General features: G+C 34.5%; 2 protein-coding genes across 5 annotated transcripts in view; one reads left to right on the top strand and one right to left on the bottom strand.

Moving 5' to 3' along the window:
- Window positions 1–39,805: 39,805 nt before the first annotated feature.
- On the top strand, window positions 39,806–130,737 carry Syt7 (Synaptotagmin 7). Its single transcript, XM_070307868.1, is given in 13 exon segments — window positions 39,806–39,913; window positions 39,915–39,965; window positions 39,967–40,023; window positions 42,627–42,734; window positions 46,319–46,563; window positions 117,005–117,016; window positions 121,034–121,220; window positions 121,727–121,867; window positions 125,794–125,941; window positions 126,312–126,421; window positions 128,522–128,690; window positions 128,913–129,125; window positions 129,611–130,737. Coding segments are annotated over 13 exon segments (1,635 nt in total). The 5' UTR covers window positions 39,806–39,820; the 3' UTR covers window positions 129,712–130,737.
- Window positions 130,738–140,022: 9,285 nt separating this feature from the next.
- LOC138939855 (dynein axonemal intermediate chain 7 homolog) overlaps window positions 140,023–144,179 on the bottom strand; it is an 11,271-nt gene continuing 7,114 nt past the window's right edge. Inside the window, exons 8-17 of one of the 4 annotated variants that reach the window (XM_070308095.1) lie at window positions 144,129–144,179; window positions 143,860–144,038; window positions 143,462–143,728; window positions 142,975–143,136; window positions 142,735–142,888; window positions 142,047–142,332; window positions 141,719–141,814; window positions 141,422–141,643; window positions 141,144–141,251; window positions 140,023–140,783 (exon numbers count right to left, since the gene is read on the bottom strand). The exon at window positions 144,129–144,179 is cut by the window's right edge and continues 149 nt beyond it. In XM_070308095.1, coding sequence (XP_070164196.1) covers window positions 140,643–140,783; window positions 141,144–141,251; window positions 141,422–141,643; window positions 141,719–141,814; window positions 142,047–142,332; window positions 142,735–142,888; window positions 142,975–143,136; window positions 143,462–143,728; window positions 143,860–144,038; window positions 144,129–144,179 — 1,666 coding nt within the window. In that variant the 3' untranslated portion in view covers window positions 140,023–140,642. The remainder of the gene's footprint in view (window positions 140,784–141,143; window positions 141,252–141,421; window positions 141,644–141,718; window positions 141,815–142,046; window positions 142,333–142,734; window positions 142,889–142,974; window positions 143,137–143,461; window positions 143,729–143,859; window positions 144,039–144,128) is intronic. The other 3 variants (XM_070308096.1, XM_070308097.1, XM_070308098.1) reach the window with 3 other exon arrangements.

Genomic DNA, 144,179 nt, shown 5'->3' with positions numbered 1-144,179 from the left:
ACGTCTAAATAGACGGATACGTTGTCTTTCTTTTGTATAAATTTAGAATCAATTTTCTTACAGCCGATGAGAGAAGAAAGAATCTTATTAAATTTTAATGTATAATACTTTAGCAATTAAAATGAGATCGCTAATTAAAATTTCGATAAAATTAATTTTATTTGAAATCGAATAACAAATATTATCTCGTATGTTCACTTTTAATTTACAATTTAAGAATCGTTACTGGCTCTATATTCTCGCTAATTCAGAATCGACTGTTAACAAGAGATAACGTTACGTGTGCGGTTTCTTGAAATTTAAAATGTGAACGGGAAGAAAACGCGACACGACGTTCGATAAGTTCGAATTATGCCGATTGCTACAGTAAAACACTATCTTTAATAAATGTACGAATTTTAATTTTCTACTTAGAAAATTGGATACGCAGCGCGAAAATGACTTTAGTCACGCAATTGGAAAGAAATGAACCGTGTTATATGAATACGTGTTGTTGTCTCGACAATTTCGTGAATCTCCGCGCGTTTTAAACTTAATTTACTCGTAGAATATTGTTCAGTTGCTAAAAATACTTATTATACTGACGTATGTAAACATATATACAATATATAGATCATGCATAATTTGATCTTGCACTTAATGGCGCGTAACTTTTAGGAGAGTCACGGGGCACAAGTGCTTTTATTAATCGAGTGCAAAATCCTGAATGGATCGAAGTGATGTCGTTGGTTGAAATTAATGAAACGTGGAATTTTGCCAATTTGCCTTGTTCGGACAAAATGTTCCTTCCTCGATATACGAAACGAGTCTCTCTCTCTCTCTCTCTCTCTCTCTCTCTCTCTCTCTTTCTCTCTTGCTCTCCCTTTTTTTATTTAGCCTTAAAAGTACATTGGTAAACTTTGCGATCCTTGAAAACCCAATGAGGACGTTATCTCACCGTGTATGGAATATTTTACGTTTTCGTCGGATCGTATTAAACTCGCAATTGGAGTTTAAGAGAACGCGAAGGGGTTGCGGTTGACGTATGACATCTAAATAAATACAGACGCAAATCTCTAAGCGAGGCCAACGAAGTTGTTGCGCCGTCACTCGGCCATTAAAACCAGAATAATTGCCGTCTCTTGATATATTCGGAATTACGTTGCGGAGAGAAGAGAGAGAATACTAGCAGGAAATTATATAGCGAAGTAATCTGCGCGAGTCGAGCAGAGAAACGCAAAAAAAAAAAGGAAAAAATATATTGTGTTTGTGACGTAGACGATCGTTGTTACGATCATACGCGTAATTATGTGTCATACTTCTCTGACATTCATATGAAAACTAATCTCATCGAGAAATATAATCCTTGAAATATCTTTCTCGCATTATATTGACGCTACGGAAACGATCTTCAAACTGAATTGTCTTTGTAAAGCGCTCTCTTAAACGCGATCAACAATTTTTCACGTCGATGTTTACGATTGAATTTATGTTGATGTACGATATTCCTATTTGATGATTCAAGCGTTTGTTTAAAACGCTGCGAGCAAAAGAAAAAAAAGAAAAAAAAGCCACTTAATCTCAGGTTAATCTCCCCCGCAAAGCTACTCCTGCGGCAAATAAATCTGCCGGAATCTCGATTTGACATCCCAATTGATTAAACAGATGTTATTTTCAATTTGCACGAATATATTCTGTCTCATGTTTTTTTATTTTTTATTATTCGTTTGACTACATTTCTCGTCGTATATTTCCCCTCGAGATAATTCCTTACGTCTGACTGAATATGCGGGACTATCCCTTGGATGATTTCAAGGTCGAGAGCACGAAAACCATCTATAGTCAATATTTATATAGGTCAGGTACTTCTCAGGTACTTTTCTCCCTCGGCGACCGGAAGAGTCTTCATTAGATGTCGTTATTACAGTATTCTCTTGATAAGCATATTTGATAAGGTACTCGATTATTTGAATTTAATTCTTCGATGCAAACAAATATATAGTTTGCGGAAATCTGTATTTTGAGAGCTTTTTAAACTGAAAGTTGGGGAAATAAATTCGCAATAAAATAATTAAAAATAAACTGATCGATAAAATTATTTTCATACTATATATCTAAAGATTTGAAGACGCTACTTGAAGATTACGCATCTGTAATAAAATATTTTTTATATGAAATGCAGTAGAGAGATTACTATATTTCATTAAACTTGTATGTGTTTAGCATAAATTTTACGAACACGTGAAGTAATAACACGAAGCGTCGACACTACGCTGCGTCACTACCAATGGAGGTCACTTTACACACCCACTCTGTATATGGTATATGTATGCATGTGTGTATATGTGACAGAAAGAGAGAGACTAGTACAACAATGAAAGTAGTTGTATCTCGAAAGGCACTGTATTTTGAGAGGATATGTACAGAGTGTTTTGCATCGATCGCGTTACATTTTAACGGGAGATTCTTCAATCTTTCATTATATGTATATACCATATATGGCACATTGTTATTTGAAAACGATATTTAATAGTGTATACAATTTCTGCGTTTAAATATAATAGCTGGAGAAAAAAATCAATGAAATGACTTAATGAAATTTACGTATTTGCAAAATTAACCAACGGTGGAGTTAATTTTTTTCTTAGCAAAAGTTTGGACGCCAACAATTTTCGAGTACTTAGCGATTGAATATGGACGCCTCCCGCGAGTCGAGCTCTTCAAGGAGACCAGCTATAAACGATAAGGCTAAACTTCTCCACTTAACTTTAAGGGGACTTTACTTTAATCGAATTTTAATTTCAAGCTTACTCGCAAAGACGTTAAATAATATTGAAAAATTATGATGGACTACTTTTCTTTACTCAAGTCATTAAAATTTAATACGATTAGCGCGAGGCATCTCCACATACCTAGCTTTTCTTTTCTCTAGCTAACAATAACCTGAATATGGGCTTGTATATTTTGCGCGGCATCAATTTGTGCAGATCTATCACGATCTCGCACGTGTGACATGCGCGAGGCTTACTTTGTCATCCATCAGACGATTCGCGTATTAATATATTCTCCGATGCGCCCGATGCGTGTGTCTGTGTACGTCGGTCCCCGCGTAACACATGTATATATATTTCGATTTCTACGAGGCATTAGAACGTTATCGACAGCACCGGAGCTGTCATGCTTGAACAATCGAGCTACTTGGCTTAATTGCGCCGACTAGTCTGTCGCGTCTAGCTAGGGAGTGGAAATAGAATAGAAATAGAATGTGGTAGTGTTAATCGTGTCAAGATCGATATCTTTTTTTTTTTTTTTTTTTTACATAATACACTTCCATATGACGCGCGTTCACATTCCGCAAGTACGCGGTAAGAATCGCGCTCTCTTATGCGTTCTAGGGTGAGTTTTTGAAATTTCGGCTGATAGATCTTTACGATCGTTCCCATGGAGGACACGTGAGGAGAACACCTGCTTCGGATTGGTGGTGCCAACTCGAACTGTCATCTCGATCTCTCTATAATCTGTTATTGATTACAGGGATATTAATTATACGAGCGTGTTTAGCGGGACACCCGCTCGTCCTTGTTATATATGACATAATTCTTAATTTCTCTTGGGGTAACGTGACAAGCAAATAGGTAGTTTATTGCGCGACTGGCGAACAAGAACTGAATAAGGTTGTAGAAAATATTGTAACAAAAGTATCTTCTTTTTTTTTTTTTTTTTTTTTTTAATCGACAGTCTTTCAGGCTTTCCATAGAACCGCTACAAGATAAAATTTTTTTATTGAATTTTTATTCGAGAATGTTAAGAAGAGATTCTTTATTTATTTATTTATTTATTTTTTTTTTTTGAATGAAAAAATATACTTTTGTTTTATTCAAGAGAAATTTTTTTATTTTGTTTCGAAAAAGTTAAAGAGCCGTAATATAAGTAGCCGAAGAAATTAAAAGAGATTTTGTACAGGTTTAAAAGAAAAATTTTCTTTTTTATCTTGATCGTAGCACAGAAGGATTGCATCAGAATGCTCGATAGAAAACTTAGCTATACGAGAAAATAAATCGCTATTTTCTTTCCAGGTGATTTTCACCTCCCGGAGAATGTAAACGCGCGTGATCTTGTCGGACGGGCCCCACCCCATCCGCCCTTTTCAAGCTTCAATGAGGATCTAGGATATAGGTTCGCATCCTCGAATTATCGGTAAGTCGCACAAATCTATCAATGTCTATTTAATATTGCTTTTAAAGCGCGTTTATCTTCGTGAAAGGGCAAGTTTCCAGATTTTAAACGCTTCTCTTAGACTTACAAGAGCGGCAAATAACAAATATCGCGATCTGGGCGAATCATTAATCACAAGCTGCGTATAACGCTTGCGAGTTTTTACGAAATGTTGCGCCGCGTAAGTCAATATAATATGAGAAATGGAGGGTAGGAATATAAACACATGTGTCTGAAATCGTTGCTACAATATAAAGTATACCTGAATATATATATATATTTTTTTTTTTAGATAAAAATATAAATATTTTTTACTCGATATATATCTTATTCATATGCAAACATGCAATTGACGAGAGTTAGGCGGGGTTTAGCGCGAATCTTTCAATGCGATTTTCGGAGCGTGACACTTTCAATAGAGAAGCGATTTTCCACTTTGAACACACCGTATACGTGACCGGAAATTCCGCGACCGTTAACATAAATTTTATTCTAAATACACTGAAAATGACTGTGCGTGATTCGTTGTTGGCCAATGCACAGTAGAACTGAATTTTGCTACAGGAAATCGATATTATCGATCGCCTGTTCTCCTGATATAGGCAAATATAATACACTGTACACATACACATAGATTGTATACGGATTTATGTACAGGAGGGCTGAGACGCTGTTTACATATTTATTGAGAAAGTGATTTATTTATTTTTTTTTTTACGATAAATTTTTGTTACGTCTAAATAAATTAAATTTTTTCTGAAAACATTTCTATGTAAATCGCGAATTTATTTTACAATTTCTGTAAAATATTTTATATCCAATCTTGGAGTGCGTGTACTATATAAAAATAAATGTTTCTCTTTCAACTTTTTCTTTGCGATTCAGCTGATCTCATTAAGTATTATATAATTTATGCGATGCATAAAAAAGGATAACGGAGAAAAGAAAGATTGTAAACTAGTTTTATATATATATATATTTTTTTTTTTCATTGCATTCTTTCTTGCAGTCCTTAATGGTTTAAAAATTTGTTAGCCTCTTGTCGTAAAAGTAGTTTCACGGTCTGGTCAACCTAACTTTATGGCTGGAAAGTACAGATATAACTCCACTTTGGTACAGGTACCATAAATCTTAAACAATCCTTAATAAAGGAGAGAATGTTTAAGGGTCAAGTAGCCAAGGGCCTAAATACGATTATATATGAGTGCGTTTCTTCTATTATTCGATTCTTATAAAAGAATAACGCAAATTAAGTAAAGTTGTATCTTAGCTTATATATTTGCTATTTTATAAAAATAATAATATTGCCTTTATTTTTCAAGTGCGTACAGTAGCAAAAAAACATAAAAAAACAGAAGTATATTCAGAAAGTCTGCACATCAAGCGATTTATCTCTAACTCTCTTTACTAAAAATACTTTTCTTTGTAGGAAAATGTTTTTCTTGCTAATATTACATGAATTATTATTTTTATTTCATGGAAAAATATATTTATATGATATATATATATATATGCATGCTATGTGTGTTTCGTGGTTGGGGCGCGTCTCTTTTCCTGTTTCACGTACACGCGCACGAGCAGTTATATAACCGGAGTAAGAGCCGCGGGCTTTCGCGTTAAGAGCTCTTAAGGGGGAACGAAAGTCTAAACTGTAACTTTCAATAAACGGGTAAAATATCTCTCTCACGAATTCGCCACATACTTGTTGTTACACGCGTGAAATCGAACAGTCACGTTCGTCGCAATTTGATGTCGCTGCACATGTAGTAATTTCGCGACCTTAACTTTACCTTGGAATACTTGTGTTCGAATCGCTTGATATTTTTCCATCGCGTGATATTTTTACATCGGAGAATCGCGCACGTAGGATTTTCGATAAAAATTATCCCGCGAAAATAAGTATCATGGCAAAAGAGATTTGTTGTTCACTGCAAAATCCAAAATCGATTTCAGTACAGGTAAAATTTATCGGGGAGTCCTTGCGCCATCATTTTTATTTCTCATTGCTATTAAATCTAAAATCCTTAAAATATATATCGTATCTTATTGCCTGCCTTTACAAATCTTACAGCCTTTTATCTTACCCTGCGAAATAAGTTTCGTCCGGTGTAATAAATAGATAATATATTATATAATCTGTTTTACACTTTAATCGTTTTTAATCGTTCGTTATATCTAGAATTACTCTATGAGCGTTGTATGCGCGCGATTAATACAGCTAACTTGTGTTGTGTCTATCGATTTACTAATTCCAACAATAGCGAGTGTATCTGAGTTATAAGACGTTGACAGTCCCGGAATCAATATGCTCTCGGTCGCAGCTGGTAAGTGCACATACCGGAATGCATCGCCCACAGAAGGAGATTCGAAGCGAATTTCCTTCTCCTTTCCGCTATTCTTCCTCTTGAAATACGCGCTAAAAGTTTATCCGCCTCATTGAATTATTTATGCTCCCATGTTCCGATGATATGGTGTTAACGTCTTCTTCTCCATCGCTTGAGACTTTATAATTTATCGCGATGACGATCGCGATAACAAGGCGCCGATAAGAGAGCTTTAACGAAGAGCTGTAATATTAATCCTACGTAGCCGGAAGCTCGGACGAACGTTCAATTTCCGAAAGAAAATCCTCAATGTCGTTGTTACGTTTAAAGCAGGCATTCCGGCATTAAACACAATTCATCACCCGCTGCGATAAGTACATTTCCCTCTGAGGGCTGCCTTTCAATAAGGGACCGAGGAAGATTGAAATTACCCTCCTATAGGATAACGCAATTTCTCCGTCCTCTTCCGCTCGGTGGATCGTTCGAATTAACGAGTCTTGACGGAAGTCCTTCCGGTCCGTATTCTGCCATATACACGCGTTCGCGCGTTATCGAAGAGCCCCATAATTTGTTTTCGCTCGATCAAGATACGCGTGAAGAATCGCGCCGACAAATTTTGCACGAAAATTGTTTTTACGTAGCTAATGACTTTATCTCGATATTTATTTTTTACACTTTCGCAGAGAATAAAAATGATGTTACATGATGACATTTTATATTATTTCGTAATAATTACCTATTAAAATGAACTATTTCCCTATAATCTATTACACGCGTCCCTACATCGATTATTATTAATTAACGTTGCTATTAATAGTCTGCCATGATAATTGATCAATTTTCACGGGGATATGGGAAAGGGCGATTTAATTAGATAACTAATTTTATGTCAAGACACATTTATTATATACATATATTGCGTCCAAGATTATATCGGGAGCGACATAACGGCCGGATAGCTGGAACAATGTAATCGAACGGCTATAAATGTTGTAATCGACGTAGTATGTAACGAGGGACCTTGTGCCTCGAAGAAAGTGGGTAACGCGAATCTACGTACTATAGGGTTGAATCGTCGTATAACGGATATGAGATCGTGCTGTAGCACAATTTTCACCGGCGTCTTGTTATCGCGCGTTTGACATCATCATCATCGCTAAATGCGGCTAAGAGAGGACTAATTATTCCTGTAGCGTAATTTTAACGGTGCATCTAAATGTAATGGTGGGGAATTTAAGGACCCCGCGAGATTGCGGCAATTACTCGATTGCGTATCTTTTTTTTTTTTTATCAGCTCAACCATTCGTACGTGGGACATTGGAGTGCCAAAAATAAAAATAGGAAAACGGGATATCCTCACGCGCGTGCCGGTTAATTATGTAAAAGGTAAAGAAATATATATATATTTATTTTCGTGCTTCATAAAACTTCGTATAGTATAGGTATGTATAAGTATCTCGTGAAGAATTTGCAAATCACATTCATAAAAGAGTAGACAGTGACGCAGCGTGTTTACATCGTGTGTTGTGATCGCTACTCTTTTAATGATTACATTATCGAACAATCTTTTAAGCAAGGTGGGTGAAAGTTTGTGACGAGATTGATCGATAAGCCGGAAAACGCGGGCACATATATATATATATATATATATTTTAGGAAGGGGCAGAAAATATTATCTCGCGAATTCTCGCGTTAGATCTATATAACTCTTGTTTATCTTGATGATTGTACATGTCGCGTCTCTGCTACGAGGATTCTTTCGTTACCGTTTGTGAGAGGAGGAAGTTTGCGCGCGCGCGGGAGAAATTTGTTTGCGCCGAGGATCCATCGATCACTCGCGCAAGCGCGGATGGTACGTTATATTAAGGGAAACGGTCAAGGTTACGACTCCGATATCCGACGATTCTGGCGAGTAGAACAGGTCACCTATGAATAACCGCTCGAATTTTGGCCCCATCGCATTTTATTTCCATCGGCGTCGCGTTTTCCCTAACTTAAAAACCCCTACGGGGGAGAGTCCGCGCGGCGTTGGATGTATTATGCAGAGCTGCGAGTTAATTTGGGATTACCGAGCGATCTACGTAAAATATTCAGCGGGAACGAAGATGCCAATTGGTCGAATGATGACGTTTACGCCGAATCAGCGTTCGCTGGACTGTAGCGTGGATGCGAAATTAAACGATTTCTCTCTTCTACTCGCGATATTAGTGACGCGGTTTCTTTTTTTAGAAGTATCTTTAAAGAATTGATTCTCTGCAAATGTTCTCATTAACTTTAGCAATATACATAATATGTATGTATATAAAAGTCTCTCTATGTATAGCATATATTAAAAAAAGAGTTTTTTTTTTATTTCTATCTCTCTTTTCTCTTTTTACATCGCATGCATTTTTATATTATAATGTTTTAAGGAAATAAAGATATCACGCACATACATATTATATATATGTACATATTGTAACGGAGATTAATCTCTAAAAATCATACGCGTATTTTTGACTTTGCTTACCTTCGAGCTACAAAGACACATGTCTTCGTGTACATAAATATGCGTAAATTGAGATAAAAAGTCATACAACAGGAATTTAAAGCATATATTTACAAAAATGAAGAAATAAATTCTATCAAATACATATGTTTTTATTGATTCATTCTGTTTAACTAACAAATGTTAGAGTGTACAAATATTTTAGCATAAATATCGATTTTGATTGATTAGCTGTAAAAATGAGTGTCTTAAGTACAATATGTAATATGATTGTTTGATCAATGTTAGCTTGTTCCATTTGTTGACACAAGAAAATCGATATTAGCACGTATGCCGGAAGTGACGCGTGTGACGTGGATTAAAGGATTAAGCATGAATAAATTACATAATAGTACGTGTCTCTTATTTTTTATTTATTTTGTTACGTAATTTTCGCAAACTAATTAAGCGGCAAATTATTTAAAATAAATTGATATACTGAAAAATTTTTTTTACGGAACAATTCAGCTATAAAATTGATAATAATTCTTTGATAACAAGAAACGCGGATTCGCGCAATGTCCGGAGGAAAAGAATATACTTCCATTATTTTTATTTGCATTCTTTGCAATAAGTGTTTACGTGTCATGTATGGTTATATCGTGTACGTTCGTAATTTTTTATGCGCGATGCAAGTCGCGTGAGATAAACGTTCTTCCCGTCTTTCTCCAAAATCTAGTTATAAAACGTGCGCGACGAACATCACAGTGCGTTTCGCTCGTTGTTACACATGTAAAATATACTCTCTTGGGAAATAACGGAGAATTTTAAGAATCGATTCACATTCGCGTGACCGACATATCGCGATGCCGGATACGATCTTAACTCCCGTGTGTTATTACGCATTGTTTGTCGCGAGTATACGTAATGCGTTAGAACGAACGAGTTGCTCTGCAATTATAAACAATATTGCCGTCATTTGTATTCCAAACACGGAACTATGCATCTCTTTTATGTCATCGCTGTGCATAATATATTACCAAAGGTTAATAAATTAGCAAAGGTAAATTTTGCCGAATATGCTCGACGGCCAAACCGCGCAAATTTCCATTCCGCGCAAAATCTATCAAGTTTTGCGCGCGTCAAATGTATAATGAAATATATTTATGTACGGTTTTTTCTCATGTTACAAGAATCATCCGCTTGTTACGAGCAAAGTAATTTTTTTATGAAAGAAAAAAATATTATTTAACAAAGAAAGTAGATTAGTAATATTTTTATTACTTTAAAAAATATTATACATTTAACAAAAGAATAATAATAATATAGTTTTAGTAATAATTTTATCAATTTAAAATTATGATTTTTAAATTTCAAAGAATGCTTGTTACAAAAAAAAAAAAAAAAAAAAAAAAAAAAAAAAAAAAAAAAAAAAAAAGAGCTGAACTGTATCTCAGACAAACACAATGTACAATGGAATTTATATTGTCTCGTATAAACCAGCAAGTATTTATTGATTTAGATGTGATACAAAGTTTTTATGTTGCTCCTCCGATTTTTACGACTTTTTCATTGTAAAATATCTTAGGAATAAATTATATGTCGATTATTCTCTCTCTCTCTCTCTCTCTATCCTTTTCTCGTAGAGCAATTTTTCATATTAACGTAATGGAATGTAAATGGAATGATTAGATTACGGAAATGTGGTGTTACGCTATTAATGATTGCCGGAAATAATGGAAAGACGCGGTTGGTAATGAATATAACGCGTTTAAAATTTACCATTTTCCAGTAATAAGAGACCCCGTATTACAGTTTTCGTTCCCGCAATTTTTTAAGTGCTCTTTCGGTATAATTGATATTAGCAGTCAAGAGCGATGTGTATCTCATCGGAGATAAAATCAGAATTTTGAAACCTGGAAAGTGTTTCAAAAGTATTATATTCTACCGGATGGATTCTTTGTTCGCTCGTATTTTCATTTTCTCGGGCTTTCGGCTTGTATCCATCTGTCGTTCGAATAAGATCTCACATCGACGGCTTTAGCTGCATTCGCTGACATTTCCATTCGATGTGCCTATCTTTTCCCACAGAGATCTCTATATTTATTTTACACTAGCCGTGTTGGTTGACAGACAGTATTACTGCGAGATTTTACAGGCAATATTATCGACGATAGGATTTAATGGATATAAACAAAACTGGAACTGTAGATTTCATCGGCTGTATATTGAAATATTTTATACTATTACATTATATAGAATATGGTGTGCGCTATAAAACGTTGAAATTAACAGTATGATCGTGTTCTTCAAGCTTGAAGTCGACTTTCCGTTAATGAGGGTCGTTAGTTGTTGCAAGTTTCAAAAGTTCAACATCGAACATCTTGGCAATTAGGACTCAAGCTGGAAGTTCTTTTGTAATAAAGGAAAGTACGGAAAATTAGCCTCAAATCAACTGGGTAGGAATATTATTATATTCGATCGATACAAAAATCATATTTTTGTCACATTGGAATTAAGTCTCCGGCTAAATTTTCATTCAAAAGATGTAAATTTCAAAGAATACGTTTTCTACTGATTTTTTCTATGTTTTAATGATACACATTTTATAAAAACATAACTTTTTCATTAATATTAAGATGCACATTTTAATAGACATCATTAAGTGTTATATTAGGAGAGTAATTATAAAAATTTAAAACTTTTTTACTTCAGTTTTTGCCACGTAAAACTTTGCGATTTGAATGGAGAAAATTGTAATTTAAAATTGACTGCGGGCTTAAATCGACTATGTGAACACAGATGATTATACAATATTCATGAGAAATATTTCGTTCCATATATACTGATGCTAGAGTCAACTCGGAGACGTAGTTATATAGAACAGCAACAAGAGATCCCATTTCTGTGATTTAAACGACAGACGATGTAACGACTGACGTATACGAGTATCCTTCGCTCTATATCTATATTATCGAGTAATTTCCAAACTTCCATCTTTTCTATATTATTTCGTCCATATACAGAGTATCCTAGATCACCCCTTTTCTTTCAAAAACTAAGCGTTTTAGAGAAAAACGTTTCGAACAAAAATTGTATGGTTTTGGGGAGAATATAAGATGGTATCATTGGTTTGACTTTGGATGGCATCGTCAAGTCAAGGACACCTTCAATTTCTTAAATGGAACCCCCTATTTTTTATTGCATATTTTTATAGCTTATGTCGAGAGCTTTCCAAAACACTATAATAAAGTATTTTTTCATTAAGTACTTTTTGAGTTATTTTATATTTTAATCTGACATATTTTGATATAAAAAATTAAATATCTCGTGAAAAATATTTAGTTTTCGATAATCTTACCGTAATACTTTTATGTACAGAATAACGAGACAAATCAATTAGTATAAAAAGATAATTGTTTTTAAGAAAATTATTTACAATGTATTTTTTAAAATAATTATTTATTTTTTTGGCGCTAATCGATTTGTCTCATTATTCTGTACATAAAAGTATATCACGGTAAGATTATTGAAAAAACTGAATATTTTACGAAATATTTTATTTTTTATATAAAAATATGTCAGATTAAAATATAAAATAATTGAAAAGGTACTTAATGAGAAAATACTTTATTATAGTGTTTTGGAAAGCTCTCGGGATAAGCTACAAGAATATGCAATAAAAAATTAATAATTTCCATTTAAGAAATTAAAGGTGTCCTTGACTTGACCTTGAACGATGCCATCCAAGGTCAAACCAATGACACCATCTTATATTCCCCTCAAAACCATACAATTTTTCTTCAAAACGTTTTTCTCTAAAATACTTAGTTTTTGAAAGAAAAGGGATGTACGGGTGGTCTTTGGACACCCTGTATACGTGAATCTATATTATGATCATTATGTTACGTCAATATAATCGATTACTTAAAATATTTAAATCAGATCTCATCACTTTACTAATTATTTATGTATCCTCTTGTACGTCTTATATTTTCAGATAATTTCAAATTAAAGTTATACATTATACATCGTGCATTGTATTTATTTTCAAATTTTTTCTTTCTAATGATTCGCGCACGACAAGATCGCGTAAGATCTTAAGTTTATAAAATTAGAGCCTTTTCTTATAAATGGAAGTGTCTATATATATATATAGGTAATACTGTTATCGCGATTGTATTCTTTCGATTATTGCATTGTCTTTTTAATCGTCGCGAGTAAATCGAGCTGCAGGCTGCAGCCGCGTCGCAATTGCCGCAATTGCGGCGCGCCTCTGTCGGATGAGACGTGGCCGGTCCGAAAATGTGTGAAAGGCATTCGCCATCGGAGCAGGTCAATAAATTAGAAAGGAGGTCGGTCGGAAAGCTGTCGTCGCTCACGAGAAATGAAATTTCGGACGGAATGATACTGAAGGGTATCTACTTTGTGCCTTTAACGTGTGACTTTTGACGAAGTTTCTTAAAAAATGTTGAATCTGTTTTAAGCATCAATGTGAGTTTAGTTATATCTTCACGAAATGAACAGGCTTGTCTGATTGATACAAAAAAATAATGATTTTTATATGTTACTGATTATTATGAATGTCTTATAATTGTGAAATTTTCTCTAAAAAATATAAAAATATTAAATACAAAATTATTAAATTTTTATCAAATGTAAAAATATTGTATTAACGTGAAAAAAAATTAAAATATGAAAACATTTTTTAATAGCATTATTTTTTAAAACTTTACATAGAAAATAATATAGACGTTGAAGGATTAATTAGTATAAAAAAAAAAAAAAAAAAAGATTTTATAGGACCGTAGATCTAAAGTCAAGAATAATTGAAAGTTAAAGGGACATAAAAAATTGAGATACCGCGGTTCGGAACGCAAAATTTGTAGTGTAATAAAAATGTCTTCAAATAATGATAGTTTGTCTCTGTCGACAGTCCATTTTATTCTAATTGGCCACTAGCGTGTATAACTTTGCAATCGATGAAGCTAATAAAAGTATACCGACCGAATAATTCACCACTTCAATATAAACTCGATGGATAGTATGTACACGCTATTATTGCTTTATTTCTCGAACACTTATCGATTTCGCCAATTTAAAACGATATTAAATGAGAGAAGAAATTTTTTATTATAATTTATATTGTGAACGTTAGAATATGTATTTAGAATAAAATATATTTTTTTCTACTCTTCTTTCAAAGTATAGAAAATTCAAGATTCAGAATTGTCGATTGAACATTTGTCATGAAATAATTTTTATTTGTCATTGCATATAAAAGTCTACTTCGGTAATTTCACATTTATGTTTTCATCTCTGTAAGAAAAGATACGCCTCCCTTGAGAATTAACGATTAATTTTAAAATTTTATGTAGGGTGTAAACCCAACACGTCATATTAAATGAGAAAGGATCGATAAAAAGTCAAAGGTGAAACTATAAAATGTATTCGAGGTGAAATTGCGCTGCGGAAATGCGTTTGTTTCCAATGCCGCAATGTGAAATCGAGAGTAATAAACTGTAATTAAACTGTTGTAATTTTTAAATGATATTTTTAAGGATAATCGTCAGAGCGTTACCGTTGTCATAGAATTTAAATGGCGTACGATACACGGTCGGCTTTAATGGATTAATTACGTGTAAACATTATCCGTGCTCAGTTGTTTGAACTTCAAACAACGTGCGTGACATCAAAGTCCGCAATGCTCGGATGGGCTCTCGATCTATTTGTCGTCGATCTCTCGTTGAAGGCATTCCCAGTGTCGATTCACCACCACGTTGGCATTGTATTGAGAATTGCAACGGGCAGATACGGGGCGTATTCGATACTCCGGCAATAAACAAAATGGAATTGACATGGTTCGTTAATTACGTATACGTCCCTATACGCGATACTCACGGACGTTATTTACCCGGGGATTAATTTGTGTTCTTTTGAAAGCGAATCGAAAGCATAAAAAAGAAATGAGTCGAGCTCAAATTTCACGTGCCAAATATGATTTTTAGCTTCATCTAGAATTATGTATTTGTTCGATTATGACTGCAAAACGGACTTTAGATCGGAAATTCGATCGATCTCTGTCTTATATTTATTTTAACAATAGAAATCCGATCTGTTTTATACAGTGGCAAAGTTACCCTTTTCATTTTACTACAAACACTATCGAATTTACGCTCTTGTTTCTATCAATAATAGAAAGCACAAAAAAGTGCATAGTGAATTACGAGATAAATTGTATAGCTATATAGTGATTTTAATTTTTGCCTCTGTGGTGTAATTTAGTTTTTCAATTGAAAGCATTAGCGATATCAAACTAGATTTGCTCCGTATTATCGAAGAGAATTATGGCCTTATTAATCGACCATAATTCTGTGGTATTCGATAATTATGACTGTATTAATGCGCGCTATCGATCAGGACCTTACTTGCCCCCTTTTCTTCCTCGAAAGCTTGTCCCGAGCTTGGAAAATGACAATCTTACTAAACGAACAAACGACGAGACTTATCCGTAAAATATGAACGCCTCGGCAATTTTTTCAGACAAATTTCGCAGTGAAAAAAAATTAATGATGCTATCATGTTCACGTCACACGTATAATAAAATAGTTTTAAACTTTTTTCATGCATTTATTAAATATATTTAATGACTATCACAGATTTGTTTTTTAAAGATAAACATTCTTTAATAATTTAGATCGATTTACGTCAATTATTTTCATGCTCCATTTAATGTGCATTTAAATTTATCGAGTAAATATTTTTATCGACGTTTCGTCACTCTGGATCTTTCTCACTTAATTCGTCATCTGATCGATCGATCGATCGATCGGGACGGACGATACGAAACACGTATCTTCCGTCGCTTTAGAAATCTTTGATCAGGGAGTCAATCATCTTTCGAGTACGTTACATTGAATACTTTATGATGGCCGAGGCCAAATCGAACTGTATTGGAGTATCCTTTAGCCGTTCGATTCCAGCACCACGTTCGTGGATGTTGACGAAAAATAAGAGAAGTTCCCAGGAGTGCGGATCCACCGTCTCGGAGAATTCCCATGCTAAAAATATATTCGACGTCTGCTATCGATTTTTCATCTCGCACATTTTTCCGGATGTTTTCATATATATTTATTTTCCCTTTTTCTTTTAATAATGTATGCCGGTTTCGTATTTTTCGATATCTCGATACGGAGCGCGTTTGATGTCCCGAGAAGTCGAGTCTGTAATATTTATACTAAAAATCTATAGTAAAAGATAAAATTCGCGCTCTCCTTTGATTTTGATAAACGCTTGAGGGTGTCAAATAAATATATATAATTATAATCCGGAAGCAAAATATACCGATGTGTCGCGTTAGTTCAAGAAAGGCGGGAAAGTTACCGTTGAATAAAACCTTACGCGAGTTTATTTTTGCATAAACTTGTGAAACGTGCAGGAAAAGATATATTAACATCCCAACCCAGATAGACTCTCGAAACATGAAATTAGAAGTCGTTTTCCCTACCAATGTGTTTAGAGATTTATGGACGGTACATTACAAACAAGTTATAAAAGTTGAGTAGAAAAATCGCAGTAGAACGGAAAAAGAAAAATCTATTCGGTACTTTTGATTTATTTCCACACGAAATATTCCGTTTTCTTTTTCTCTCGCACGATTTTCGCGTTCTATACTTTGTTTTGATGCGTAAAATGAAAGATAAAATTGCTAGTTGTAAAATTTCTTCTTTCTCCCTCTCTCTTTCTCCTTCTGACAGATATTAATCCTATTTAATATCGCTCCGGTACTTTTATTTTTCAAAATTGAATTTCGGTCTCGCGAAATTCGAAGGGAAAAATGCGATCGAGCGATCTTAAAGCCCCCTTTGAAGGGCTTGAGAGGCAATTTCCGTGCACACACGCGGCGCGTTTCACGCCGATGTAATTAAGAATAATTATGGAGCTCTCCTACGTGAAAAGAACGCTTTGTATCGCCGCGAGACAATAACGTCGTTGCGTGGCTCATTTTCTTTCCTATAGATTTTTCGTGCTTAAAGTCGAGCTCCAATTTTTTTCGTGATCCCGTCACTCTCGTGACACGGTGTCTAATAATTAAACGGTCAGGAGTAGAGGGGAGGGGAGGGAAATGCGGGAAGATTGTATCGCGTGTTTAAAAAGTATCGATCCCTCGCGAACATGGATACGCGAGCGTGTTACGACCCGACAATCCCGGAGGGAGTTAATTGACCGAAAACGTGCCCTCAATCTCCTCTCACGTTGACCTTGTAAGAAAAATGTGCGATGCGGTCCTTCCTTCTTCGCATACTCCTACCAAACCATATTTGTGCCATATTTTTCTGTCGCTTCTCCTCTTCTATCGGACCGAATCTATCTCTATTTACGTTCAACGCAGAGAAACGTTTTGCCTTTTTCCCCCCCTTTTCGCTAGGACGATTCTTTTCCTTGTGACTGCGTCGTTTTATAAGGAACAGGAAATTTCACTTCTATTACGCTGCAGATGTCTTTCTTAAAATGTGACGTCCTCACGTACATTCACCGAATCAGATGCTCAAAATCATTTATGAGAAATACCGACATAAAGAAATATATATTTATGTACTTTCTCATATAAATTTTATTATAAAATAATTTAGTTAAAATGACTTTTATAAATTTTGCATTTATAAATATGTCGAAAATGGCAAGGCGATTTCCGACAAATTATGAAATCTACCATTTTTCTAAACGATTTTTTTGTCTCCGCCTTGGATTTCGCGAGCATATATACACATACGAAAGATGATCTCTTTATAATATAATCAATCCGATTACTTATGAGGTAATTAAGCGTCTCGCGTGCAGGCTTCTGTAGAATGTGCAAGGATCGCGGGTAAGCATTTATTAAGTCTCGCATCCTTTTGTTAGGGTGCTGCCACGGGCGATTTACATCGTTCTTGATAAATTCCTCGGAATATACACATACTTGCCGCGTTGTCGACGCATAGAGCATGTAAAATGTGTGAATATGTGCATATGTGTGTGTGTGTGTGTGTGTGTGTGTGTGTGTGTGTGTGAATGCGCGTTCGTACACAAATGGCAAGAAAGACCTTCGGGGGATGGCGAAGCTTTATTTCCCTGTGCAGTGCGCGCGTTACACGACAAGAAAACACGATATGGCGGTGAAACTTTTATATTCCTCCATATAAGCGTGATCTCTCTCTGATCGAGCCGCTTAAGAATTATCGATAGAAAGATGCGTTCTGGCACAGCATTTCTCCTTTTCAAACACGCGGTCGTCTTTTAAGGCACGTCATAAAAATCTCATGCGGTAGATCATCGGGATACTTTTCTCCTTATAAACGTCATCTTTAAATATATTATATCTCTAGTATGTTTCTCTTATTTTATATCCTGATGTTATTTGAAACGATATATGTATATTCAACAGAAATACATCTCGCCTAAGATGCACCATCGTCCTTTTGTTACAAATACTTGAGGCTATTAAAGCTATTCTTATTTTCTCTCTATAGATTTGTATTAGTATTTATTACGTTTATGAATATATGCAGCAGAGGTGATTGATCTCTTTTCTCATTGCAATCTGTTGCAAGATAAATGCTATCGAGATATGGTAATTTGATCGCTTTCATTATACAGCTTATGTTAAAAATAAAAATAAAATAATTATCATTTCTCCAATAATTATTGGTAGATTTCTAATTATTGGTAAATTTCTTTCGAATGTGTATTATTTACAATGCATCACTTAACATCATTTGACATCGACAAGTTAGCTGGAACTAAATTTACATATTTTTTTTTTAGACAGTAATATTAAACTTTTGTTTTAGACATGTTAATAATTAATAATTAAAATTATGTTTGCCAAAATAGATATATGATTAAGAATAAAGATGGCTCTGTGTATAATTTGAAATTGTATAATTTGTATTTGCATGCGCGATAACAGAAATTAGAATTAATGATAAACATCATAATTATCGAATTTTATACTAAAGAAATTTTGCTCGTTGATTATCGAATCTCGATAAAGATTATCGAGTCTCTTGAAAGAAACTTAGCGCGATTACGTGTCGCGATATTCCACACATTACGCAATTGCTCGATTATCGCGCCTACTTTACGGCAATTGTACTTACAAAGTACCGATGTAGTTTCATGCATGAAGATTTATCGGCAAACTCGAAGCTTCGTAAGCGGTTACTTCTGTTAATTACATTCGGAGTCCCTTCTACCAAATATATTAGCGCTAAATAAAAAGTAATAGAAAGCTCGCGAACAATGAGAAAATATCTCATTTATTTTTTTTTATTTTTTACTTCTGATTTTTTATACGAATATGACAAAATATATACAACGTGGTAAAAAGCGCGAACGTAATACTTGTACGGTACCTGTAAACTGTAAACGATACGGAGAGAAGAATAGTTCTTTCATCGATAAGAGGCTTAAAGGCATTTATTATGAAATCGGTTAGACGAGACTCCGATAGATATATAAACATAAACATATTTACCAAGATTATTATTCAGGAGGCGTAGAAGCGCGACAAGGTAAATTAGATTTATATGATTAATTGTATTTGCTAGTAAATCTTCCAAATAGACTCTTTTTAAGCAACTTAAAATGGAACGATTCAGAAAGATAGATAAAAGATTTTCTAGATGACAAAATATATCTAAGTTTTCAACGCAAAATTGCGATATTATAGTTTATTAAGTAAATAATAATTAAATAAATAATTTTGTAGCTATCTTAAACTATATATACAAATCGTCCTTATCATCATCGCGCGTATAGATAATAGACAATTCTGCTCTTAATACGCGATGAAACGGTAGGCAATTCTACAATAGTCCTGAATAGAGGAATGATCAACATGTTCAATGTTGTGTGACCGATATATCTCGTTGATACGCATACAATATGGAAACGGCCTAAACCATCAATTAAACGGTAGCTAAACAACACGAAAATATATATTCGCAAAAAAATTTGCATTGATTTATCTTAATATTTTATATCTTTAATCTTTCGTTAGATTTCTTCAAAGTTAATCGAAATCCGGAATAAAAAAAAATTATAAGTGATCAAATGGATTGTAATGTATGATATTGAACCATCTCTCAATTCAAAATATCTTATATTGCTCACGAAGAATTATTTTTTCTTGTTCGGCATCGTATATACAATATATGTATTGATTTCTAAATAAAGCCTTCGAGAGCGGCAGAAGTTGATTAAAATGAAAATAAGTGTGGAGGCTTATCCGTTAATTACGGAGAGAGTGCATCATTTTTCTACAATTTCCAATAATCGTCGCTAATTAAATCCTCGCCCTCCGTACATTTTCTCAATCTTTCATCCGGTTGATGTTTTCGCACGTAATAAAAAGCACGAAACGCCGGAACGTTATCGTATTCTTCGCTGACAAAACCCTTTTCCCAGATTATCGTTATCGTTGACCGATCGTAATACCATTAGATCACTCTATATTTATATTAAGAGCTCACACGAATTATTATTGTTACTATTATGTAATTATTGTGCTATTACAATCATTCTCATCCATTAAATTGTCAGAATTGTTCAGAAGATTACGTTTCATATATTCATTGTGCTACTTAAAAAAAAAAAAAAAAAAAAAAAAGAGGTTCGCTATCGTGCTACCGTAATCACTCGTTGAAGCAGGACGCTTGGCAAGTCTCGGCGACGTAAACTATGGGATTATAATAATTGCCCCATATTAATCGCTGTATATATGCGATCCATTTTTATTTTATTCGTGCCCCATATGTGCGTGCGTAGCTTCCCGGATTAAAAAATGCCGAGGTATTTCGCGCCTCCTCGAATGGTGAACGTGAAATGGCACTTTACGATGCAAAGTTGATGCTGCAACAGCTTCCAAGAGCGATGTTTTTTTCCGTTATATCCTTTCACTCTCCATACGTTACGATATACAGTTTCGGGAAATTCTCTCTTAAAAAAAAAAAAAAAAAAAAAAAAAAAAAAAAAAAAAAAAACAGAGAATGCTCAGTCACAAACTTCAATTTTCCGCCAGGGAAATGGAGATTCTCGAAAACGACCGAGTTGTAATGCATGAAAGCACCGAGACTGATTTTTAGAGCCAACAGCCATATCCTCGGTTTTATGTACATCGAGAAAACGCGCGGTTCTTATATTATATCAAGTTTATAGCGGTTTCATATGTATTTGTCAAAGATTTTATCGTCGATGTTACATCTTATAAATATTGAACCAATATTTCTAAATGAGATAAAACGTTTAACATTTCGTATTAATTTATCGTATTTTCAAATATTTCACTTTGATGTATATTAAGAGCAAATCTGTATGATATAAATTATATAAAGGAAACGCAAATTGAAATATTTTAATATGTTGTAGCGATAAAATAAATAATAAAATAACGACGTATATGAATAATAAAAAATTTCAGAGCTTTCCGTGTAAAACCATTTTGCATAGGCAGGCGAATTCTATACGCGGTTATTTCTTCCTCCAACGTAACCATTTGGTTTTGAAAATTGAACTATTAATCAAGTCGAATGCGAGATAAAATTGCCGGAAGCAGTTCTCTTCACCGAATTTTATCATGAAAATTCGCAGATTCGTATAAAATTGTATGTAGGATTACAGAAAAGTTCGTAGGAGAAAAGAATAAAAAATTTGCTCTTTTTCCACACGTTATATATTATATCGCAATAAAGAATATCGATCTTAAATTATTATTCGATTGACTTTTATTTTAATATTTGAAAGAGAGATAGATAAATAGATCGAGAGAAAGAGAAAAAAAACTTTCTCTTTCCTCTAGGAATTTATTATATAGTTTATCCCGTTTTGTTAAAGAAGAGCGAAAGAGAGAGAGAGAGAGAGAGAGAGAGAGAGAGAGAGAGAGGAGAAAACAAAGAAAGACAGAAAGAGAGAGAACGCAAGGACATAAATATCCCGTGACCCCCTAGTCCGTGATCGATTACTTGTAATAGCATACGTCGTTGTTCGAATGAGATAAAGGGACGGTTTTGCGCGCATCTTTCCTTCCTCCTCGTTGAAACGTCGCTTACGAGAACGAGCAAGTATAATTAATTCGGAAACTCCGCTTTCGTCTTTACGACGGTGCGCCGATCGATGCCATACGGGACGAGAATCGGAAAAAGGGTGGCGAGGGGGGAGAGGGGTTACTACGTACTACGTATAAAGGAATACGCGCAAGAGAAGCAAGGGTTCGCTTGCCTTTGTGCAACATTACCTCGTCATCTTACAAAGCGCTATTTTCTTCCACGCGCGCAAAGTTCATGATCACGTGAACGTCGAATGATCATCGCATACGAGGCCGCCGACTAAACTTTTCTCCCTTTTTTCACTCTCTCTCTCTCTCTCTCTCTCTCTCTCTCTCTCTCTCTTTCTCTCTTTCCACATACGTGAAACGATTTTCACGTGGGACTTGATCGACCACAACGCGCCGAGACAAATTTGCTCGGGAAAAATAAAGAGACGAAATTACCCGCGCGACTTCTATTTGTCATACTTATTAGCCTGTAATTCTTTTCTCGTTACGTGGACGAATAAATTTATGAAAATTTTGTGAAGATTCGCGTATATGTCCGAAGAATATATTCATTTTCGTTTTGACGAAACGTCCCGTGTAAATAGATAATTTTACAATCAAAACTTCTTAAACAACATTATATTGTTTTCCAAGCTCGCAAAAAATAATTTTAAATTGTAAAATCTAAAAATATGATATTAAAAAAATTTAATAAAAAAAAAATATATATATAAGAAAACTAAATATATTATGATATATATATATATATATATTTTTTTTTTCGATCAATGCCGACGAATTATATTATATAACATTTACCTCTCGAGGAGATGCTAAATTACATTATTTTTATATTTTAAAAGCTCTCAAAGTGCATATATTTACTTATGACGTTCATACTTAAAATGACAGCGCTGGGAATTATACGCGCATTTTCCAGATATTGCCACCGCACATATAAAGTTTATCTCTTCTTCTAGTACATTTCTCTTTGTACTTTTCTTTTTGTAACATTTTCTCTGAGATGGTGAAGGAAACGCATCTATTCCTTTCATATACGCATTATTCTGCAGTACTTCACATAAATGGAAAACAGGTTTTCTCCCATCGTCTTTCTATATTACTTTATTTCCATCTTATATTAAGATGACTAAAGTTTTCAGGATATGGCAACATCTATCTTGTTGAACTTTCATAGGAAGTTTGGCATTTTGTAAATAATGTTTTTGGATATTCCGTTCATGTGTTAGCCATATAAATAGCGGGGAGAGTTACTTTTCTCCCCGTTTTCTCTTTTGTAATATTGTATTATGCTATTTTGGTAACGTGAATAATGTAAGACATAATACGTATGTATTTCTGTAGATACACTTTTGTCTCGAATTTGTGTTGGCTCTTGGCAGCAAAAGTTTGGAGCACAAATACGGTCGTGAATCAGATTGCATCGTAATTGCACAAAAAATTGCGCCGCTAGTGAAGCATAAACCGACTTTTAATGGTCTAATAATGCTTTTGTGTGTTTACGCAGTGTATATAAAAAGAGATTGTTTTTTTTCCGGGAAGTTTTAAAATTCATGAGAACTCCATATAACACAGCAAGTTGTGTAGTAAAAGTTCTATTGAATACATTAGCAAATCAGAGTTCTAATTATAATACAGTAATTAATTTATAATATATACCATATATATATATATATATATATATATATATATATATATATATATATGTGTGTATTTATGTATATCTATATATGTGTGTTTTTCGAATGTGGTGAAAATAAAGGCCCCGATATATCACTCACACAATATTGAAACTGAATATTAAATAAGGTTGCTAACTTAATGATTTTCTGTTTTCTTCTGGATTATCATTTCATCTATGCTACAATACAAACACAAAGAATTCAAATCCAGGGTAATTTTGAATGCAACCTAATTCTTATAAATATCTCTTACAAAAAAACATATTCTTGTTATAAAAAAACATACATTGTTATAATAAATTTTGCCGCGAACGATTGGACAAGATAAGCATAATATAAGCCTTCATCCCTTTCAGGATATAATTTTGCTCATAACACCATCATCCTATCCTATTTCATCATAGGTGAAACTTCTTCGTATTGTATTACGCGTACTTATGTCACAAGCGGGCAAACTTGGTCCCATCCAATTTACATTATGTAAGTTTCGTTGCCGCGAGATCGTTCGTTGAGTTTGCGAACCTTGGTCGTCGGGGAGAGAACTACCCTCAAGTTACTCGTCGACCTTCGTGATGGCATAGGAGAGACGAGAAGACACCCCGATCGGTCGTTTCGCATCGTGTCATCTCTCCTCTTCTCAATCCGCAGGGAAATCCGTCAGCCAGTCGACTTGGATTCTAATGATTGATACCGCGGTCCCCATCGGGAAGCGCATCGGGAAGCACGAGTCGGTAAAGTTACATCGGTCGTGCTCGTTCGCAAAAAGACACATTTACGGAGACATTTTTCGCTCTCGTCGCGAATTGAATCTATCGCGATTGATCGTCGATCGCGATCGTAAAAAAGCTTTCGTCCAAGGAGGTTTTCCCGTCGAGGATACGAGTCGTAAATTATGTAACGCCGCGCGTGGGATTTACAAAATTTTCATTAGCATAAATTGAATATTCACTGCGCCCGCGGTGATTTATATCCATGGGTCGCTATCACGTGTACCGTTACATCCTTTGACCCGATTTTCGCGGATAAAATTTTCACGTTGGTCTTGATTTTTCCCCTCCCTTTCTTTCCGCCCATCAGAATTATCGCCGAGATTCGTGGAAATTCCGAAGCTTCGGTGGACATTAATTGAAATTTAACAACGGATTAGGTAATCACGCGTTCGTGCAAACGGTCAGTTCAATAATCGATAATAATCCGTCAGTGTATCATGGGAGTTACATTGCAATCACCAAAATGGGGAATCTATATTTGATTCTATGTACAGAGAGCTCAGGATCCGTATATTTCCTTTCGCATCTTTCTCTGCGGATTTCTTTTATCAATTCGAGATGTTGTGTTTTCTCTTGATAAAAACAACGTAGCATTATATTTGCTTTCGTGTTACAAATAATTAATAAAGATTGCGAACATCAACAAGAAATTTTTCGTCCATTTTTTAGCGTTATTTATTTTCTCACAACTTTATTGTAATTAAACGATTCGTTTAATTGTACATTAAAATGTAATGTTTTTATGAGAAAGGCTTGTTAAACAAAAAAGAGAAAAAGAGGAAAAGATATTATGATATTAATATAAAAATATATCATATGTATTAATTAATTATAATATATAATTATTAAAATTACACGAGTATCTTTTTTAATATATATATACGGTGTCATTAATTCTTTAAAATCAAGATTTTTTGCTTCATTTTCTCTTCATTATTTTTAATTTCGATTTTCACAATTTTAATTTTTTAGACTGTCGGTTCTTTTGCATCCGCTATTATCAATAACGAAAAAAATTAAAATAATTGTTTCATTGCGAAATCCTGTAATGAATCGCTTTTAATACAAGTGATACCTGGAGAATTTTAAATAATAAATTAACCAATAATAAATTAATTGAGAATATTTGAATTCGAAGATCGATCGACTCGCTTGCTTGAATACGACTAATATTTCATATTCAAAAAGAACTCGCGCGCTATTCGTACCGAGGCGAGTGAAATGTAAATGTGACGTAGCGCACATGTTTGATATCGCATCGGTGCTAGATGGTATTGTTGATTCACTCATCGTAAGGGTCAAATATTATCGATCGTCCTATTGCGACAGTCAGCGCCAATGCAGCGATGTTAACAAACCCGCTAACAAATTTTACAAACTAATTGCATAATAGAAAATAGTATAGATATAGGAAGGAATTTCTTAAAATCCAATATTATATATTTATGTGTAATTGTTTATCAATTTTAAGACATAATGTATATTAAAATTATACATATGTTATAACTTCTATTAAGATATAAGAAACGTATTTACACTATAAAAGTTATTTTAATAAATTTCATGTAAATAACATAACACGCATATGTTTTTGGAAACGTAATGAATTTACGTATAAATTTAATTGAAAAATTAAAACTGAAACTTGCATATATATATATATGATACATGTGGAAATATCCAATAATTTTAAATAAAATAAACAGATAAATTTTATATACATTCGTTATTTGTCTTTCTAAAAAGGTTAAAAAAATATTTTAATAGTTTATTGAACTATTTATGAAATGAAAATATTATTTTTCTGATATATAGGATTTTGCACGCTTTATATATTAAATTGTTATAAGAGTGTTTCAAATTAATTACAGTCAGTAAATGTCAAATTTGTTAAAATCAAGCGAATGATCATTGACGCGAATGAGAGATCGCTTTAATATCCGACAATATTATATTTATTAATTGAAAATGTCATGATTTCTCGCATTTTCATGAAAAGATACGATGGTATTGCTATATGCAAACGCTTTAATAATTATACGTGCAGATTTTGTAATCAATTTAACAGACACACAATTCGGTAAATTTTTTTTTTTTTTTCATTCACGCAACGAAATAATCGCATTTTCTCTATAATTTTTGTATATTCAATATATATAAATTCAAATTTTAGAATGCTCTGTTACGTTATGATTTTTTATCGAAATTTGAGATTAAAATTGTTTTTTTCAAAAGTATTTTAATATGCTGCAATTATAACGCGCATGTAAATGAGCGAAACAATAAATTAGAAAACAAATTGTATCGCTATTGCAAATATAGGCAAATAATTAATTTTACAAATAATAAATTAACAAAATTAAATTACTCGCTCCATGATTACTTCGCCATTGGCTGACATTTTCGGGTCTTCTTCTCTCTTATGTATATGTGTATGTGTTGTTTGTCCTTTACCACTCTTTCGTTGATGTTTACGTGAGACGTACTCCTAAAACAGTTCATTACAATCGCGTGCGCAGTAATCACTAGAATACGACGATCGCATAGCGCTTTACATAGCATTCCGACGTTAATTACGCACTTTACATTACGACGGAATTGTACGACGGAGTCGCACGATCTGTTTAGCATTGTAAAATCGCGGGATTAAATTTGTTAAACAAGACCATCTCCGTCGCTAACGAATAGTGTACGCATTGTATTCTATCTCTCGTTAGAAATGAATAAATATACACGATCCGCGTGATAGTTTTCGATCGAATAAATGACATAAAATACGCATTTCAACAAATTATTAAAGCACGAACGGATCACGATTCGAGAGATAATACGATATAGAAGGATTGTCTCGAGTCGTTACTTCTCCCTCCCTTCACCCCCCTCATTCAATCGGAAGAATTCGATGACGTATAGCACGTTATTATTTACATACCGTTTTTATTAAAGCAACGACTTATTATTTAATTATGTTATATATTCGAATTTGATTTCTCGTAATGAGATTAACAAGAATATTAAAACTTTTGATCTTTAAAAGAAGTTTAATGTGAGGATTAAAAGATTGATAAGATTTTTGTGATTGAATATTAGAAAATTTATTATGAGAAAATTTTGTAATTAGTTAAAGTAAAATTGAAATTAAACTATTGAATCACATACGGACAATCTTATCGAATATTTGTCTTCATTGCTTATCAAACATTTAAGAAGTTTTTAAATTGCCGAATAAAAAAAATCTGACGTCAAAATATATTCAAAATAGTTAAAATTGATATGATGATATAATATGATTGTTCAAAATACACAATATTAATGTGGCCGTTATAGAGTAGATGCAGAGAATTAATTGCAATCTTTTTGCACGTGTAATAGACTCAATATTTCATGATAAAGATTTATTAATTTTAATTTTTACAATATAAATTTTTCGCTAGTTGAAAGTTCCAACAATATATTTAATTTTGAACGGAATAAAATTTTTCCACACGACACGTTATTTGTCATATATTTGATTTTTATAATTACAATCTCAAATTTCTCCAATTTTTTTGTCAAGTTAGAATGAGATCGAAATCATAAAAGGCTTACGAGAAATGATTATTATTTTTCCTTGATTCTTTTGTTGAAAATATCGATCAATTTATCAAGATGTTCTGAAAAAGTGTTGCGGATCTTCGAGTTTTCCACGTCATGTTCATAATGTTATGTTTATTCCCGGCGACTTATACTCACATGAGCCAACGGTCGCGTTGACAGCGACAAGAACGTACGGTTAATGTTATTATCGCACACAACGAAGTAGCAACCTTCGAGCAAAGCGTAGAGCAAAATTGCAACTGCGACCTGCGACAGGGTCGGGCGCGAGCGCCTTGTAAGAGCAATTAAATTATTAGTTTTCAAAGTGCAAGAATGTCAGGCAACATCTGGCTCAAATGCCGCTCTCGTTATGACCCCTTGGTTTCTCAATCCGCCATGTCTGTCGTATTTTCGACGCTTTCATTTTCGCGATAATGATCCAAAGTAAGTAATACGAATGGCAAAATGGTTTCCATTCGGATTCCTTCCAAGAATTGATTCGCTTCCTGTCGTTTCCCCCCCCCCCCCCCCCCCCGTACTTATAACAGCGCTCAATAATCAATGTCTCTAATTCTACGTCAATATAGTTAATGGATTGGAATGGCTCGAAAAGCAGTCTTAAACAAAAGAAAATTATGCCTATTCATAATCTGGAGATTTCTACAATTTTTGATAATTAAGGCGTATTTTTGGTAATTAAGATGAATGTTTAAGATGCGTGCTAAAAAAAATGACGACAATTACAAAAGTTACAGGAATTAAATTTTGAATATCATTTTTTTTCGATCTTAAAATTCTTTAATCTTCACTATCGTCAATTTTGTTAAGTATATAGAGTTTTATTTCAACGCACGATTAAAATACGTCAAATTGCGAGACTAATTAAATTTTGAAGAATCATTTTATTATTTTTTTTTCCACACATTAGATACATTTTATTGTCGATCTTTTAATTATAATCAAGATTTTGGAATCTCTGCATATGAAAGCAACGTACATGTAGGTCAAAGTTGATTGACATATTGAGTTCTTTAATATATTTCTACGACAGAAGAATAAATATTATTATTCACGTATTGTGTTTCGTGTTACGACAAAAAAAAATCTAGCCTGTCGAAGTTTTGATATTCTGAATGTATAACACCGTTCAGTGTCACATATGTCAGTAGTCACATAATTGAATAAACGAGCGAGACTTGTAACTCGCGAAAAAATATTGAATATTGATTCTTATTTGTAAAGCAAATTAGCAAAAATAATACAAAGAGACGATTGTACGCGTGGAGAGATCTTTTGCAAAAGATTTGTTGTGATTAGTCATTTATATATTCCGCGGAGGACGACAAATTTTAGCGTCCTTAGAAGATTAGTTATTAACAATTTTAAACCGACGCGCTGGGTACAAATCACTTACTGTGAAAGTAATTCTCAATTTTAAAAGATTTAAATTTTAATAAGAAAAATAAGATGTTGAAATGTAGTCTGCGAATCTTTCACGATAATGGAATCTTAACTAAACATTAATTTCTTAATAATTTTCTGATGATTTAAATTGACAATCCAATTTAAGTTAACATAATTTTTTTAACTTAGATTTTATAATTATTATTACTCTTGTCAGAAAGATTGTTAAGTTTACGGATTAAATATCCCATTCTTCTTTTTTTCGCGTCGATCAAAGTAGATTACTGAATTCTTTTTGTCACACAAAGGTCACAATCTGTACAGAGAATATTATCTCTCGATAGATACCTTTCGTCGTCGACATACCAAGTGTCTCATTTTTTTTTACTTAGTAAATCCTCTCAGACTCGCCGCATAAAGCCGATATAACGAAAGTTGGCGGTCTGGTAGCGCATTGTGTAGAAGCCTGACCCATCAACACAGGTCGCGTGTGTCCACGTGGCGTAACTTACGGCAAACTCGGCGATGATACGATATGAGAGCACGCCGAGATTGCTAGCGGAAAGTGCCAGGCCGACCAAGTGCTGCTCGACAGCTGATGGAGACTCTGGTTCGCCTTTGGAACCAGAGTCACCGTGCGGTTCATCGATCATTCTATATTTTCGAAATTACGCATTATTCGATATGTCAATGCTGGCGTGTATAATTCACCCCGACCTCAGGACGGTTATAATAAAATATTCCTTTCTTTCTCTCAAACGTTCTTTTCTCGTTTTATGTCAAGACTCTTGAAACTTGTCTCAATTATGTACGAACTGATCCATCGGATAAACATTCTGGTTAGATTGAGGACGGATGGATGGATATATGCGAAATGTAACAGAATCGTTATAATTTCTCAAAGGAAATATAAGACGGATACTACGTAATGTAAATGAAAAGATCGAGAAAACCATCTTGATTAATTAATATTCAGAATAATGATAAATGAACTAATCAAAGTGATCGAGTAATGCAACTCGGCCATAGGAAACTTGCTTCAACGTTAATGTATATTTATGAGAAGTTGATTAATTCAATATTTAATAATAAGGAAGAGTAACGTTTATGGAAAAAATGATGTCTGAAAAAATATAGAAAAACGGGAGTGAAGGGGAATCAGTTTGAATATTATCGTCCGCGAATATTGGACCGATAAAATTTTCTGGCAAGTTGTGGATGTGTCATGGTAAGAAAACTATTCGGCGCAATCTCGAGGATCTAAATCAAGATGTTTTGCGCGGTAAATAAACGAATCACGAGCATAGGGCTATTGTTCTATTAGTTCCCCGATTTTTTGCCGTATTTTCTAATATAGCGGGCTCTTCGATCGCGAGTGTAATTTAGCTTGCCATCAACGTGATTTCTCTTACCGTGTATAAGTCTGGCCAATTTATGTTCCCTGTGCAGGACCAAGCACCGATTCTTTATTGCGGATCTCTCTCCCCAAAGTACTCGGCAAATTATTATTTAAGATGGGAAGATCGAGATGGAAAATTTGAAAATTTACGAGCGGGAAGTACAGGAAAAATCAACAACATTTTCGTTAAATTGTCGGCTAATAAATTTTCTTTCTAAAGTCGATTGATACGTACTAATTATGGTGATAAAAGATCTGCAATTTAAGTTTTACGGATATGAAAAAAGCTGGACTTATAATCTACGTCCGTTCTTGAAAAAGTCAAAAGCTAATATTCATGAAAATCGAATATAATGAAAAAATATTTATCTCCTTAATACTTTCGCCTTATTTAACCACGGTGAAAAATCCATTTAAAATATTGTTTCACTCTGTTTGTTCTAATCCTAATCCAATTAATTAAGCCATTTACGTGTTTATTCATATAGTTCAATTATTTCGAAACTCGATTAAACAATAAAATACTATTGGTGCGCGAAGTTTGCGCGTTTGTATATCGTATTTTGCATGTAGCCGCGAGAAAATTATTCATCGTTATAATAATATTGTAATATGATAATAAAAGTTCATATATACGATTCCTTTATAATAATAATTAGATTATATAATTGTATAGCGGGGCGTTTACTATATAATATACCGTACATTGCGAGAGAGAGCTTTATGTGGAATACACATAAATACACACAGTTCGCTTTGGAGTTTGCTAATTAATTTCGCGATCAATAGGCGAGATACGTCTTTTGGTAGATCTTTTGATAAATCCTTCGAGGATTGCTAAAAGAGACGCGGAATTTTCCATTGTAAACTTAATTAATGTAGCGTAAATCGTAATAAGAACGATTACGTAAAGATCGCCTGAACTTTTGGCAATTCGACTGAATTTGCAGTCGTCAGATGCACGATATTCAACGGACGTGAACCGAGAATGGGATCTCAAACGAGATACCTCGATGCACACGGAGGGCTTTCCATCGGTTTATACGACGACTCAAAAGAGAGGAGAGTTTTCCCTGCGCCGTCATCCCCTTCGGGAAATCCGTATTTCTTTTTATCGGAGTAACGGAAACGTTTCACTCCGTCCACTACGAACATTTGGAGATTACGTCGGCACAAAGGGAGCTCCTCATTTTCTATTTTTCTTTTTTCTTCTTTGTCGTAAAAGTTTAAGCTTCTTTCGTTAAAATCTCAACGCTTTTCGATCGGTTCCGCGCCTCCTCTCGCGCGAAACTGTGCACATTTATTCTCGGGATGATATAATCACGCGCTTGACCCAATTTCGATTCTTTTCATTTGCAAACGCTGTTCGTCGATTATGAATACCATTTTCTCTAGGCTTAGTCTTGCCTGTCCTCTTCCACTTTCGCTCTCGCCGCGGGGTTTGGTTTGTCATTTGCTCTTCAGCCAATGTCCCATCATCGTTATTTATTCATCGTTCGGACAACGTTCGACATGAGGGTCGCTTATAAATATACGCGGACTAATTAAAAGACAAGTGGTTAGGTTTATGATTGTACTTGATTAAACTCTGGATTCTTTTATACTATGAATCAGACGTTACGTTGTTTACAGACATATCAATTTCTGTGACGACTTTGAACTCGCGCGATGAGAAAGAAATGCTAAAACGCGAAACATATGCATTCTGTTGAATAATAATGTAATATTTTATATATAAGAAAATATGTGTATTTTTATCTGTGGACGAATACATTATCCGTTGTCGATGAAATTGGATTAAAATGTAAAGGGCTTTATATACATGTATATAAAGATTACGAAACAAAATAAACGTCTTATTTGATATAATTACATTTTCAATAATTATTATAAATTAATGCAAGTTTCGAATATACAATCGAAAGATCTTCGATAAAAATACTTGATTATTATAATACAATACTTGCGTCATTCACGTTATTAATCGAATACATCGTTATTTGGAAAAGAATTTCTTTCTATCTCGTAAAACTTTCTTTCGACGAGAGCTGTTATACTTTCCGTAATAATTTCTTATTCCTTGATATATCGAGCGTGTATCTGTTCCGCTAGTAACAGGATCGGTTCCGTCAGTTTTTCGCAACGCGATAAGTTTACGCGGGACTTATCGCTCAGCCGGATTTGCAATGACGTATGCGCTTCACCGTGTAACGATCGTCGTGAATCCCGGTGAAGAATTTGCAATTCGGGAAATGGAAATCAGACGTTTGATCAGTGATATCGAATTTCTCGCAATATGTATTATATCCATTACAATCGTCTCCCGGTATATTGTACGTGTATACATATACAGGGTGTCCCATTTTAATCTCCTCAGGCAAATATCTCAAGAACCAAGCCCGGAAGAGAAAAATGTTTCAGACAAAAGTTGTTTGGTTTCGAGGGGGCCATAAGATGGTGACAATGATTTGGTCTTGGAAAATCATTTGAAGGTCATGTGAAGGTCAACTTTAAAATCTTAAATGGAAATCCCCATTTGTTATTTAGTATTCTTGTAGCTGATATCGAGAGCTTTCCAAAACACTATAATAAAGTATTTTGTTATTAAGTACTTTTTGAGTTATTTTATATTTTAATCTGACATATTTTGATATAAAAAATTAAATATCTCGTAAAATATTTAGTTTTCGATAATCTTATAATCGTAATACTTCTATGTACAGAATAATGAGACAAATCAATTAGTATAAAAAAAAAAAAATTGTTTTTGAGAAAATTATTTACAATGTATATTTTTAAACAATCATTTGTTTTTTTTTTGGCACTAATTAATTTGTCTTATTATTCTGTACATAGAAGTATTACGGTAAAATTATCGAGAACTGAATATTTTACGAAATATTTTATTTTTTATATCAAAATATGTCAGATTAAAATATAAAATAACTCAAAAAGTACTTAATGAAAATATATTTTATTATAGTGTTTTGGAAAGCTCTCGATGTCAGCTACAAGAATACTAAATAAAAAATGGGGGTTTCCATTTAAGATTTTAAAGTTGACCTTTACATGATCTTCAAATGATTTTCCAAGGTCAAATCATTGTCACCATCTTATGGCCCCCTCGAAACCGAACAATTTTTGTCCGAAACATTTTTCTCTTCCGGGCTTGGTTTTTGAGATATTTGCCTGAGGAGATTAAAATGGGACACCCTGTATATGTACGCGATTTTGGAATCGGGGGGAGCACAATGCGCTGAAATTCCCTCCTCCTTTAACTGCATATCGGCTTTAAATGACACCAGCTGCTCTATAATATATGTATGATTTTCGGTATAGGGGGAAATGCGGATGGTAGTCCTCTCGGTGTAATTAACCTACTCCGTACAAGCAACGATGAAGCTGTGCCATTACATATGACGTGTTTACAGTTGTAATATCCCGACACGATATACGTATATATTTATCGAGATATTAAATAATTCAGTGCTTCGCGTTATATCGAAGACAGGCGCGCGCGTTTAATTATCGATACAATGGCGAATTAGGGGCAAATTTTTCGTTTCGCGATTGACGGAGAGAGAAGATTTTATCCGCAAAACCTCGCAAGTAACAAAATATGCCGTGGACGGAACGAGTTTGTGCGGGAAAGGCGCGCATTGCGCGCGCCGCTATTTCACCATGTTGCATCTGAAGAGAGAGAAGGAAAGAGAGAGACGATACACTAACAGATCCATCGATCGGAACGAGGTACTCGGCTTTTTAACGACATGTCAATCCTCGAAGCCCGCCCGATAAAAGCGGTTAAATGTCTTCGGTTTGCTCGCGACAGACGATTATAATAGAGCGATGTTTCACTAAAGGATGATCTCCGGTACCTCTCGGAATTTTTTCAAGCAACGACAAGAATTTTCAAAATAAGAATGATATAAGTAACATTTCAGTTAATAACATAATATCAATTTATAATGACACATTAGCGGTAAGAAAATTACACAGATATTTATAACAAGGGAGAAAGAAAAAAAAAGCACTTAGCAATATTTTTTTATATATTCTTTTTCTTTATTATTTTAATCGATTTTGAAAATAATTTATTTTTGTCAATAAATATATGAATGCGATATAAGCGTAAGGATATTATCGCTATGTCAGATTCAAAGGGGAAATTAATGGTACATTAAATTATCTTTACAATTTAGTAAAACGTTTAATTTTTTTTTTTTTTTTTTTTTTTTTTTTTTTTTTTTTTTTTTTGAAGGAAAGAAGAAAGTTTTACAAGCAATTAAGAAAATTCCACAGTTGCTAATCGTAACGAAACGCAAAGAGTAACGGGCATCGCAATAATTTCGCTGAAACGGCAAAGTAGAAAATTTCGATTGAAAGTTTCGAAAACTTTTAATTCTGATATGTCCGTGCAAACATTTTTTCTTCTTCGAAAGAAATGTAATTGATCATTAGTTGTAAAGAAATCGTGTGATAATTTTTTTACATATATTTTACGTAATATTTTTATGTAAATTAGTATCTTATTTTCAAAAATCGAATTATACCTTAAATCTGGGAGAACGTATATATTCTTAGAAAATGACGTATACGTTTTACACAATATTTATTTTTTAAAACATTAGTATCATCATCAACATCAATATCATCAATATTACTATCATCATCAACATCAATATTTGCTAAATTGTCATGCTAATCCTCTTTGAACTGAGAGGATTTGTATACGGAAATTGTTCGTATTGATTAATGGGATGGATAATATATTTTTTTCTATCCGATGTCATCAATTCTTTTCTCCGTTTACATATAGTTTAAATAGAGCAGTGTGGAGTATATTTTAACGCGTAAATATTGCAAAAATGAAACAAATTTATATAAATGCAATGAAATACATTCTTTTTCTCGCGCTCTGAGAGTATATACTTATTTTTTAGTTGTAGAAATCTCTTTGGCTACAAAGAAAAATGCATAAAACGATGTGATAACAGGGAATTAAAGAATCGAAAAGGAAAGAGTTAAATGAATTCATTGAAGATGTTTATAAGTGAAATAAACATTTGTTTATAATTGTAAAAGATTAAATAAACGTCTTCAACATTATTTAATCTTTTATCGCACTTACAGAGCGACGAAATGCGTCTGTGCGCGTATGCATAAATTTGACGTGTATTTATTTATCATAAATATGCATATAATGTATGCTATTATGGAATTTAGTTGTACAAATAATATTCTCAAAATTACTATTATTATATTATTGGTGTTATCTCTTGCTCTTCTCATGCATCGGAAAATTAAAACCGTGCTAAAATATAGACGTTGCATCCTAAGTCGATAATTTTATTATTAAAACAAATTATTTTTCGATTATACATTATAACGCAATTGCATATTTCTTGTGATTGTTTGTCTTCGCTGTTATCGAGTTTTATTACGATGAATTATGCATGGAAAGCTTTTTTAATCGTGTAACTTTGATGTAAGAATAAATCTCTGTCGATAACTATTTCTCGTAGAATAAATGAATCAAAGTAATACGCTTTCTTTAAGGGTTGCAAGGTGGCGGTATGTCCCTACCGTATGTTGAATAAAAAACATTGAAGGTTTATCTAGACTGATTTGTGCTATATAAACAGAGAAATAATTTGTTGCATTAAATATAAAATTGTGATAAACACTTTCGACGAGAAATTGAATAATTTTAGAATTTAATCTCTCTTGTATGAATAAAAATTATTGATTGTAATATTAGAATCGTCGATAAGCATGGTTGATATAATTGTATCTTTTAATTAATTCTTTAAAAGAATTTTTAATTAATTTTTATTTAGAGATGAAGATTTACAAAGAAATACTCGAGCTCTTCGTTCAGATATTTATTCTTACCTCTTATAATGGGAAAATTATTCTTTAATGTAAATGCCCACACTTTCGATTTTTTTTCCGAAATCAACAATTATCCTTTTTACCAAAATTATAAAAAGAAAAAGATTTTTCATAGTAAAACGAATAACAAATATAGCATTACATTTACATATTTTTTAGAAGAAAGTTTAAAAGTTGATTTCTTATGATGCCGTTTGTTTTTCTCCATTTCTTATGACGTTACTCGATTACGTTAGGAAAAAAATCGGCTACAAATCTCTTTCTCTCTCTCTCTCTCTCTCTCTTTTTCTCTATCAAAAAAATCTATTTCTAAATTATTATCTAATGGATGTGAAAAAAATTGTGTAGATGTGCGGATAATGTGTGTTTATGTGTATTTTTATTTTTTATATGTTTGCATATAAAATTATATATATGTATATATATATGTAGTTGTAATTTTACACACGGACACGCATATATACAAAACTATATACATGAAATCATCGACACATGTCGAGTTATTGATGGTACTGTAATGTCACACCGAATAGTATGGTGTACGTTTACACCATTACACCATTTTACTATTATTCAGTGAAATCAGAGTATCATCGATCACTCAATCATTGTATGGTCACACATGGATACGTTCAAATTTGATTGATAATCCATTCCATTTCGTGACTGTTTGCTTTAACTTTTAATATTTTACTTCTTTCTCAACCGTAATTTTAGTCCGCAATTTTTATTTATAATCTTAATGCCATTTTCACGAAATCGGACAGAGTCATCGCGCTAAATCGTCCAATTTTCATTTCATGAAAAGTCTCAACTATGCTCGTTTTGTTTTGCGTTAGCTCGCTATACCCACACTCGACGATTGAGATTGAGCGCGAAATCAATTTAATCGAGTTGCGGATTATCGATTCAATCTGCCATAAAAAGTCAGTTATCAGTTTTATCGTGTCACGCGTACTGCGTATTTCTCATGGCTATCACTAAAAGTATAATCTCATATAATCGATTTTCCGATGTCAGATATATGATTCGCAATGAAACAGATAATATATTAGTCACATTTATATTATCGCGCTTACCGCAATATAAATGACGCGACAAATACGCGCAACACGTTTCATTTTACTAAAATTAACAATATAAATGATTATATTAGTTATTCGCGTGACTTTATACGCGACACACGTGAAGAGATCTAATTATTAGCATAAATTAATTCGAATAATATAATTAAAATTTCTTTCGTTGATCCACAGGATGTCCCCAATTTAAATGGCAAAACTTCAGGAGCGTGTAGGGGATCGAAAAGTTAAGATAGAAAGTCCTTTAGAGATTTGCTCGTTTTTGCTCCATTTTCGAAAAGAATCACAAAAAAAGAAACAAAATAAGTTTTCGTTTTTTTACTTATTTATTTACATTTTATTTATATTATCATCTATTTAATGCAGATATTGTTCAAATTGTTGTTCTCTTGTAGCAATGCAAGCATTACATCTAGCACTGATCTCATTAATTGCAGCTAGACATTGTTCTAATCATATTTGGTGCACCGAATCTACGATTCGGTCTTTTAATTGCTCTCTTAAATTGATTGGCACCGTAAAGGATAACATCAAGTGTTTATATATGTGCAAAAACGAGCAAACCTCTAAAGGACTTCTTGTCTTAGTTCTTCAGTCCCCCGCTCTTGAAGTTTTGTCATTTAAATTGGGGACACCCTATATATATATATATATATATGTGAATTATAATTATAATAAGGATGCAAATTTTTTGAAAACGCTAATGATATTTTGTACGACAATAATCTATTTTTATATGCAAATTTGAGATGATGAGATTTTATAACAATTAAGGAAATTATTAAGAAAGAGAAGAAGCGAGAAGCTCGTTTTTCAGATAAAAAGAATTAATTATATTAGTATTATTATTTTTATTATTACTATTACCAAAAAATAGTAACGAAATGATGTATAGAATATTGGAATTTACCAGAATTACCGTCATTATATTTGATTGCGCGAGAGAAAAACCAATACTAATTTCTCAATTATATTTTAGCGATGTAATTTGCAGTCGGTCGTCAAATTACATTGAGGGAAATCGGGAAATGAAATAAATTGCAGAAAATAAAATAATAAACTTTAAATAGCTTATATACGAACAAATCTCGTGCACACGTGACATGCTGCTACTTTACCGCAGTGAAGACCGTAGCACCCCGAGTTTTAGTTGACGATTTTTCGTCACGCTATACTTCTTCCACACGTTTGACGATAATTTATTATATCACATCACTCGTATTACTAATGATGTTGGTGTTAAACTGTTCGTCGAGCAAAATGACTCAGGAATGCGACCCTTACCCTTCAAAAAGAGTAGGCGATTTAAACTTTACTCTTTATAATGTAAAAATTATTGCAATCCTCTCTCGATATATAAATTAATGCCATCATTTATCTTGACATAAATTGGCAACATAATAAACGATTGATAGAATTTTTATGAAAGAAGAGTTTGCATTAAATTTGCAAATTGATCAAAGAAGAGAGAGAAATACTCGCAAATATTCAGAAGCGACTAATTCTGTTATATCTTGTACGTTTCTTAGCAAAGACGCAATTTTGAAATCTGTCAACATTCTTCCTCTTTCAAATCTATTTTTCTCTATTCGCAGATTTGTCGGAGAAAAAAAAAATGCCTTGTAAACTTTATAAGTTACTGATTTTATTAAACCCGTTATATATTTTTGGGAGTATTTTGAATTTTGACAATTTCCTCCATGTTTCAAATCCATTTGATTCAGCGTTGATACGTTTTGGCTAGATCTTCATTAGCATATGGCTGGATTAGCATATGGGGTACGCAAAGGTAGTAATCATGTAATTGGCTTTTCGATAGTAAGCGGGAACGGGTAGGAGAGGGAAGGGGATGAAATTCGCGCAGAGGTTGGCGCGGGTCACGGAATAACGCACTGGGGCAACAATTGGTAGCCCGGTGGTGGCCCCCGAAGATGCGCGAGAATTTCCGGAGAGGACCGAGGCCGTTCTCGAGTAAGTCGCGATTCACTCGCGGCATTCGGCGAGCGGCAGACGAGAAACACCGGTCGCGAGGCGAACGAGGACGTAGAGGTCGGGAGGGTGAGGGGTACGCCTGAAAGGGTGCGGAAAGTGGGGCAGACGGGGAAAGGGAAATTGGGTGAGGGCGAACGCGGAGGTGAGATAGCGTGGAGATAGACATCATCGAGCGATGGTGAAGAGCATTTCGCACTCTACTTTGTTGTTTGAAGACGGCATTTTTTTTTAACACCCCGTGGGGATGCGCTATCGGTGCGCGATAAGTGCTGACATCTGCGTGCCACCCTCGGCGTATATTGGGGTTTCTCTCTCGGCGCGAGATGCAGGTCGCCGTGACGTTTTTCCGCCGCCGTCGAAATGTATATATTTTTTTGTGTGGGTATGTTTGTGTATACGTGTTTGCGTGTATGATGTGCCTATGGGTGTCGCGCAGATTCCGCGTGCGCGAATGATATTACTTTCGCGATTGTAGCTGTCATTCAACCGTGATAGCGATTGATGAACACGCGTGAATTACTCTTCTCCGTTCGATAAACCGTGCTTGTCGGAAATGAAACGGAGCGAGTTAATCATGTCGTTAGATTGCACGCCGTCGCTGCTTCCGCAACTATGATGGAAACCGGGGTTGATTTTTTTTTCACAGCAGTAAATGTTGGGCGCGAAACGCGGGTGCTCCTATCGGCGGCGCATTTTAATTGGCTCGTAAAATCTCATTCCTGGCGGTTCGCCAATAATCAGCGGCGGAAAGGCTAACCGATGAGAAATTTGGCGAAGCAGAGTGCGCTCGAGCAGATGATTGCTATTAGATGCATATTTCTACGCTTTTTATCTTTCATGGAAATAAAGATGCAGAAAAAGAGAGGTAGAGAGAGAGAGAGAGAGAGATGTTGGAAGTTATTATTAATGTTCTTTTTTAATTAATAAATTTAAGATGTTTACAGAATGCTTGGAAATTAGTTTCAACAATCTCTTAATTTTTCCTCTCTTCTTTAGAAGAATAAACAAAATGTTGACATGCATTTTTTTTTTTTTTTTAGGATATATTATGTAATTTTTATTTTCCAATAATTTGATAACTCCAAAACTGATTTATTAACTTAATCGTATTAAACTTATAAAAAAAAAAAAAAATTACATAACGCTCTCTAAATATGACTGATGCGGGCTTAAAAAATTTAATATAAAGCGTAATAAATTTTTAGTAATATTTGAATTCGAAGTAAATAGTGCATCTTCAAACAATCAATGAATCGTGAGATATTTCAACGATCGTAATCTTGGCGATAGAACTTTAATTGGATTGAACCTTAACTTACTCTTATGCATGGCTGAATGCCAGGAATTGTGCTGGAATGATTTACGGAGGGAAAATCTTTCGTTCGCGCTGCACCTTATCCTATATTTTTGTCGATGATTTATTTTTGTTCCTGTAATTATTATCGCATTTTGACGATCCATTAAAAGCAACGAAATGCCTCTGCATTCAGAGTCACAGTCTTTGCGTAAGCGTCATCAAGAATTTGCATTATAATGCACTTTGTCTAATTGATCGTTACCGTAAAGGTAATTTTTACCTTGTCAATTAAATTATGGTATTATAGTTGACAAGATAAAAGGAGAGAAAACGTGCATTTCTATGAATTTTTTATTGCCTTTTATTAATCAATCTACATAAGTATAATCTATTATAGAAAAAAAAAACATGTAGCAAAAACGTTTTCTACTGAACAAGAGCGATGATGAAACACAAGTTTTGCTAAAGTTAGTCTTGAAAATATAACAAATCACTTTTATACGAACTTTTGTAACGTACTTTCGCTAAGCGAGTGTTTCGTACTAAACGAAGCTTAACGTTTACTGCCATCAATGTAATGGCCCATTATGAGAATTAATTTTAACGATCTCATTTAATGTTGAGTTAACCTCAGTAGTGCTCGTTTTTTAGACACAATTAATAGACATATTTTTTATGAGCTGCTATTTATTATCTTTCCGCAATTTAATTTTTTTAAGTTGTCAGAAATATTGGCATCGATACACAGTATAGTATGGGTTTAAATTTGTTCTGAAATATAAGAATTACGATAAATATCGCCGCTGTAACAAATGGGTACGAAACTTTTGTCAATCTATCGAATAACCCATATATTACTTTTCTAACAACTATAAAGATAGTCTCTCAACAATAAAATAGTATCTACCTATATTGTGACATTGCTGATCCTCGTAACTCTTTGTAAACTGGTTTGGAGTTATTATCCGTCTTTTCTAACTTTTCAAAATGTACGACTAAATTATTTGTTTCTTACTCTAATGTTAAATTAGAAAGAAATATTATTATAAAAATTCGTGTTTTCTTGTGTCATTATATTATTCATACAGTGGACAGATTTATTTATTTGTATGTATTTGAAAGTTTAAAAGCATTTTAATTCACTTTAAATGACATTTGAACGAAAACTTTACTAAGGTGGGGGGGAGGTAAAATACGTACTGTAAAAGTTTTCAAATTGCACGAAAAAGTTTCTACGCTAAAAGAATAAATCTCCTTGGTCAACATGTTCTTGTTTAAATCTTAAGAAGATATATGGATTATGTGTCAAAGGGCGCTGCTCGTTTCGGTCGTTAAATGTTATACCGTAAATACATAAATAAATTTCTTGGCGAAATCGCAGAATTTTTAAGGACTTATCTATGTAAGTGAGAACTTTCGCTAACGCGTTTTTAATACCGCAAAAAAAGGAAAGCATGGTGTACATGGGACTCGCGGGGCAATACTTCTCGGAGCTGGATCCGAATTTCAATGACCGGCCAAGAGCAGTCGATCCAGCTGTCCGTGCCCGGAAACTTGTAAGTAACAAATCCGCACCCTGACAGTTTTAAATTTAATCTTAATAACGCCATTTGTCACACAAAAGACATCAATTTCATAGATCTTTTGTACAAATTTTTTTTTTTGCACCGGAAAAGTATATATTTATTTATAAAGCAAATTTTAATGAATTTTAAAGCAACTTTTAATTATTTATTATGTTAATAAAAGTATATACTTTATTTATTTATTGCATTATTGAAAATTTTAAATACCAATTCTTAATAAAAATTTAATTTTCGATCCATTTTAAATCTTGAACATTACAATATCCGATTAATTTAAGTTTTACTTTAAATTATGTATAAGTACACACGAATGATGAAACTCTCATTTCTATATATTGTATTTTCTTTAATCCTCTTTTAAATCCACTGTTTGCACTGATAAATACTTTATTCGCTTGTACGATGTTGGAAACTGTTATTGTCTTAATTCTGACATTTTTCCTTCTCGTTTATCTTTCTGATTTATTATCTTACTAGATAAATATACATACAAAAAATAAGAGAGGAAATATCACATAGAGACATGTTTTTCTCTTTCTTTCAGAAAAGAAAATTTTAACTAAAAATGTGAGAAAAAAAAATAGAGTAAAGTTTATTTCTAAATAAATTTCAGAACGTTATTTGAAATTCATTAGAAGTGTATCTTATTACACAAAATTGGAAGCAAAATTTTCAAGGCGCTTTATCATTTTATATTTCAAAGTGCTACTGTGAAATGTACATTCGTAATGAGTTACGGAACAATAGCGTTTCCTTTCAGTCGGCAATTCTTTGATACTCTTCTTTAATGCATAAATTCAGATAATTTACGATTGAAAACGCAAAGTCACGTATAACTTTAAAACCATGCCAAACGTTTCACGCTGTAATTCACATTAATCCTATTCTCAGTTTTGTATGTTGAGATATTTATCTTAATCCGCCACGGTTCAGTAATTTTAAACAATGTAATGAGATCATCACGTGTTTAATCTCTTTTGCAGTAGCATTTAATATATAATCTTTTTCACTTACGTCAAGTGAACATTTTACTCTTTATATTTCTTTATACCGTTTTACACTTTTTATACATTAAATGTACACTTTAAATGTGCAAATTTTTTTTATTATCTGCTAACTATGATTTTTATATCGTATAAATGAAATTTTAAAATGATATATATTTATATGATTGCGCGTGGAAAAGCGCAATTTTTATAATTAAATTAAAAATTTGCATATTAAATTATAGACTTTTTCTGTCATTTTATTGCAAAAGGAAATATTATATCCTGCCATGACAAGATATAATCAACCATTTATAACATATGACTATATGACGCAATACTGACTTGTATCACTGCGCGATAAGTATCGCGTCAGTACATCCTGTGTAGTTGATCAGTTTTTAACGAACGGAAGAACTGATGGCAGCTGTCGCTCGCATTTAAAATTGTCTGAAAGCCAGTCGTTGATTAATCATCGATGATTGCGCGTCGGAATTTTCTCTGTCCGTAAACTGTAATCGTTCTGTAATCGTTCAGCCGATAATCGTGTTTCAATTCGATGCATGATGTAACAAATTGTAAATGGTACGCGTTTGCGATGAGAAACTATTTTGCATTCTAAAGTGCACTTTGTCGCGTTCGCTCACAAAACACGCTTGGAGAGAGCCATGTTAATGAGTCCGGACTCATCTTGTATTATTATTGTAGACCTTCTCCATGATCGTTCGTTAACGTTCCTAACGCAAGCAGCTGGTTTATATCGTTGTGAATTTAATTGCCATTGCGTGTAGTCGGAAAAATAACTGGTAGATAATTTTGAGAATTAGTATTTTATTAACATATTCTCTGGAAAGGTGAAGAGAAGGAAATAGGATTTGATCGACGCGAGGATCGCACATCTATGGAAATGCGTTAACGGTTCAAGGAGAGTCATGATGTACGTTCTGAAAGCTAAAATATAAGGGGGCGACTTCTTTTACACGACAGTTTAGCCGGAACATTATCGGAAATAATGCGTTAAAATTAAAGACATACGTGATGCACGAATACAAGTGTTGGAAGGTGTCTGGGAAAAAAATCTCTATCATTTATTAAGTTGATGCGAAAGATTTGCATTAAACAAAACGATATTATATACAGGTTGTGTTCCGCTTTTCGCGTCAATTTAATAACAATGTGTAAATTTTACGTATAATTATAACTGTTGAGAAAACTGCAGACTCTAAAATCTTAGGGAGAGAAAATCTCATATTGTGATATAGGGAGCAGAGAGAGAGAGAGAGAGAGAGAGAGAGAGAGAGAGAGAAGAGAGAAGAGAGGGAGTCATTTATATTTCAGAAAAAATTATTTAAAAAGATTTAAAAATCTTGACATATTTCATGAACACCAATACGTATATTCCTCGCATTCGTTAAGCAGATAAGGTAAAATTAATTTGCAAAGTGCTAATAGAAATAGAACTATAAGGTTTGATGCTATCTTGTAATAAGGTCAACATATTTCTCGAATATAAAATGGGATTTAAATTTTTCTTTAGATAACAGCGGTTATTTTGAATTAGAATTTAATTAATTTAAATGAGTTTGCGCATAAAGGGAATTCTTATCAACTCATATAAAGCAAGGAAATTATTATGTTCGGAATAATTTGAGATTATTTTCAAACTTGTAACTTCAAACACGAAATTGAATATTGAAAAACGCCTGAAAAAAATATTTATAAATAATTTTAATCACGCCAGCGATGATCCCAACATTTTATCATTTTCGTACATGAACAATATAATATTGTTAACAATCTGATAATTAAACACAGATATTCAGGAATGTTCCGATCAATCGAATTGGCGTTTTTCAAACGGCGTCTTTATTTCGTATACGGTTTATCCATGCTCGGTCGAGATTTAGCCGAAATAGTTCGCGTGCACGCGTGAGATATCCCAAATTGCGACGGCCTCAAATTGCGAATCTCATTCGTGCATGGAATGACAGGATGGTTTATCTCTCATGGGCGTAACGTCTAGCCTTGCCGACTACCGTAGAGGCCACTGTCAAGGTATTACACTCCGTATTGACCGTGTTCTTGCCTTGGCTGCAGCAACCTCACGTAGTACGTGCGAAGTCTGCGAATGAATTTTTCGGACGTGCTCCATCATGCCAAGTTCTGATCTGCGAGCGAAAGACACATTTTCGTCGCCAGTTTTATACGGCCGAAAAAAACTTATGTCTCGCCGAGTTATTACTCAAGTCGTATTGTTGTCTCTTATTACGAGAAACGTCTTCTCTTTTATATCGTTCAACGAAAAATAGCGTCTTTTTTTTTTTTTTTTTGACACCGAATACGCGTCCAAAGCGCGCAATTTTGAGAAAGCTGAAATCACACCGCACTTTGACTCATTATTTTTTTATTTGTAAAATTTATGAAAGATCACGCACGACGAAGACATTTTGTGCTCTGAACGAGACTCGTTGTCTATTCAATTCATCAGAATTATCGTTTGTGTCATGAAAAGGATGTAAACACGAGTAATGTGTTTATTTTAATTGATGTGTATTTTATTTTTTTTAGGTGGGAATGGAACGTCGTGACGTCATACTGACAGCAGTTTTTGGAACACTCGGAGCTCTTGCAATTTTAATAGGACTCGCACTGGCGATGTGGCTTTATCTACGCGCGAGGAAATCCAAGCAGCAGGACGACGATCTCGAGGATCAGAATGAAAATGGCGAAGGTTCGAGTCAGCAACAACAATCTACCAAGAAAAATGGCTTTTTGAATCTGAAGACACCTCTCATCAGTACAAAGGCTCTTGGGTGAGTGATCGTTTCTTGATTCGTTTTGTGAAATAGCCGAGAAAATTTAATAATACATGAATTACGATATAATTCTCCGAAGGTTACTTTTTATATGCGATTTATTCGGATTTAAAAAAATATATTATTTTCTTGCACAATCAAATACAACGGATTTATTATACAAAAGAGCAAGAAAAATGGAATAATTGTTTGTTACAAGTTTTTTGATGTTTTCTCAATGCAATTTTATTATCGGTATTTATGACTTTAACATGCCAGTTTTTAGAAATTTGAGATGGAAAATTCCGAAAATATATCTAATTTTGAATATCGAACTCCTTTTTCTAGAATGTTATATACGGAGTAACTATAACGTGATAAATTAAAGTTGAAATAGTTCTCCTTTACAAATTTAACTTTGAAATTTCTCGACATTGTGTGACATAATGGATCATTTTGGTGGCTGAATTTATATCGAATATTGAAAAGGCTATTTTAAAGGAATAATTACTTCGTTTCTTGGATGTGAAAAATAGCGGATTTAATTAATTTGACGTTTTCGATATACGCGAGACTCGTAGTTTTCTCCGTTACTGTTCGAGCGCCAAAACGGAGGGTAATTTTCCCAAGTAGTAACGTTCTAATATTAGTCGGACACGCGGGTAGCAGTTTGCTTACCGACGGTTGTCGGTAAATTTATCCCGCCGGGAAAATGGTCGGCGTTATCGACGAGAGAATTTTCTCGCTAGCCAAACGTTTCTATTTCGCGTCTGGATAACAGGAACTAAACATGCCTCGTATCGATAAAACATTGGCAGATATCATCGTATCATTGAACGATACTCGAAATTTCTGCCAAAGATCATTTAGCACCGACGGTCCTTCATCGTTGTCCTTAGCCGAGCTAATCAAGAGATTTCACTTCATTACAGACATTACTTAAGCGATAAAGCGCAATTTGTACTATATCTCTATATTACTCTTATCTTTAAACATTCTCCGCGATTCTGAGAATTTCTGATGCAATATAATCAATTTTTGTTTATAATTTTTTAGGAGACTATACTACACTAATATAGCTAAAGGATTAATTGCCATCTCTTTATAATATCGCGCTGAATAAATAATAAAATTATTTGAATATCGATATCCGCTTAAATGTCTGAGACTTTTTTTAAACGTCGCATTAAATTCTTTTGTATAATTACGCGTGCGTGTTTTTTCTTAAAAATTATCTAAAATACACGCTTTTCTGATGGTACGATGATTTGACCATATATAATTTTTTTTAAAGGGATTAATAGTAATACGACAACCTTGTCGTGTATCAAGTCTTTATGATATTAACAACATCATTAGGTGTATCTATGGCTTATTTTCCGTGATTCTGTCAATTAAAGATATTGAGAAATTTCAATATTAGGACTCGTTTGAGACCTCAAACCTATTTCTTCGTGCTAGGCAGGCATTCTTTTGTAATTCCATCCCTCGATAAACGTGCCAGACTCTACGTCGAACTGTAAATAGAGAGCTGAACCCTTTCAACGCGCGTTTATATGGAGGATCTAAAACAATCATAACGAGCGATTCGTGTAACCGCTGCTTTTTATGGCTACTTTCCACTCGTTCATATTGCGTTTATACCGTACTCTGTATTTTTTTTTTCCATCTCAACGAGAAAAATAAGATATATAAGGTAAAACGCATAATAATGATTGACAGATATAAAATTGTTATTTTGTTATAATATTGAGTTAAATAGATAATAAAACGATTCAATTTTTCAATTTTCAATCGTTTAAAATATTCGAATGAATATCGATATCCGTTGAAATGTCCAAGATTCTGTTTTGAAAACCGCACATTGATTTTTTTCCATCGAGACAATTTTCTAAACGATTATTTCAAAATAAAATAATGACAAATGACAGTTTATACATATTTTAATAATACATTTTTTTAAATTAAAAGCAAATAGAGTCTTAAGATCTTATCGTCTCTCGCAGATTGGATATTCGATTTTATGCAAAATAGCGACGAGAGATTATCGAACATAGGAATCGAGAGACGGTAAGAGATTCTAATCGTATTGCCGATTCGATTATCAAGACATTTGCATGCAGTTGGGCAGCCGGAATGTTGCTGTAACTATGGAATTTTCCTTGACAGTGGGTGAAAACAATAGAAGCGGCAATATACAATTTTCAATGGCTGTCGAGATTGTGGCCCCGAGTGTATGCACGTTTCAGAAATGCACCGTGACGTTATACCTATTCTCAGTATCTCCCAGGATAAATCGCGGTGGAACAAAACGTCGCCGTATGAATAGCTCGAAGGGATAACAGTTCAATCGAAAAGCTGAAAAATTGCTCTTAAATCTTATAATTTATTCACCTTTCGTAAATATGGACAACGATACTTCAACGAGCGCTTTACTTGCTCGGAAAAGCGTCTACCCAGCTTAAATAATTACATTTATATCTTTGAACTCCTGATTGTACAACATCGTCCCGCTGCAAAGTTTTACGGACGTGATGCGTTAAATGCGTGCTTGCCCCCGATAAAAAATACAGTCGGTTACATTTCCGCGACAAGATAATTTAGAAATATTTTGATGGATTAATCCGCTTTTCCTCGTGTTCTTTTAATTTTACATATTCATAAATGGAAAATACAAACGGCGTTGCGCCAAGATGTGGCGCGACTGCCGGGAAATCATGCGAACACGATGATTTATCTTTATTATGCGCGAATAGCGTCGCATTAGTATTTCGACGGAGTTTGCGAGTTGTTACGAGAGTCGCCCGGAGACGAAAACTTATACGAGCGACTGCCATGTCGTTCGAATAATTGTTTTATTAAAAATCGACACGTCCCGGAATCGTCCAGGGTATCTACTCTGGAAAAACATGGAAAACCTAGAATTCTCGGGAAATTTTTTTGAGATTCATATGTCTCTCTCTCTCTCTCTCTCTCTCTCTCCACGTGTTTGAAATTCTACGGAATGTTCATCCGATACCGAACGATTAGCAGGGTAAGCTTCGCAAGTTTTTAATTTGCGCAACTACGGTCGCGTGAATTTGTTATCGGGAAATGCACGTCGCGAATGTCCGGCTATTCGTGAAAATGGGAGCATCAACGGGACGGCGATACATTCGTATCGAGCGAACTCTTTTTTTTCAAGCGGGCAAAAGGAAAGTGCGCGGGGATAGTTTTGCTTTCAGCGACCTCGAATGGAAAACAAGCCTCTTCCAACTCTCCCCCGGACGAAGCTCTTCTATCGAACGAATTTGTCGTATTTGTTTTTCTTTCATTCTTTCATACCGCGGTACCGTACGAGCGTGGGAAACGCGCATGGAAACGCGAGGCACAAATACAATACAATACATTTCGTATTCGAAGTCTATCGACTCGAATCCTTTTCCAGAGAATAGGCCCCGCTATACGAGACAGTTTCGCTTAAGCTGTTTGCAACGACCGCTAAAGCATCCTGTCGCGATGTCGCAGTGCTGTATCGTCGCCTTTAGCCTCGAAGCGATTTGAAGAAAAGTTATAAGTCCTTCTTTCGGCATCGACGCTCATGTCGATACTTTGCGACATGGTTAGACGATCGTGCAATTTGGCGATCCTGAAATTAATCGACAAACTCGTAAGGTAATCCATCATAAATTTCAAGTTTCTTTATATATCTATATACATATATTCGCGCTTATACAAATTGGACGCTAGCGGTATGCTATTAAAAAAATCGCGATCTCTCTCACAACTTTTTAATAAATCAGTGGGTTCCTAGGAATTTGAATTTTTCATCTATCTGAAAATTTGAATTTTTCATCTACTCATCTATTCTTACAGAAATACGATAATAGTTATAGTCGAGATATGATACAATAATAGAGATTTAGCCGCGTTTTTCTTACGCAAATAATACCTGGTATATGTCGTTTGTTATTCTCCAACTTTATTTGCGTCGAAAGAAACGGTGCGATGGAGGATTATTTTAATCGATCAGAAAGTATTAATGCATCGAGCGTCACCGAACACACGAAACGAACGTAAACGTCTACGAGACACGCATGACATTTTTGGTCGGCGATAACGCTTCGCGTTTCCGCAGCGTTATCGTTATCTCAAGCCGAGTGCCTTAATTGGTACATCGCATGTGCCACGAATTACTGCGTGGTCTGCATAGAAACATAATGCCTGCGGTTGCATATTTTCCAGCAATTATTTCGGCTAACCTGAGACATTTTAGGAAAACAGATATATATATATTAACAACTCTTTGTTTCAGAAAATACTAACTATAGAAACTTAAATAAGAAAAAACGAAATAGGCACTATTGCCAAAAGTGAGGCAGAAATAAAAGCCTAAAGTATCTTGTGCATTTTACTTAAATATTTTCTCACCATTACTGGTTATTGTACACGTTGAAATATTTTTTTCTACAAACATGTAAATGTAAACATATAATTTTGACATGTTTTTACAATATTCATATATTCCTCGATTTTTAGAAACAAGTAATCTTCACACATTTTGATTCAAATAATTAATTTCGAGCAAATAATTGTTCTAATATTATTTATATTTATTTTTATAAATAAAAACTGTGTTTATTTCGTTTCCAGATACGTTTTAGGAATGTAATGTTCTAATGGAATCGAATACTTTAATAATTAAAATGGTCTTGATTTCTACCGTTAACCTTCCAAAAAAAGCTTTTATCGTAAATTGAGTATCAAAATATATAAAGTGTGTGCAGAATTAGAAAAATTTAGAAAAGAGTAATTTCTCGTGTAAAGATAAGCAGCAGGTCTAAATTAAAGTTTTTGTTTACGAGAAAATTAATTTAAAAATTGCGAAATTAGCATTTATTAATAAGATATTTTATATCTTTTTTTTTCTTTCTTTCGAATACTCATATAAAGTTTTCTACGAAAAAAATTTGCCTTTATGTTGTTTGCTTCGATTTTTTTTATTATTTCTTCGTGAGAAATCGTCTTCTCGTATCACTATTTCAGACACACTCTTGCTCGAAGACGGAACTAATTTATTTTTCTTTTTAACTCACATGGCAGAAAAACGTGAAGATGAAGAAAAACCAGAAAAAGGCATTTTATTGTCGAGAGCATAATGAAAGTCGACCTATTTATTATTTTTTCTCTCAGTGTATCATTGTATTGTCATTTATGCCCTAATGAGGAGTGTGAAATGGAGCACATAAGTATATACAATATACAACACAGCGTGCTATTGAGATACTTAAACAGTAGGTTCATAAATATATACGTTGCAAAGTATTTAAGTCTTTTCAATGAAATTTTTACATTTAATTCACGCATATAAGATATATGTTTTATATTTTGTTAAAAAATATATGTTCATCTAAATTTTCAAGATTGATTAATACTCGAAATTGTTTTTTATCATAACATCGGATCTTTTCAATAAAAATATCAGATTGTTTTTCCTAGTATCATACTGCCGAAGAAATTTTCAATATATATGTAAGTAAACATGGAAAAAAAGTCGAGTCATACGTTAGATATTATCCGCGTACAATATACAAATCGTTGACAGTTAAAAAAATAATTTAAATTTTTTTCCGCATGATTTCAATAATTTAGTTGGAAATGTTATTTTCGACTAGTGAATAATCCTAGAACATTACTTTGTGTCGAATATAGATAAAAATTTACATTCGCTTGATTTTCAAGTTTCCTACGTCTCGTAACTAACGATAAGTTATATATTTTACGGTATCTTATATTTTCAAATATTTGTGTTTTTATCAAAAGTTTGCTTAAGCAAAAGGTACTTTAAAGTGAATTACGTGGGCACGCGTTCTCTCGCGTGAAAGATCACTCTTGGCTGACCAAGCATGTGGTCATTCTACTTTCCGCGTTCGTATCCTTTTTATATTCTCGCACGGATTATCTCGAAAAGATCTCGTCTCTGGCAAAGCTTTGGTATCCGAAAGATTCTAAGGATTTCGAGATCAAAAAAATTCCCGACGCATTTTCAAGCGATATTAATTATCAGCATTTTTAACAACTGCTTTTAACTATTAATATTTTTATTAAACTAAAATACAGAATATATAAAAATAAGAAGTATAGAAAAATAATTGCGATATTGCTTTACACGTGCGCATAAACTTAATAATGAATATAACTAGTTAAAATTTTAATTGTTTAATTAATAGATATTTGAAAGTCATCAAGAAATCATGATGCTTAATTAATATTGGAAAATATTGTAGATTACAATTTTGTTAGTCCAATGCGTGTGTTATTGTAATGAATTTATCACATAATAAAGTCTCGAAAAAATAAAAATTCATGAAATAATAATACATATATTTATATATAATAATAATACGTATATACCATACATATGTGTATGCCCCTATTCAAGGAAGAGAGTAGCATAACTTTCATATTGTACATTCAGAGATACCGAGATCGTTACGTTGTTTTGCAAATGGTACATATTGTCATCCTGCTACTCCCGCGACGGACGATAGAATTGATCCTGCAAGGAGCTGCGCAGTCGATGCAAACGCGTATAACAACACAGGACTCTAATTACAGTATTATCTGTGTCGTTGCTGACGTTGTTAAGCATCCGATTATTTATGCCTTATTGATTCGCTTCTGTGAGATATCCGTTTTCCCCTTCGTGTCTCAATTATTACAATTTAATTATTATATTATTCTTTTAGGATGATACAAACGTCAATTTTTTATATTGTATAAATTAAACTCGATTTATATATACGCGAAATATTTCCGATTAACTACTTTCTTTTTGAAAATAATTAGTGGTATTCGTTATTAAGGAGTATGATGAATATACCAATATATGTATACGCGTAACATTTAAAATGCACCTAGTCAGTTTGTCGATATAATGAGTGTAGATAAAATTGGCAGGCTTAAGTCATTTTACGCGAAACTCGTAAAATTATTCGTAATTTTTTTTTTCCTCGGATTTTATCCAAGTTTTATCGTTTTACGATTTTTTCTTAACCTAACGCGTTATTAAAACTTTTCGACGTAATATATCGAAACTCTCTTAATGCAGAAAAAATTGAAATTCAATTTTCATTCAAGCATTAATGGACTCCCTTTCTAGATTTTATATAAAAAAATTTAGTTACAAATTAAATATATATAGAATATATATTCCACATACATAGAGATAGAGAGAGAATAAATCTATGAAAATAGATATGAAATAATAGATTTTTAATTATCATAAAATAATAATTATATTAATTATATAATTTTTTTTATATAAATAAAATCTAGTAAATTTTTCGCAGATAATTTTATATTAATATTGAAATACATAGAAATAAATACATTTTAACAAGTGTATTTATACAGGTAATATCTTTTATGCAAAATGTAACATATTGTTTAGAAAAATTATATTTATTTGTTTTGGGAAAATAGATTAGCGAGATGAGAGTCAAAGATAAAAGTTGTTCAACCATCAATCATCTTTAAACACATTAACGTCTCGGAAAGAGACTTTCTTATTACGTTGTTTTTAATATTAATCGAAGCCCAGCGGCGATAAATTGTTTTGGAATGGAGCCGAATAAATTGGCGCGGCGGGAGGTTTATCTAAGCGCGTTTTAATCGACACGATTACACCATCTTACACCCAGCAGGAAAATGGCGAGCGTTCTAATAAGAGGTAACAAAGTAATTAACATCGATTAACTATTAAACGACCTTATCTTGTCTGGCTTTATTCATCAAAGTCCACCATCATCCTATTACGTCACGTTGCACCTTATGCATCTTGCTGAAAGGTATCGAGATTGATCAACAACTTGGACGAATCTCTGTTGAAATAACTGCTATTAACTATTAGATATAATTTATTTTTATCCCGATAGATTTTGAATTTATTAATGTCAACAACGTAATCAGTAAAAGGTCGCGCGATTTTCGATATAAAAACTTGCGGCGTTAATTAAATTTAAAATATTTATTAAATCAGTATTAATCGAATATTAAATCGAATATATACTCTTGATATTTGATATGTATAAACTATTTCGTTGCAAAGCAATTTTTATATCTGTGCCGTAGAAACTTTCTTAAGCTTATATATACATTTGCGAGCTATCTATAAACCGTGTACAAACAATGTTTTGCTCATTCCTATTGCGTGTCTCGAATATAATTTAAAATCGATTTGATTCGAGAACATCTTTGTTACCTTTCACAACTAAAATGAACCTACCGTTTGATAAAGGAAGAGAGAAATTGGTTGCGGACGTCTTGACCTATAGACATTTGTCTGATAAATATTTTCCGTTTCGACCGCAAGACAACAGACACCGTCCCCGTATAAAATATTTGCTTGCATATATACAGATGCCTGTGCAGCATCCAGTATAATACAATATATAAATGTGTGTATTACATTTTATAAAATTATTTAATATTTATGTTGTATGCATATTTCTAGTAAAATTCTCGATATATTCGTGTTTTTATTTTTTACCGCTAATATTTTTATTTATTTTTGTGCTTCTGGCATGTTCATCGTTTAACTGTTCTTTTCTCTCTCTCTCTCTCTCTCTCTCTCTGTCTCCTTTTTTCTCTATCTTTCTTCGTCTTTTGATTGTCCCGATGGATTCCTATTGTCGACCGATCGATATGCAAGCACGAGAGAGTAAAATGGAAGCAAAGAGAGTGAGAGAGAAGGAAGAGAGAAGACCGACAGGCAAAAGACGCGAGAAAAGCAGGCAGTAGAACAGACAGCTACTATACTTACAGATCGTTATCGAGGTTTTAGAAAATCTTCTGGATATAATGAAGCGCGCGAGAGATTTTTTTTTAGAAAAAAAAAGAGATGGAAGATACGAGAAAGCAAATATGGGATATGACTTTTTTAGCTTATAATGACAGCTATTCTTGTTCTCGTCGTAATGGTATTTACAGAGCGGATAACAACGTTTAATATCACAGCTATTATATATAACGATACTCCCCCATATTGAGATAAGTCGTAAAGACGCATTTAATTAAGACATCAAAATGATTTATTTCAGGCATATAAGAACGAATATTGTCGCATAAATATATTCGACATGTGTTAACGGGATCATTTTATTAAAAATGAAAATATATTTGAATTTCTTATGAATTTTTGAGGAAAAGATTGTAAGAGTTAAATTAAAGGAAAATAATTTGTTGAAATTATGTTTCTTTTAAATTAATTCTTACAATTTTTTTTTTTTTTTTTAAATCATATAAATTTAGAGTTAAAGAAAATCAGTTAACGTGAAGCAAACACACAAAAAGCACACGGGAGTACGAAACTTATTTCGCTCTCGAGATTTTGCTTAGGTTGGCAACAACAGAGACGACTCCTTCGAGGAGTCAGAGGCTAAAAACACTTTTGCTAGAAATGCACGCGAGTGCTTAGCAGTAATGGTAGATTTTTCCTGTAAGGGAAAAATATCGTTTTTCCCTGAAGATGAAATTAAAACGGAATATATATATATAATTTGTTTTCGAGCAAATAATAAAGAAATGCGACGTTAAATCATATCGACGAAAGTGATATGCTTTTAAAATAAAACATTTCCAGAAAGATTACGTATCATTGTAGTGTAGAAAAATAATTTCTCATTGCCCGAAAGAAAAGAAATAATATTTTAACATTAAAAATATGATGCTTTGAGAATTGTTTTTGTTTTTTAACTATAAATAAAACCTATTATGTTACATTAAACTTCAAAGCATTCTGGTTTTTTGATGAAAAATGCTCGATAGCATTTCACTGCACTTTAAAAGACTTTTATTTTTCCATTTTGGTTTTACATATTCGATAGTATTTTAACACGTTTTCAAGTGTTTTTAAGCTTTTTGACTGAATAATGCGTGTTCTGGTACTATTGAAATGCACGGGAAAAACAGCGAGCTGAACAATGAAGCGAACAATGAAGCGAACAGTGAAGCGAAAATGTTTCTGCTTTCAACAGCATCTTGCCTGCATCGATATGCGCGCGGTTCTGTATTGAGTCGTTAAAGAAAATATTTGTCCATAAGCCGTATATTTTTATCCATTTTATACATTTTTATATATATATTTTTTTAATTAAAAATTATATAGACATAGATATGGAGGAAGTAAATCAAATGATGGAAAGAGAGGAAAAAGGAAATTATATTAATGACTAATTTCTCTTATTTATTTATATCTTTGCTTGAATGAAATTCATAAAAAATATACATATAAATACTTTAAAAATAATCTGATATATTATATCTATCTCGATTTCTCTATAATATAATGCAGAACGGAAATAATCATATATATATATTCTTGATCTGCTCCATAAAATTGCGCTTTTCCGTACTTTTACACTTGGAATAGTAAGGAAGTTATTCAAGTTATTTGAGTTCTCTCTGACCAACTCCACCTGTCTTTTCCCACTCGGTTGCGCGCGAGGAAAAAAAAAGGAATAGAAAATAGTTTGCTAACTCCTGAGGCAACAACGTAACTGCCAGATTATGCGGATCACCCGATAGACTCAATTTACTTTAAATATTTTCCGTACGAGTGATATAAATATATTTTTTCTTTCTAAAACCAGTTTTAAATTAAAATCATTTTTTGTCATATTCGCGTTTCGCGCTTAGATTGAAATAATAACGCGTAAAATTAATGAGATCCGAAAGTAAATTTTTATATTTTCGTTTAAAAAAAAAAAATTGTTTTACAAAATGAAATAGCACTTTAGTTCGAGTGCAGATCTTATCTCGGGAAAAAAAAATTTTTTTTCCAACTGCTGACGCTTCCAATTATTATTTCTTGACTTTTCACTTAATTTCGAGTAGCAGTATGGATATATTATTTTGCGCGCGCGCGATGTGAAGATGATAATATTAGTATTACATATATAATGTAATAAAAATTTCACAACTTGATATATTCCTATAACTTTTCTAAAGAGAGTTACCTTTATCAAAGCTTTCTCAAAACTTTATTAGTTAACGTCCGCTGAGCTTGTAATCCGTGTTTTAAGGCGCGAAAAATGCGATTCCTCTTTCGCGAAGACCACTATGTGGTTTCGGCGGCGCATTTGGCTTCAAACTCTCCCCGAAGGTGTGATTTTATAACCAGCCGTGTAAAGTTTTCGGACGTAGGATAGTAGACTCAGGTGCTTTGCCACTTGATGGATGGAACAGGATGAGGTGGTACGAGCAGCGAGTGGGCGGCAGAAGTTTCCCATTGTTTTCACGTTGCGGCGATTATATCTTCCAGCCAGCTCACGGAATTCCGTGACCGTAAGCTCATGAAATTACCGCGGTCCGTATCCTGGATTATATTGTACAATATGCGATTCCGTGTGTGTCAATCATATTTTCGACGCACACTCGAAAGTGGATTATTTTTCGAGAGAAAGAGAGAAGTACCATATTCTATATCTTTTCGAAGGAAAAATTCTAGAAGCAGCAGCGTCTGAGAAAAGTCCGAATGTATATATAGCATATATATAAAAAAAAATATATATGTATATATATTCATTTATTTATTTCGTTTAACGAAAACTGATCAATATACAATATATACACTTGACTTTTTTATAGACAATTTGAATTTTTAGTTTCTTGATCTCGAGATGATCTTGTAAAGGATTCGCGACAAATCGATTTTTCCGATTTGTTTAGAGGGTTTAATCGAGAGCAGAAGTGTGGAGCTTGGCGCTCGCTATAATTCGATAATGCGCGCGATAATTCCGGCGGACTTTCGGGGGCGCGTTTACTTTTTGATTTATCGAGGGGGAGTGATTTAGGAGCACGCGGCAAGCGGAGAGCGCAACCGTATAATATTTCGGTGGATATTGGCCACGTGTTATCGAGATATTTAAGTTCGGCGCTAGCTGCAGGAAACCGGGGAGCGTAAATCACGAATGATACGGGACGTGTTATTCGCTGATGCGAAGGGAGCGAGCGTAGAGAGAGGATGTCACACGTCCCAGAATCCCCGCGTATCGATACACGGATTACGTATCGCTCGTCCCACGTATAACTTGTTTATGTACTGCAAGGTATGCGCGCGCGGCGTGATTAGCAGCAGCTCGTACGGATTGTATAATTATCAAAATTCCCTGGATCTCTCTCCGAGATACGAAAAATAAACGCAGATGAATGATATCGATGTGTAATTTATGAACTTCATATTTACACGATGATAATTAAAATACGCAAATAATTGTGTATGCAGAAAATTTACTACGTGTATTTCGCGCACGCAATTTATCCGTGCAAATATCGATATTTGAGCTGTAAAATTCTCAGAATTGCATCAGAAAGTATATGGTATATACATAAAGTATATAGGATGTTCGATCTGTACATATATATATATATAGGATGGGGCATGTATATTGAGACATCTAAATATCTAAAAAATAAAGTAAGATAAAAAGAAATGTTTCAGACAATAGTTGTTCGGTTCTAAGGGGGTCATAAGCTGGTGCCATTAGTTTGATCTTGGGCGGAGGCGCTTCGGAGATTTCGATGTCGATCTTGTTTCTTTAAATGGAAACACCCCAATTTCTTTTTACATAAATCGATTCCTCGCAATATTCTGCATAAAAAGTTATAGGAGTATGATGGCCAAAAGTTTAATAGTTTACGTGATATTTTATACTTTATTTTATTATTTTACTTCGACATAATTTTACGTAAACTATGAAGTATCTCATAAAATTATTTATTTTTGATCAATTGATGTAAAGAAAATAAAACATTTCTTTCTATCTTGTTTCATTTTTTAGATATTTAGGTGTGTCGATATAAATGCCCCACCCTGTACATATATATCCACATATTATATTCATTTTATATAACACTTTATTGAAGCGTTATATTAGATATAAAAGTATATGTATAACATTACACTTCAATTAAGAGCTATATTACATATACTTTTGTCAGATAAAACTATGATAGCATTCATTTTTTATGCAGTCGCAAGATTGAAAAAAGAAAGTGTGTATGACGAAAAATATAATCGCTTTTTCTATGTCACGGGCAATAAAGTGTATGAAAAGGGGGCCGGACATTGCCGCCTTTCGATCGCACGCCCTTTCGATCCCAACGGAGAGGCGGGTATTTCGAGTCGATTAAACATCGAGTGTGTCATCGAGAGGTAAATCCTGTTCGTCGTCGTAGCATGCGATAGAAATAATAACGTATATACGCGACTTGTACACACACGACTTTTCTTTTTTTTTTCGTCGATTTTTGGTATTGTATTTTTCTCTTTCTCTTTCTCTCGTTTCTTTGTTTATCGCGTCGAACGCGGATAAATTATTCAACGTTCCGCGCGTTGAGAAACCATGGACGGAAAAATGGCGTTATGAAAACGCAACGATAAATTCCGCTATATTTCCCTCTTCTCGCCCTTCCCCCCCCCCCGCTTCTCCCCCTCGCTCCCCTTCTTACGCGGGGGTGGAGGATGAGTCAATTGGCAGCGCGCCAAGGGACGCGAAGTGTTTCGTAGCACTTACACCGACCGAATGCAACAGATGCCACTTGTTACGTTGCGTGGCTATAACTTGTTCGAATCTTTTTACGCATTCTCTTGTTGGAGCGACTCGATATCGTGAAATAACGATAATGAGAAACGTTATCGGGAGAGACGAGCTGTCTTCTTTAATACTCGAGATGCAATTTTTCACTTCTGCATCATTTGTGAGCAGCTGAATGAATCGTCCATTGTCGATTCAGCTCGATATCATAACGACGCAATTTCTCACGTGGATGTGAAAAATGTTTGCGAATTATGCTAAGCTGGGATTAAAAATAGCAAGGTCTAGCGTGAGACGCGAGTGTAAGAACGAGCCCTCTCTCTCTTTCTCTCTCTCCTTACGACGTTTTCCTTTGTCATTTTGAGGAGTTATCAAGAGACACTTGTAACGTATCTTGTGTAATAGATTTAGGATTTTAATTCATGAATATCTAAGAAATGATAAAGAATTTAGGTACTGGATAAAATTGCACGGTCGATGCGATTTTTTATTAGATAAATTAAAGCAGATAGACAATTGCAAGATCTAATCAAATTTACAAAAAGTAATCCATGCAATCATATAATCTAAGAATCCAAATAACGATCTAAAGTTTCGACATTATCAAGATATTGATTTGAGATTTATTGTTTTTAAATGCTACATCCTCATTTCTAAAGTAGGTAATAGTCTATATATTACGGGACACCCTGTACGTAAGAGCTGAGAGCTTTTCCGAGAATTTTTCAGCAAACTTCCGCATCGATATCCGATCAGTTGAAAGTTAGTTATTATTGATTCGTGGTGAACGGAGTCACCTTCTCCTTCGCCCTAATCGAAAATCGTTCGGTACAATTTCTCGTGAAGGGCGACGCTCGCATCCATTCTTGTTCGAAGAAACCCTTCTAGAAACACTGGGACGAAGAGGGGTCGTCATCTGGTATCATAAATAAGACCTACGTGTTAAGATACGCAAGTTTTTTTGCGAGTGGAGAAACTCACAGAGCTTCATCGATGATGACGTTATGGTCAACCGACATCAGTTGATCGCTCAAATATTTTATATTCAATCGAAATCAGAAATCGGGCATCGTTCGAATAAATATTAAATTTAGTTTGTTACTCGAAAAAAAATTGTTATTTATCATTCACTTATTATTTCTTTTGACGCGATAATATTTGCTCGTTATAAAATTGCATTCATCTGTAGGATGAGTATATGCAGAGATATTATATTTATTGATGAATTATTTAACATTCGCGTCCCAAAAGTGAATTGTTAATCCGAGAAATTTTTCGCGAGTTTAAAAACCAAGGCTGTTTCGGTCGGCTGGCTTTAAATATCACCGACAGCGAGGAAAGCGTGGTTAGAGAAGAGACATTACACTGTCTAGTAAAAGAGACGTAAAGGAGACGTTACAAGTACGTCTGTTCAAAAGCAGAGCTATCGAAAGGAGCGCTTTGTCGATGTCGAGTCAAAAAGGAATGTCTGAAGAAGCTTTTATGCGAACCGCGCGCTCGTCAAAGGCCTTCGAGGGATAGGACTTTGCGTGGAATTGAACATGACAGTTGCGACAGCGGAATCCTGATTTACGAAGGGGCATAGTTCCTTCGAGCTTTTCGGCTGAAACGTATTACATCTTTTTCTCAAAGAGTCTCGGAATCGCACCGTTATATTGTATTATCGAAGCGACCAGAAAATCTTCCGTTTAATAAATCGTTTTACTAATTACGAGAATAAAAGCGAACGCGAAAGATGGAAACAATGGAATTTATTCTAAAAACAAAAATAAAACTCTACTCTCTGCATTATTATCATTTATCTTTATCGGTCGAAGAGAAAAGTGAGCGAGCGAGCCTATATAAATAAAGTGTATAAATTCAATATTTATGATTGACTGAAATCGGATGCTCGCGTACGGGAAATATTGTACGAGGAAGCCGTTAGGAAACTATCTGGATAAAAAGCGGAAAGTGGAAGCTGCGAGTAAGTCTAATAGTAGGGTAGACATTTTCACGAGGCAGGCGGAAGGGAGATAACGGCCTCCTCCTAGGTCGAGTACCGAGTCGTTTACGATACACTACCGTGTTTAACCCCCCTCCCCCCTTCTTCTCCTACCCCCGAATTCGACCGCTGGAAGTAGTTGTATCGGGATTTCATCGCAAATATTGGTCTTGCGGCGTCAGGTGTTTAGATGGCTCGCAGATGCGTATTTAATACATGATATCGACCTCGATCAATTTATTGAGACGCCTATGATATAATCCTCCTTGAAAAATCAGCGCGAAATATATCGATAAGGATTTAAAAAAAAGAAAAATACATGTATAAGATCGCGCGGGATGAAAGATCGAGAGACACAGATGATTTATAATGACGCGTAAACAAGAATACATCTTTTCTCTTTCGGGGATTAAAGTTTTATAATATTATATATTACGATCACATTGTGAATCATAACGTCGGAGGAAAAATTACGTCATTTTAATAAATAATAAGTTAATAAATCTCTACGTTGCAACCAATAAAATTCAGCAGAAGAAGAATTTGTGTAAAATTCTATTAATTATGCAATTTATCAACTAAAGTATAGCAATGAAAGATTTAGATGTCGAGAAAGATTATTTGATATGAGAAAATGAAGAAGAAAATTTATCGTTTGTCTATAAAATCGTAAATATTATACCTTTAAATGTAAAATAAATTCGCGCAATTTTAATGTGAAATTGTGCTTAGGAATTAATTTGTGCTTGCATTGTCAGTGGGATTATATATGTATTGTGTGCTATCAATTTATTATTTATCGACGATATAGCGTGAGCTTCGTTCGCTAAGAAGATAACGTAGCGGTTGATCGGATTTATATATCTAAAAGGGTCCGATATATGCTGTACACATATTGGATTTTATGTGTTCTGGAAATCTGCAAATCTTTCACACACACGCGTGCAACATTTATAGCTCGATAAAAATAGTCACGTTTTTTTTCATAATTTTCCGAACAATTTGGTTTATCGTGCAAAAAAATTAATGCCAACTCGAGTGACTATCTCATTTCTTCTTAAATATAAAGCTTTCATATTTTTTGACTCGGAAATTTCTGCATGATTTTGCCCATAGCTTATATATGTATTGATGCAAATTAAAATTTATGAATGTGTTATAAATTATGTTAGTTGCAGTTGTATGTTAATCGTGTCAAAACAATGACGTATATATCTCATGTATGTATCTTCATATTTGATGATGGGTTTTTTTCTTTCTCTCTCTCTCTTCCTTTCATTTTTTTTTTTTTTTTTTTTTTTTGTAGGCGTATTCGCGAATAATAGTGTGTATATGTCGCGCGTATATTGCACGTGACAAATATCATAACGCGAAGGATGTCAACCACGTGTATACTTTAACGTGTGTTCATCCGTTTGTAGTTCTTGTTCCAATACTAGTATTCTATGACAGGCTATTTTTTCGTGTAATATTTGCGAACCGTCATGTATGGTCGTACTTTTAAAAAACATATATATGATAGATGCGTGTAATTTTAACATGGAGATGTACCGGACTCGATGCTTGCTCGCATTTAGGATAGGGATTATAAAATACAATTTCTTTCTACAATTTTCTTCTGCATGTGTATATTTTTTATATCTTATATTATTATACATTATGAATATTGTCATTCATAATATTTACAGAAAATTAAGTATTTGTCGACTAATTCGATAATTATCGTGATAATTGATTGTAACAATTACAATATTTTTACTTTACAAAACTTAACAAAGACTTTTAAAAATCTTTAATATTCGCTATTCATCGTACGACAATTGCACGTTATTCCCGTTCCATCGATACAGTGGGAGAGAAGCAGAAAGCGTATCTCGATCATGATGTGTTGTAGGTAGTCGCGATTCGACGGATGGAAGATTTAAGATGCTCGATTGGATGCTGAAATTGCAAGATCGCCGACGTCAAACGATACACAATTGCAACTTCTTGTCGCGATAATCGTCAGATTATTCGACAGTAATGATCGAATAGAATAATTCCTATCGGAATTGAATTCGGACCCGATTCAACTCGAAATCCAAGAGCTTACTTAGTCACATTCTGCGAGGAGATAGGAATTAACTCTGGGCGAGGGGAAAGGAGGGAAGGATGCGGGGGATGGGATCGAAGAATGCAGCGTGTTATCAGTGCATGCGGTCACCATCGCCCGAACAATTTGATCGGTCAGCACATACGTCTTTCTCGTTATTATATATCACCGTAAGTGTAACACAGGACAGATGATATATCGTCCTCCGTATCCACGTCTGTTGGTTTGGATCCGCCTCTCAATCTTCATGTTCTTACTTCTTAGAAGTTTACCGTCGTCGCGTCGTCGGTAACAACGATCGATAATTCGAAATTCAAGGCGTCTGTATTCGTGTACTGTTGCGCTTTTAGCGCAAAATGTGACCTGGATTATATCTGTCTCGTACGAAGATTGCATACGAATGAGAAATGATCTTTCTCGAGAGTCAGAGATTCATATTTAGCTAGAAAACTCTTTATCTCTTCTCTTTTTCTAGAATTTTTGTAAATTTTATCTCGCGCGAAATCGTTCACGCGATGCTCACGTGCGTAATCAAGATTACTTTAAACGATTCTGTGCATGAAAAATTGATTGGACGGAGTATCGAGCGAGGTTTTTCTTTCAAGTCTTTCACTCTTGTTAAACTCAAACTCTTGTGCCTATAAGCGCGAAATTTCAAAGGGTTAAGTCTGCTCTTGTACACCGAGCAAGTTTTCGTTTAACTATAACCGGACTTTAACTAGATTAGAACTTTAATCATATTTCATCCGGAAAATTGCTTCGTTAGGATTATTCGGGAAAGAAATTTCACTCCTGTCTGCGTCGAAAAACATCGAGTGGCACTTTTAATTTAAGAAACGTAACTGATTTCACCTCCCTGAATACGAATACGCGGAGCGAGAACAGGTCGCCGATACACTCGGACAAGTAATTGTGACTATCGGTCCTCGAGTGAGTAGCCCGACGCGATCGGATCAACGGTATATAATTTGCGTTTCGTGTTATACGCTCGCCTATCGTTTCTATCCGGGGTGTGGAAATTTTCAAGGGAAAGCGAATATTCGATCGAAAGGGCACGGCAAATATCGACGATGTGCATTTCGATGTGTAATGCGGCTGACACGCCAGAATATTATCCATAGCCCGCATATACGAGCCTTCATGTGCAGCGGGTAGTTATGTCGACGATGTAGAACTGCGCACACAGGTTGATCACATGTAATATCTAATTAGATATCGCGAACCACACGTGGAACCACCCGATACATCGAGGCTATCTCATTAATCCTTGAATTCAAATATATCCCCTCTCCCCTCCCCCTCCCCCATCACTCTCTCTCTCTCTCTCTCTCTCTCTTCCTGGAAATATTTGATTAAATTAAAAGTATCAGAGATAATTAAATTAAAAATCAGACATCTTTTTTTTTTTTTTTTTTTTTTAAATATATTATAAAAGTGTTTTTATCAGTTTATACTTTATAATCTACAAAGAGAGAGAGATACTGTTATACATATTTTATGATTAAAAAAAAAAAAAAAAAAAAAAAAAAAAAAAAAAAAAAAAAATTTATTTATTTATTGCGCTGTTAATTTTTTCTTGAGTATAAATTATCGTTGACCGACGTTTCGATTTAAGGGTTATATCCATGCGTCGAGGTTTCACAGGCGATTTATCATCCGTCCAGAAATTTTTTCGTATGTCAGGGAATTTCGCATTTCAGCGAAAATTCTCGCGTCATTATTTATCTCTTTGTAACAGTTTCTTATCTATAAGTATCCGGATTCTATCGCGGATGGATGTTACAGATGATCGGTGAATGCGACAAAGTAGGTAAAGCTGATTATTGTACGTGTCAAGGGCGTATATTAATTTAGAATAGCAAGTATACGAATGACGAGACGAGACGAGCGATGGGAAAATTTCGTTGCCCTGCGAATTAACCATATCATCTATATTCTAATTTGATTCTCGATATAACGCGTCATAAAAACGTATATATCGTTACGTTAGAACCTTCAATTTTTCAAAGCTACGCTAATATCGTCGAATCGTTAACGATTTGCAAGGAAGAAATATCCGAATCGTGATTTTTATAGAAAATTGCTAAATCTGCGAAAATTATTCCAAAAAATATCGCCCGACATGAGATTCTTGAGTAACGGAAGGAATTGTACGATTAAAAAAAGTTTGGAAATCGAGAAAAAATCGTGAGATTATCGTTTTAATGTGTATATTTGAAATATATATAAAAATACAATATACATATACTTATATATACTATATATACGTTGTTATAATGTTTGCATATTACCAAATAACGACGCGAGAGCGTGTACTATATAATGTATAGATATATGCGAGTGTGCTATGTAAAATAATGCACGCGATAATGGCGACGGTGTAATGCGATGTCGTAAATTATTAGGCGCTGTAAATGACGTCCAGCTTAAAGACGATCGACCCAAATGGAAAATACAATCCATACGCACTTTCGATTATCACGAGGTAACACAAACTATACTTTTCTTATACATTAATCTTAATTTTTACGCGATGATACGTACATACATATGTAAGAGCGCGATAGCATTGAAAATAGACATAAAATTAATTATCAAATACGTGATGGCATATTGTCGATTTGCGAAGGACGTCGCTAAGCGACATAGATAGGATCGCATCTAACGATAAGTGACAGATCGTCCGTCTCTACTTGAGACTAGAAGATTCTCGAGGAAGGCTTTTAGGACACGCACATTACGCTCTCTTCCGCAATTTTTATTCGAACGAGAGGAGCAAAAATATTTTATTCGGGATAAAATATCCCTCTCTCCCTTTCTTCTAACATTATATTTTATATTTATTTTATGCACGCGATTTCTCGCATTTTCGCATATTATCGTACGTTTACATCTCTCATATTATTGGAAAATGTTAAAGTTAAACTATACTTGTATTGACAACGCGCTCTGTCATATGCGAGATACGCCGTCCGAACGTCAAATAAATGTCACCCCAGCCCATCCAGTTTAAGCGCAGCGAGATTTGAAATAACTCGTTTATACTCGATGAGTATGAGAATGAATTCAGACGAACTCACTTTGCGATACAGTAAGACCTTTTTCCTCTTCATTTATTTAATTGTCGGTTGCGATATTTTTTTTTTTTTAAATTACTTTTTGCCTTTTTTTTTATTCGTTTCAGTTCGTTATTCACTAAGCTCGATCGACATTTAATGTCGCCAAACTCATCATTTATTAACAATCTCGGAATGCGCGATAATGGAACGGGAAGATTAAGAATTTTCATTTAGCCACGTTTCTCGAACAAATTCCCTCGCATCCGGGTGTGAGATGAGTTGCACGTGGGCCCTTCTTCCTACAAGAATTTAAATTTCGATCCATGCTAATGGGAATCTACAGAAAAGCGCACGAGTTCCTCCGCGTTAATATACAATCGATATTAAAGCGCGTTGTGTGATTATTTACGATCGTTCCCCCTTCTTTCTTCCCTCCCCTTTTCTTTTGGAGCTAAAGAAGCTTTTGAATATCCCGTGCAGCCTCATTTTCACGCATCGAATATCCTGTGGAATCCACGCGATCGTCCGACTGATATACCGGTAATAAGTGAGATAGCCGCAAGCTTTTAGAAACATTGCGATATCGCTTGATCCAGGATGTGTGGCCATAGGGGAGTCTTCATCGTCTAAGAATCGGATCGGATGACGTACTGGCGAAGACGGCGTAAAAAACCCCCTAGAAAATAAGCTTTCTTTTCGAGCGATCTCACGGAAAGACGAGATGACGGATAAGCGTTCCATCAACGTCCATCGTCGGCCGGAAGTTTACGGAAGTTACCGTGCGTTTATCTCCGATCGGTTCCCTATATTTCCCCGCGCGTAATGGCGCTCCCGATCGACTTTCGTCAAGGGGAGAGAGATCTCAGAGTCCCGGAGTATCTCGCCGCGAAAAGAGTCGCGGCGGATGGCCGATACGAACCCTCGTACCCCCCCCCCCCCCCCAAGTGTATATTCGCTTGCACGTATATATGTATGTATACGTGTATGTATTCGATCGACGACACGCGGAGACGGTTATTTACATTTCGCGATTATAGTATTATGAGAAATCTTTTATATCGCGGTGGAACGAGCGGCCACCAGAGACGCAAAATCATGCGGAAAATTTGTGCAAAACCTCAAATATATCGATAAGAATTCCTTGTGTAATTCGCTGCGTAGCTAAATGGCGCTCTTATGAATAATTTAGAAAAGGACATTTTATATGAGAAAACACGGCGAAATATGGATATTGTATTTCTACTTTAGAGGTATTTTGATAGAAATAAATCGGAGATATTCGGAGAATTTCCGAAGAGATTCCGATTGACATAATTAAATCTTCGAGATATGAGATGGATGATGTTGTTTATGTTTGACGTTTCAATTACGTTTAAATTAGCCAAGCCATTTAATATCGCTAAAAGCACTGCGGTAACCTTGGAGATAATGCCTTGGAATTTTTGATAATAGCTAGGAAAGCTAAAAAAACATTTGTACGTATTAGGCATATTTTTTTTTATATGATATGACGAAACACTGAATCTATATATTAAATATTTTTCATTTCAAGTATACTTGACAATAAAAAGTTTTGTGAGATGATTTATTTATTCTAATAAAATGGACGAGTTTTTTTTTTTTTTTTTTTGATTATTTTTTAAAGCGCATAGACGAACCGATTTTTTAAAAGAGATATATCTATTTTTTTGAAACTATCCATTTTCAAAGAAAAATAGATTATAGAGAAAAAATGGATTATTCTGATTACTTTTTATATAGAAATAAAAATAAAATATTGAAAGAGTATTTAATTTAGATGTTTAATGGAGGGTATTTAATCTTTTGAACAGAATAACAATTGAAAAGTGCTGTTCAAGCTATCGACAACGAGAGATGAGATTTCGAGGAAATATTTAATGGGAGTTTAAATAAACATTTTTATAATTTAACATGAAAAAATAATGATTTATTTCCTCTAGAATAATTATATAGAGATGTCCTTTTAATAACAGATTCTTCGGCCCATTTGGAGATGATTTTTTCCTCAGCGAAAATGTTGTTATTAAAAGAATATTCAGTGATTTTCCTACATTTTATATGAATACAATTTCATGTATAGTCACACATTTTGCAACGCATGATGCGCACGCGTAGAAACTACGTGAGACAAACAGGAAAGCTGCTCGTCGTAACTGCTCGTTTTGTATAGCATTCTGGCGTTTGCCTTGCGATACTGTTTTGCGATGCCAGATGCTCCCTAATCGAAGTTACAGGCTACAAAACACAAGACACGGGATAATTCGAAATGACGATCACGTTTCGCGCTTCGATCGATTATTTCTTTAGATCGTCGATTTTATCGGCAAGTTGCTCGCGCGTGAAACTTTCACAATTTCTCCCGCTTAGATACCCGAGTTGCGATAAATTGGCGGCGAATCGGGGAATCTTAGAAATATTCCATGTAGAAGGGAAATCGAGTCTGCCGGTGCGCGAATGCGAAGGGACGACTCGAGCGAAACTTTTGGGTGCACGCCGCGGTAACGTCCATTATTTCGTGAAAAACGAGAAGAGAGAAATATGCGCCACGCTAAAAGCTCGACGACGTTGGATGAGTTATCTTCGAGATAAGAAACTTACCTGACGCGTTTCTTTCCTCTCGATAAAGAAACATTTCAATGGCATATACAACGAATTAAAAAAAAAAAAAATGATATTGTTTAACAAGTTTTCTGGATATTTTGATCTCGCTCTTAAGCCGCACCTTTTTTCGCTTGTCTTGTAAAATGCAAGAAATTTCAAGCTTGTAATAAATGACTTCTTTATTCGGATTTACTATTTTTCCGTGATCTTTTTTTTATTACGATGCATTTTTACGACTCTTTATCAAATAAGTATCTTTAATATATTTAAATGTAGATATACATCCGTGTCTTCTTTAAAATCCATTTCTTTGTAAGTTTCTCAATCTCGCCAGATATCTAGATGAAGACTTTCTTGTTTGGATATATTACTTTGTTGTTATATATTGTAGATTCGGCTCACGATTTCGCATCCGTGGGTGTCTCGGCACAACAATCGATAAGATACGTTCGCATTAACGATACATGCGTAGATGCGTATATACGTGTAGACACAAACACGAATGGAAACATCGACACATCGACGACGAGCATTTGCCGCGCGAAAAGTCACTCGTGCGCGGGAACGCTTCGCACTGATCGGCTCGCCGAGGGGGAAGATTCGACCAAGTGTTGAGACGAGGAATTCGTACGGCGGTGTGCACCCCGTTGGAGAAAATCGGTAACGGTTTTACGATAAAACCGGGAGTTTTTCAGAACGAGAGAGTGTACGCGACGCGAGTAGTTGGGTCGAAGGACGAAGAGGAGGGAGAGCGACGGGGTGGAAGTGGTTAACAGCTGTGGTGGGGGTTTCGAGGTTGGTAGAGGAGACGGAGGAACGGTTCGGTTAGAGGGAGTGAGGGAGTGAGATGGTGAAACGGGGGTGGGGAACGGCCGAGAAGATCGGGCTAGGAATCTACCGACTGTGCTCCGGGGGATGGGGATGAACGCGAAGTCGGGGGATAGGGGTGGCTTTACGGAGTAGGGATGGCGAGTACGACTTTGGGGGGTTGGTAGCAGCTGAGAGCAGTACGAGTAGGTCACACCGTCGATCAGAGTGGCGGTCCGCGTTTTGGCGAACGGAGCCCCCGACTTCTCTCTCCTCCTCTCTCTTCGTTGTTGTTGTTGTTGTTGTTGTTGTTTTTTCCTGTTACCGTATTATCTCAGAGATGCGCGATTATCCTCTCACGCGCGACGAAGCCCGAATGGGATCTGTCCGTCTGCGCTTTCTCTTTTGAAACGGCCCGCCCTTAAGAAAACTTGCGATCTCATCCTCGAACGGATCGAGATCTCTCCTCGAGCGGGTCGGAGCGGATTTATCGGTCCGAGACAATCGCCTTAGTCGCGCCAGGACGTTGTTGGGAAGAGAGAAAGAAAGAAAGAAAGAGATCATAGATCGTGATCCTTTTCCTCGTATTCCTATTTCTTCTCATCGAGATAAGCCGAGTCTCTTCCCTTTCCCTCGATTGTATCGTGTTAGATGCGCGCGCGATAAACGAAAAAGATAGACGAGAAGTCAACGAAGAGAAGTGAAATTGTGAACGAAAAGAAAGGACGAAAGAAAGAAAGAAAGAGATAAAGATTTTTACGGTGCCTTCCTCGTGGTGCATCGCGCGTTCATTTCCAGCGCCGAGATTTCCGAGCTTCTTCGACAGTGCGTATGTGTGTATGTGCGCGAGCGCGCGGAGGAAAGGTACCTTCGTACCTTGAAGAGAGAAGCTCAATGAGAGACTCGCGGCGCGAATCAAACTCGTGAGCCGGATTCAGCGAGGGATCGCGTATAATGTGACGGTCGAATCCGCCAGTTGTTGTTACGGTTTGTCGCGTTGTTTGTCGTCGTTGATTATTTCGAGCAAGCGCACGATTTTCCAGTGCGTGCGCCCAAACTCGCGCACTTCCAGGGTGCGAGACACGGTTCGATATCACGAGTCAACGCACATACACGCGCGCGCGCGCGCGTGTTACATTTTTTTTATACGCGTCATTAACAACACTCGCGTAATCTATATAGGACGTTAAAGAGCACCGCAATTGCGTGATTATTTTAACGACCGCCCTTCAATGAAGCATAACGAGCGAACCAACCAGCCACTTGGAAATTGGGTTAAATAGAATAACTGAACCTTTCTCTCTCAAAACTTGTCTCTTTCTCCATCGAACCGAACTTCCGTCTTCTGATGCGCGTCTGCTGATGATATTTCTCTTGGAAAAATTCTTATCTCGTTTAAAGTAGACACTTCTGCTGCCGAGAGAATAAAGGAAGAATAATATAAATAAATAAAGGCAAGAAAAACAAGAGGAACTAATGTAAGCGCACCCGATCGATAAACGATATAAAATAGTCTAACGGAAGAAACCGGAAGCGTAACTCTTACCAAACGGAGAGTCGAACCGGTAAAAGCTTAGCAACTGCTCGAGATACCGATACCGCGTGTCAGATCGATAGTGCGCGGTCGAAGGAGAGGTGAATTACCTGCGTCAACGAGGAAGATCGAATCGATCCATCGAAGCGACCTCGGATTCGCGTATTCGCGCCTCCCCTTGTTGTCGCAAAGTATATCTTTCTTCTCGCAAGGTAAAGAAAAGAAAAACCCTATATTTTTAAACGCGAGCGAGGGGTCGAGGAAACTGTAAGGACCACCGGATCATGAAACTTGATGTATCGATGAGCTGCCAGCTGATCGGCACGAGGCACGTCACCATCGGGGGATAAGCAGGGATAAGAAAGATAGATCTTTTCCGCGAACGATTAAGTCCGGATCAGATTCGCGAAACGCATCACGAATACCACGAATCATCTTCCTTTTTACGCGATAGAAAATGGAGATCGCGGCGTCGGCTATGTTGGACGGCCTGAAGAACAATCGTATCGGCAAACTGGCGCTGTCGCGCTTCTTATCGCAAAGTCTGTGAGTAGAAATTATTTTATTGTTAGTCGCGTTTCTCGCTGAGCACGAAATTGCTAGTACGAGATGCCGACGACGACTAATGAAATTCAATATAATGCGCACGTTTTGTTCGCTCCCTGTCTGTGTACGCTTGTATGCATGCGATTGAAAATTTGCAAATTTTCCCTTGCACGTCGTGCCGATGGCGAAGGAACATTTTCTCGTAGGGTGATTGAATGGTTTTTTTTTTTTTTGTTCTTTTTTGCATCGCGAAGCGAGAGAAATAACGGTAAATGAAAAAAAAATTATCTTTCAGAAATGGAAATTAATAAGCTAGCTAGCTTTGTATTGCCGAGTAAAATTTATGTTCTACTATACGGAGAACATCTGTTGATCTGTCTGTTAACTGTGATGATAAATCTTCAAGATTATTCTTCCGAGAGTTGCGATGTTCCCTCTTTCCATAATATAATTTTGTAAGAGTCATTCTATTTTTCTTTGTGATACGGCAATAAAATATAATTTCAAACTTCGAGGTGTCGTGGAAAATTGCCGAAAACAATAAATTAATTAAACGAATATTGATCATCTATAGCTATACCACTTTACATGTAATTATACAGGACATATCGCGGGCATGAGATAGTTAAACGTGAAGTAGCAAGGAGAGAGAGAGAGAGAGAGAGAGAGAGCGAGAGAGAGAGAGAGAGAACGAGAGACAATTACAGCACATTACCATATAAATAAGCGCATCTTATAAATAAACATATCGGGAAGGATTATTATTAATCGAAACTTTATTATAATCGTATGAAATATGAAAATGTCAGATTAATTTAATCGACAGCAACAAAATATTAAACATATATTTCTATTTAATATATCTGTCAAATGATAATAATAATTTATACGCAAAGCACGTTGAAAAAATATTCCCACAGTTCCGAGCGTGGTACTAAAATATTTTCGTTTAGGTAATGTCATACATTATATACATGTTGTATGTGTGTATATTGTGTCAGTCGATTCTCGAAACACTAATGAGTTCAACTTGCATAAAGCAACGCGATGTTCGTCCGTGTATCGCATGTGCGTGTGCGGTACATATGTATATATATGTACGCATTTTTATTGACGTTTCGGGATTGTGTCGATGCTCGATCAATGTATTGCAAAATTTACAATAAACATGTGACCGCGTATTGTTATGATTTGAAACGATTTATTACACACACTTATCTAAAGCGCTCTTTCGTCGCGCGTCTTCTCGAAATTGATTCTCTCGCTTATTTCGAAATTAATTGGAAATGGCAACAACTGAACTTCTGGGATATCCGGCAAATCTAGTTTCTCACGAGTGTTTTATATGATTATTTCGAAATATTGTGTACTAGAAAAACATTATGAACATCATATCCATAGCAAGATTTTTTTCAAAAATGACATCTCGTTATCTCTTGACATTATATCAGGATACATGTAAATTATGGATTTATTTCATTTTGCTATATAATTGTTTATTTTCCGATTAAAAAATTCTCGCGATTCTTTTTTCTAAAAGCGTCACCTTATTCTTCAAATAAAGATATTTTTAACTACCTAACTACATTTTCAATCTTTTTTTTTTAAACCGAATATAAAAGAATATCTTATATTACATCATCAGCTGGTGATATATTTTATGAGAGAAACTAGCTTTTGGGATTTGAATTAAAATTTTATCAAACATTCTTGAAACACTGTTGAATCGTATTAGATCCGATTTCCCGCTGCCGCGAATTGTGATTACTACTCTTCGGCTATCTTCCCTTACAACCCTTTCGTCAGATTAAAGTATACCTATTCCGTAGCTTTCTCGCGGTTTATATTCGAGAGAAGTATGATATGATAGATTTCACGTCCACGAATTTCTCACATCACAACAAATCTGTCACTTTCTTTCGCTTGTTTGTTTCATATCGCGGAGAGTGCACAGTAATCAATCTATCTAATATAGTGTCTCTCGCGTAAAACAATACATATAAAGGAAGTAGAAACAATACATAGGAAATAGAAACCGGGAAAATGGAATAAGCTGATTATGTTTATAATTAAGAAAACTCTTATATAATAGTGACGAAAGTACAAATTAATTTAGTCTCTTTTCAAGACGTATAATTAAATCTTTCCAGATTGCAGCTTTTACATTAAATAATTGTGTGCGTGGAAAATGTATCTCTTGTCCATCATGAAACAATTTTATTGATATAAGTTTTTGAAATGAATCAAATATTATATGATAGAGATATCGTTCATTTTAAATCGAAAATAATCTAATCTTTCGATACAATGATATTGATATATTTTATTATTTAAAAAAAATTCTGCGTTTCTAATCATATCATAAGATACTTATCTATTATTTTAATTTATCAATATTTAAAACTAGTCAAGAGAAAATCTCATAGACTTATTTTACAAAATGATTAAAGATTAGAGCATTTCGCAATTAGGATGGACTTTTTACGGTACTTATCTCCAATTTGTGCGAAGGCGAGGAACTTTATCTGTGAGAAATACTCGTTCGAATGAAGCCACTTTACACTATTTCCGATTGGACATTGTTTTACATATTCTTTTTGCCAGAGAAAATTATATTTCTACGTGACAGACGTGCAATTTGGATATTACGCGGTAAATGAAATTGCGAAATTCCATAGTAAATGAGATCATTGATAAGCGAAATTGTCTACATTTTTCGCGTTTCTGATTTAAAACAGCAGCATAGACTTATAGGAATATATTTTTTATTAACTATTGTTCTCTAAAGAAACGAGCATCGAAGGGGAAAATAGTCTTGATATTCATACTGTCTGACACAAGAGTCCGTAGATTCTTTCCGTGCGATCTTATGGCCGCCTCGAACCCATCGACAACTTTTGTACCAAACACTTTTTTGTCCCGATTGCTTATTTTTCGAGAAAAACAGATGGTCCGGGACTTTTCGAACACACTGTATACAGCTCTCCAAATATTTTGCATGTACATTTTATTTATGGAAATGTCTGGAGGGCGTTACATTGTTATATCAAAGTGTAATATTTAGCTCGTTTGCATTTTCTAGGAAATTTACAGTATTCGCGTAACTACTTACAACACTGATTCGTACACGGTGGCGATTCAATCAATTCTGTAATATGTATGATAGAGCTCATAGTTTCAACAAAGTTGTTCGAAGCTTGAATGAAACTTGATTAATTGATTTAATGTTCGCAAATTGTAAAGCAGTCGAATATTATCGCGCAATATTGAAAAGAGTGAGGTAAACTTCTGAGGAAAACGTACGAGGAAAAACACAAGGAAAATTACGATCTCATAGGAAGTAAACGCATTTTTGTTGTACCGGAAATTTCTTATATGCTGCAATCGCGGAGATATACTCGATCGACTCCCTTGGCGATTACATTGTGCCGTGAATTTAAAGACAATTTTACGCACGAGTTGCGTCCGTAAGGCAGAATTTCGCGGGCGTGTCTCGCGTCACTGTGTCGTTCCGCACGTGCACGTTCTCTCTGTCGGATAAATATAAAATGCTATGGACAAATAAACGCGACGCGCTTTGCGTTAGACGGAAGTGCACTCCGAGTGAATTTATCGCCCTTTTCGGGGTGATAGAGTAAACGGGCGTTAGTACTGTAGATGAATTATTGCAATTAAAGTACGTTCGCGCGCGCGATATCCGAGATACGGACCGGGGAAGAGAAATCCGAGTTCAGTAAAATTGCCATTAACTTCCCGCGCGTGGACTTTTTCAATGCTCGCTTAATACAACATTACTCTAACTAATTTCGAAAGAGGAAAACGGAAGTATTAGGGAAAATGTTAAGGTACGAAGAAGGAGGAAGTTTGCATTTCTCGATATGTATTATTCTTCGGTATAATGTTCAAAATTACAAGAGCCGAATATAATATAAATTTGAATGGTTTTTTTTTTAATTTTTTTTTTTTTTTTCGGAAAAAATGCGATTGAAAATTCGATACGAATGCCGTTCTAACGTCTGTCTGTTTTCGAAATGTAAAAGCATTTTTTATACGAAGATAATATCTCGACGTTTATCGATTCATAATTTCTGCTTCTTCTATCCGAAGGAGATGAGAATGTTGTATTTTTGAATGACTATTTTATGACCCAGTTTCACGACTTACGAAGAGATGATTCAACGGAACTGATGTCACGTTAGTGACATATTATCTGCTTGCAACTGCTTGCTCTCTCGAAACTGTTTTAATTTCACTGTTTTATATTTCGTGTACTCGCAATCTGTACCAGTTCGAACGATAGCCATGCGGATCGTGTAATTTACGTAATTAAAAGTGCTCGGAGCGTCGACTCGTGCTTTTATCAAGCTGATAAACAATCGAACTTGTTATCGAATACGTACGCATATGTTATCATACGTTTCTGTTATTCCACGATGCATTAACGTTTGCTATACGCATCGCGGCCTTAATTACAGTTTTGCGAGTAGAAGTGAGAATAACACAGGTGTACGCAGGATCGAATCAAAATATGCAGCCAGCGTTACCAATCGATCGCGTAATTATTACGTCAAATTAGAATTAGAATTTTCGATCAAGACTCGATTGCAAAAGTATCAAATACCGAAATATTCGAGCGATCTTCGTTCGTATAATTACCATTCAACCCATTTGGCTAATGTTTTCTCAATTATCACGTTTGAACTAACTCGGCACATATGGCTACCCGGAGAGAATTGGCGATCTAATCGCTTCTTTGCGTACGATACGTATCGCGAGAAGAGAAACTTGGCATAACGCCAGATTCTACTCGCACGATGTTATCGCGCAAACGATGATTTATACACGTTATATCGATGATTAGACTCTGTTGCTGGTACAAAAACGCGGCTAATCTAATCTTTTCGCGAATATTTTACGCTACGATGATTTATGTTCGACGTGACACAATGAAAATCTGTGCTGGATTAACCCATGTAAAAAAAAAAAAAAAAAAAAAAAAAAAAAAAAAAAAAAACTATCTAGAGCTATTATTTATTGTTATCTTTTAATTAATATGTATACAATAATAATATAATTAATGAGATAAAATAATAATGTAATGTAATAAAATAATATAAAAATATAATAATATTAAATAGTAAAAAAATGTCTTCAAATAATGAAAGACAGAGAATAAAGGCGCGCTATTGATTTATTTTATAATTAAATCCACAACAGACACGTGTACTTCGATCGCTTGCTTTAACTTATCATCCCTTCAGTCGCAGCAGGTTTGTTAAGCTTCCTTCCGCACGAGAGAGAACGATACCAATTTCCTTGCCGGTACCTGCGGGGCTCGCTGCTTTCTCCGGTCGATTCTCTTTACGTGCGACTCACTCTTCCGACAATTGAGTGGTAACCCATGTTGTTTCCAGCCGAGCTTAAACGTTCCGCGCACTATCGTCCGCTAATTGATTTATCGCCCGCTAACTATCAAAGAATTGATATTGATCGGAACTGTCGGAGATATATAGATACCTAGCGTAACCTAAGACTCAATTAATTTCCGATTTTACGCTGAAAACTGTATTTTCGATGTAGTAAATCGAAAAGGAAAGAGAGAAAATACATCCACGAATTCTAATAAATTACATTAGATTCTTTTTTTGAAAAATCTTCACATGTATTTTCCGAAGCTTTTAGTTAGAGTATTTATTAGTTGTTAGATCAAATTACTCAAATAATTGGATATGATAATATCAATATCAATTTCCATTTCGATTAAAAATTATGTATTGTATCATAAATTGATTTTTTTTTTTTTTTTTTTTTTTTTTTTTATACCACGCGATTTTTATTTGCGTTACTTGTGTTTGATTATCGTTTAACTCGGCTCTGGGGATTTTTCAGGAATGGAATTCAACCGTAACGTATATCTTCAGATGAATTTTCCTATGTATGTAATTTAACGTGTCAAGTATATCAATTTTATTTCGACACCATGCGGTATCGACTAATCATAAAAATTCACATGCGCAAAGACTAAAATATTTTACATAGCCTCTCTATTCGGGACGGAAATAGAACACGACACATTTTGTTTTTAATCTTTCGAGATATGAGAGATTATCGAAGGTAAAAGAGACTCGGGCCCTTACGAGACGCGATACGAATCAAATTTCTTTCCTATACCAACACTTTTTTTTTCAGAAACTATAAGATTTGATTGATCTTTCTCTTAAATAATTCTAGTTGCTCTAATTTTTAATAAATCTCAATGCACTTTGATAGCAGATTTAAAAAAAATTTACAAATGGCTTTTGCGCAACGGCCTCATGGAGCGAGAGTCAAAAATGTGTCGTAAAATTGTCTGGCACCACCATCTGCGTGCTCGCGATTGTTTCAGATTATCGGGCCATCGCGTTTATCCAATAAATTTGGGTGTAAAACGCTCGGTGATAAACTTCACGAAACGCGCCTATTCTCGCGTTGGTTAAATTTACTGCCAGCTGCGCGCCTATTCAGATGCGGCGATACTTGTAATCGTATAACATGCCAGTTGTTCATTGCAAACATTATTTATTTTCGCTTATAACCGTGGAACTCATTGCGATATCTCGCTTAAAATACTTTTAAATATTTCCTTCTCGAAAATGTTAATTCTTCAAGTAGAGGTAATCTTTGTGATTGGTTCATTATCTAAATGAAAAGTAAATTCTATGCGACAGAACGAAATGATATTTTGCGATCGAAGTCACGATGTATTCCTGCGAATTGCTAGAGTATTACACTTCTCATGGAGAAGTTGATAAATTGATTTTTTTCTTGGTGGAAAATTATGAAATTCTCAGATGAGAGAACTGTTGCTGCGTTTTAATTTTTCTATCGAGATTGTATGCTCGAAACTAAAATTTGGCCGAAAAAAAAAAAAAAAGTTTTTCAGCCAAGCAGTTCGAGCCATGTGGGCGACGCGTAATTCGGGGAACTTGTAGCCAAAGTAATTAAATAAGACATTAAAGAGAACGAGAATAAAGGAACGAATTTTACTTTTAAATGAATCAAAAAATATTCTTCTTATAATTTACAATTTAACGGAGCAAAGTATTGAATTCTGATATATTTTGTATCTAGAAACATAGAGACTTTTAAATGGAAAAAGAAAATCGTTAAAGTCGTAATTAAGAAAATTATTTATTATAGACAATTCCAAATTTTTATTTAAATTATACAAATATTCATTATTCATAGATAACATTTGAAATAAAAAGAGGGTAATTATAACTAAAAAAAAAAAAAACTTCTAGATAATACAATCTAATTAAATGAATCTCTAAACTATTTATCGAGATTCTATGTATTTTATAGAAAGGCTTTGCGTTTACGCAACAATGTCGGATTTAATTTTGTCTGTATTGTAGTACAGACATTTTGTCTGTGTGTATAGTGGTGAAGGATTCAAACAATCGCGAGGATTGTTCGTCATTGTAATTGATCCTAGCTATCTTCTTCGTTGCCATCGTGTCATGAGAGATTACATTGTTGATTTATGTATATCGAACGCCTCTCGATGATGCCTTGTATCCAACAAGAAGTATGAATTTCGAAGTTCTATCGATGAATACCCTACCAACGATACGATTACGAGAGCAACAATACATGTATCGACTTCAATTTCTGAAACAGATGTTTATTGTTTCGTCGAAGTTTCTCTTCCTCTTGATTTCCCGTAGGTGCTTTATTTACCCCAGTGTTAATTTTCTACTAAATCTTACTTTAGGAAAAGCAGCAAGGGAAAGAGCGTACGTGTCACGTTCTATGTACGAAAATTAATTTTGGTTAATATAATTAGCAATGCAAATTATAATAAAAATAGAGAGACTTGACTCCTTTTTCGATTTTAGGCCATTTTAACAATTGCTTACGCACGGTCAGCGTTAAAAAGTTTAAGGGATAGTTGGGCAAGAGATTAAAAACTATATTTAATGCTATTTGACACGTGCTGCGTTTCTCGTAATAATTGCGATTTTATCGAGCAGTCACATGCGCAGCGATTGCGGGCAAAACTCCGTTTCGTCTTATTTTGTTTCGAGATATAAGAAAGGAATACTCTCACACTTTTTTCGCTATTCACGCGATTGCAAATAGTTTCAAATCGACCCGTTAAACGCTCTTGGATATACGTTTTATTCGCGTACGACGTCTCGACGGTAAACGCTAGTCTAATAAAAAGAAATGGAGAAAAGAGAGAGTAATAAAGCGACAATTTTTTATCATTACAATGTAACATATTCTCGGAGAGATCTATGTCATATCTACGATATTAAACATAAAAATCAGACTGATTTTCCTGATTAGGTATAAATATATAAATATTTCCTTCCGGGTTGCGTAAAAATATATATCCGGAGGCATTTGAAAGCATCTTGTTTGTCAGCGCGAATAGTTATAGCTGATTTGCATAGTGGTTTCATCTTCGCGAAATTACATTATCATAATGTTAAAAAAAAAAAAAAAAAAGGAAAAATAAAAAGAAAACAAGATCGCGACATCTCTACCTGAATAAAATAAACATTCGTATGCTGGCCATATTGTGCAATCGCGCAATCACAATATATCAAAATTCGCTTATGTTCCGCGCACAAATAAAACTTTTCAACTAATTCGCGCTGAATTTTTGTAAATAAAAATCCGATTGTAGGATATTTGTTTTTATAATGCTTTTATATAACGGCAATGCGCGCTTGATATAAGCGCGTCAGATATACGATTTTGAATTATTTTCATAGTTTGTGTAACACGGTGTGTGAAATATTCGATAAAAATAGAAGCTTTAATTTATACTTTATTGTGTCACTACAATAGAGCGATAAACTAGAAATGTATAGAATTTTATATTTTAGTCTCAAATTAATAATTTTTCTCAAAAATTGCAACTAATAATTCCTCGTCAAATGCAATCTAGAATTGTTTAGGAATATATCTGGTATACGAGAATAAATTGGAGAACAAATGTATATGTAAATTAATTTTATATAAGAGATATGCAAATTTGAAAAATACTTAACAATTTTATTATTTATATTTGTTTTATCCGCAAAGTTAATATCAGAAAATTATTTGATTCAATTCTCTCTCTCTCTCTCTCTCTTTTTATCTGTATTTTACATGATTTATATATGTATTTCATATAATCCTTTTGTGGCATCTGCAAATTATTTAAGATTTCTCACTTTTTGCGGAATATATGATTCAAAAAACAAAAAATTGTACACTTACATTGTTACCTAATTGAACATCTAATAGGAGCATTCAATTTTGAAATATAGATTAGATTTTATATAGTGGGATTAAATTAATGGGGATAACAATATTCTTGCTACGAGATGTCGGTTGTGTGAATTGTCTTTTTTTTTTTTCGTTTATTTCTCCGACTACAAGATTTGCATATTGCAAATAAAAAAAAAAATATATATATATGTACGTGACTAAAGATACTACAGACGTTTAAACCGATACAGAATACAATTTTGTAGCGACATGTGAAAGTGATTGATCATCGATAAGACACGAACGCCGTTCCCGCGTGTCGCTATTAATTCTACTTTACGGTAGGGTTACTTCCTGTTATCTCGAAAGGATCCATGGTTCCGGATAACCCTTTGTTTCCGCGTAAAGCGGTTAACGCAGTTTACGTTAAAAATAAACGCCACCTTTGTAACGTGCCGTCATCGTAGATAGCCACGATAGATAGAGACGATATATTATTATGTATTATCATCGATAAAGTGTTTTACGTAACGCCCATTGCCCATCCATTCTTTTTTCCATTACTACATTTGTAAGGATAATGCACGGATTTCTTTCTCGCGATTAAGATAAATCTTCACGCTGTATACTTGCTCTCGTCTACTTAAAAATCGCATACCCCTCGCTACCCCTCAGGCTAAAATGTGATAAAGTTCATGCGTCGTGTCTAGAAGCACGCAGTTGCTCGGGATCTGCGTAAATATAATACAACGTTATCTCATATACGACGAGAAAACAAGACGATGGAAATAAATCGTTTCTCCCCATATTTTTTTTTTTTTTTTGCCCCTCGTCGCGTCCTACTCTGATTAACGACGCGGAGGATGAGGGCGTTCTATAAAACGACGCGACTGATACAACGTAGCTACCGACCTATCACAAGGATCGCGAATGACCGGGAGGGGGGGTGACATTATATAATATACGTATATGAAGATATATGCTCGCGTGCGCGAGTTTTATTTTTCCATAGAACCCTACGTATGTGTAATTTGACGGAGAATGCTGTCGATCAATATCATGTTTTAATGGTGTTGTAAACAATATGTATAATTAAATATCTACAGTGATTTATATATCGTGAAATTAGTCTCATATTCGTATTGAAATTTAAAATAGCTATTAATTACATAACTCAACAGAAAAAAATATAAGAAAAAAAGTAATTATTTCCCGCAGTCTTTTTGATGCTGAATACGATTTCGGATTTTCCAACATATTACATATGGTAATTATGAAATACGGTAAAATGCATTAAATATATGTAGCTATATTTTGCAACTTAATCCGCAAATTTTTCAAAATTATAACGTTATGGATTAATTTAAGGGTCGCAATCGTATTCGACATAAAAAACTAAGATAAATGATCGTAGTTTTTCTTGTATTCGGAAAAAGCTATTTTTATATTGCTCGATTTTATTGATAAAATATATCGTTGATAAAATTAATCAAATTTCCGAGAGGTTTCAGAGATTACATACAAATACGTATTCGAATTTATTGTTACCACCGTATCGAATACAATATTGATATATTATAATGTAAATAAGAAGGATTTTTTTGCTGATAAATTTATTCTCTTTAAGCGAAGACTGACGACCTGTCTCTAAAAGTTTCAATAAATATGCGCGATCGGAACAACTTATCGCAACGAGCACTCATTGAAACATTAAGCGATAAGGGAAAAAGAAACGGGCTTCTTCTTTTAAATCTTCCGTGAAAGCATTCGTCGATTTAAGCTCTGAGCAATGAACCAGTTTTCGTTTAATAATACATGCCCTTTCCGTTTGTTTGTGATTCGCCTCCATTAGTATACTCCACGCTACTATCACAGATGTAAGATCGATGATTAACAATCAAAAACCGAGGGAAGAGCCGCACTTGTTGAAGGATCTGGTTGATTCCAAGAGAGAAAATGCGTTCTTCTACCGAGAGGGAAGTCAACCGTTGTATGTAGCACTTGTTCTCTGTCGATCTCTCTTCCTCTCTTGCTCTTCTCTATTATTCATTACAATCTAGTGGAAATATTTCACAAAAATCAGATAAATATTTTGTAAAATATAATTTGATTGTTAAATTTATCCGCATGTACAAGAATCTACGTTAATAATCGCAAATACATTAATCTTTTTTAAAAAAATATTAGTAAAAATATATTTTTTTAAATAACAAGTCATTATGTTTTTACGTCAGAATGAAAAAAAAAAAAAAAAAATGAGAAACTTATGCCAGAATTAAAAAGGATGGTAATGGTAACGTAATGATAAAATCATATCGTTTTCGAAAAAGTCCGTTTTTCTAAATGAAATTTTATATATTTAACTCAAAATAGAAATTTTCGTACGAAAATTACGTGCGAAAATTCAAATAAAGATATATTTCGTTTAAGATTATGTCGTTTTTCGCAACAAAAATAGGATAAGTAAAATTTTAATTTATTCTATAATAACCTCTGGGTTTACGCGCACGCGTGCATGTATAAAGAGATATATGTATTTTCATGTATCTTTTAATATCAATTAAAATAGCATTTGTGTAGCGGTAATTTATTATTGAACTGTTTCTTTCGAATATAGTATAAATTCAATTTTCAAATGTCACGAATTTCAATTAGATGCGTAATATCTACTGATCGATTTTAACGAAGTTTTGGATGTTAACGCTGTTAAATTTCAATATTAAATGCAAATGATTGAAATATTGAATAAATCGTGCGATTGTTCCAGTATTAATTGTGCCAAAAAGAGAAATAAAATAGCAAAAATTAAAATTGTTACATTTCATTTACTTTTTTTTAAACGTTGAAGTTTAAATATCTGCAATATATAAGTATAAGTATATACACACATAACGGATCGCGACTAATGATAAAATTTTAGTTTGTTCGATTTATTGGAAATTTTCTTCTTACACGAAAGACGTAAATTCAAATTGGATAGTATATGTAATCTTATAAGAGATATATAAGTTTTTTCTTATCGTTCTCTATGCATTATTCTTCTCGATTCTGCTTCTCTGGCATGTGATTTTTCTCTTTCACCAAGGAATTACGCATGGTTTGTTACCGAGTTATGGCGTTCCGAGGAATCGGTTCGACTATCGCATACAAGTCAAAAGCTTCCTATCTAAGACCCAGTTATGTCCACTTTTACGATGAACGAGGTTGAAACATGTAGGTTTCCATTGAACAAGCGTTTTTGTATAACGGTGTGCTCGACTGTACCGAACACATATATATACGTATAGCGTCCTAGACCTACTAGGCCATTTTTTATCCGTAGATTCTTTGACCCATTTGGAATTGATATAGGTCGGGATTTTATTGATACAAAATTTTGAGGGACCGGCCGTTATAAATATTCAATGAAAGCGAAAAGTTTTCGAAAAATGCGCGAAGATGCAAAAATTTTATTCTTTGTTTAATTTCAAGTGTGAATTTTGACAGATTTTTAATTAGAGGGTGAAAGAGATGATTGTGTAATTATATAATTGCAAAATATATTTAATTAACATTCGGAAATAATACTCTTACGCTAAATATTGATCTTTTTAGAAATTTTTTGCCATAAAAAAAAAAGTCGACTTTAAATTTGCTAAAGAGATGGAATAAACGAGAGGATGGCTTTTTAGATCTGGAATCATCGCGTTTGATAATGATCGATCTCAGACGAGACGACGGGGTAGCAATATAATCAGGCAGATTGTTTTAAATTTTACGTTTATGAATAGACATACGACATACGTGTAGTGGCGCCGTATCCCCTGGAGGATTTAATTAAGTAAAGAGCGCTTATTATACGTGACGTTGCGCTTCAAAGATTGTACGGTCCGTTATTCTCTAAATGGTTAATGTAATTTGAATTAACGAACAACATCACTCGCATATATCTTGTCTACCAGCAATCTTGCAATTAATAATAATTTTATAGGACTGTGAGGAGTTTCGCGTTCTCTTATCGTTATTTTTAAATTATACTGGCGAGTATCAAGAAAAAAAATTGATTATCTTTAGATACAGACATTTTTGCGAGATAAAGGCTGACCGTGTAGATTAGTTTAACGAAACATTATAAAAATATAGAAAAGTGGTAATTGAAAGAATAATTAAAAATAAAATAATTAAAATTCAATGGATATATTTATTACTGTCATTATTGATATAGTCATGAATTATTATTATTATTATTAATAAAGTTTGATTTAGTATAGTGTATAACCAGCAGAAGGTCTGTCGGTAAACTAGGGTGATTCTGATTCACTGCTTATAGTCGGTAAACCCCGACGAAATAGAGCCTGCCATCGGTCATAATCGATAAAGCTTCCTTTAGCGGTACCCCCCGAGCAACCCCCGAGATGGGGCAAGAACGTCGATGTACGCAGATGATAATACGTGAACTTGAATCAACTTCGCGACGACACGTTTTTCGAGCAACAAGTGATCGAACGAAATAATCGCTCTCTGACAGAAGAACAATATTGCAAAATTCTTTTCTATAATCTTTTATCGAATGTTTAAGTTAACAAAATGTTGATCGTTTAATAACGTGCAAGAATTAATGAGGGAATGTATATGTACATATATGTATGGAAAAATCAATTAAAAATGACCGTTTATTAAAAATAGAATGATTATTATTTGCTTCGACGCACATTCAAAAAGATTTAATTGATATATTAAATTTGTGATGGATATATAAATCAGTATTGCTACGAAACATAGAGTTGATTAAATTAGTAAAAATTAATATAAATTGAAATTAATTGAAATCAAAATGATCAGTTTTTAATTGGACGCAGCTATGTAATATGAAACATTTTTACTATAAAAATCAGTAGCCTCTCTGGGATGCATTTTCTACGAAAATATAAATAAAAATTTTAGTTCGATACACATTTTATCAAAAATGATTATTGAATGAGAAATCGTTCATTTTTGATATATTTTTCCGAATAACTATGAAATATTTATTCTATTTAAAATAAATTTGTCGATACAAAATCAAAAATAGATAAAAATGACAGATGCAATTCCATATTACGTAAATGCATTTGTTTTACTATATAATCCGATATTTCATTTCAGATATTCGTATCATTGTTATGATATTATTATTTACTAATTGTAAGTAGAAATAAATGCGGGGTGAAATTAATTTCTATTCACATAAAGTCAGCAGCAGGGGAAAAAAAGTTCAAAGATAAATATGTACAAATATACTAGACGAAAGATATACTAGGAAAAATTGCAGGGGGGGAGGGGGGATACAAAATGTATTGTCCCGATCTAAATATCTCGCGAAAGTTCACGTAGCGTCCGAAATTGAAAGTAAGATCCCGTCTTTTTTGTATTTTTTTTTCACAATCAGCTTCCAAAAACTTTTCTTCTTTCCTTTTCCTTCACGATGACGAAAAAAGGACTCCCGGCGCCTTTCATTGCATCGATTGTCCGAGGAACAATGAACGATCTTGAATAGAGGGAACTCGTGTATGGATTGCATCTCATCGAAAATCGGCATAAATCGGCATAAATGACATTCGATTCTTCACGATTCATCCGACGGCGATGTCATCTCAACGCGCGCGCGCGCACGTGTATGTCACGTGCGTCCTGTCAAATCCATGGGATGCCAGTTCGTTTAATGGCCCATCATTGTAACTTTTGCGAGTACCTAAAATTACGAGTGCCGTATGACGTAGCGTTAACTCGCAAGGAAACTCACTTGAAATTTTCAAAAAGCACGAAAGATCGAAAAGATAAACAAAATATAATCTGTTAAATCGAACATCATTCTCGAGGGATCCTCTTTATAGCTAAACTTTACGTTTTCGAATCCTTCGTTACGACGATACTCAGAACAATAAAAAAGGGACATTAATTTCTATCACTTTGGGAAGCTTTTAATCGATATTATTCGTTTTTTTTTTTTTTTAATGCGCAAAAGGAATGATCCTTTTAAATGTAGAAAAGTGTGACTACGACTATCTTGAAGTTCGATAACGCGACTTTTATCTTTTTCTTTTCTCTCGATGTTTTCAACAACCTTTATAAAAGTTACGATACCGGGAACCAGGGAAAATAATGTGCGCCACTTTTTTGACATACTTTCAAAATACCTTTGAAATATCGGTATGACAAATGAGAACGGGGCAATTCTCTTTTATACGGCTATAAATGTAAGACCAACGATGACAAGTTGTTACATTGTGAAAATCTTCTTTGTAATCTATATATTATTTCCTGAAGTCTGTTGGTCTTTGTATTTCTCGTCGTATTTTACTCTTTTTTAATTATATTGTTTTCTCTCTCCTTAGATCATACACGATTTTGTGAACAAACGTTGGAAAAATGTTTAATTTTTGTAATATCACTCTGTTTTACTTTTCGGCTTTCCGAAAAAGCATTTCATCGCACATGTCGTGTATTGTTTTTGCATGTATTTTATATAACAATTACAGAAATGAGAAACGACGAATAAAATAAATTAATGTGTTCTAACATCAATGTCCATGTCGGTTCTTTGCATATATACAATAGCTATAAATACAAAAATTATGTTCGTGATTCGAAGAAGTATAAGTGCATTTATGTAGAAATTTTATCGTTTTCATTTACCGAACATCTACGAAATATTGATAGTTGTTTCCGTTTCTGTTTCGTTGCACTCTTGTCTTTCATTCGAGCCGGATTTGAGTCTCTAGTTTCGTTTCACGTAACGTTTTATTTAAATTTTATTATATATATTTATAAGAAGATGTCAATTGGATTTTCGGTCGTGAAACGTCCCACCTTGCGTCTCATGTTTTGAAATTTTCACGGTAAAACATATCGTTTATGATAATACATATCGTTTTCCTGGATATAAACGGACTTGACAGGAAAACCGATACATGCAGGGTGCATACATCGAAATTATAATAATGCCTGTACGTGCAACACAAGATTTTCAAAGAATGTCAACGTGCCATAGATTGAATTAATTTGACTCTATTTATCTTTAGCAACTTTGCTCTTAAATATAATAATTCTTTTAAAAAATTATACAAATATAAAATTTTATAAAAATAATATTCTATAAAAATAATATTCTATAAAAATATATAATATTTTATTGTAAAATATTTTTTACAATATACTTTTGATCCGAAAACCTTATCACTCTTCTATTATACGCATCATCAATCATAATTTCGTGAATTAAAATTTACGTCAAGTTAATATGTATACAATATTTAAACAGGATACAATCACACAATGTTTGTCTATAACGTCTTTCTCCCAATGGTGTGTTATACTTGCGAGACCAGAGAGGATTAAAAAAAAAAAAAAAAAAAAAAAAAAAAAAAAAAAAAAAAGTTTCAGGATTCAGTAAAATCACTCTCTCGGTCATGTTGAAACATTAATCGCACTCTTGTCTCCGAGATCTCTTCGTATCTATATAGCGACATAGTTTCGCGATTTTGGCTCGAGTTTGTCTTTTCGCGTGGCAGGGTATCCGAGATTTCTTTCCATCGTGCGGCGCCAGGTGACGCCAATGTGTTCCCGAGCTCCGCGAAAGCCAGGATCGACGCGCGGAAGCAGTGGGAGACGCTGGTCCCCGCATGAGGCAAGGCCTCAGTCAGTGATGCGACTCCGTTATGGTCGGACCAAAGTGATCTGACTCGCCGCACTAGTCGTACGCTCGCCAAGCGCAACAGGACGCGCGTCTGACTCGAGCCGGACACGTTTCACTTGTGATATGCGTGGCGTCGCCGTCGCCTCCTTCGTTACTCGCGATCGAGGGACGACACGATCGCGACAATACGATCGGGACGTACGAGCGACGTAATTGTCTATAAGTGCCGCGATGCGACGTAACACCATGCCCGTGAGGATCGCAATCGATGACAAGGTACAGGGTCCCTCGTAGACCCGTCCCGCTCTCTCTCTCCCTCTCTCTCTCTCTCTCTTGATGGGGGAGAGTTTTTTTTTTAAATTTATTTCCGATACTACTCTCGATGATTAATTGTTAAAGTCATCTCCGATAATCATATATTGTATATTCTTTTGACTCTGAGAGCGATCGGCCGATATTGCTAAGGGGGTTGATATTTCTGCGAAACCAGGTACGATGAGAAAAATTATATAATTACTTTGGAATAAAAATTACCACAGGCAATATATTGTATTTATACGATTAAGAACGCAATATTTCTCTCGTAATATTAATTAAGATATAAACATTGTCGTATTTAAATAACAATTGTTTTTGTAAGAGGCAAAACGTTCTTAAGAAATGTTCTTGGCACAAGCGAAATGTATGATTAAAAAAAAAAAAAAAAAGAAAAAAAAAGAAAAAAAAATACAGAGGGATTTGCTTCTTCGCGCTTAGGGTCCAAGCTGATGCGGACATCTTTACGGGCTGCAAGTCACGAAGTGAGGGTGGAGTGTATGCAAATTTGTATAGTAGTAGGCAGCTACAATATTGCGAAAGAGAGAGATAGGGTGGGGAGAGACTTGATGTTATAAATGATTCTTTTTTTTTCCACGTCGCGCATTTTTCGCCGTAACCGCAAAGGTTACGCATGTGAAACGAGAGGCGCGGCGCGATTTTCTTCCCTTCTCCCTCTCTCTCTCTCTCTCTCTCTCTCTCTCTTTCTCTCGCGTGGTCAGATAGACTGCCGATAGTAACAGGTGGGTCAGGGATGTTCCGCCGGTGAGAATCTCACTACGCCGACGCTGAGCACGCATCGTCGCCCGTAAAGAATTTTCCACAGCCACCCTATACTTACCTCTCCTACACACACACACACACATATATATATATATATATATATATCTCTATCTACCTATCTTCCCATCTATCCGTCTGCACTACTCTATGCCACGTAAATGGCGGCCGGCGATAAACGCGCCCTTATGAGCCTCACGCTGGATTCTCTCGGGTTGCCCGGTTCTCGGACATATTCCCGCGAGTTTTAACGCACGCCTTCGTTCCGATTAATGAAAGTCACGGTATACGTCCATCGTCCCCGACATTGCACCCGCGAGATTAACGAGGACCGTTGATAAGTAAGCGGCGGGGGAGATCGAGTGACGAAATGGCGCGGGTACATCTTCGAGTTAATTATCACGTTAAGGACGTCGGGAGGATTAACGGCTCTCTTGCGGGAGACAAGTTCTCCTTGAAAACGAACGATGTTCTGTCATAAATTTCATACGATGCGCACCATGAACGATAAATCGAAGCTTCTCGAAATCTTTCTCCTACCTTCCATCACAATTTTCACAATTTAACATTTAATTCGATACCTTTAAATAGTCAGATTTTTTTTTTGCCGATAACTTTTCTTTTAAATCTTCAAGCGGGAAATCGTTCGTTCGTTTTCTTTATTCGAGATATAAAATAGAAGCTAAATTTCTATATGAATTAAATCCGCGAAATCTTTCAGAATCTATAAACGCGAGAGAATGGAAGTTGAAAATGCGAGAAAAATTTCAACTCAGAAATTCCGAATAAAACTGTTTGGATTAAGTTTGTTTGCTTATGATATCAACTCTCGTTGGATTTTTATTACATTTTAGCGTGTTTGTTTTTTACGTACTTTGCAATCTAAATGTATGATTCCTATTATAAAAATTATATATATATATATTAAATAGAGAGAGATTAAAGTATTTTCGGGAGGGGATCTCTCATAAATATCTATAACTCTATAATTTGTTTAATATATAATTATTTGTGTTAAAAATTCGTTTTATTGCAAGAAGCAATTTCTCTTCCGTATATAATAGATGCTCTTAATCCTTTAGAAATGTGCAAGTTTCTTTCGTTCTATTACGCGATATAAAAGTTTTAAAACTCGAAATAAGTTTTGTTCATAAAAGATATCGAAGCCTCTTTGTTTCCGATTCAAATATCTTCGCGAAAATAGAATAATAATAAAAAAATTGAGAGTAATAAAAGAATTACGTAAATTTATATGACAATATTTAGACACAGATTCGAAAGATTGCACATACGCTCAATTATTGATTGAAACTTTCTGCCGCATTTTAATTTATATTACGATGCATCAAAACTTTTGACTTTTATTATCGAGATCTTGAATATTTCGAGTAGCAATTCATACGAAGCCAATAATTGGTGTAAACAATCCAATTGCTCTCGCCATATAAACGTAATAAGTACGTTATTATACGCACATATTTATGCGTATTTATGCATGCGTATAATAATAACAAGTCGGTTGAAAACTCTAGAACTCCGTTTTGCTCGCATGCTATTCATTAGGTATTTCGTATTTTCGTAACGAAATGATCAAAGTTTTGGATAATTAACGAGTAACTCTCAAAGCTCTGTAGAAAAAGAAATAACCCTTTCACGTCCCCTTTCACATCTCTTTTGAGCGTATAATTAATCAGTCATGGCATCCATTGCAGATCGCACAATTGGCCTGAACTTTACAAGCAAGGGTCGGTATCGACGACAGAACTGGCACGCCTACACTGTAAACTGAGATAATTAACCCAGTTGGACACACATTGAAAGAAATCTTTAACGCGGATAAATGTACACATTGTATTTGATTCTCGAGCTTAATTTAATTCGAGCTTTATAAGCGTCAGTAAAATCTACGATGAATGCTTGTGTGTGATATTACTTGGGAAGGATATAGAAATTTATGGCTTCGTCTTGATAGTATATTCTTTCTCTTCTGTTGAATAAAATTGATTACGAGAAGCGCTTATTGAAGGCACATTACGGAATTTTAAAAATTCAGCCAATATATAATTACATTTAAAATTTGCCAATAATGTTTTTATTGGTTCTTTCTAACGGTTTATCCCCGATAGTTTATTAGTGATAGAAAAAAAATAATATATATATGTAAACCGACGTATCGCTTTATTGTTTAAACGAGCAACGAAAATTACGGGCTCATGATGATTAAACAAAAGTTTATATTAACTTTGATAAAATGCAATCCTTAATCGCTGAGAAATAGAGATATATAAAAGTCGGTTTATAGGAGATCTATTTCGGTGACCTTTCTTTATCGTTACCTTATTTTTCTATAGTTTATTCAACAGGTCCCTAAAATTTATTGTCGACATAGTCAGAACAAGATGTAAAAATTGCGCGCGCACACACATTAATTTGCGTACGGGAAATGCTACACAATGAAAGAATTAAATCGAGTAAAATCGGTGATATTTACTAAGCATTGCGTAAGTCCGTATTTTATCTTACGAGAAAGCTGTAACTCTTCCGTTTTTACCCAAGTGCTAAAAAGCCGTAGTTTCCGAGCGTAGTTTCTCTCGTTTGAAATTCCATTTTCTCATTCGAATAAAGCTACGAAGTGTAACGTGCCGTTGCTTCGTCCGTTGTTTCGCCTTTAGAGGGGAAACTTTTACAGCATTAAACTTTTCCTGATGGCGCGTCTAATGATATTGGTAATGGCAATAATTTTCGCTAACGTTGCGCCGTAAGTGAAGCACTTTTTCGCTAACAACGATAAATTTGTCAGCAATTAATAATCGTATTGGAAAACATTCGTTACACGCTTCTTTCGCAAAAAAAATTTTATTATTACAATAATCGTGTCTGATTATTGTGCCGTGATACACGCGTTGATCTATCTCTTCTTGAAAATCCTATCTCGAAATAATAACAATCATAAATTAATTTATATCAATGCTTGCGCTTTACGATTTCGATGTAGAAATCTGCTGTTTTGATTGGAGTATTCAACCGCGATCTTCTTCAAAGACACGTGTCTCTTTCGAAGTATCGTTACACGATATATATGTAAAACAGATGCATGGCATCTTGTAATCTTGGAGAATGAAACGAGCGTCTCGCGGCCATCTGTTTCTTTCGCTGCCCGGCTCTCTTTTTTTTTTCTCTTTTCGTTTATATAAAAATGCGCAATCGCGGGTTACCCCAGCAAGAAAATCATTACTGCGATTTTAGTAAGTACGAAAAAAAAAGCAAATGAAATCGAGCGCGCGGGCGTTAGCGGTATACGTTATGTACGATATGCGCGGATCGAATCCGCCATTATGTTTACGCAAGTTGACATTTTCCTCTGTGCTCGATACGTATAGTTTCGTCGTTCCCGCGATTCTTTTTCACCGAGAAAAACTCGCGTGGATTGTGAGCGGAAAGTTGTCGCGAAACTTTTTCACGGATCGCGCATCCGTAAATCGGACCCGGTTACATAACAAAATATCAATCCGTAGGTTTTAACCGATGATTGTACACAGCAACTGTAATTTATCTTACTTAGAGTAGAAGAAAACGCAAGAGACAACAACATTTTCCATCGTATCTCTGCGGATGAGGACAAATAATACCGCTGAAAATCAATAAATATTTACATAAGCCAGTATTGGAATTATTTAGATTAAAATAATCACGAAGACGTTATATTTTTGTGCGTCTATAATTTTCTGTAAACCGAATGAGCTTTGCAACGTTATCGTCATCTTACCGTAATAATTTCATTTTTGATTCAATTAAAAAGTCAAATTCGTACAATCAAGTAGTATAAAAATTAATGGAAATGCAATCCAAGCGATAGTTCTGCAATTATTAATTATCTTCGTCGCACGATAAAATTGAATCGATTCAATTATTTCGACATAGAAGTAAAATTTTCACACGCTTTTAAGCAATCTCGTATCATCGTGGCGAAATATATAATTTCGAAATTGTCATTCGGTACAGAAATGAGACGAAAGCGCGCATTTAACGCGAAAAGCGACGTTTCCCGCTTCAAAAGCACGTCGTCGACAAAGTGCAATATTGTAGATACACGTAGAATCTTGCGCTCGGTCCTTCTTTCCGGACGCGGAAAAGCGAACGCGGCAAAGAAGAGAAGTCGTTCGGAGCGATATTCTTATTAGGAAGAGTTCCTTCGCTCCGTTAAATGCATTTTAATGGAAGCCACTCGGCCGGATTGAGCTCGGTACGACTCGTCGTCCTTTATGCAATATCGCTTTATGCTCGGCCGCTCGATAAAAGCTCGACAGAGTGGTCTCATATGACTCTGTAAAGCTCGCGATACAACGTGCGTTAATTTTGCTCTCTCGTTGCATATAAATGCAACGCCGTATTTCGCTTCAAGTCGTCAACCTCACCGAAAATATCCTATACATATTTCCGAAGTCGATATGCGCGCGGGAATAGTCCAATACTTTATTCAATACAGGCTTGTGTGTCGGTAATCAGTATGCTGTCTTTCTTACAGCTCTTAATCTTTTAGGATAGAACCTTAATAAATTCTGAAAGAAATTAGTATCGCTGCGAGGGAAACTGGGGAAAGGCACGCTGACTGTTGATACGTATGCTTGTGTTAAATAAAGTTTTAGATTTCCCAATCTGGATGCGTTGCATTTTTCTCTGGGCCGCTATAGCAAATTGTTATCTTCTACTCTGTACACGTTAAATTCCATATTCGGTTATACTCTATTCGCATAAATGAATCATGCTGTAGAACGAACATAAACGCGACTTATGAGGAGATAGCAACGCGCCTTTTCTCGTCCCGGATGGATAAAACAGGATCGTTTTGCGTAGGGGTGACGTAGCGCATTGTGATACTCGGACGGCTCGATGCGTTTCCGTAACTTCCATTGATCTCTCCCTCGCGAGAGAGACTCGCCGTTTTATATAATCCTCCCGCTGTATATACTCGCAAGCCCGATTACGCGATCAACCGGGCCTCATCTTCCTTTATGAGAGCGCTCAAGCTGTAATGTCATCGAAGCACCGTTATTTTTATATGCGGCATCGCCGTATCCGATCTAATATAGAGTGTCCACCCACTCGCGCGTTTCATCTTCGTGTTTTCTCGTGTATTCTCCCTCTCCGCACGTTTGAAGCTTTTTAATTTTGCGGTCTCCTCCCCTATCCCCGGAGACATGATTAAGCGTATATTTTGCTCGAGGTAGGCGCCACGTTTCTGGGAAACGCGCCTTCCTTCCGGCTTCCTACCCACCCTCGTAAATACGCGATTATACACGCGTGCGTACACACGCGTGCGCTTCCTTTCGAGCGTTAAAGATGGACGAGTGAAAACGAGATAGCGGAAAAAGGGGCATCGCGTCGATACCGATAAAGGTTACCTCATTGATTTTTTTTTTTATTTTGTAGAGATTATGTTTCTCATAAATATATATGCGCGCGCGTGTTGAATTACGTCACTGTGTGGTTATTTTAATAATTATGACATCGAGAGGAAGTAAAAACAGCGAGCGGTTGATGAGTTTATTGATTAAAACCCGAGAAATTACTTGTCACAAAGAGAGCGAGCTCTTTACTATATATTTAATAATTTTCTCTAATATATCCTCGCGCTCCTATAAAAACTCGCACACAATTTTTAAATATTACGAGCGGGGGTGAACTCGTAAATAGCACGAATACACGGCTATCGATAAAGCAATGTATGAGAAAAAAGAATGGTCCATTAATATCCTTATTCTTTTGATCTACTCGCGCGAAAGCAATATTGTACAGGTTTAACGATCAAAGTGATACAGAATTTATTCGATCGAAAATTGATATGGCTAAAAGCGTTTTACCATTTCAGATGCCTTTAATTAGTACGTGTGTTATCTACGATCACTGAGCACATATATTAATTATGAAATAAATTTGTTCAGCGAATTTTCGCGTTTCCGAATTCCTCGTCACGAGCTCCTTATTTCCCGATCGCTGAATCCCATTGTATAATTGTACAATATACAAATGACGCATTACGATCTCGTAATGGATGTGACTCGTAAAGAATGTTTGCTGAATTCTAAGATGAAATAGACACGGATCGTTTTTTAAAAAACACTGGCGTGCGGATAGTTAAACGAAAAGTCTTCTTAAGCGACGTGAAATTTTTGAAATGCTTTGATCGATGGAGTCGTGAAGAATTGGAAACGCGAAGAAAATATCGCTTCATCTATAGACGAGATGCACCGTTTAAAGTCGTCTCTCATGTCAGTCAAAGCGATCTTTTGATTGGTGTTCAATGGAGGTAAGACGTATAGAAATGCACTGATGTTTGAATAGTTATTTTTATTGACTTACACACCCACACTTACGTATATATATATATATATATATATATATATATACCATATGTATGCAATATATACATATGTATATTGCGTACGAATATATGGTTGTACGAGAATTAGGACAATAATTGGTATATGTAATTCCCAGTATGGCTTTCCATTTCCATTTGCGCATCTCCGGTTCCAGCATCCCACACATTCCCTCTCTCTCGTCCTATTATATTTTATATATTAAATTTACGAAAAGCAGAAGTTGAATTTTCTTCCTTTTTCACGAATTTGTATCGGCCGATCTTCGTTAAAAATTTGCAAATAGTTTTTTTAAGATTTCTCAATCTCAAAAAGAAGAGATTAAACTTCAACAAGCTTCTCTTCGTGAACTTTTTAAATTTTCAGTGATCATAAAAATTGATCACTTAATTACAATATTATATACTCGCGCATGCACATAAGGGCAGATGACATTTTCCTTTTTTTCTCTCTTTTCTGTTCACTTTCTATATTTGAATATCCAATTCGTGTTATTTAAATATTCAAATTAACTGTCAGTTTGGAGTTATACATATCGCGCCTTTTTTGTAGTTATTAATTGAAACGTTCGAACGCGAAGTTTCTACTCTACATGTTACGTGTCAGTCATATGTCAAAATGTAATTCCAAATATTTTGACAGATCCTACGGCGATGCGCGTATGACCGATTGTCATTTATAACGTGCTTTATACCGACCTCGTTCGAGCAGTGAATAGCGTAACAGTTTTTAATTCTTATGAATTATTGTTAAGAGAGATTGATCGTGTATATTTCGAAATATTTTCTCACTCCAAATAATCAATTTTACATGTCGTACAAGCCCGTTTACTATGCTCCTTCTTTTTTCTCACTCTTTACGTCAACAAACCTTTTCACTGCTTTTGCAAAAGGAGCTAATGATGCGGACGATTGTTACTTGAAAATGCGTCGGCCTATGTCATGTGTCGTATCTCTTAAAATCCGTTTAGCCGTTGCTTTCAAGCGACGGGTCGAGTGGAATAGCGACGCTCAGTGGCTCGCGATAAATCTTATCATCGACGAGTATCTACCATAGGAGAGGTTCGTATCGATCGTAGAGTCGCGTTCCCGCGAGAATTTCACCGTATAAATCTGGCATAATAACGATGGTCGGTATAAATTAAATTATAATAACGCAGGGTGGAAATTAAGAGAAAGCGCGATGGGATATTCTGTTTTCTTTTCATTATATTTCATGCCGATATTTTAAACACGAGAAGAAGAAAGGAGAAGAAAGAACGGTTGAAAGAAAAGAAGCTAGTCGACGAGAGAATCCGATTTTTCGAGACAAAGACTTTTAAACAGATACTTTATATACCGAAAATTGAAAAGTCACGACGTGAATGCGATGGCTTCTTTCGATGGCTTTTCGTTAGAGAAGAAAATGGATTCGAAATCAATGATAGAATTCATAAATAAGAGGTAAACTTTACGAGAAAACTTGGTATATCTTATTGTTCGCGCGATTGTTTAATAAAAGCTCGTAATAAAATAGGGATTTGTCAGTCTTGATTAAATTGGACACTTTTCGATCTCTTTCATTAAACACCAATATATTATAGAACTAATATTCTCCTCGGCCTCGATTGGAGTATTTGCGCAAGTAAATGACGACCGTGAGTGCATTCAAACTGATGGGAAAATGATCGGAGCTTGTCAGCTCCGTAGAGAAAGTTATCATTTTCGCCGATCGATTGTACCTTCGATCATTTCATTTTACTCGCTTCTTTATCATTTTGCCGTATGTGTGTATTTAAATTTGTGTTCATATTCCATATAAAAATTACTTTGGGATGGTGCGTGTGTGTGTGTGTGTGCGTGCGCGCGTGTCATTTCTGCGTAATTTGATATCGGGTTTTACCGGGACATCGAACGGTTACGTTACATCATCTGTAATAATTAGAGAGACCACCGTTTCATAAATTTGCTTAATTAAATGCATTATTATTGCGATTGTTATCGAATACATGCCTATTAAACGGATGAATATCGGAAGGATGCGACTTGGATGATTTGTTTGTTCGAATTTATCTGTTTTCGAAATGAACAATCGACGCGGTCTCTACTAAGGTACATCTCATTTGGATAAAAAAAAACTTTACAATTAACAGTATTACGTCATATTTTAATTAAACGTACATTTCGCCCCGTATTAACTCCCCGAGATATGCTTAAGTATGTCAACTTTATGAACAAAGGATCTTTGAATTTATTCACGCACATATTCGGCGATGAATCTAACGGATGATAATGGATTCTTTTTTTTTTCATTTTTTTCATTTTTGCCCTAGGTCGTATTCGCGTATACGTTTGCATTGATTGCATATAGTGATTCTTCCAATTGCGTAACCCGCGTGGGATCCGATTATAACTCCCCGTCGGAACGGGGGACGGGATTCAATTGGCGGGACGGGAATTCATTCGGTGGCGGTTTTCAGTAATCTAATCGGGAAGGGTAACAGTCGCGCGGCGGGACGCTTCATTATCTAATTCGCACGCGCGCGCGCTCATCCATGCCGGCGGCTTGCTAATTTCCTATTTGCCGTCGAAACTGCAAAGTCGGTCGATAGATACGCCCGTCCAATAATATCGGTGCAAGACAATGCGAGAAACGATGACCCACTTGTGACCGAGCGGATCTATGTGCTTCGGCCGAATTGAACGAAGATGTCGGTTCGCGCGAAGGACGCGAATTTCGTGCGGATTCGATCGCGCATTGACATTCTTCCAACGAATAATCACCAGCTTCCGCTCCCTGTATCGTAAAAATTTACGTATCGCCCGCAAAGAGATCTTACAAAAAAACAACAACAAAAAAAAAAACGGTCGCTTATAAAATTTTCACGTCATTCCGTTCGCTAAGCGAGTGAATGCCAGTTATTGAGGCGTTTTACTATAGCGTTGCTACAGGATTAAGACACTGGGATTTAAGAGTGGAATTGATGCTACGTTTCTTTAATTTGCATGAACACTAGCAAGAAATCGTTCCGCACCAATTCCGTCCGCATTAAATAAAAATGTCTCGCAGAAGCAGCATTAATATTATATCCTCTCCCCTTCATTTCTGTCCTCTTTAATACTATTTCTCGGGAGAATATAATATTTTTTGCATAGAAAATCGATGTGACATATCTTTATTATTTTATCTTTATTTTAAAACATATCGCGCGATGGAATAAACATCTTTTTATAAGATATAATATATTTGTACATAGAAATAACATATACATATACTTTTGTCTTTTAAACGAGATCAAGAAGCATTTTTTTAAATTGTCATCGTTCTTAATAATTTTTTTAATTTGACGAAACTAGGAGCGTGCTAATGGGCAGTGTTTCTTTAGAGTGCTATGTAATTAAATTATGAGTAAATTAAAGTCGATAATAATCAAGCGGCCACGTCGTCGCGTTAACCCTGATGATGGTGTAGCCCCTATGTATCTGATACAATGTTTCCATCTACATATTTCTTTTTCTCTGTGTTTTACATCCGTGCATATAGAGTGTCTCATCACCGGATGAAATTTTAACGACAGACTTTTCGGATAAATTCGGAGTCAGGTTTTTGGCGAAAATTCGCGACGAGAGGCGTAATCGAATATTTCCGTAACTTTTTAATCTTCGACAGCGTATATACCTCAACGACGATTAAGCAAATCGAGTTTGCGGAGATAGGGAAGAGAAATGGAGGATTTTCTCAGTCATTATATCACATTTGATATATGTACGCGAGAGCTCTTTAATTTTTAATATTTATTAATTCTGTAATCTGTATACGTAACGACGCTCATATATTAAATAATCAACATTTGCGAAAAACAAAATTATCTCTCTGTTGCCTTTAAATACGTATGTTTATAAATGCTGTTTATTGGCAATTCTTTTCGCGTAACGCATCGTTAAATATTATTATTTGTTAATATTGCAACCGTGTTTTGTTGTTGTTGTTTCGTTAGAAAAACGGTACGCGGATGTAATAAATATCGGCTTATTATAAATACTGGTACGTCCCTTATGGTTATGCTTCCTCGTACTAAGTCGCCGTCTGCTACGGCTGATAAAGTCTTAAGCGGACGTTAGTAAGTGTACCAAGTCTAAGTACGTCACGCTCGACGGATTAAAGTGGCTAAAAATGACGAGTCGATAAATCTCCCGACTGAGCTCGGGGAACATTCATAAACGCGGTTCTTGATCAATCTCTGTTGTTTTGAAAGGGGGAAAAAAAAAGAAAAAAAAAAAAAAAAGAAAATGAGTCGAACATATCATTATGGCAAAGGAAATCGACTATGCTTCGATCGGCACAGTTTTCACAACGAAGTTTATTCAGTTATACGATTCAGGCGACGAGGAAGATGTTCGGGAAAGCTGATACGGGGCTCTGGAGGTTCTCTTTTGTTCTAAAAGTTACATTCTCGCGTATATATACATTCGTATATATCGATACGAATACACCGTTCTTCTAAAGGAGTGTCCGCATCACAATACGATAGACGCTATGTTGATCGATCATTATTGAATATTCCCGTTTTGATAAACAAGAGATAATTCAGGGATATTATATACGCGTGTTGATTGCATTTTTTAGCTATACAAATTATTTTTGAATAATTTTTAATAAATATTTAACAAAATTAGGAAAAAAATTTAATGAAAGGACATTATTCGTAGGCAATTTCATTTATTTCGACGTGAAACGTCCATCTGCGATTCTATATCCGAAATTCGCGTCGCAAATTAATATTCGTATTCGTAAAGCGCGGTTGTTGAAATTCGTCGAAAAACCTCGTTGATGCGCTCTGGTAATTCGATGGCAAGTCAATGGATGGTTTAAATATCAGCCAGACATTATATTGCTACGAAATCATTCAATTTGTAGATGAAATTCTCTTCAATTTAACGTTTATTATACAACGAATATAGGGGTTACATAGTCTGCTCTTGCGATATAAACCAGAAATTGAGAGCGCGAACGTAATATGGCGCGAGAGCGAGATTCGACGCTCGCGAAAAACCTCGATGGGCGGTGATTTAATTGAAAAATGTATTTTCACTAACGTTTTCGCGTATATGTTCATTATTTCTCGTCGGCTCCGACAGATTGAGATACATTTTTTCATCGTCATTTTTTTTTTTTTTTTTTGTTTTTGTTTTATATCCAGAGAACGCTATGAGCTTTTGTTTTGAAGAGGAAAATAGCGATGGTCCGCTCTTGTTCAGATTTTACTGAATCGTCTCGCGATGTAGGGGCTGGAAAAAAGAAAATGCTGCGAATTGAAAAGCTTGGAAGATTACGGGAAGGAGTCTCGGCGAAGGAAGGGACGCCAGTAATATTCTGGGTTTAGGGAATACATACACCGAATGTAAAATACGAAGCTGCATATAGTTTATCGTTAGATGCGGATTTTGTGCCAAACGTTTTAGAGATAATTTAATCTCTCAGTTTCGCTCTACGCGAAAAATGTACAATAATGATATATATCTCTATTTTTTTATTTATAACAAAAATCAGGTTAATGACAGATGCAAGTTACTTCTGCGTTTCATAATATTGATATTACTCGTCTCCGCTACATAGCAGACTCATTCAGCGATTTCATCTCTATATACGAGTTAAGAATCCGTGTTAGATAGTTTAGATTTAAAAAATATGCGGCGTGAAATTATGCAGGAAGCATCAAAAATTCCAGGAAAAAAAATCACATTTGGGTTTATACAATATATAATAAATGCAATTATATTATATGTATATATCTTATAAGAAACATAAACTCTACACGTTCTTATACCTTGTATGTCAGCGCGATACTGTTATATATATATATATATATATATAGTTTTATCTGTTGTACATTTTTATGACTTTGTAGTTCATTCGATCTACTTTTCGCGGTGTAACGTAACGTAAGGAAGCGGATTCGCGAGCTGTGTTAAAAATCTCAAGTCACGCGTTGCGAGGTTTTGAATTTTATATCGATGTGCGCGCTAACGGGCACAGTTGCCTGGAGAACTGGGTTGATGCTTGACAAATGGAACGTAGCTCTTTAATAAGAGCGTCATATGAAGGGGAAGAGGGGGGGGGGATGGGAAACTTATATTAACTTCCTCGTAAGGGGAAGGGGAGTTAGCGTCTATTTTCTACTGGAATCGATTATGCATTCAATATCGCGCGTGCTATACCGTAGTCGTGTAATATAAAAGTACATTTGTGTTATGATAATATTAAACTTTGCTTAAGAAAAGAGGGGAAGAATTATGTAAAACCGTGGTAGCTTCGATGGTCTTTAAATATGCACGTGTTATAATCGTACACGTGAGTACGTTTACGTATGCGACGAAAACACGTATATCTAAATGTGCCATCTGTTGCATCTTCTTTCCCCTACAAAAGTATTAAATTAAACTTGTGTACACTTGAAGTAATTTTTTAATTGAATCACGAACGATTCGAAGCGTTCGAACGATGAATTAAATTGTTTCAGATTTAATGTAATTTCGAACTATCGTCAATATTTGCTGTCTTTCCTTCGTTATTTTCGAGCACGAGCTCGTATATTTTTAATAATTAAATCTCTAATATATTCTACAAAATTCGAATTGGAATTTTTACTTTGAAAAAAATATTAAAACAGAAAAATTGAGATATATCTCTGATTTCTCTTATTGTAGATTGGATGCGAATGAATTTCGCGTTCATTCTGCGAAAGGAGAATAATTGCACACCTACGAGTTTTGCGAGTAAATGAATTCATGTCATCACTTTAGCTCTATGTATTCACGGAGGCTATGCACGTAGATGGAGCGTGTGAGATATTTTATATGTACACGTCACAAAAGTTGTAAACAATATTGGGAAACGACGTACATCATTCAGGCCAAGTGTAGACTTGAGAATTTTGTCGCGCGCGATGTATTCTCTCCCTGAAGAACTTACAAGCGCGAAAAAAAACTGGCACTACAGGGAGAAATGCGAAAAGTTAGTCCCTAAATGCGATATCGTGTCTAACATAAGATATCCTGAAAAGTTATAAAAGGGCGAGGTGAAATGACGTCTGCTAATCTTGAGACAAACTTTTCGGAATAAAGTCGAACTCAAGGTGATCTAACGTTGAAAAAAAAAACAGAATTTCCGACGAATCAAGAGACACGAAGTCAATCAAGTGTAATAAAATCACTAGATTAATTTATATTTCATTATTTTGAATAGATTTCGTGTTAAGAAGATTTTTACAATTTTTATAATAAAAGTTTTTAACGTTGAAAATTTGAATATTGAAAAAGAGAAAGAAACATTTATTCCTCGATAATGAGATACTCGATACGGAGGAAGGTATCGTAATATTATCATTAAGTAAATTTTCCGTGCATATTCCGTGCAATATTTAAATGTAGTAACGTTCAACGAGAGCAAGATATATATCCTCTCTCCATTTCCATGGTTATCGATTATCAAAAGATGATTCATTACGTTATTCGTGACATAACGTAATCCATGACGTTTAAGAAACAAAAATAAAATGGAGCGGGCGAGTAATTGAACAGGGAAATCGACGGATCTCGCTTTATATATGTGTATACAGGAAAGGGAACCTGTTGCTCGCCTGTCTTCCGGCCGTCTGGCACGCACGGCGAGTGACTTTTCACTATTCTCACGGTTAACGCGAAAGAGAAGATGAGAATGATTAGGTTTGTTCGTTAAAATTTTGAAGGACCGCGACGTGACATAACAGCTGCAAGTCTCAACTCTCCGATAAAGTCCTCACGAACGCCAACCTGACGGCGATTTTCCTTCCTGTTGTCAACGGGAATCCTTGCCAGTCTATTCGACAAACGTCTCTTTTGTCGGGGAAAGTCCGGGGTCGAAAGCGCAAACTCTGCTCGTTTATCGCACCTACTATTATTACACATGATTACGCGATGACGAGTGTGACCGGGAATGACACGCGCGAAGTTAAAAAGATTGAAGCACATGCTCTCGGCAAAAGGTAGAATCGGAGTCGTTTTGCATTGATGGAAATTTCGTAAAGGGGAAATAAATATTCTTCATCTCGTACGAGAAATCTTTCGCTACATTTTTCATCTGCTTCGTATAACGAGAGATGAAAAGCTTCGCTTATGATCGTCTTCAGAGGCAGACATCAATAATCGAGGAATACTGAACGTGTACAGAATTACAATATGCATTTTGCTCTTCTTTTATTATACTTATACAATATATATATATATATATATCTCTTCTGTTACATTTTCTTTAAGTTCTTACCACAAATAAATTTTTATAACGCTTGTAGAAATTTCAGAAATACGCAGGTACTCTATACGCGTTCGCTCATATCTTTTAAAATATTCATCCGAGCGGGGAAAATTTCTGGTATAATGAAAACTCTACGCTAACGTCAAAGATATGGATATTCGATGAGGTTATTTTAGCTGATACTCGCAACAGCTTGGCTTCGGTGCGGTTACACGCGACAAGTTGACACTATGATCGATCGGAAGGAACGAAAATATTTATCACCGCAGAATAAAGGAGCGCGGCAGAGCGATCTTACGTTCCACTTTTCCAAGACAAAAGAAAAGAGCGATATCGTGGATAACTTGTTGCAAGGTCCTCCGAGAGAAATGGGATCAACGGAGAGAATTTTTTTCCCTCGAAAATGTATCGCTCAAAGCAGCGGAACACAAGCGGAAGAATGTTCAACCTTTCCGGACTGATCGATAGTAAACCAACCGTGTAGCCGGCTGGATCCGTTCTCTCTTTTGCTTGTTATACAAATACGTGTTATGGTACATATGCTGAATTGTTGTTGAGAGAGAGAGAGAGAGAGAGAGAGAGAGAGAGAGAGAGAGGCCGGCGAAGGATCGATCGGTATCGGGTGCGGAATTACGTCGAAGGCTCGCCAATCGAAAAGAAGAGTCTTTGTCGATGTTTCCTCATCTAACGCCGTCGCAACGTGATTGCCATGTTGTCCGCGAAGCTCTAGCGCGTAAAGGGACCGCGGCAATCACTCGCGGAAGAACAAATGGCACAGAGACCTTCTAGAGAAACCGTCAAGCTCCACGTTTTCGAGTACACGCGCTCGCCAAAACACACACATACACACAGATATATACACGGATACACACGGCCTGTATCTCGGACGCTCCCACCTGTCGCTGCGTATACCTCGCAGCAAGGACACGCGCGCGAGAAATAATCCCCTATAATCGAGATAACTATCCCGCCATCATATTCATTCCGCGATCCTGTGAGTGATAATCAGTACGATATCCGGGATTGGCGCGATACAATTTTTCTTGACAACTCGACTTCACGTAGACGAGAGCTTCGGGATTGGCTTCGGGAGGTTCACCAGACCCGGACACGGCGGGCTCCGCTCGTAGTAGTGGTGGTGGCTGGGATCGATCCAACCTCCTATCTTCCAACCACCGTACCTCCCCTCTTTCTTCTTCTCTTTCACCCATTCCGTCTCTCCCTCTGTCTCTCTTTCTCTCTTTGCTGCCCAGACCCAGATGTGAACAGACGTATAATATTACAGCACGTACCATCTCGGTCTGAAGTGCGAATCGTATGGTTCTTGTTTGCTTGTTTACATCTCTTTCATAGTTTTTTTTTTTCCAATTAATTAATATCTCGTGCGATGAATTTTTCTTTTTTGCAAAAATTATGCATAATATCTAGTCATGCGAATAATTATTTTCGATACTTATCGAGATCTGATAATCCTTCTCGATAGCGCGGTTTTGTTAGAAACTATTGTCAAATACTTTCGGTTAAAATTTACTCTAAATTTACTCATTACTCGCTTCCCATCGTAGTATCGTATGCTTCCAGGTGATTCTCATTAAGGTATTCGATACCTTGCTTTTCGGCACGAAACAGCGTGCCAGCGATATATCGAACAGAGAGAATCGCGTGAATGAACGAGACTCTTGAGATGCGCTTTTAATAATTAATTTGCTGTCTAGATGATGCTTTACATGCCAATCGAACTATATATATTTATTATTACAAGTTATAAGAAACTAATTAAAAATAATAATAATTTAATGCGAAGTAAAACTTAAAAAATAACAATTTTTCTTTCTTTTCTGCCATGTAATAATCTTCACTTATCAATCAATTAAGATAATATTTGAAGATTAATAATGTCTCCTTTTACCAAGTCAAAACATACGTAACTTTCGGATGCAGCATCACATTTTTTCATTAAATCCTATTGTCTTTATAAAAATATATTGTGTATATATATATATATGTGTGTGTGTGTGTGTGTGTGTGTGTGTGTGTGTGTGTGTGTGTGTGTTCGAAGGGGTAATTTTTTAAAATAAACTCAAAGCAATTCTTTGCAAGAAGAATATTATAGTCCGGAACATTATTTTATATAGGAAAAATTAATAATGTATTAATAATTTTATACATAAATTTTTTTCAAATTAATAATTTTACGAAATAGTCAATTTGTCGCTTACATTGTTAAATTTTGAAAATTCGATGCGGTATAAGGTTTCTATGCGCGCTAATTCACATTTATAATCCCTAAGCCATCTCATCTAACTTTGGCGGGTCTAACTCGATGAAACAGTTCTGATCAACGTTTCCTTAATTTCATTAATAGATTAAGACGAGATACAAGATCATTGCGCGCCCGAAACCCGCGGAATGAGATAACTTTGAAACTGATCGCCATCGTCGGAGAGAGAGCTGCTATTTAATAATATAAACTTTATCTATCTCCAATTGAATCTCTTTTGCTATAAAGTTTGTAATTTATACGAGCTGTAATTTAACATTATTTAAACAGAAGTCGATTATAATGTACAATATAACACAGAAAGAGAGAAGAAAAGAGAAACAGCACACGACTACAAAATAAATATAAATAGGATTGAAATAAAAACTATAACTTTGAAAAATTTTATATTACGACACATTTCATTACATAATATATCAAACAATTTCTTATACCTTACAATGAGGTTGAAATTTATTTTTAATGAACGTCACTTTGTGCTTATCAAAAAGAAATGTTACGTTAGTAAATCGTGTAATTATCATAATAGCGTGAATTAGTAAAATTTCTTTCTGATAAAGTTAATATTCCCGTTTCATCGCGCCCTCTTAAAATATTTCTCTCAACATGAAACAGATATTATTCATCTTTAATATCCGATATCTCGACGATGAGATATCTTCCCATTTAGAGAAATGCACGGATATAAAAAAAGGATATAATTATTTTAAAATTGAAAAACTTAAGATTCGTATTTTTCGACGTTTTTTTATAAATTGATTATATTCTCAATTTTTTTTTGTCAACTGCTCCAGAGTTATATCGAAACAACAATTTCATAATTCGAATATTATTCATAAATGTTTTGACGAAACTATATAATACTTCGTATACGCGTATATATTTTTTATTAAAAGTTTTAAAGAGCGAATTCGAATTTGGTATATCGAGTACATATATCTGTATTAAAATCTTAATTCTGAATATCTCACAAACTCCTGAAATTCTTATCCTTAATTTTGTATTACCAGAAACTATCGAAGGTAGTCAGTTCTCCATAACTTAGAGGAATTTACATTATATTTGAACATTCCAGTAGGCGAAAGAAATGGAAGAGAAAGAGAGAGAGAGAGATAGCGCCTCGCGCGATACCTGAATCCATAATTTGTCTTTTTCCGGAGTTTTCACTGATTGCATATTTTGCGTATTTCTAGACTTTTATCTACTGCAGCTATTTACACGAAATCAAATTAACGATTGATCAAATCAACTGAAGAGAGGAGTGTAAACCGCAATTGGCGCGCCGCGTGCGGTCCGTTTGTTGCTCTCGTATTTCCCGTATTTTTCTACACGGATTTTTTCGTTAACAAATAAAAACATATATATATATATATATATATATATATATATGTACGAGGGGGATATAAATAATTCAACTGTGCCTCTATCAATTTTCGTCCGTAATTGCGTCGCTGTTTAATGCCTCCCACAACTTTGTTTCCACTCTGCAAGTTCTCTTTTGTTGGATATAAAACTCGCGAAAGACGTGCCTCCCTCATCCACTCCTTTTCGTACTTTTCACCTATTTTTCATTACTGTGTTCGCGCGGTGGACCGTGAAGCTGCGAGCACGGGATGAAAAAAGAGACAAAGAGAAAGTTCGCCTTACTTCGTCATTAGAAAGAGAATCACCGTCTATGTTAGCGTGCTCATCGTCGTCGTCTCGTGTGTGCGCCCCGTTAAATTGCTTGTTGAAACTCATTAAAAGGGTTACACACACGGGTTGTGCGCGTATCTAAACCGTTAAAAGCGAGGCGTCGTTAATCGAATATTATCGGATATTTCGTGAGTGATTTAATTGTATCATCGGTCATCAGTTGATACACATGTGTCTCGCAAACTCACACAACTCGCCTCTTCTCAACACGAAAATTTTTTATCCTCCCGGTATCCCTACGCAAATACTGTCCCTTTAATAGAACCAATGATCTTGGAGTGAGAAGAAAATAATTACATAATTCGATAAAAAAAAATAATTTTTTTATCTTCTATCAAATCATTTATTTCATCAGATTGTTTTAAATCTTCATGTTTTTTTGCACAAGAGTCTCTGTTTTATTACAAAATAAATATGTGATCCCTCGTTATGATAAAGTGTTTAAAAATCAATTGCTACCACATGAAAATGAACTTTATATTGCGTACATTTCTACCCATATGACGTCGCCAGATGCCAGTGATAAATACGATGTTGTTCCTTTATCGTTATCGCGATGTACATACGATATTTTCTGCTCACCACATTGCTATCATCGCATAGCACACTACATAGTTCACCTGATCTATCGCGCACTCGTAAATCATTTTTATTTCTAACCCAGTTTCATCAAAATCTGCTGCGTATTGCAGATTAACAATATGTTGTTTCCAATTAACTCATTAAATTGTAATTGCGGTTAAGCTGTCTAGAATGTAAAATGATTCGTACTTAAATGGACTCCCCGATTAAATTTCACGCTTGATGGCATCTCGGAGTGCCATTCGTTATAATAATTCGATATTTGAAAGTCAATTTTTATTTTTATTATTATTATTTGTTTAATTTTTAACGAGAGAAAAAGAGAGAGGGAGAGAGACGCTCAATGATTTGGAGATTCGTTGTAACTCTATAACTTTTAATATGGGATAACTGTTTATCGACTAATAATTGCATAACATTAATATTATTTATCGTGATACAATCGATGTATCGCATTTGTTTGCTAAACAGCCGGGTCGAATTAATGATTGGTTCGGCATGTGTTATGCGAATTAATTATTAGGCCTATTTCACTTTGTTACGCTACCCCTTCACGCCGTGACCCCTATTACAAAATACAATATGGTATTGTAACAATACACACAATGTAAGAATATTTTTAAATTTTAATTGCACGCACACACATGGACCATACATACAATCTACGTCGAATGGATTACAATGTAGGTCAAAATAATTAAACGTATCGATACAATTTGATATTTCGGATCGGTTTCATTTTCGCCCGTTTGAATTTTTTTCCCAGTTTAAAGATTCATTATATTGTGTACACGCGTATCGTTCGCCAACAGCGATTCTTATGAATAGCGTACTCTTTTGTATGAGATGGAAAGGGATAGTAAAAAATTTTCAACAAGCTTCCCGGGACCAATTAATTTTTGTCATAAAATTCGTGAGCGCGTAAACGAAATTTGTTGTTAAGTATATCTTGTTTGTATACACGATGTCCTACGATTTGCGAGCGTAATTTTAACGACCGCTAATAAATTTGTAAACGATCCGTCGTAAATGGATATGTCAGTATTTCCCGTAATTTCTCAATTCTACATATTGTGTACCTCTTTGCAAGCAAATTTAAAATCAAAATATTCTGTCAGAGAAAAATTTAAAGTAAGCTTAACTGAAGGAGATGATTCTTTTTATTGTATCTTTGCCTTGCAGTCATTGCTCCGAAACTTTTAAAATTTCCTCGAAATCTTGTGTTTAAATCGTTTCAATATTTAAAAAACTAATATCGAACTTTCAGTTAATCGGATTATGTGTTAAATGTGCGTTCTCTACGAATTTTATACAATAAAAATTTTATGAAAAATATATTTGCGCGCGTGACGTATAATTCAGTTTATCCGGATTTTCATATTTATTTTTCTTCAGATCCAATATTAAATATAATGTATGTTTTATGTATATAAATATATAAATCAAGGTGATATCGGTCGATTGCTTCTCGCGTTTTTAAATTTTATAATTATACACATACAAATAGAGACGATATATCGTTAACAAAAATTAATATCGATAAAAGGAAAGAGAGAGAGAGAGAGAGAGAGAGAGAGAGGAGAGAGAAATACGCTAGCGAGTCGCTCGAAATATCGCGTTAAATTCAACTTGTCAGATACCTCGTCGACTGGAACTTTTATAAGAGTGCTCTAGCGAGATTAGATTAGTCGATTGAAATTCATCGGAACGAGGAAATTATGTGGGCCGCTGTATCAAGATCATTGGAGATACTCGTTGCCTTCTTCGAATACTACACTACCAGGTAAGATCCTGTGCGTATTTTTGCGAACGAGATGCATTTGCCTTGCACATTTAGATACGGCTAATAGGCGTTGCAAGGTATTGCAATTCGTTATTTAGACAATAATGGAAAAATCTATATATGGTATATATATAGGAGAATCTATATAAGCTTGTAGCGCGCTCGCGTATACGGATTAAAGTCTATTTAATTTTTTATGACGTATATTTATAGAATGTATGAAAAGCAGATTAAAGAATGATGTTTGAGCGATAGCAGAATTGAAAATAAAAGTACCTCCTATACGAATGTTTTAATGCGTATACGTATATATCGGGCCTTTTGTAATCTTTTTATATAGAAATCCGAGTGTGTTGAAATTTTTTTTCTATTTTCTATCGTTATTTTTAAATCTAATATCTCCTCTGCTACTTTAAGCAATCAGATCACTTCTTTTCGAAACTAAATTAATCTATAGTTTTATAAGCTTTTCTTTTAAGCTTCTAAGAATGAGAAGTTGTATATTTGAGACGCAAAAAGTAAAACTTTCTATATAAATTAAATCTGTTAAAATCCTCTAGAGAATCCATAAACGTGAGGAAATTGAGATTGAAAATAGGAACAAAAATTCGACTCGAAGAAAAGCTTGGGGTTATTTTTTTATAAAACATTTTCCAAAAAGTCAACGCTTCGTAAAGAGATCAGGTTTCTCTTTTTTTTTTTTTTTTTTATTTGCACAGTAGCTGAATTTATACAGAAAGAAACAACCATACATAAACAAACGCATAATATAAAAATATAGTTAACTTTGTTTATTCGGTTTTTGTGATGATATTACTTTTTAAAATTATACTATCTCTGATATTCGTTTGGGGAACATATACTCGCCATTTTTTTTTAACGCACCACCGAATTTTCGTCCTTAATGAACGCGGACAGAGTCGGGGGCGGTTTATCTTTCACGACGTGACCTTGCATGGAAGTGATTTCTACGTCGAGTATAAACACGGATAAAATAGCATCGTACGGGAGAGGTTTGAAAGAGATGCTTTCATCGCTTTTTTTGCGTCAATGCGACATTTTTAGAGCTGCACTTTTATAAGCGGAAAATGTGTGTGCAACGGTAGGGTTAAGGGTCAGAGAAGAGGGCGGATATATCAGCGTTTAATCCTCAAGGACTGTCTCGCCTGAAAGCACGAACAATTTCGAGAGCTCGGCGGAACGTCCTCGCGAACGTTCTCAGACAGATGTAATTTTTGCTTTTTCGAAACTCTTTCCCGACCTGACATAAGAGAGAAATAAGAAAATTGCCAAATTTGCGCACCATTTGCGCCATTCTTTCGGCTGATATTATATATATATTTTTTTTTATTTATTAAAACGCGTTTGCTACGTGTATTTTGCTGGAAATGTTCCCAAAAATGTTGCCAGCACAGGCTGTTGTGATTTTTAAAGCATTCGAAATAAAACACTAAACTTGTATGACACACTATTGTCAATCCTACCTTCCGTTAAATGAGATATCTTCATCGTTTTTGACGATATAAAATAGAAATTGCAGGAAGAATTTACGTGCTTCAAGGAGACGCAAAGCATCCTTTTTTGAAATTGCAAAAAATATATATTGCCTTTTGGAATTTCAAGTTGAAAAATTATCGCTTATTGAGAGGATATTTTTCTATATTTAATTGTATTTTTTTCTCAATTAAATTTTTATTTTTGATTATAATTGTGTGTTTTTTATATAGCGTCAACGAATTTTACAATGTTTCACTATTTTGTGTTCTAATATTATAAAAGAAAGATTTTGAGAAAGATTTTAGAATAGCATGATTTTGTGACAATACTGCGTAATCGAATCGTGATGTTAAGATAATATCACCAGCAGCGATTCAGCAACAGATTGGATACATACGTGTGCATACTGGAATAATAACGTCGTTAAATTAATCATGCATTGTCGTCGAGCATGTTAGGGAATAACGAACAGGTGACGTCGCGAACCAAATCGAAATTACGTTATATAAATCGAGAATAGAATGATTGTGACATTATATATAGGGTGAATCACTAAAAATATTACAGATGTTACAGGCGAATATTTCTAAAACTGAACGGGATATGAAATCCTTATTTGGAAATTTTTTATTTCACATGTTAACTGCAATGCGAAGTTTCATTTTTGCGTCGAATGCCCGCTTCGATATCAGACAGTCGCTGGAAAATAAGAATTTCATATCTCGTTCAGTTTCAGAAATATTGTATTAGCCTGTAACACCTTCAGTGATTCACCCTGTATATAAATAATATCTTGATACTTTTCCATATGAAAGATCAACTGATCTTTATTTATCAAGAAATGTATCAAATTTGACGAAAAAGGAAAAACGATCTCATATTCCGGAAAATTTATTTGACTTTAATAAGAGAAAAATATATTATAGAGAAAGAAAATAATACACGATAACAATTGTCACAATTTTATTTTCCGTTCTCTTTTATGTGATCAGGATGGATTAATATCATTATATAGAGTATATATAATTCCATTAAGAAATTTTATAATACCTTTTTTATCATCACAGTTTGACGTTTGCAACTTAATACATTTCTAAAATTACTGTAAATGCTTAAAATGGCTTAAAAAAAAAATACGTTTTATATTAATAAGGAAGAATTCTCTCGTTTAGAGATTATTTCTGTATAATTTATGTATATATATATATATATAAATTGTAAATTAAATCTTGCTGAAAAATTTTTCCTGAAAAATTCACGAATATAAAAATTTTCTTAAAAATTAATTTAATCTTATATATATATAATTAATTCACAATTTTTTTATTTCGAACGGATTGCAATAAGGTAAAATAATTACGGATAAAAGTAGTAGAATTTAACTAATTGGAAGAGTTAAAAATACAATTTGTGCGCGACAATCTATATATATATATATATACCCATTCTTATAGATCAATTATTACTTATATTACTTACTTTTATAAAAATTTTATGAGAGCTGGTTGGCTCTTTGCGTGCATTAAACGAGAATAGCAGCGTATGCGCCCTATTCTCGTTCTTATATTATACTTCGCTTGTAACTTTATCGATTGGCTTGTCGGAGAGCGCACACACATGTGTCTGCACGCAGGGTTTTTAATTTCCTGAAATACCATATCAGAATATCAGACAGAATAATATAAGCCTCTCCTCATTTTTTTGCACAAAGTAATTATATATTATATGCAATTCTATAGCACTTTACACATAAATACGCTTTAATCTTTCATAAATTATTTTTATTATTACGTTACTGTCTGCGTACACTTACACTTTTTTATGATCAATCCAGCATATTATGCGCATACCATAGTTAATATCTTTTTCAGATACATTGTGTGTCTGACAATGCGAGATTCTGGATACAATTCAGATTGCGATTTGAATTGCAAGATAAAATTCATTTATATAATTGGCGGATTGGCCGTCAAATATCTCTTATATAAATATGAAACTCGAAGATTGGGACTTGTAACGTCGGGGATATTGATATAAAAAACGGCCAACTACATATAATAATCCCGCGAAAGTCTATTAGGGTAAAACAAATAGTATCAAGCGCATTCTATCGATTTCCTCGCGCACACGTGTGCGCGAGGAAACCTCTATCTTTAATATAGTAATGTACATAATGCGAACCAAGAAAGAGGGAAACCAAGAGGGAGAGAGAGAGTTAGAGGAGGAGGAAGGGAGGGAGGGAGAAAGAGCGAAACACATATTGTCCCGACTGATTTAATATCAAAACTTTCGCGATATCGTACATGAGATCGCATATTATATTCCGTTGTTCATTTATCAGTATATTAGTTCATTTATCTATCTATTTTCGTTGCCGAGTTATTCTGGATTCCTAACATATGCATGCATATATGCGTATACGGAGTGCCGTAATTCCGCAATAATGCAAAGTCAAATGTGGCTATTGAATATCGATAGACATTCCACGGCCGCAGCCGTAAAAGGTACCTTAGGAAGGGAGTGTGTGTTAATGACCTGATACGTAATCGATTGCAAATGTAAACAATGCAAAAGGATGATATATTTGCGATTATATCGCATAGATTCGAATGTCACTGATCTCTCTCTCTCTCTCTCTCTCTACTCGAGAAAGAGAAAGAGAAAAAGGGTGAGCATTTTTCCGAGAAATTTAAATAAGTTTGAAATAGGCGACGTATCTCGGCTAATAATAATGCATACTCATAATGGTGGATTCATTAAAATTCTGCACGCGTCGTTCCCTCTCTCTAAAAAAATAATCGTATCAATAAGCGAACATTGATATAATGATAATGAAATTCAGTCTTCTATTCCCTCCTTCCATCGCGTCGCGGTTATTTATTTATTCGCGAGATTCATGTAGTTTTACGCGTTGCGTACGAAGTTACGCATACGCATCAAACGAACACAAGCTTGAAACGAACTTTATATTCACCCCACTGGTTGAGAAAGGAGTAGTGAAAATAGATTTTATTATAATCGATGTAATTTGTACATCATCGACTATTCTATACAAATCATCGATAAATTAGAGAATAATGCGAGGAATCATTTTACGCCTTGCATTTATGAGAACGGACGAGCCGATATCTATATCGACTTTGATGAAATTATTAGCTATATTTCTCTCTCTATATACAATATAAACCTTCTATATCTATATATGAAACATTCCGCTTTAATAAACGAGAGAGATGGCAATTAACTCTCAACGCACTCCAAGTATTCAAACGTCTTCGTGCTCGGTTTAGCTAGACATTGTGTGAAAGATGTTGTCGCTTCTCTAACTATGTACAATTTACAACTATTGTCTCTCGACAGTATTTGACATTAGTATTTGGCATCACTTCTATACGAGTCCTGAAATAACAATTCAAATTAATTTCACGTTGAAAATCATTCTTAATCGTGTTATAACGCACGCATTTCTTTTTTTCTTCTTTGTATATACGAGGAGATATATATATATATATCTTTTCTCTCTATCTTAATTTAAGATTGGTAAGCCATGTTTTATACGACGTTAATGTTATGTATGTTGTCTCCGAAATATTTTGTGTCGCAATGTTTTTCTCCTTGTCTCTGTCCGAACTTTGTTTCCGAAATCTATCGTTCGTCTAAAGTGTATCTGTGTACGTTTGCACGTTCAGTTAATTAATTAATCACTGATCTCTTTTTCTGTTTCATGCCCCTCGTTTCGATCGGAACCTCGCAGAGCGCAATTAGAGTAAGTATGAACCGTGTGTGCGAGAGTTAAAAATGTGTGCGACACTTAAAGGGATGATCCATTGTTTTATATACTCGGCTCTGCTTTATTTAACTTTTCCTTCTATCTTCTCTTCCGATCTCTCTTCTTAACGGGATACACTGTATATCGATTGTCGCTATCTTGATTGCGTAAGTAGTTGCACCTCGTTCACATTTCTATCACGGTTCTCTCGTTTTGCCCGATGATGACATGAGCATCGATGATCGTGTCACGTCGTTTCTGTTGTTTCTTGTAGCTCCACAAATCTATTTCTCTATCTTTATCGATCTGTCATCTATCTATCTGTCCGCTATTTCGTATTGTGTTTCTTATAATCTGCCATAGAGCGAGAATATATATATATATATATAGAGCTTTCTATTCTCAAAAGTCCAATTCGATCGGCCAGTTATTGGATTTATTATCATTCTTTACCCTTTGGAGCGTTCTATTTTTCTTCGCCTGCATAAATACACGATACATATACACAGATACATTGCTTGCAGTCTAATAGATACGATAAATTTTGTTTATACGGTCAGCAGCTTGTTTAACCACCACCAGCTTCCATAAAATCCAATGTTCGACGTAGATAAGAATTTTCTGTTATTCTTCAAGTTTTTAGTTTGAAATCCATACTTATAATATGGGAACTCGTACAATCCAATAGAAACGTCAAATCGTACGACAGCAGAAAAGAACAATTATATTTCAAATTATTTTTTAAACCTCCCCCTGCCCCCTCCCCCCCTCGCCCCTCTTCCCTCCACTCCCCAAAAAAATGAAAATTATTTCGAATAATCTTGCGAAAATAATTATGATGCGTGAAATTCTATCTGCCGGAAATACCGATTTCTCAGACGATCTTACATTGCGTTTTCGTTTATTCCGCTTAAACGCGGATTCGCGTATCACGCTGTTCACTGCGCAGCAACAAATATACGAACGCATGCCAGCAAATTCTGCCACTATAATAAATACGGCTTTTATCAATATGACAAGAGATGCTTATCTTTTACGTGACAAAAATGCCGGCCCCCTCCCCCCCCCCCCTCCCCTATGATTCTCTTATTTGTTGAACGAACATAAAAGCATCTTGAGCATCTATCTATTGTTACATTTATCCGATTTATCTCTGTACAAACTATGAAACTTGTATATTTTTTATTTTATTTTTTTTTTTAAATAATTTTGATTTATATAGATTGTTGAGATTTTGTTCACCGATTTAAAAAAATTATATTGATATTATAATTAATATTTTTTTTTTTTTTTTTTTTAAATACAAAATAACACCACCTTCTCTTTCTCATGATGTTAAACAAGGTATTGTTATAAATAATAATTTCAATAATTTTTAGGCACAAATCAAAATTGTTATCATGACATTAAACATGAGATATTATTAGAATTAATAATTTTTAGTTAGATGCAAAATAGAACTTGCTATTATATATCTAACTAAAAATTATATGAATATAATGTCTCGTACTCGATGTCATTTTAATCGTAAAATTCAACGACGGTCATAAATGCAGACCGCTGTTGCAGGTGTCTCGTGATGCATCTTTCTATACATCGATAACGGTGCACTCCGCGAGGATTTCTTTCTTATTCTTATTTATGAGTAATGAATAGAAATTCGCAGTAAATAAGGGGACATCGTCTCGAATCCAGTAAAATACTCGCTGTGAGACTTCTCTTTAATCGGATAAAAAATAAAAATAAATTTATACCTTTTTTTCTTTTATGTATATATTGCGCTTACGGGCGAAACATAACGTTTCGTGCTTTTGGCGACGCTGTGATATTATATAAGAACGCGTGTGATCATATTTTTTACGATATCTTATAAATAACGTCGATGTCGAACACATTTAAACATATCGAATGATGTAATAAATTTGCGCATTATTCAAATACATAAATATGAGATTATGAAATAGCAGCCGAACAAATGTAACGCGTGTAAAAAGATTTAATTGGTGCTACATTAATTCGTATTTATATTCGCGAAGATATTATTTGTTCATTATGTTCCTTATATATAAAAAAAAAAAAAAAAAAAAAAAAAAAAAAAAAAAAAAAAATCGATTTATTTAAATGATACACATTAATTTAATTATTTTATCAAAATTTAATTTACTTAAATGATACATATTAATTTGCATAAGTATGTGCCAATAGATTATTCTTCGATATACGTTTATAGAAATGGAATGGAGTATCTCAGAACTCTCTGGTTGATTTGGACTTGACTTTTCTTTAGCGAAAATGTTGAGGAAGATCATTATTTTTTGCAAGTTTCCAATTTTTTCATCCTATATGTATGTTTGTTAATTAAGAGTCTGTTAATTTAAAGTTCTCTCTAATTAATATTCTATTAAAGTAAATTTTATTTGAGATTAACTGGAGAAAATAATTTTATTAACATTTTGACTCCGTAAAATTTAATTTGCGAAGAGCTCTTATTTTTTAATCAGTTTATGATTCGCAATTTATTGATGCTTCGATTTTTTTGCTAAGGAAAAAGTGTCCGCAAATTGACCAAGGAATTGGCCGATGAAATAATTCTAGAATACTTTGTGTGTGTGTGTGTGTGTGTGTGTGTGTGTGCAATCCATTAAAAATATTTTAAAATATTTACAATTCTCTCTCTTTTAGAGAAATGACGGGAAATCAATAAAAATTGTTTTTTTTTCCCCTTAAAACTGGATATTTTTTTTCTATTCAATACGAGAGACGAGAGAGAATTTTATAGTTTTCGTATCAAGCAATCTCAGCTTGCATATGTATCGATTTCTTTCCACGTATGTACGTGCGGTGTATTTATTTTTCTTTCTTGCCACGGCTTTTGTACAATTATGAACGCTCTGCGACTGAATAGTAAACAGCAACTATTAATACAAACTGGAGACATGACATGTATCAGCTTGCGATTAGCAATGTACATGGTAGTTCGCAGTAGATGCGACAAAGAGTAAATTGAGCGATAAGACTTATCTAGATCTTATTGTTATAGAGTTATCGCCTATTGTGCCTCTATGACGTAACGTGACCGAAACGTCGTATCGCTAGGATATACGCCTAGGTTGTTGATAAGCTTGTGCATGAACGGGAACGAGCGAGAGGTACACAATGGCAAATTTCACGTCAATCAGGTATCTCTGTTATAGTGTTGTCACTCGACAACGATGGCAATATTTGTCTCGTTAGACAGAACGTTTTCGCGCCGATTAAGCATTTCGAAAACTGAGATGCAACGAGAAATTGTCGGGTATAAGCAGATTATAAATGTCATTAGAAATATTGTATATGAAATGGAATCGGATATCGAACTGATAATCGCTTGTTACGTTTTACATTTCTCAAAATTTATCGGTTGAAGTATTTATAATATTTGTGAGAATTTTAATAAAATTAGTGTAGTGTAGGAAAAATCTTGAGATTTAACAAAAACATTTGTTTTCGCGGAGAATTTTGTACGAAAATTTGTAAAACTGCCTCTACCGTCCCCTGGAAAAAAATATTTACGTAATATAATATTTCGTAAAATTATCATGAGACTTGCTCTTTCTAGGAATGATAAAATAAAGATGAATATGTGTTTCGCAAAAACTAGAAACTTTTGGTCATCAAATTCTTTAATTACAAATTTTGCGAATATTAATAAGATTTTTGTGATTTCTTTTTTACAATCTTAGTTTGATTTTCTCAAATTGCGATGGAGCGTCTTTGAGGTCGGAAAAATTGCGTAGAACGATTATTTCTTTTCATAGATTCTTTTAGTATTTGATAGTAGTTTTCAATGAGATAATGAAACAAATAAAATATCAAGTTTGTTTTAGCGGCGCGATTTCTCTAGGCGATTCCTACTTCTGTCAAAGGATAACGAGAACGATTGAGCAACTGAGAGATGACCGTAATTCTCGTCGCGAGCGTGAAAATACATAAGAGTAGCGAGTAACGGCGACAAATTTCACGTGTATTTTTCAGGACGACCGGTAGTCCCGCCAGCAAATCCCCGGCAGGTGGTAGCGGTGGACCCACGAGCGGCGGCGGAGCCGCTGGTGGAACGGCGGTTCCAGGTAGCACCAGCAATGCCGGAAGCGCGGAACCCCGTACACCGACCGCCGGACCGCAAAACAAGCAGCTACAGAACGTTAAGGGAGAACACCCCTCGGTAAAAGGCTCTAGATTTTTCGCCGTTGATTAGAGAGAAAAGGAGATAAAATGATGAAATTGACGCATGCCTTCTCGAGAAGTTGTAATTTTAAAAAATCTTATTTATTTATCAGTTTTTCAGTTTTTGCAGATGATAGAGAAGGCTTTAGTTGATTAAAAAATAGATCGTTACTTTTGCCTCGTCGCACAGAATCGGGAAAAATTGACGAATCAAAAGATCGTCATCTCACCCTCTTTTCCCTGATCGAGGGATCATGAATGCAATACATTCTCGAATCTCAAACAGAGACACACGAACAAATATTTAATCCTTCTAGACATCTTTCTTCTTTTGCAATGTAATTCGATGTTAAGAGAAGATTTTTGTATTACAAACTTTAATCTAAGTATTGCACCTAGAAGTGAAACGAAGAGATCCCGAGAGACGTGGTTGTCTTCTTTAAAACGGAAGAGGCAATTGTAACGATCGCGCTGTACGTATGTGTGTGTGTATGTGTGTTGCAGAAAGCGTTTCTACAAAGCAGGTCTATTTCCCTGGTCGACATGTACATCGATAATTCGGAGCCGAGCGAGAATGTCGGCCAGATTCACTTCAGTCTCGAGTATGACTTCCAGAACAGCACGCTTATTCTGCGCATCATACAGGTTGGTATATATCGAAGTTTCCATTGTACACAATTTGATGCGTCAGAACTTACCTCTCCGAAACTTACTCACGAGCCGTTTATTTTGCTATTGAGCCTGTTTGCACGCGTCGGTTGCATACTATCGGAATATTACTACGATCGCACAAGTATAAAGATGATGATGATAATAATAATAAAACAGAAAGGAAGAGAGGATAATATTATGCAGAGGATATCGATTGTATTGGTATGTAAAGTGTAAAGATACATAATCAAAATACATTAAATTAAAATTGAAGACATTTATCATATTAACAGCGTGTTTTGCAATTAATGATACAATTGGGGAAACTAATGATTCTACATGAAAAAATAAGTCGAAAATGGTAAATGAGGTTTTTTTTTTTTTCTTGTACAAGGTTTTGTTTTCGACAAAATAAACTTTGAAAGTTGAAAAATCGATAACACGTTACGTTTTTTTTGAGCTTGAATGACTTCTAACGATGTATATTAATAATTATAATAATTAATTTAATAATTATTGAATTTATTTCAACAGCGATTATTAAAATGTATATATGAATGGATACACAACACGCACACAACTATATAAAAGAAATTAAGTTACACATATACTTTATATATACAAGCTTTCAGTGTAATTTCGATTATCTTAAATTATTTTTATCGAATTGTACTTGCTTTATATTTATATATCAATAGTCATCGTGCGACATAAAAATATGACACCAGAGGATTCTTAAAGGAACGCAGACATGTTTTAAGTTTTTCAAATTTTAAAGTCAAAATTTCCTCACGAGAACAAAAACAAATTATGAAACAAATTTATTCTATATTTTTAACTCTTATTCGTTGATGTAAGATTTTTTTTTTTTTTTTTTTTTTTTTTGTTGTATCTATATATATGTGGACGTGCGTCATAATCGATTTTTGGACGGTCAGGGACCATCCATAAATCGGCGACGAGACACCATTGTGCATCATTGTGAAATGTGGATGTGTTCACGGAATATTCTGCAAAACTGGAACGCCGTACATTACTTTTCTGTTACATAGAGACAAGGACTTTTGAAACTGAAATGCGCTACAGTCGCAGGAAAAATAGCACGTTCGACGCGGCGGGGACTTCTCGTTGTAAACAAACGCATAAATTACGCTTGAACGCTGGATTTTTCGTCTCGCACGATTTAATCCAACGTTAAGTGTAACACACTCGGCCACCCGGTCTACCGTTCTCTTTGCATGACAAGGATTATCGTGCCAAGAGATCTCACGTCAACAATCGGGCACATAGTATAGCATCGTCTCTACCATGTTTGCGCGATTATACTTTACATTGTACGCGGCGATCAAAATTTTGCATTATGTACAATAGTCTTCAATAAGTTCAAGTTTCAAAGTATAATTTCTCGAATCAGTAGAGATATAGAAGAATTGTATTATTATTATTATTATTATTATTATTATATAAAAGTGTAATATATTAATTTTATGATGCTATAGAAGTGAGGATATAACAATACGCAGCGTGTTACTTTCTTTTTTTAGCGAAAAATTATAATGAAATGGCTAAGTATTATCGTACAGTTTATTAAAGAAGCACATGCTAGTGAAAAAAGCATTATTTTTCACTCGATTTGCATCCGACCTCTTTTCCTTGGCGAATTTAATCGCTCCGTCGTTGAATTATTTAATAGAGAACTTTAACGAATATGATGTGTTGTTGTGAGTTGTATTTTATATTTCTGACATTGGTGCATGAAACTATAAAAAGATAATATTAAAGAATATTGATAATACGTGTGTAACGCGAGCTTTCTCACGAGGCCTTTCTTTCTGTTTGGGTAATTCGGGTAACTTGAAATTTTGTTGTAATTTCTTCGCAACAGGCGTGAATTATAAATAGCTCGCAATGTACGTCGTTGAAGGTGGAATCTTCCATGCTGTCGTCCCGAAAAATTTTCACTTTTGCGATTTCCTATGTTTCTTTCGTGTGAAAATTTTATTGGCATTACGGAAAATTCAACCGTATATTCACATCGCATTTATTCGATTTATGTCCAATATCGTTATACGATACAAGCTCGAAAGTGGAAACTTATTTTTGCAAAAATGCATGTGTAACGCACATATGGTACACATATATAGAAATGCATGCATCAGAATGTTATACCTGTAAATTACAGCCACGTTCTCAGCTAAGTTTCATCCGTAAATTTTTTTTGTCAATTTGCAGGATCGACCTTTTCTATTAAACAAAAATTTGATCAAGGAGATTTTATTCCTACACATTTTCTTAATTTTTAATATCAAATAATTTGACAACTATGTATCGTATCAAGATTCTCGTTTAATTAATGTTTATTCAAAATTAATTTGTAAGGATTAATTTGCAAGAAATCATTTATCTTTATTCAATGCTTAAAATATAAAGAAAAGGAAATTTTTTTTTTTAAACCTTCGTACAGTCTTCGTATTTTAAATGAGCAACGTCGTTCATCTCGGCGAGTTTGACTCGTCATAATGACATTACGAAGTTGGGGGAGACGGCCTCTGACAGGCGAATGAAAAATGATCGTTCGTCTTGCGATACGAAGATACCTCCAAGGTCGAGAGGCTTTCAAACGACTAGACTTGAATGACTTTTACGGAAAGTTGGGAAGAGCAGCATCTTTGAAACGAAACTCTTTTATAGTTTCGCGAAAAACACACGGGCGGCTATCGAGGTTGTTACGAGCCGCGTTCTTATTGATTGCCCCACGTCCGTGTACCTCCCATTAACACAGCATCTATTATGTCGCGCGCACACAAGAAAATCGCTTACAATCTGTTGAGGACGACGCTAGTTATATCGCACACAAGTACAAAGCCTGTTTCGCTGTTACACAATTATTGAATTCTCTTATCTATAGACTGGAAGGACCATCGATAACTTTGTAAGACGTTCGCGCGATGGAGACAAAGACATTCGATAGAATTCGATGCATCGATTGCCCGTTATTTAGATTAGCGAAATCATTGAATATTCTTTCGGTAGCAGATTCTCTGACTCTAATTTAAGTCAATTTTTCTTTAGCAAACATATCGAGGGAAATCATGATTTTGTGCAAGTTACCTTTTTCTTTTTATATATGTATGTTTTATATATTCTATGTGTTTAACTACAACTTAAAATTTTAATAAATTAAATTCAAAAATTCTGAAATTAATTGAAGAATATAATTTTGTTCAATTTTTGTCTCTACAATGTTCAGTTTGCGAAAAGATTGTCTCTTTTAATGTTTATGACTTGAAGATCATTGATACCTCATTTGACATTTACGTTAAGTAAAAATTATCTTTAAATTGACCAGATAATCTGCCACAAAAAGGACATCTGGTGGTTTTACACATTCTACATAGTGTTATAAACGAAACATACATAATAGTTATTTACAGATATATGTAGATATTACAGAACGAGGTCGAATTGTGATAGTGGCATTTTTTATCTCTATGCGAGATATAGAGATTATCTCGGAAACAGTTAAGTTGCGTACTCATGTTAATTAAATCTTTTTTATTTTAAAATCTTACGATTGATGTCACTTAGAATGACACTTGCAAATGTCATTATATTCCATTCTTTTTTAAAGAAGATATATTGTCTCTTCTTTTCGTACTCGAAAAATTTCGCAGGCGCTTAGCATTATACCAATGAGAAATCTGGTCTTGTTTGTAAGATTATACAGGAGCATTATGCGTAAAGATTATGCAAAGACTTACATCGAACCTCGCTTTTCGTATAAAGAAGCGTCTACTTTAAAGGTACATCAAATCTACATACCATACATATCTCGCGAAAGCTTCGGAAGAACGTCGTCGAGAGCTTCTCGACGTTCATTAAAATTTCTATTTATCTCTATATATCCGATTGTGTTTCAGGGTAAAGATCTGCCGGCGAAGGACTTGTCAGGTACTTCCGATCCGTATGTCCGTGTGACGTTACTACCGGACAAGAAACACCGACTCGAGACAAAAATCAAAAGACGCACGTTGAACCCGAGATGGAACGAGACCTTTTATTTCGAAGGTGAGCGCACGTGTGTTCGACAATGCTTCTTTTATTAATCCACTTTTTTCTGGAAGTGATTTTTATGAAACGCGGCGACAAAAAGTTAGACGACATTGTCTAAGAATTGCAGCGAAATAGCATAGCGGCTGAGAAAATTCAGTATGTTTCATTTTTTTTTTACGTAAATTAGTAGAGTTATGTTGAAATATATTTTTAAAAATAAAAAATACGATAAATTGTCAGTTATATCTCCATTATCATGTTGATGCAAAAAACAAATTGCTAAAATTGTAAGAACGCGCGTAAAATTAAATTAGGTTTGGTAAATGGGATTATACCATATGGTAATTTAATAAAGCCTACGCTTTACGCATTTATGTCTCGATAGGTTTCCCCATACAGAAGCTGCAGAGCAGAGTACTACATCTGCATGTCTTCGACTACGATCGATTCTCGAGGGACGACTCCATAGGGGAAATGTTTCTGCCGCTTTGCCAGGTAATTTGCCGAGAGGCGTCCTCCTCCTTCTCGTTACCGCTCTTGCAATTTGCGCGGTTCAATTATTACACGCGGCTTAAAGGATTCGCGTGACAGGATACGCAGAGAATCTGACGTGTTGCGCGTCGCACGTCTCTGTTGCCTTACATCTGTCCCGGAATCGGATCCGCAGATTCTTATCCCGTAATTATCATCCGTCTGTCGCAAATGGAATTACCATCTAACGGATGAACCACGCAAATTGATTGATCATTTCGGAGAAATCACGACGAAATAGAGAGAGAGAGAGAGAGGCAGGAAGATTCGACAAGAATGCGCTTCATGAATTTATTAAAATAATTATTTTGTTTTGAAATAAAGTTGGATTATAAATATATTTGCAATGACATTTTTTTTATATACAAGATATCCCGTGATACAACCGGAAAAGCAATAATTTTAAAATGAAGTTTATAAAAATATTTATTCTACAATTTCGACATTTTTTCATTAAAAAACTTATTTTTTCTCGATTACACCATTAGAGTCATGAAACATTCCGTTATTAAACAAGAAATATTTTATCAGTGCAACAATATCTTTTTTATTTCAATATTTTTTATATGTCATGTTATAAAAAAACTACCCTTAAAACTTATTGTTTGAAGGCAAGATAATCATGACTTTAAATTGAGATATACTAATACAGATATAAATTATATAAGAGAAAGATCTTTTTTTATAAACTTACGGAGAGATTATTTTTTAATATGCGATCGCTTATTAAACAGAAAAATTTTATGAATAATTAAAGAAGTAAAGTCGATTGAGTTTCTGCCAGTTATTTTTTATTCGAGAGGGAGTACGAATGAATGAGTTTCAATTCACTAATCCGGCGGTGCCGGTGGACCATTTAGCAGCATAAAATTCCAATCTGCGATATCAATATTACCGAGAAGAAACAAATTATAATTTGCACGCGGGAGATATGCGCGTGTCATGATTCTACGCACATATTCATTTCCCAGGAGCAATACCTACATTTACATCGAAGATCAGACATTTCGTGCATTTTCGTAACACATATATATATATATATAAAAAAATTAATTAAAAAATGCTTTTTTTTTATATTAACGTTATCATAAAACGTATTAATAATATTATATAAATTAAGTTATATAAATATATAATATAGTTATATAAAAATTGTGTGCTTTGTAAATATATAAAAATTATATATGTCATAAGCATATAAATATATTATATATACTATAAAATATATTATATTACATATAAGTTAATAATATAGTGAAAACGCACGCGAGACATTAATGATATTATTTATGCGAGTAAAATTTAATTCGCTAATCATGCTGGCAGAGCACTTAGCAACGTAACTCCGGTCTTGTATCAATATTATTATTGCGGAAAGACGAGACACTAATAATATGATATGCATGTATGCTCTAATAAGAGTAATAATAACTATAATTAAATACATTGTAATCATATAAAGATTTTTTTTTTTTTTTTTTTTTTTTTTTTTTTGAGGGGGGGAAACATGTGCTTTAACAGTGAATTGAGTTGCTCAAATTGGACATATTCGCGCGATTCGAGATGTCTTTATAAACTTTGTATTTATAATTCGCAGAGTACGATAGCAATTAATTATTAAATGTATTCCATTTCATGTGACCGCTTGGAATAGAACATGTATAATTAGTACACGTTCGCCGCATACTCTAATAAGGGGCAAACGTGACGAAGGTAATAATGATAACGTGGCGAACGTTACCTTCCCCTCTAAGAGACGATGTATAATTTTTCATAAGGATATGTAAACACGCAGACACACATAAGCAGGCACGCACGCGAAAACTCTTGGTTCTGTCTTCATTTTATTATTCCTCCATTACCGTCGTGAAAAATCATGCATTTTCTAATCATAGAATTAATAATTTATAGAAAATAATTAATATAGATATTAGAAAGATAATCTTTCTTTCCTTTTGAAAAGACTTTGATTCGGTATAAGTAAACTGAAAATTCTACAAGATAGATCAGTAATGATACCGAAAACACAACAGTTATCGGCAATATTTCGCGGATTTGTCGTAGGTCGATTTATCGGAGAAACCGTCGTTTTGGAAGGCCCTTAAACCACCGGCTAAGGATAAATGCGGAGAACTTCTGTGCTCGCTGTGCTATCATCCGAGTAATTCCATATTGACGTTGACTCTCTTGAAGGCGAGGAATCTTAAAGCTAAAGATATAAACGGGAAATCAGGTAACATTACATTGTTCGTACGTCGTTCTGTATCATCTAAATCTCTTCTTCGAAAAATTGTACTTTTTTCTTTTAAGAAATTTAAATACGACTTATATATATATATATTGTAAATATAACTAAACATATTTTTTCCAAAAAAATATGCGATATTCCGTTTCTCATTATCTCATGTTGAAGACTAATTCGCGGATGCGATTAATTAATATTTGCAATTTCCAGATCCGTATGTCAAAGTATGGCTGCAGTTTGGTGACAAAAGGATCGAGAAACGCAAGACTCCGATCTTCAAATGCACCTTGAATCCAGTATTCAACGAGGTATTCTCCTTCAATGTACCATGGGAGAAGATTAGAGAATGCTCTTTGGATGTGATGGTGATGGATTTCGACAACATTGGACGAAACGAATTGATCGGCCGGATTCAACTCGCAGGTATCTTGAACTTTTTTCGATAATAAGCGTGTTTTATATTAGATAATTCGTACTACATCTCTATATATCTAATGATATTTGTATTTCATATGGAGAAATGATAGCGAAAGAGACATAAATTTCTTAAAGAGATATATATATTTTTTTATATTAAATATTATTAATAAGAATATATTTGGAATATATCTATTTATTATCTGTTGTATTATTCAGTAATTTGAAAGAAATCTTGAATATCCAAATTATGTAGTTTATTTCTGCAAATATTATTTATTAAGCTTACGTTATATACGTCTGGACTGCCCAAAATTTCAACGTTTGTAATTTGTCGATGATTAAAAGAAATTTGAAATCTTTTTTTCAACCAAAATAAACTAGCGTTTTTTTCCGTTCTTCGATCAAACATCGAGACATCGTAGAAACAGATAGCGACGGGAAATTGGAATCCGGTGTTCAGTGTATTCATTTCGTAAATTCCTTTGCAGGAAAAAACGGAAGCGGCGCGAGTGAAACGAAGCATTGGCAGGATATGATCACAAAACCGAGACAGACCATCGTGCAATGGCATCGTTTGAAGCCCGAGTAAAGGAGACGAGGTTTACCTTGATCGACGATAAATGATATTCTAGTCGAGCGAGTCCCTTCCTCCAATATTCTTTCCCATGTACATCGCGCTCGTCAAAGTTACGTTAACCAGGCGACCTTTTCCTTTGCTCGATAATCCCCGTGTAACCGATATTTTCTCTCCCTCCCTGTATCATTCAACGAGACTGTACTGGATGTATTCCCCCCGGCATCGCACTTATTGTTAGGGCACTTAGCGGACGCTGGTCGTCGAGCAGCCGTGCCGATCGAATAGCGTTAATCGCGATTAAAACGGAAGGCATTTTCAAAGGCGTTATTGTTCGTTGTTGCGCGTCATCGTGCTAACGAGCGATAACAACAAAAATTGTCTTATCGTTGATAAAACGATGAACCTTCAAGGGTTTCGGCGCGAGACGGAATGTTCTAAACGCATCGTTCGATACCGTCAAGATAAGCCCCGCTTTCTCGAATTTCTTGAAGAAAATTATTAGTCGATGGCGGCGATGGCGGCGCATTAAGAAGAGCAAGAGAGTATCACAGCTACGAACGAAACTCGGTCTTCCGCCGTAGCGAAATCGGGCAGCTTTTTACGTCGACGTCGCTCTTTTTATTTTCATCGTTTCCTCTGCTCTTTCCCTCCTCTCCTTTTATATTCACCTCGTCGCCGCCCGGTGCGGTTCAATGACTACGAAAAATTTTGCTGTGAATACCTAATCTTAGTTATTTGCTCGAGAACGAGCTTCAATCCGGCGGATGTTTAAATCTTTAGACGTTGTTTAAGCATCTTTCACAGACGTCTCTTTACGGGCTTTTGTATTATATGTTTGCGTCTGCGCGCTCTTGCGGCGAGATTATATCAGAGACTCGTGCAGACTCTAAAATTAAAGGGGCAAGTAAGAGAGCAAAGAGATACGTCGATATCCTACGAAGGTGAAACGTTAGTTTTATGGGTGAACTATATAGCGTTATTCTAGCACACGTGATATCAAGTTAGTGATGTGCAGTTTTTGGTGAGATTCGTTTACGGATGGAGTATAATATTGGATTTGTATAATATTAAATCTTAAATCACACTGTGATCATTAATTCAAGATTAAAGGCGATAAAATCGTGCAACGATACCTATTGCCTTCTTTTACTTGCCTCTTAAACCGTCTAGTTAAAGAATATTTTTTCGCGCCAAGAAAGCGGAACCTGAAATAGCAAAGTTTTGATGAGCTTTCCGAAACGACGAGTACCATTTCAGCATGATAGCGATATGTTATAAATCTGCACACACATTCATAATATTTATATTTACGATAAACGTTATTATACGCATTTTTAGAATTACATGACCAGGATATACCGATACGAGAGACACGCGTGCGTTTGCATCTCTGTTATATTTGTAAAATTCATCCTTTTCGGGATCTCTCCGTGATTAAAAATCCCGGCAAGATAAGAAATGTTACGACAAACAAATATATACACGCGTACATATTTACATCTTTTGCAAATATAATCTACTTTTTCTATTTTTTCATTCACTTTTCCTTTTTTCTTTTGAAAATTTTATCTATAGAAAATTTCCCGAAAATCTCTGATATATTTTTAGACACGACCGATTAAATTTTGTAAAAAAGATTGAAGAAGGTTTAGAATTATTCTCTATTCTTTCTATTATTTCAAATATATACAAAGCAGTTCTAAATTCTTCAGATTTTATCATCGATTACATCGATTTGCCTATAAATGCAAAAATTTGGAGAAATTTAAAAACATTTTTTGTATTCTATTTTGTTATATATATATATATATATATATATATATAATATTATATATTTTTATATATATATTGGTCGTAACTAAAAATATGTCGAAGTAAGTAAGTTCTGCAAATGTATCCAGATTTACGTCAAATGTGGACTTTTAGAATTACTTTTGCCAACAAAGTTTTGAAACTGAACCCGTCGAAACAATCTTGTTTACCGTTGCGTACAAACGATTTGGTAGATTATCTCTAATTTTTTTACTTAACCTTGCTCTCGCAAATATTCTGGCTTTACTCTCCGATATAATCTTTTTTTCTTATTTTTACTAAATAGAATATATGATTAGTACGATAATATTGGTTTTGATGCAAGCAACGTATCGGTAGAATTATTAAAATAGCGTCAACTTCTTCACTGAGAAGTCGAACGTTGGTCAAACGAAGAGAGTACAGAATATTGTAGTAGTTTCCAACGTTGATATTTTTATGACGTAGAAGACGCCGCTTCGAAGCTGCGAGGAAAAATGGGCGAGACAAATATAAATTGTAACGTAAAATTGTTATCACATACATACAAACATACATATACTACAAAACACACATCAGAGCGTGTCCCTCCCCGTGGGCAAACACACTTCAAGATAATCCCTAGAAGACAAGCGATGTTCTTGTAGGGATGGGCAATAATTAGTGAATAACCAGTCGTTTTAACCATAAGAATACAAGCGATAATTAAAATTGTGAAGATCTTGCGAACAGCTCAAAAAGACTTTTAAAGTTAATATATGAAAAAAAATATTTGAGAAAGATAAATAAAATAATGAGAATCCAAAAAGATTCGATAACATCTGGAAAAGATATTCAAGAGAGGAATAAAATAAACGCATAAAAAAGCTGAATGCTCGTAGTTTGCGCAAGTGCTTCATTTTATACAAATCTTAAATTTTTATTCTCAGGGCAGAAACGATAGCTAAATATAGCAATTGAACATAATTGGCATGCATACCGTTAGAATCAACGAGGTTGCTATCGAGACTCTACTCGACGTGACTCCGCTGCATTTTGTTTAGCGTATAGTTTAATCAATGTCGATCTCTCGCGCGATCAGTGTTGACGTACAAGTGTTAGAATAGTAAAAAAAACAGTACTTTATTAACGACTGGTTAACGAAAAATGAATAATTAGTTGTCGAGACGATTGATTAGTTTCGCCCGTCCCTACTCTGTTGTTAGTTACGCTTGGCTAGCATTGATCGCGATTACCGAAGTATAATAATATTATACAAATTTCTTTATAGCATGACTTTCAATTATTAACTAAAGCCCGGTAAAAAAAGGGAAAGAGATATTTTTGACGGCACTTTTGTATCGATAAAGAATCAGGGCTTTATTTACGGGATTACTTGCTCTAAAAAGAGCGCTATCGGTGCATCTTACGCATCAAGAAAGGAAAAAAAAAACGATAATGTTACGTTATACCCGATAGTCTGCTGTTGTTAACAATAATATAGAGACACACGAGATAAATTCATTTGCGAATTTGCTCGGTACATTCCGGAAAGTGTACGCCGTTGATGTAAAAAAAAAGATGAAAAGAAAAACAGAAAAAGAAAGGACGAACAATCTATGTTAGATTAAAAAAAAAAAAAAAAAAAATTTAACGTTAAGCGTCATTCGCATCTGGAAAGTTTCTCAATGGAAAATATCTATATCGTTAACAAAGTTACCGGATAATAACCGAGAAGACGCTAAATGTAAGATAAGATAAGAAGATTCAACTATATACTCTCTTAAATCACTTCGAAAGCAAGTGGTACGAGATTCTACGATTCCACTAGAGAAGATTTGATGCATCTCATACATTCGCCCGCTCAATTATACTGTTCTAATCGTTAGCTTTTCCAAATTACAATCGCAATAATGATGATAATAATAAAAATAAAAATAATAAAGCATTTTTAAACGTATGTAGAGGGACGAGTTTAATTCTCGAGCATACGAATTTATCGCAGCGACATGTGTATGTATGAAAAAAAAATTTTTAATAAGGAAGTTTTCTTTCCCTTCGAGAAACTTTCCAAACGCGTTTGCCGCTCTTGGTGACGTTTCCTCGCGTACGAACGAGATATATCGCAATAGCGGAGTATCACGAGATCGCGATCAATTTGACAGCACAGTTTTTCTTTCTCGAATGTACGTTCGGCGTGACGAAACAGGAATATCGTTATTACTTATACCTTATACCCATCTGCCTATCCATCTATATACTCCCCCCCCCCCCTCTTCCAATCCCCTTTCCCATCCCTCCTTCCCCGCCTTCCTTTTGCAATCGCGACAAATACATCCCGGAAATATTTTTACATTTAAGCGTTACATATTTGGGTCGAAAGTGTTACCGATTTTTCGTAATTACAATAGCCTTCTAGCGCGTACGCGCAGAAAAGAAGAGATACTGTAGAAATTAGTGAAACACGGAGAGCGAATATAAAAAAAAGTTTATATATATATATATATATATATATATAAATTTGTGCGAGTAAATGGTTATATTGGTATATATATTAATTATACGGAAGTATATTGAGTAGCACAAAAGATTAGATTAATATTTGTATGTCGTAGTCTGTATACATTGTATATAAGAGTATTTCCCGGTTTACGTATCACGTTAAAACGATGATATTTACAAAAACACATGAGTGCTTGCAAAAACAAGTTTGTTATCGCGAAATTTTAATGCACGAGCTCACTTCTCTCCCTTTTACCTTCAAAAAATACCGTTGTTCCCGTCGAAGAGAGAAACAGGCACGATCCTCTATCTCTCTTTTTCTCTTTTTTTCCGATTGTGTTGTTGTTAGTTATTTTTTTTTGTTTTTTGTTTTTCTTCATTATTCTGTTAGGAGAGATTTTAATAGCGATCGAGATACGCGCGAAATCCATTGTGTCTTTTTTGTTATTCCTATCTTTATATCTTTTTGAATAATTTTACCTTCTCGAACGCGATTACAATACATTCGAGATCAATTTTAGTTTGCTGTAACGATACGGCCGCTCCTCTATCGTTTATTCACTAAAACAGCGATTCTGGCTTTTAGAAAAGCTGATTATTACAATGCAAAAATATATAACACAAGGTGCCAAAAATGAACATAGAATACGTAAGATCACTTCTTCGCGCGAACGATCACGTTATACGAATCGTGTATACGTATTGTAACGAAGACACAAGAGAGAGATAATTAAGATACGTGCAATTTGATTAAGAGGAATTAGGCGTGTATCTCCATTCTAATCCTTTGTATGGGAATAATCCAAGATGTACAGAATATTCGCGATGTCTCATATTCTTCAAATTGCTTTGTAATTTTTTTCTGCTTCGTTGTTTGCTGCTCTTCGTTCAAATTTTTTTTATCGTATATTTTAATGCAAATATTTGAAAATCTGCTCGAGTTTTCTACGGAGTATATTCGATAAACGATTCGATTAATCGACGAAAAATCATAATCTGTAAATTGAAAGTCAAATCTGAGTACTTTGAAATGAAATCAATATATTAGTATTTATTATATGTTTGTCATTTAATCGCTTAATCTCTCGTTCGAGTAACTTTGCAGGTAGCAAAAATAGTTATCTTGATGTAATTTGATGTCAAAATTATTATTTTTACTATCTGGATTATTGATATAAATAAGTTTGCCGCGTTAACAATTATTGTGTAAAATTCGACCGTTCCATGGGGACCACAATCGTTGCTACAACGTCGCGAAACATCAGATGATTTGTCGAGATTTGTCAACTAGCGAAAGAATACTGGTCCTGCTCTCTACGTCTCTCAAATAATGTAGATCTCGATTTGTTTCTCTTCTTAAGCTTTTCGCACACAGAGAGAACTTAATAATACTTTCTGCGATGATTCATTCTCCATTCGATGTCTCGATAGCGTGTCATATCTTTTTGACAGTCTCTCATTGTTACATTTTTTTGTTTCTTTCTTCATTCTTTGTCGCGTTCGATCCCATCCTCTTTACGTTACTATGGTTTTAACGTTTGTTATAGACTAGGTTGAACGTGTAATGTCTAAGTACTTAGTCCTAAAGCGAAATGTCATGTGTGTTAGGCGTACTGTAATCCGTATCGTGATACATATATGTCGAAGTAGTAGTCATAGTATAAATTAGTTGAGGATAAGCCGAAGGAGGAGATTGAAAGAGTAAATCAGCGAAACGATTGCCGGCATGTGTGACCGGTTCGCGGGATACACATTATATAGTTTTAAGTACTTAACGGTGAGAAAAAAAAAAGAGGAAAGAACGGAGAGAAGTATCGCTAGCGAAATAGTGTATGCTCGATAGTCCGATATGGAAAGTGTGACGTGGGCCTTATATCATGGATTACCTCAATTGTAAGCAGCTTAAAAAAAAAAAAAGAAAGAAACGCAGTTTTTTTCGTGCACTTGAAACCGATGTCGAAACCGATCTCGAGGCGAGAGAAATGTATCGTGTGATTCGTACTAGATAATAAAAATAAAGGAGCCATTCTACCTTCCGATAGTAGTTCGCTGTTGCACGACCTACTGCTTTATCATGCCAATCGAGACCGGAAATCAGGGATCTCGTTCTCTCGTTTTTTGCACTCGGCAAATTTTTCTATTGTTCATTACACATCCATTTCGGTGCTTTATTAGGACGAAGAGGGAGGAAGAAATGAAGAAATTCTTGGCGCTATATATTTTTACTTATCGAATAAAAGAGTTTATATTAAAATAGAGTCGACATGAAGAACTAATCAAAACATATGTGTTCTAATAAACTCTTTAAAGTTTTGGTTCGCGAAAGTCTTTTAGATAATCTTTTACAACTAATTAAAGGGTTGAAATTCTTACATTGTGTTCGAATCTAATAAATTGAATGACGAGAGAGCAGTTAAATTCTGGGCTATTGAAACAGTTCATCGAGTGCAAAATATTAAAATGCCGCTTGATAGAAGATACATTTTTAAAAGCTCGTAATGTGCTTAAGCAAAGAATGGCTGTTTATAATCATCCAGAGCGATATCAGAGGAGAAAAGAAGTGCTCATCCATTAAATGAAACTTCTCGTAGCTTTATATTATACATTGGACTTTTGCCATTTTTGTCTAATTTTCTGGATGTGAAACATTCTCGAATTATATTTCTGTGTTTCAAAAATGTTTTTTTTTTTTTAAGATAAAAATAGATCTTAATCACTCATCATAAAAGCCTTTATATTAAAAAGAAATAAATAGTGAAATGATAAATAAAAGATTTCGTATATATTTCAGAAGCCGGATTCATTAATTCTCTTTTGAACAATTAATGAATTATTCTTTCGTCCGATAATCAAATTTGATTATCTTTTGAGGCATTAGTACGCAAATTCAGTAGAACTCGGTTTTATCTTTATCCATGATTTTTTTCTAAAAGTGACTAAAGTAGCGAGCAAAACACATTTAATTAAGTTCCCCAAAAAGTTTAGAGAGTCGTATATGATTGTGCTAATTACTTGCTAATTATAATCCAAGTATCAATTGAGAACATATCCGTGTTATTTTAAAAATGTTAATTTACAAAAATGTTAATTTACAAAATGTAGATTAATACTCTACTTACTCTCGGCTCCCTGTATTATATTCTTCGTCAAACGATACGTTCTGCGACAGTGAACTAGCAACATATCTTTGCATACATGTATATATTCATATATAGGTAAATATATAAATATATATACATAGAGTAAGTGTTAAGTCAATGCACAATTATTAGGCACATCAAACGAGCTCCGATGGATGCAATCAATTTTCCGTATACGAACTGTCGTAAGCTTGTCAAGAAATGCGGAGAAGGCGATTCGAAGCAGGATCGATTCGCGCGGATTCGATTTGTAATCGTGATTTAATAGCTTCTGATCCGCATCTGTATTGCTTCAAAAGTGCGAATGGCGAGCGTAATTTGAGACAAGCGTATCGCTTAATAGGAGAGGAGATAGATAAAGATATTTTATTCTTCTGAAATATCCGAATCGCGTTTTTTGTGTATATTCTCCCGAGACCTGGCACTGTATTCTCTTAGTGCGCGTCGCACGAATATCTGTATCGCTTCAATATACATATACAGGGTAGGCCATTTTAATGTATCCACTGAAATATCTTAAAATTTATAAGTTTAAGACAAAAATGCTTTAAACAAAAGTTGTATAATTTGGAGAGGGCCATAAGATGATACCATTGGTTTGACCTTGAATAATTATTTGAAGGTCATCACATGAAGATCACATTTAATTTTTTAAATGGAATACCATATTTTTTATTGCATATTCTTGTAGCCCATCTTGAGAGCTTTCCAAAACACTATGATAAAGTATTTTTTTTTTTAAGTACTTTTTGAGTTATTTTATATTTTATTCTGACAAATTTTGATATAAAAATTAAAATATTCTGTAAGTTTTCCATAATCTTACCGTAATACTTTCATGTACAGAATAATGAGATAAATCAATTAGTATTAAAAGATAATTGTTTTTAAGAAAAAGTATGCAATAATTTACAATGTATTTTTTTAAACAATTATTTGTTTTTTTTTTTACAATAATTGATTTAACTCATTATTCTGTACAGAAAAGTATTACGGTAAGATTATCGAAAACTAAATATTTTACGAGATATTTTAATTTTTACGTCAAAATTTGTCAGATTAAAATATAAAATAACTCAAAAAGTACTTTAAAAAAAAAAAAGATACTTTATTATAGTGTTTTGGAAAGCTCTCAAGATGATCTACAAGAACATGCAATAAAAAATATAATATTCCATTTAAAAAATTAAATGTGACCTTTATGTGACCTTCAAATAACTCTTCAAGGTCAAACCAATGGTACCATCTTATGGCCCCCTCGATACCATACAACTTTTGTCTAAAACATTTTTGTCTTAAACTTATTGATTTTAGGATATTTCAGTGAATACATTAAAATGGCTTACCCTATATATAGGATAGGCCATTTATATATATATATATATAATTTAGAATCTCGACAGTAGGATCGTTTAGCAAATTAACATAATTATTTTTATAGCAAGTAACAAGCATAATATACTTTTCTTATGACGATTACACGCCAAAACGCATGTATGTACGATCCTAATGTATTACATCCTAATGTATTACATATGTTACATGATGTACATAAATACAAATGTTTGAACAACAAAAATTAAATTATTATACACGTTTTCTAGTGATGCATTTCATCACGTGTTATATTATACGGTTTTATGCACTAAAGATAGAGAGAAAGAGAGAGAGAGAGAGAGAGAGAGAGAGAGAGAGAGAGAGAGAAAGAGAGAGAAAGGGAGAGAATAAATAAAAACATTACTTACATGAAACTCACATTCACATAACTCTTGTATGCGTATTTTACAAATTTTAATATGTAAATTGCAAACATTTATTGCTATCTGTTTATCGTTGCCGAAAAAACAGTGATTGCTTCATATAACGCAAATATTTTTATAATAAACCGCGAAAATGAATGAGAATAACTTATTTGTTAACCATAAATATGTAATATACGCGATGCGCTGAGTCTCGGGAAGATACTCAATCATCGAATTCGGTTTATGACTGGATACAAAAATCATTAAGCTAAAAATTTTTTTTTTTTTTTTGCTATTTAATTATGAAAAGGTGCGTGCGATAACATTACTATACCGAAGGTAACTTGGATACAATATATCGAAAGAACAGATTGTATATCCCTACAATAAAGACCTAAGCGTTTTATCTGTACATGATATGTATTGTGTCAATAGCTCTCTTTTTTATGTATACGATTAGTATGTAAATACCTCATATATTCAAGATCGTATAAAAGTACGCCATGACAAATGACGAATGTAACGAGCAACAAAAATTGAATTATAAGATATAAAAGTTGCTAAGAATTAATTATTATAATAAAAAATGATTTTAATCAGAAAAAGAAATAAACGTGATAGCTTTTTCATCATTAAATTTTCAATTCTGAGAAGCATCAGAAAGCGTATGGAAAACTTAACGGTCCTGATAAAAAAGGTATCATATTAATATTTTTCCTCTGATTAAAATTACTTTTTACAATGACATGCTGATTACATTACATGTGACGCAACAATTCTGCGACAGTATGAATAAGTTTAAGATAGATGTTCTTTATTTAAGAATCGATTTCTGATTTCAGCATTAAGTGATAGAAATTAGTGTAAAAAGAAATGTTTTACAATTAGTTAATGTTCTTTGAAATGCTAAACAAACTTTTCGTTTCTTTTTTTTTTTTTTTTATCATTCAGAAATGTATCAGGCAAATTTTACATTTTGCCTTAGAAAGAAAACTTTTATACAATTTATACTAAATCATACGGTTTAATTTTTTATATATTTCTTTTTTCTATATATTTCTCTTTTAATAAATTTAAAAAAAAAAAATAATAGAAGAATATATAAAACAATTTTTAATTAATTACAAAAATAATTAAAAATAAATGATAAGACAAGAATTAATTATATATATATATCTTAAACAATGATAATGTTATAATCTTACAAAAATATCATATATATTAGACGCATTTTACATGCGCATAATAAATTGCATTATGCTTCTACGTATTATTGGCATAGCTGCATTATATTGCTGCATCATTTTATAAATTTACATTTTCATTCTTGAACTGCATAATTTTGATTCATTTTCGATTATAAAGATAGTTATAAATGTGCATTGTCAATAAGTGATTATCTGAACCTGACTTTTAACATTGATATCTGACTATAAATCAGAATTTATCTATTATAATACATTAAAACTCCCGAGTTCTCGCTGCTATATTGGAATCGTGATGTCAGAGACGAGAATGATACGCTGAAAATTCTTGCGTGTCATTTTTGAATAAAAAGATGTTTTTATACCAATACAAAACACTACAGATAGCTTTAGCATACTTGTAAAATTGTCCGAGAACTATGCTTTTCCTTTGATAGTTAATAAACAGCCGTATATAATGAGTGTGACATAAAGCATATATGTTTTAGCATAGTTTTCTCATAAATATGGAGAAACAAAATTTTATAAACCCGTTGAAGAACATATTACATTTATTTATTTTTTTTCTTTCTCGAAAACACTCGTTAAGATGACATGTTGATTACATTAGTATAACCCAGAAGTTCCGTGACAGTATTGGCAAGTTTGAAAGAGATGCTCTTCATCAAAAGTCGACTTTTGATCCCGGCGTTTTGCAGCGCTAAGTGATATAGATCGGCATAAAACTGTCAGAAAAAATATCTTTCAGTCTTCAGTTGTATCGTATCGTATCGTTTTTTTTTTTTTTTTTTTTTTTTTTAATGCACTGTCTTTCCTTCGATCGATCCGAGATACGTCAAAGAGAAATTTTGTATTGATATAGATATTAATTTTTCGTAAAGTTTCAATGCATAGTAAGATAAATAATTCAATTTCTATAAGATTATAATGTTTATAAGATTATAACTTTCTATATAAAAATATAATATAATATTTTTTAATGCCACGATTTATCTTTAAAATAATCAAAGATCAGATGATTGATATAGTACGTAGCGTGTCCTCTCATTTTTTTTTTTTTTTTTTTTTTAATTAAATGTATTTACCTTTGCATTTTCACCATCCAGAGGTAGATCGGAAAATTCTGAACTCACTTCGGTACAAGATACTGCCATTGTTCGCAAGGGAGTTACCAAAAGAGTCAAATTTGTTCGCTGTAGGAAGGAAAAAATAAAATATTTCTGTGTATCTGTTTGTGTATGTATGTGCGTGTGATGGAATCTAAAAAATATCTTTATCCTTCTGTTTTCATTATAATATATCCTGCTGCTCTCGAACGGCAGCAATAGTTACAACAACTTTTCCATAAACAAAACACACTTACCTCTTTCGCCAAGCATCCGTGATGTTCTTTGAATTGTATCACAATTTCCCTGAAATTTCGAGTAGCGTTCCAACGTGACCAAGAGAATGTGTATGTCGTGCAAAGCAGAGAGATACATTCTCGCAAGTGCTTCTCCGTTACTGGATGCTTTACCGAAAGAGCCTTCGCATAACTAAATGCATCTCGCTCTGGGAACAGATCACATCCGGCATTACGCATCTTCTACGAGACAAAAATGTTTTGCGTTAATAAAAAGAACCAGATAGATAGAGAGAGAGAGAGAGAGAGAGAGATTACCTCAATCAAGAGATACAGTTTCATATATTCTCCAATGATTTGTTTGAGCGCCGTTGACATACCGCCAGCCAACGAATTTAGACAAACCAAGTCCTCCTACAAAAACTGTATGACATTATCAAATTCATCGCAATATAATTCGCATTTTATTTAATTTCATGTTTTTATATTAGAAGACATTAAGATATTTTGTAGCGCCGTTTATATCGATCATTCCGTATATTTCTTCTTTCATTCGAGAGATTGTATCTAAAATTATTTTCTTATACAATATATGAAAATTTTATTTGATCGAACTAAATTTGACGTACAAAATTAAAAGAAATACCCTGACGATAAATTCTGCTTGAATGATGGCGGCGGATATATTGAGTACAACTCCGCCGCGCGCGTTTCTGCCCATTTCAGGCTTGAGCTCCCAACTTTGAAAGGGGATGTTGACGAACTTGAGAGCAGCGAGGCCATGAACGCCAAGTCTGCCGGTTCTAAACGCGATGGTTTGCTTCTCCTCGTTGTACTTGATATCGTGCACGTCCTGCGTAGACCATAAATTTTTCTCAGGTATCCAGTGTGCCACCAACGGCGGTTCAAGCCAAATAATAGAACTGGGAAGTCTGCGGAAATAGAGAATACACGGTTTATATAATATATGATTAAATGCCTAACCACATCTGAAGAGGGGAAAAAATTTGAATGAGAAAACTTCGATCTTGATTATCTCGAGAAAATTTTATTCAAATTCAGTTTGTATATAATTTTTTTTTTTTTTTTTAAAGCGATCTCTGTCTACAATTGAGAATTTTTCATTCAATCATTCATTCATAACCATTATCGCAAACTTCCAAGTAATTTTTTTAAATTTGTCTCATCTATTCCAAAATTTTGCTTATTGTATTATATACTTCTAAATTCTTGTTTGTAATAAGATTATGAGAGATCTATCTAGCTTATGAAAGAGATACTTCTCTTGAGAGAAGATAATAAATTTCGTAAAAACTATATTTTATAGAACGTACTTTAAAGTTACTAGAACCAGTGCTTCCATCGCAGTCTCCAAAGCTTTCATCTCTGCTTCAATCACTTCCGGCGTTCTTTCAGAATCGGGTGCCGGCGGTGGTGCCTTGTACGGTTTACAGAACGGTACGAATTTCAATTTTTTTGGAATTTGTACTGCAAAGAAAGTAAGAGAGATTTAAATGTGCAAAGATGTACAATATAATAACTCTCTAAAATTAATTAAAATAATCTTTAGTTACAGGTGGTAAGCATCATGTCTTTGCTCATGTCTTTGGGTTGCGGCGGCTGATAAACTAAATCGATATGTAATACACCGCCTAGTATCTTGTATTTTCGCAAATTTATCTCTGTCTTTTCGCATCGCGTAAACAGTAATTTTCTAATCTCTTTTCGCGCTTCGTCTGTAAAGGAGAGAAACAATGATAGATTTCTCTCGACGATAATTCTCTCTTCGCCATATTACGGTAACGATTTATATTTTTCACACAATGTGTAATAAGAATTACGTAAATTAGAAAAAACTGAAAGGACTCGACCTCTATGAGTTGCTTTATATATATATATATATATATATATATATATATATATATATATATATATATATATAATTAAACGTGTTGCTTTTAAAATAAAGAAAAATTTGTGAAATTAAATTAAAAGATTTTGCGATGTCAAAATATTGTATGTGCGTATTAATCATAGATCGGGAATTCGAGAATCGTATACTCTCTCTTTGTAAAATGATCTCGTCCGGTGTAGGTAGATACGGTAGCTGTTCTGTTTCCGGTTCCGATTCCGGACGCTTCACACTCGGGACGCCCGGTTTCTTTTGCTTGCCTTTCCTCTCGAGTTTCGTAGGCACCTGGACCGGCGGGTTCTCTATCTTTTCGAGTATAGCTTTCTTTTCCTGCAGTCGCAAATTACGGCCCTCGACCTGATCCTCGCGTATCTTTACTTTCGCATCATACTCGTTTTGGCAGTAAGTAAGAAAATCTGAAATATACATGCGTAAGGAGAGAATCCAAGTCACAGAGAGATGAAAGTGTCTCTATAATATTTATATAATAAATAGATAAATAATATATATATATATATAATCGACAATATTTGCAATCTATATATACCTATAGCGTACGTGTTTTCGTATTCGTCTGGCAATTTCGGCATAACGTACGAGATCGCGCAATCGGAGTAATAATCGTGATTTAGCCACAACGCTCGAATCGCCATACAGTAGCAATCGATGTCGAGAGGCATTTTGATGGTCAATTCCAATTCCTCGAAATGTACCTCGATCGGTTTTCTGCCGAAAAGCGATCGTTTTTAGAAGTAAATTAATATACGTCTACACGTATGAAAATAAATAAATATCCGCAATCATCTCGACACGTACCGATCCTTATCGGTGACATGTTTAAGTCCGATGGGCAATTTTATCAAAGCC

The sequence above is a fragment of the Polyergus mexicanus genome, unplaced genomic scaffold (assembly GCF_030449975.1).
Source record: "Polyergus mexicanus isolate NDT 795.1 unplaced genomic scaffold, iyPolMexi1.0 SCAF_15, whole genome shotgun sequence".
Taxonomy (NCBI): Eukaryota; Metazoa; Arthropoda; class Insecta; order Hymenoptera; family Formicidae; genus Polyergus; species Polyergus mexicanus.
This window is presented reverse-complemented; position numbering and strand designations above follow the sequence as displayed.